At 37.5% G+C, this 144179-nt stretch overlaps 1 protein-coding gene and 1 pseudogene across 1 annotated transcript; both read right to left on the bottom strand.

Moving 5' to 3' along the window:
* Positions 1-35368: 35368 nt before the first annotated feature.
* On the bottom strand, positions 35369-62680 carry LOC133096629 (zinc finger and SCAN domain-containing protein 5B-like; annotated as a pseudogene).
* Positions 62681-69992: 7312 nt separating this feature from the next.
* Positions 69993-114690, bottom strand: TES (testin LIM domain protein). The gene is made up of 7 exons (XM_061197962.1): positions 114498-114690; positions 90792-90877; positions 79625-79877; positions 78326-78661; positions 77149-77364; positions 76576-76734; positions 69993-71187 (listed from the first exon to the last, which is right to left on the bottom strand). The coding sequence occupies exons 1-7, from the start codon at positions 114522-114524 to the stop codon at positions 70999-71001; spliced, it is 1266 nt and encodes a 421-aa protein (XP_061053945.1). The 5' UTR covers positions 114525-114690; the 3' UTR covers positions 69993-70998.
* Positions 114691-144179: the final 29489 nt, after the last annotated feature.

Genomic DNA, 144179 nt, shown 5'->3' with positions numbered 1-144179 from the left:
CGGAGCACAGGCTCCAGACGCGCAGGCTCAGTAATTGTGGCTCACGGGCCCAGCTGCTCCGCGGCACGTGGGATCTTCCCAGACCAGGGCTCGAACCCTTGTGCCCTGCATTGGCAGGCAGACTCTCAACCACTGCACCACCAGGGAAGACCTAGGCTTGGATCTTTGATTTGCCTGATATTAGATAAATTTTTCTTTTTCAAAATATATGATTCTAGGCTCACAACTCTTCTGTCTTCTTTTTTTAGGTTCTCTTTATCATAGATGAGTTTCTTTTTTCTTCTGATCAGCATTTAAACCTTGATGATCACCAGGCTTTAAAACTTGTCTCACTGTTCTTACTTTATACACTCAACTTGGATGATCTGTTTCACACTCACTGACATATATGTACGTGAAGAATCCTGAGGACTCCCAAGTCTAGCTATCTAGACATTTCCACATGTGTATCTTATAGACAAACTGAGCTCATTATTTTCTCATATCTTGTATTTTGTAGTTAATTAATGACACACCATTCAATCAAATAACTATGCCAGAATTTCAGTCATCCTTGAATCTGTACCGTGCTTCATCATTCGCACCCAATCAGAACCTAAATTCTGAATTTCCCTTCTAAGTATTTGGTCTAATTATCCCTACTATTCATTTGGTTAATGCTTCTCTGATTCAGGCTCTCACAATCTCTTGCCCAGGCTTCTGAAATAGCTTCTTGATTGGTCTCTTTGCCTACATTTTTATCCCCTCCAGAGTAGCCAAAGTAATACATTTCAAAATGTGAAGACTCTTTATGTCCTTGCCCTCCTTTAAAACTCTTCTATGTTTTTAACATGATCTTAAGAGAATGTCTAACAATAGCCTTTATTTTCCTTATTTGTAAAACACAACAGGAATAAACTTAAGCCAGCAGGGAAAAAGGGTGTTCTTTATCACCCCCATTACTTATTATTGCCCAGGAAGCTTTAGTCATTTTAACAAAGCAGAAAAAATAAACATGAGATATTTATCAGTCAGGGTTCTCCAGAGAAACAGAACCAATAGATTTTATATGTAATTATTTTAAGGAGTTGCTCACACAATTGTGGAGGTGGCAAGTCCAAAAATCTGTAGAGCAGTTTAGCAGACTGGAAACTCGTAAAGGATTGATGTCCTAGTTTTGAGGTAGAATTTCTTCTCCATGAAAACTTAATTTTTGTTCTTTAAGTCTTTCAACTGATTAGATGAGGCTCATCCACTTCATAAGGGTGTTCCTTATTTAAAGTTAACTGATTGAACATGTTAACCACATCTACAAAATACCTTCATAGCAACACCTACATTAGTGTTTGATTAAATAACTGGGTACTCTAGCCTATATTTGTGTATGTGTGTGTGTGTGTGTATTCTTTTTCTTCTCCCCTCAGAAGAGTTAATAATAGTTAACTCTATATCTTGGTATTTAAGACAGATTTATCAAGGAAAGAATATAACTAAAAAGGAGTAAACATCACTCAGAGATGGGTAAGTTGAAGGTTTTGTCTTCACTTTTAGTGAGAGTGAGCATATCTTTGGTTAGGTGGAGGTATAATGTTATTGTTATCTTTAGTCAGAAATTAACATAGGTAAAATGTGAAATGGAAGCTGAACTGACAGTGGTGTGGATACAGCTAGATTGTTAGCTGTCAACTTTGCATTATTCCCATTTCTAAGGAACTGAATGTCCCAGAATCCCCTTCTCTAGTTTGCTGATCTCGTGTGAGGAACTCCTGTAAGATTTGGAAGGCAGGGTGGAGAGGCCATTATTCTAGGGAGGTGTGGTGGCCAGATGTAGTGGCTTTGCAGATATTTCCATGAGCTCCTCTTTGAGGTCATGGCGACCTGATGTGGCTACTTCATAGAATTTACCATCAGCTCACATTTCATAGTTACATGGTGTCATAGTGACACTGAGTAATAGTGACAGCCAGATGTAGCTGCAACCTCTAATTTCTCCAGTCTGTTCTAGGTCTTTGAGCAGAAGTCATTAGTGACTGAGACTACCTCCCACATTTATGCAAGCCCTAATTCCTATATTAAATTCCTTTTATTCTGGTAATGTTGTAGTGTATCTGTGCTTACTGATTTTACCTAGACTGCTGCATATGCTGAAACTCAACAATTATTCAGTGGATTATTTATGCAAAAATGGGCAGATTAAAGCTATAGAATAAACAATTCATGAACAACTCTTAATAGGTAAAAGAATTTAGTATACAGTAAAGCTAGCAATTCAAATTAGAAAATAAAGACAATATTATTTAATGAATGGTAATAGGATATTTGGTTAAATATTTGGAAAAAATAATGATAGACATTTCATAGTTTGATTCAAAAATTTTTCAATACGCTAAAGAATTAAAAAATTGAGCTAGCAGAAATTAGGAATAAATATTTATTTTTTGAGGGAAAGAAATGTTTTTATGGCATCAAAGCAAAGGAAAATACATGTAGGAAAAGTTTAACATAAGTTTAACAATATGAAAATTTAAAGGTAAAAAATATACTAATAAAGATAAAAGGAAATTTAAGAACTCCTGAAAAATTTTAAACATGTATAGCAAGAATTATAGCTTTACAGATTAACAACTCAATGTGTGAATAGTATTAATTTTCAATTTAGAAAGAAAAATACATGGTTAAATAAATTCTTTAACATCATTAGGAATACAAGAAATAAAAAATCAAAATAGTAAAATCTTATTTTCTTGCTCCTGAAGTTAAGCAGAGCTTTTATAAGGATAATATATATTGCTAACAAGGGTGTGGGTAAGTACTGGTAGTAGAATTTTAAACTTACACAAACTTTCTGAAGGGCTATTTGGTGACTAGTAAAAGGAACTTAAAAATTATTGATATAATTTGATCCTTTAATTATTCTTGTAAGATCTTATATCAATGAAATAATCTTAAATATGCAAAAATATTTATGCACTAGGAAAATAATCAACATAGTATTTATAATGGGAAAAAGTGGAAACATGATCAGCATTAAGACATTGATTAAACACAGATGAATATTTACATGGTAAAATACTATGCAACAATTATATATAGTACTTTCAAATAATAAATGACATCATAAAATATTCAAGGCATAATTTTTAAAACTAGGATACAAAAAATGTATACATTAGGGTAAAAATTTATAAAAGTGTAGGAGTGAGTGTGTGATTATGCATAGAGAAGAAAAAGATTGAAGGAAATACTGAAAATCTTAATACCACTATATTTTATAATAACTTTAAATGGAATATAATCTATAAAAGTTTTGAATCACTATGTTGTACATCTGAAACTAATATAGTATTGTAAATCAACTGTACCTCTATAAATAAATAAATAAATAAATAAATAAATAAATAAATAAATAAAATTCTTTTGGGGAAAAAAAATGAAGCTTAACTACATAATGCATAGGCTCTGGGTTCAGGCAGATATACATTGAATCCTGCATTTATTCATTTATTATTTATATGCCACTCCATCTAAATTTTTGCCATGCTCTGGTTATTATTTTGTACTCTACCTAAGGATCAGCAAAATCTTTCTGAAAAAGGCAAGATAATAAATATTTTAGGTTTTGTGGGACAAGAGGAAAATCACAGATATTATGTTGGTAAATATGTAACTGGGGAGAAAAATTTCCATAGATTTTTTACTGACAAAATTAAAAATGTAATGACAGTAATTGAGTATAATAATTTTTTGTACTACCAATCCACTAATGAGAATAATGGCGTTCTTTTTCCTCTGAATAACATTTTGTTTAATTGGAGCTCAAAGTTAGTATTCTCTGTCATCGAAATTGATCACGAATGTACGTCTGTTCATGTTGGTGTGTAATGAGACTTCATGTACTTCACTTTGGAAATGCCTTTTTACATAGACAGGTATTACCAAATGCTGATATCTATCCATGAGCATACAATTTTAATTAAGCATAATTATTATTTAGAAAGCATTTATAGAATTGTATTCTTCTCCATATTTGTTTTTTAATATATCACTGCATTGCAGATTAATTGCTTCCAATTGAAGAAGGTTAGGTGGAAGCTATTTAATTGAACAGATAAATGGATTTTGAAATAGTATGGAAATTTCCTTCTTATTTGTATTTAATTCTGAAAAATTCTTCTGGAACTGTAGTTTGAGGTCAGGCTATATATCTGTTGTAAAGTTGTGTTGGACTGGATCTCACTTCTTGTTTTAACTTTTGAAAGAATAGAAGTATATAAAGCAGCTTAACATTTTTTGTGATTCAAGAACATTAGTTGTCATTGACATTACTGAAGTATAAGTTTCACATATAAAGCATTGGTTTGCCTTGTAATTTAAATTAATTAAGAAACATATTCAATTCTTCAGCAAAAGCTAATTTCTAAAATATTCTATTTTAATAATAGTGGCTGAGAGTGGCTCTTTTTCATTCAGAAAAATTTCAGTCTTAGCCCTGAGCTCAAAAAATTTCAATAAAAGTTCATTACTGCTAAGCCATTGTACTTCTGTATGGTAAGGCAAGTCAGGTTTTTAAGCTTCTATTTCTGACAAAAATTCACAGAAATGATGATTAAATCCATGAAAGTGAATGCAGTGCACCATTGATACTAATAGGTCAATGACAAATGATAGAGTCAACTATTTTCTGCAAAGTATTTGCTAATGAGTATTACAATGAATAAACACAAATTTTATAAATGTGTCCCATTTTATGCTTCATACATATTTTTACTACTGTCAGTTGTATCACATCTTAGCAGATTCCACTTCAGGTTGTATTGAATTAGTATTTTCTCAACTTCTATGAAAATATTCTCATCTGTAGTTGTTCCAATGCAGACTTTTTTGGAACTGTGAAGCTAATTCTTTAGTCAGTTCAAACTCAGTGTTAACTCTTAAGTCATCAAAAGCCAAGAAAAATCACTTGAAATTATTTGCCTTATTTCTCAGTTGACTATTGATGTTGCTTCTAATGTCCTCAACTCTTCAAGCAACTGTTCTCATAGAAAGGCTAGTAGTTTTAAACAAGTTTATTTTCTCTGGACACATTCTTCAGTTGCTACAATCAGATATGATTTGATCAAGTCACCTTTGATAAATGGCTTTCCTTGTATGGCCAACAAATTAGTTGCTCAGAAGCTTAATTTGGTTGCAACTTCATTCTTGATTTTTTAATTTTGTGTAGAAATTCTGCTGTGATGAGATATTCCATTTTAAGTTTTCTAATTTTTCTGACTGTTAATATCCTGTGAGTTGAGAATATTGCAACAAGTTCTTAATCTGGAAATATTAACACATATTGTATTCTGTTAGTAAAGCTATAGTGTCATTGCATTGCAAACGCAGTGCTTTGCCATATAACTCAGTTAAAAAAAAAACCCGCAGTTCATTGTGCCTGAAAAATTGTGTCTTATACCCCAGACCTGGCCCTACCCACCAGCAAGACAGAAGCCACCACAGCCAGCTGGGTCAGGGGACAGCCCCACTTACCAGCAGGCTCCACATTAGTCAGCCCCACCACAACAGAAGGGCCTATGCAGCCCACATAGGGAGCACCCCTGGAGCATAGCTCTGGTGACCAGAAGGGAGTGTGCTGCTGGGCCCCATAGGACATCTCCTACATTAGGCCACTTCTCCAAGATCAGGGAACATAACTGACATACCTAATACATAGAAATAAACACAGAGAATCAGGTAAAATGAATAGACAGACAAATATGTTCCAAATGAAGGAACAAGACAAAACCCTAGAAGAACTAAGTGAAATGGAGATAAGCAATCTACCTGATAAAGAGTTCAAGGTAATGATTATAAAGATGCTCAACAAACTCAGGAGAAGAATCGCTGAACACAGTGAGAAATTTAACAAAGAGCTAGAAAATGTAAAAAAAAGAACCAAACTTGAGCTGAAGAATACAATAACTTAAATAAAAAATACACTAGAAGAAATTTTAAAATTAGGTGATACAGAGGAACAGATCAGCAAACTAGAAGACAGAGTAATGGAAATAACCTAAGCTGAACAGAAAAGAGAAAAAAGAATTTTAAAAACTGAGGATAGTTTAAGACACCTCTGGGACATCAAGCATACTGACATTTGCATTATAGGGGTCCCAAAAGGAGAAGAGAGAGAGAAAAAGGGGAAGAGAAATTATGTGAAGAAATAATAGCTGAAAATTTCCCTAACCTGGGGAAAGAAACAGGCATCCAGGTCCAGGAAGAGCAGAGAGTCCCAAACAAGGACCCAAAGAGGTCCACACCAGGACACATTATAATTAAAATGTCAAAAATGAAAGATAGAGAATCTTAAAAGCAGCAAGAGAAAAGCAACTAGTTATGTACAAGGGAACTCCCATAAGACTGTCAGCTGACTTTTCAGCAGAACCTTTGCAGGCCAGAAGTGGCACCATATATTCAAAGAGTAATGAAAAGGGAAAGCCTACAACCAAGAACAGTCTTCTAGGCAAGGCTACCATTCCGCTTTGAAGGAGAGACAAAGAATTTTAAAGATAAGCAAAAGCTAAAAGTGTTCAGCACCACTAAACCAGTTTTATAAGAAATGTTCAGAGGGACCTCCCTAAGTGGAAAAGAAAAGACCACACAAAAAAGAGAAAGGAATCCAAACATAACAAAACGGAAACAGACTCATAGATACAGAGGAGATATTGGAGGTTGCCAGAGAGGAGGGAGGTGGTGTATGAGGGAAATGGGTGAGGGAGATTAAGAAGTACAAACTTCCAGTTACAGAATAAATAAGTCACAGGGATATAATGTACAGCATAGGGAATATAGTCAATTATAATGTAATAACTTTGTATGGTGACTGATGGTAACTAGACTTATTGTGATCATTTTGTAATGCATAAAAATATCAAATTACTATGTTGTACACCTGAACCTAATATAATATTGTAAGTCAATTATACTTAAAAAAAAATATGGTCTTCTATTTGAAGTCCACGTTTCTATTCCTGTTTTAACATGGTAAGTATGCACTGGTAATAATAATAATAATAATAATAATAATAATAATAATAAAATAACATTGCAATGTGGTGATATGCAAGGCACTCAAACACTGTCAAGTTCTAAGTGCTTCTTTGTGATTTGTAGTACACCAGACAGCACTGCAATGCAAGGGGAGTACCACCTTCAGTCCTTGTCCTGACTATTCAACTGCATTGTAGCAGGAGAGCAGCTATAGGCAACATCTGAAAGAATGAGTATGTTTCTGTTCCAGTAAAACTTTATTTATGAGCATTGAAATTTAAATTTCATATAGTTCTAATGCAAAATATATAAAATAGTATTTTTGTTTTGATTCTTTTAAAACCACTTAAAAATGCAAAAAGCATTCTTAGATCATAGGCCATATAGGAACAGATGGTAGGCCGGAGACCTCACAGACCTTAGTTTGCCTCCCCCTACTCTACCTGAGTCAAAGTATTTTTGTTCCCTATGCATCTCATGCAATTTTTTTCCTGTTGGCTTTTTGATTTATGCTGTCTCCCCTTCCTGGAATTCCCTTCACTCATTGTCCATCCCTCTCTCCACCTTTATAAGATTAACTGCTAAAAATCCTTTAAGATCAGCTTACTTCTCCCTTTCCCAAACCTTTTCTTGATATGCTCCCCTCCATTAAGATTTCCTCCCTTGTTTCCAAAATAACTGGTGCAGAACTGTTAATGATCTTTTCTCACTATATTAGAATTTTCTGTTTATGTATTTTCTTCCCCAACAGACTATACAATTGAGGACAAAAACCATGTCGTTTTTAAAATTACTGTATCGTTGGTACCTCTACAAAGAAAACATGGGACTTATATATGTACATATGTTAGATATACATAATCATATATATGTATATATGTGCATATATTTATATATATTTGTATTACATAAATTTATATTTGCATTATATTTATATTATATATTACACTTATATATGTATGTATATACATATATGTAAAAATCAGTCTGTTTTTATCATTTCCATACAACAAAAATATTCAACATCATAATTTATTAAAGTCACTGCCCATGCCTAACCTTATGAAATTTAGAAAACATTTGGAAAAATTTTTTGAGCTCATGAAGCTGACTTATAAGGAAAGCCAGGTTGAGAGCAGCAATGTTAATTCCATATTTTCTAGGACTTAATTGAAAGCCTATATGTAGATATTTATCAAGACAATTGTGATGAGTGGGCCATTTATATATTCGTGCAAAAGTGTCTAGTTTTCTTCCATATTTATTTGTGTCTCTATTAGTATTTTCCTCTCTAAAAAACAGGCTATATTACTGGGTACATTTTAATACCACAATTAGTCATGGATGTGGTGATTCATCAGGTTGGCTTAAAAAGCGAAAGCAGCCTTGCCCTTCCTAAGCATTGACTGTTGGCAACTCTCTTTTTCCCCCTCTGAATCAGACGTGTATTTGTTTGAGTAATCAAGAAAGAACTGTCTGTCTTGTGACCTTAGAGGCTGGTGAAAGGGAGCAACTGAATGTTTTTGGCATAGGAAAGTTAGCAGAACAATGCAAATCTGTAGAGCAGAGAGTGCTCTGCTTGGCTGCTTACTCTGGGCAGACTTGAATGTCACACAATCCTCTAATTGCCGGCAGGATTTTTACCCTCTGCAGAAAACCATTTCAATATAAGCAAAATGGATTTCAAGTCTTATAAAAACAATTCTTAAACTCTCTCTGTGTGCATTTTACTGAATTTTCTACCATCTATTAAGACCTGCAGTCTTTCCAAAATGAGCATCCTGAATCCTACTGTGATGAAAGCCAGTAAGAGACAGCTTTACACCATGGATGCCATTGGTGAAAAAGCACATCAAATAACCCTGCTGGGGAATGAATGAATCAGCCTAATGAAAATTTAGGTGAGGCAATTGGATCACACAGAGGAAACCTATGTCCTATGTCTTGAAATCTTTAAGCCATCTACAGTATTCTTTTGCTTGCTATTTCAGTAGCAGAGCTGTTTATACACCTTCTTTGACTCATGTTCCCAAGTGATCTTATTCCAGATATGATTTGGGGACAGTTATGTTTGCTGTTCTGATATCTTCCTAAAAGGAAATTATTTTGGAAGTAAAGTCACTGATAAAATCAACTCAGGAAAATGCACTTTGTAAATATGAAGATATGAGCATTACTAAAGCCCATGCTATAAAAATACCAATTATTATTTCTACGGGATACCAGTTACAATGGAACAGTGACATATCTTTAAAGGAAGGGTGAAGGGCCTCAATTTGAGAAATATGAGGCATAATAAGTTTTAAGTAAATATATTTGAGTATTACCCATATTGTAAAAGACAATTCTCTGTATAAAATGAAACACAAAAGGCTAATATGAAGGGAACAGTAGTTAATGTTATCCAAGGAGGCAAAGCTAAATAAGGTTTCTTTCCCAACATGGAAGAATCTCCTTTTTTCCTGGCCTCCTGTTTCTATGTGGAGAAACTTCCTTGAACGTGTCAGTCCCAGCTCTGGCTGCTCTGACTCACTTTTCCCTAGAGGAATGAGCAACTCAGGCCAGTCTCTGGCCCTGTGGGGATGGCCTAGGAAAAGCCTGTGATTCCCCAGCTCTGGTTTGGACTCACTGGGTCCAACTTTCTCATTCAGGGACTAAGCGTTGGAGACCAGTTATGGCTACAGATCTAAAGCTAAGTTCTAAATCACCTTCTATGAGCCCACTGGTATGACTCTGCCTCTCTCTCACAGTTGCTTATGAATTCAGTTCAGAAAGGGAAGAGTTGGTTTTGGATCTTAATAAAGCTCCAATAGTTGATTAAGAAACAAAGTTATGTGAGATGCAAGATGTGTATCTAAGTATCAGTCAGAAAAATTAAATAGAATTTATCTTTCTGAAAAGAAGCAAAAACCAGAAGAAAAGAATACAAACCAAATCTCTTCATATTTATTTGTTTAAACTGATGTGTGACATCAGACAGGCAGATGTATAAAAGAGAATCAGCATAGAGGGAGCATAAGGCTCCACTTTGATGAGTATTAATTGACCACAGAAGAACCGGAACATCAAAAAGCCTGAAAGAAGGAAAGAATTATGAATTTTACTCCTTCCTCTCCCTTCTAAAAGAAAGTAACTGCAAATGTTTAAGAGGGAAGCATGGCCATAGACATTGTCGGACCATGCAGTAATATCAGATCCCAGACTAAGGGTAATTTATTTCAGGATTGCAATAAGGATCAATCACAATAGGGTACGTGAGATGTCATGAGGCTGTGCTTGAAACACTGCCCAGTAGGACAGGGGAGGGAGTGTCCTCTAAGGGAAGGAGAGCGCGTCCCTTCAGAGAGAAAGAGGAGGAACTAAAAGGGTAGTTACAAGGAAGCTAGAGGCTAGAGGGAAAGAAGGGAGTGGCAAATGGCTTGACCAAAAACTGGCAGAGCAACTGAAATGCAGGTGTCCGATGGAATACTATTTGTACTTAGACTAAGGAAGACAACGACAACCCCTTAACCCTTGTCATAAGTTGAGCACTATTCATCGAAAACCCTGCTTTCAACACCAAAGAACCCAGTGAGGACTTTAGAATGACAAAGTCTTTAACTAAATAACAAGTGACTGAGATTCATTCCTTCCATAGCTGGTTTCTGACAAGCCTGTCTTTCTCTCCATCTCACACCCCTTCACTTCATACCTCTCCACCATCCACACCTCCACTTCCTAACCTTCCACCTCCCATTCTTTTTCCTCACCCTTCTACATTTCAACCCTCCTCCACCCACCTCTCCACCTCCCACCCCTCCACCACTTCACCTCCCACCCCTCCACCACTACCTCTTTGGAGGTGGCCAATTCCTACTCATTAAATACTCAGTTTTGTTTTTGTTTTTTAACTGAAGTATAGATAGCTTACAATGTTGTGTTAGTTTCAAGTGTACAGCAGTAATTCAGATATATATATTTTTTTCAGCTTCTTTTCCATTATAGGTTATTACAAGATATTGAGTATAATTCCCTGTGCTATACAGTAGGTCCTTGTTGTTTACCTGTTTTATATATAGTAGTGTGTATATGTTAATCCCAAACTCCTAATTTATCTCTCCCCACAGCCCCATATCTCCTTTGGTAAGCATGTTTGTTTTCTATGTCTGTGAGGAAGAGAGAGAAAGACAAATATCATATGATATCAATTATATGTGGAATCTAAAAAAATTATACAAATGAACTTATTTAAAACAGAAATAGTCAATACTCAGTTTAATGGCTTCTCCTGCCAAAGACTTTCCTCAAGCTCTTCAATTCCCACTCACCCAGCACTGCCTCCTCTCAGATTTAGGTTGGCTGGCCCAATGTTTAAGAATTTCAGCTCTACCGCCAGAGAGCTGTGTTTGAAAACAATCTCTGCAGTTTGCTGTCTGTGTGATCTTGGGCAAGTTATTTAATCTCTTCTAGCCTTAGTTTCTTCATTGATAAAATCTGGCAAATGATAGTATATATTCCATAGGGTTGCTGTGAGCACTAAACAAAATAATATACACAGAGCACTTGACATAGTGCCTAGTACACTGAAAGAACCCAGTAGAGGGTGGTCATGATTACTGGACTGATTCTTCCCATTTTCTAGCATACACTTATGTTGCGTTTCAGTTGTCTGCATGTCTATCTGCATGTCTGTTTGCATACAGACTGTGAATTGGAAGTTGACCTCCCAGTGTCTCGTACAATGTAAAGCCCTGTAGGTGTCTGTTGAATGAATTCAAAGAGTAAGCTTACCCCATACGCTGCCATAAATGATGCTGATGTTGGTGGTTGTATTTTAGAAAGGGCATGCAAGGCAAGAATCTTCCCAAGTCAAACTATATCATTGCCTAGTCTTTCAAAATATCTAAAAAAGGAGATTTTACAATCCCCTTTGGTAACATTCTCCTGTCAACATTTTCTCTAAGTCAAACATACACCTACACTTTAAAATGAATGTCTATCATTTAATTTTTATATCAGTGGAAAAAGAAAACAGCTGCCTTCATTCCCTATAAAATAACCTCTCCTACATGTAAACATTCACATTGGCTTTCTTTCTCACTCTCCTCTAAGTAAAATAAACCTTTTTTTCTAACCTTTTTAAATAGTCTTTTTTCTTCAAGCCCTTTAATAATTGTGGCTCTGAAAAGTACTGAGTTACAAAGCATAAAAACAGTGAAAAATTTTATGAAGCTTCAGAAGTGGGACATTTAACACCTGAAGAAAGGACACCCATTTTAAAATAGAAGAGTTACAATTATTTGGAAGCAGTAGTCTTCAAAACATTATTATACTGGTGAATAAAGTCTTAGTAGTTTCAACCAGTTGTACTAGGTAATTCTTCTTACTTTTATAAAGTATATTTGCAAAGGGTTGACATATTAAGTGGCTATATACAGAATCTTAAAATGTTTAGACATATTAACTACATTTCTAAAGATCTAACCAAAAATATAAATTTGTACAGTCACTATGGAAAAGAGTATGGAGGGTCCTCATAAATTAAAAATGGGACTATCATGTGATCCAGCAATCCCACTTCTGGGTATATATCCAAAGGAAATGAAAAAAGGATCTCAAAGTAATATCTACACTCCCATGTTCATTGCAGCACTATTCACAATAGCCAAGATATGGAAACAACCTAAGTGTCCATCAGTGGATGAGTGGATAAAGAAGATGTTTGTATGCAAACATACACACACTCACACACACAGAGGAATACTATTCATCCATAAGAAAGAAGGAAATCCTGCCATTTGTGGCATCAGTGAACCTTGAGGGCATTATGCTAAGTGAAGTAAGTCAGACAGAGAAAGACAAATATTATATATCACTTATATGTGGAATCTAACAAAGCTGAACTCACAGAAACAGATAGTAGAGTGGGGGTTATCAGGGACTGAGAGCTGGGGGAAATGGGGAGATGCTGGTCAAAGGGTATAAACTTTCAGTTATAACATGAATAAGTTCTGGGCATCTAATGTACAGCATGGTGATTATAGTTAATAATACTGTATTATATACTTGAAAGTTACTAAGAGAGTAGGCCTTAAATGTTCTCACCACAAAAAAGAAATAGTACTTATGTGACGTGATGGAGGTGTTGGCTAACCTGTGTGGTAATCACTTTGCAATATGTAAGTGTATCAAATCAACATATCGTACACCTTAAACTTATACAATGTTATATGTCAATTATATCTCAATAAAGCTATTTTTAAAATATTTTAAAAAATAATAAAGACCTGACCTAAGAAGAATTATCAGCAGTTTCATCATAACATGATTCAAAATAGTGAAAAGTTAGAAACAATGTATATTCTAACATTAGGGAAAAGGTTACATAGGATAAATGATTTTTCAGAAAAATTCATAGCACAGCATTTCCTAAATAACAGACATTATTTTTAAAAACTTATTATGTGTACATTTAGAATAATATTTTAAACACTATTTTTGACATTTGAAAATGTTTATGATATAATGTAAAATTTTAAAGCAGGCTATTAAATTGTATATTCAATATAAAAAATTTGTTTTAAACATTTTTTTCAATTTTTAAAATAAATATACTATGGTAGGCATTTGTCATAATGTGATGTAAGTGGTATAAGGATTAAAATTAAGACTGAGTATTAATGTGCTAACTTGACATCTAGTAAAATCAGGGGGACCTCCAACGGCCTAACTGCAAGTTCCCCTCCTCACTGTTTTCCCATGGATAAGGTCCCCCAGCCAACCTTGTCCCAGGTTAGCAGCCCTCCTTATCACAGGGACTAAGCACAGTTCCTGCTTATCCCTCAGTGTTGGGCTTCAGTTCTTCACCAGCCCGTGGATTATTCAAACAAGCCAATCACATCCTTCTGCAGGAACTAAGGGTCACTCCACCCTCTTGATTTTACAAAACTGGCCAACCACAGTCCCTACTTGTTCATTCTGTCCCTGAATGCAACCCTCGCATGACTTTGTGTGGCATGTAGTGTCCCCCTCCTCCAGACTGTGAGTATATGTAACTAATAAATTGCTGTTGGTATCATCTATCCAGTGTTGGGGAGCATGTATTCAGCCATTCCCGTAACTACAGGGCAAAAATTTCTCCCTCATCAGCAGGGTAAACAGGAGGTGATCAAAACACCATCCAACAACTGTTTATTAAATATCCTTTTTATAGTTGGTGAAATTCTCACTACAATATAAAGTGTCAGAGTCAGAAGCCATTTTCCCAGCCTTCCTTGTTGGACACCTGTATATGACAAGGTTTCCACCCATGCAGCTGCATGAGACTTTTTGACCTGGAACATGGGTGATTAGGCTCTCTTAATGAGAGTGGCAGTGCTGGTAACTGACAGTTCCTGTGCAGTGGTGGTGAGGTTCTCTTATTTAGTCCCAAACATCATCACGGAAAGTTGCAGTATTTGTGAAGGCTGCAGTGATACAGTCAAGATGTGGCAAGAATGGCATGATTAGACATGGTTCCTGACTGAGTGCCTTCTTACATTGGGTCTCTGACTCTCACAGGTTCTGTGAGGACCCAATATCTTTTAAATATATTTCTTTATGATTTAAAGTAGCTCAAGTTGATTCAGCTATTCACAACTTAGGTCCCTGACCAAAATAATAAATGGTATCAGAAAAAGTTGTAAGCATCCAGATCCTTATGGAAATGGAAATCTGAAATTATATAACCTGCTTATGTCTGAAGGCCTTAGAGTTAAACTGTTAGCAGATAATGGGACCCTGCCATCCATGGCAAGCAATGGAAAAACAATTCTTCACCTGTGATTACCTGGAATGGCAGGCTTTAGGAACCAAATGTCCACTGATCTGGAATAGTAGGATATGTGTGAGAAATGCAAGGATTGTGGAGTAGGCTGGTTGTTTCTAAGTGTGCTGGAGAATTTATAGAAATTAAACAATATGCTCAGCATCCAAAATTCTTGTTTTGATGCATCCAAGAGTAGATAATTTCCTTGACCGTTTGAAATTATCTTTAAATTTTTTCAGTAATGGAACAATCATAGTTGAAAATAAAATTCAAAATTTTATCCTGAGGGTCACCAGATTACAAAGTCAGTTTAATTTGTAGCTTTGTTCTCAAGTAAAAGTTAGGGCATTTCTTGGTTTCGATGGAAATCTGTGAGTTACCCTAGGGCTAAATGAGAAGAATCAGATCATGAGAGTACATAAACCCACAAGTTCCATGGAATTGCCTCTACAAGCAGAAGCAGCTCCTTCTTCCCTTTGTCAAGAGCCTTTCCCTGGTTTGCTTCAAGATCTGTGACAACCTTGCCTAGGACAATAGCTTTGCAGAGGGAAGCTGCTTTCCCTCATGCCTGCCTATACCACCTTTCACTGCTGTCAGTATAACTAGAGTCAGATATCAGCCGCTTTCACATAAAAGAAGGAGGAGGAAGTTTATATACCAGCTGATTAGAAGTACTTTATTAATTTGCAATGGCAAAAATCTTGGGAATATATGTGGGAATTAATTCTGAGTGGGCTAGACTAGGAAGGTGCTAGTTTCATGTGCATTTGTTTTGCAAAAATTCATTGAGCTGTTCATTTATTATATATGCCCCTTCCTTTATGCATATTTTATTTCAATCAAGTTTTTAAACATCAATAAAGCTGCATGTTCATTCAAATCTGAACATGATGCCTGACCCAACTAAAGCTTTGTCTTCTTTTCTTTCTGCAAATTGCTCCCCAGTAACTTTTGAGTTTACCGTTTATACCTATCTGAATCCCTTCTGACAAACATTCATTAAATTCATCTCCTTTTATAAGTGCTGGCTTCCATAATTAAAATAAAGTAGTTCCTTCCAAGATTTGAACAGAAAAGGGTTCACAAGTGTTCTGGTTATAAGCCAACTCTGATTCTCTCTCCAGGTCTCTTTCCCTCTTGGGAGTCTGGTACATTGATGGCTGCTGCTACAATTACCTCCCAACTTTTTAACACCCTGGCTCCAGCCCACAAAAGCCCTTTCAATTGTTTCCGCTTAGAAAAGCTAAGACTAGCTGATATTTTCAAAATAAATTCTACTAAATAGAAATAAAGAAGTGCAAATAGAAATCCAGGAAAAAAATTAAGCCTGCTTAGAAATAATTGGGTTTCCAATATAGACCTCTCATCCAGTCGTAACTATCCTATTTCCACCTTCATGACTCCAATTTTCCTACTCTTTTGTATGTGGACGGGTTGGTAGTAGGCAATCTTAGTATTTAGTCCACAGCTCACAAAATATAAAGACAAGATCATGTGGAATAGAGGGGAAATACTATTTCTGAGAGATCCTAACTTGAAATCAGTTGTAGTGACTAATGAAATTTGGATTGTCTCATTTAACAAAGAATGAGAGTGTTTTATTCATATGATAAATAGTGGTATAATGTTGGATGAGAAAATAGTGTTGTTTGGAATTTTACATACAGAAGGGCAAGTGCTGACATTGGGCAGCAAAGGATTGTTAATTAACACACCTTATATTTGTGGCTGACCTATATATTTTTTGAATACCCTTTCTATACTTTGGGAAGCCATAACTATATTTCCCAGTCTTCTTTGCAGCTAGAATTTAGGCATGTGATTCAGTCAGATGCATCCATAAAAGTAATTAGGTGAATTAAAAGCATCACTTTGAGGCACTTTTGGTTCTTATTTGAGAGTACAGTCTCAACCTGGGACATTTATAAACCATAAGATAGGTATGGAGCTTGGAGGAAGGGAAGCTAGATTTTATCCATTTCTGAAGTTGGACCTTCTTATGGGAAAATTCATATGGGCACAAATTTGGCTTTTTATGTCTCTGTATCCCCTATAACACATTGATTTACAGATAGTAGAGGTTCAGTGAGGATTGTTTATATTATTATTTAAAAAATCACCCAAGTATTTTTGCAGTTACTCCATGTCAATGTTAGTTTGACAGGATATATGTTAATATATGTTATACCAACATATACTGAGGGATTTAGTAGCATTTGTCATTTTAATTCCATAATAGTGGGGTAGGGAGAGGGAAAAAGAAAACATCCCACTCTGGAGCTGGGAAATATTTTGAATCTGACATCACAATTAATATGAGGGGAAAATGAAATTTTCCTAAAGCGTGAATTCAAAATTCCACATGTTCTTGCCAGGCAGGGGCAGGCCTTGGTCCAGCTGCAATAGTTGTATTAGAGCCAAATCCTAAGATAGAAGAGATAAGACTAACACAGGAGCCAAATATGTAATTTAGAAAAAGGAGAGGCTTTTTAAAGGAAAAGTGTGAGGTGCCCAAGAAGTCGTATCCGTTGTTAGAATGAAATTTGGCACTCTGATAAATTGAAATCTCACCTGACTCCATGTAATGAAAGATCACAAGTTATTCCAAAGCCTGTGCCCTTCATAGTAAGTCATTAATCAAAATCTGCAAAGGGACACTCAGAAAGTCAGATACCTTTTTATTTCAATTAAATTTTATGCTTATATACTTTTGAGTATCAGACATAAAAAATGTTTATTCATTACCCATACTTTTGTGAAGGACAGTCTTTCCTTGTCAGCACAGAGATGGAGAGAAATAGTAGTTCTTGAAATCATGTTAAGAGGACTATTAGATAAATTTAAGTTAAAGTAAAATACACGAGGACTGAAACTGAGTGACTTAGCTATGGTCTCCCTTGCTGGCCCACTTCCGTTTCATGCATTTTCAATGAGATTAGTTAGCCAGTAAGATTTTGAAAAGAAAAATCTATCTTTACCATTCATTTTGACTTTTCCATAGATCAAAGAGCAACATTTGCCTCAAGGTTACTAGGGGTTGGAGGAAAAGCTTTCCATGAAATGGTATATTTTATTGGATTCAACAAACGTGGTGAAAAGTATCATTTATCTCTAGTTGGCCCATGCAGTCTCTTTAGTATATTGTTTGGTTACTTGGCAACAAGAGTTTTAGAAAAAAAACCTATAGCTACCCACTTGTTCATCACTCATCAAAGAGGCTTCTTAGATGCTCGGTGGTGGGAACAACAGAGGGTGAGGGTGTGAGCCAATTGCCTAAATGAAAAGAGCACACTGTGTCATCATCGGTCATATTCCCAGGTTTTCTAGAAAGGTTTAAAACACCACAAAGCCCTTTGAGTTTTGAGTTGTTCTGGTAGTATTGGGATAAACAATTTTGCTCTATTAGTTGCTTAAGGTTAGACTCAAGCATAGTTGTCTATCTAGTCTCAGTTCAGGCCTTGCTATTATGTGTTCAGAAATACTAAGGTATGTTTGCAGTTGAATTTTATCCTTCTGAAATTTTTTCTCACTGCCTGCTCTGATTGCCCAATCACCTCTGCCCTTGATCTGGTCTGTTTCTGCTAACATGACACCTGGCTGCCCAGGGTGGTCTGCTCCAGGTCTGAATCATTCAACAAATATTTATTGAGCAACTGCAAGAAGCGAGATCCTGTGCTGGTTGCTAAGGATGCAGAGTTAAATAACACTGTCCCTCCTCTTGAGTTACCCACAGTCTAGTGGTGTGGAAACAGTTATCTACTCCTCTTTCTTGACAAATTCCTTGACCCCCTAGAAGGCTTAAAATGATAGCTTTAGCAGTGAACTGAAATAAACAAAGAAAAAGAAGACATGTCCTAAAAATAACAAATAAGATGAGATGGCATTACAAGTGACATGTGAATGTCTCCAAGTCGGTCTAGAAGACTTGAAAAAGACAAAATCTTAGCTTAAGTTAGATTTGGGTCAGTAGTTTCTAAGAACCTATAGGATTCTCAGTTTTACCCAAGATCTGAGACTAGTTTTATCAGTTGGTGCAGATTTCCCACCTGGTCCTAGTGATATTAGATTTTCATACTCTATGGCTCTTGCCTAGTCCCAGCATAAGAAAAGCATCATTCTCATTTATCTCCAAGTATTTCTCCTTTGAGTTTTATTCTACATTGAAACAACCTTGTGATGTTTTCTCTCCCCTTCCAATACGTTCCCCACCACTCACAGCTCCTTGCTCTTCTGGCTTATTCTCACAGATTGTCTTCTACTTTCTTAAGCCCACCTCTCCTTGTAATAAAGTTTGGCTTTTCTACCCACTGCTTCAAACCCATAGTGCTAAAGACTCCAATTATTTCTTCCTCGTTCATATTCTTCTCTTAGAAAAAAAATCTTCCAATTACAAGCCTCCAGTGGAGGGAGCTCCATTGTCACATGGACCATGATGATAACTGATTGCTCCTAGAGTGGAAAACTGACTCAAACTGGGCCAAAGTGTGCAAGCTTAAGAACTGACATTGAGACACACCTGCGTCAGGTAACAGCGAAGCGCTGACAGCAAGGTCATGGAGAGTCCATGCTGGAATCAAGGCTGCAGTGAGCCAGAACCACATGAAAACTAAGATTATAAGGGCAGAGGAGCCATGAAGAAGGCCATTATGGAGAACATTAATCTTCAGACAAGGAAGAGAGAGAAAGAGAGAGAGAAAAAGAGAGAGAGAGACTTTCATATGAAATGTAAGGTAATAGGAAGGCATTTGAGTAGGAATCATATGGTTTCAATTGTCAGATTTTTCTTGACCTTCACAGATCATTTGTTCCTTTTCTGCTCTGAATCCTTTGGGGAATTTAGAATAAAATAAAATGTAACCTAACTATAGGTTTCTTTTTTTTTTTAATTTTTATTTATTTATTTTTATTTTTGGCTGCGTTGGGTCTTCGTTGCTGTGCACGGGCTTTCTCTAGTTGCAGCGAACGGGGGCTACTCCTCATTAGGGTGCGCAGGCTTCTCATTGCGGTGGCTTCTCTTGCTGCAGAGCATGGGCTCTAGGCACACGGGCTTCAGCAGTTGTGGCACATGGGCTCAGTAGTTGTGGCACGCAGGCTCAGTAGTTGTGGCTCGCGGGCTCTAGAGCGCAGGCTCAGTCGTTGTGGTGCCCGGGCTTAGTTGCTCTGTGGCATGTGGGATCTTCCCGGGCCAGGGCTCGAACCTGTGTCTCCCGCATTGGCAGACGGATTCTTAACCACTGCGCCACCAGGGAAGCGCTAACCTAACTATAGGTTTCTATTTATATTTTTAAGCACTAAAATGAATAACATATTTCATAGAATTAACTTGGAGAATTTCCCCAATGTATATGAAATCTGATCCTAGAAATACTAAAAATCACTCCAGCTGGCTCTGTTTACTCCAGTTGGCTCTGTTTATTTACTAACATGTAAACTGGGCAAGTTGCTCAATGTTCCTAAGCCTCCATTTCCTCATCTATAGAATGGGAATAAAAATATCTGTATGGTAAGGCTTTTGTGAGGGGTAAATGAGATAACATGTAAATGAGATCATACATAAAAAGGCTTATCAGTGCCTAGCTCTTGGCTAAACACACCAGAAATGCTGGTCATTATTGGTTAGTGGCATTATCAACATTATTTTTATAATCAATTCCACTTCCACTGCCATTTCTTCACATCTTTCCTATCTCCAGACACACCCCGTGTGATGATGGACACCCGGGTCAGCTCTCTTCCACAGTGTCTATACTCTAAAATGACCTCTTTTCTCATTTCCCTTTCCCTCATTCCTTCACCCACCAACCCTACTCCCCATCCACAATACTATTGTTTGAGATCTCACTTAGAGTCTAAGATGGAAGCAATACAATTACAGTAATTCACAACAAAGGTAGAATTTCTAAACAACTCAGGAGGATTGGCCTCTTAAAAATAATGCTTGTTAAAGAGACTTCAACCCGGAAAAATTTCAGAGACTATGAAGAAAGAATGAAATGTTTTTGGAAGATTTTAAAGAAACAGGGGAAGGCCAGAAAAGACTGATTAAAATTGTTTTCAAAATGAGTTGAAATACGTGTTATGGCCCATTTTATAGTAATGTTGTATTTATAACATCCATGAGCAATGCAGTGTTCTGGACCAGTGAATTGAAGAGTTTCTGAAACTTGCTATTTCAGTTCTAAAACTGAAAAATAAAGGGGAGAGGACATGCAAGCTTTTCTAAATTACCAGATAGGTAGAGAGGAGGTGTTGTGATAGAGTGGAAAGAATTGAAATACATAGTCCCACTAGGCCCAGAATCAAATTCTGATTCTGAGACTTGTTTATAATATGGCCTTGGGCACTTATAGCTTTTTACCCTCAGTTCCTTATGTTGAAAATAGTGACAGTATTGTTTATTCAATGTGGTATTTTTATTAATATTTTCCGATTGTATTATTAATCTAAAGACTGGTAAATACCATAGCAGTTAACTGTTATTATTCAAGTAGTCAGTTATCATAATATTGAAGGTACACATATTGGATAACCAGAAGCTATGTGGGTTAATTTGTTCAAATCTCTATGAGTAGCCCAAATATAATATCACTACATTCTACATTTTGAAGTTCCAGGATGCTTGGTGATATTTATGTCTAACATAGTGCGAGAAGTATAACCTATATTTAATAAATGCTTGCTGATTTATGGATGTTGACCTGATGACTTCTTCATTTGCCAGTAGTATCTATAATCTGGCACCTTTGTTAATGGTAAGGAGATTTTACTCAAAATTTTTAGTGGCAATGAAAGAGAATAAATTTTTTAGTATTATATAATAAAAAGGAAATGAAAAATTTTAAAGCCTTATAATCCATATGGCATTAAATTTCATTTTCTGGCTCTGTGGGTTATAAAACCCCAAACTTTCAAGTTATAAAAGGGTGGATTTTTATCACAACCTTTTATACAACACATAAGATTCTCATTGTAAAGTTTAATCAGTTGAGAAGTATATCTAGAGCATCCCTTCAGCATTGCCTCCCCAGTCCCACTTGGTTTCCCAAAGTATATTATTAATAGTTTGTTGTACACACTTCCAAAGTGCTTTCTAGGCATTTATGCAAAATCACACACACTTTCACCAATGGAATCAGACTTTCTATATTGTTTTGCAACTTCATTAAAAAAATTAACAGCATCTATGGATCTGGCATGTCAGCATGTAAATTTTACTTATAATTATTGCACAGTATTTTATGGTATTGATATATCATAATTTAGTTAACCCTCAGTTGATTAGCATTTGGATAATTGCCTATATTTTGCTTTTAAAACAATGTTCCATGAATGTTCCTATTCTTTTTTTTTTTGGAACCTGTTTTGGCATTTATTTAATTTTTATGTACCAGAAGTCTCAAAAAAGGGAAGTGGACCTGAATATTTTTTAAATGTTTTTGACAACTTTATTGAAGTATAATTGATGTACAAAGAACTGAATATATTTAATGTGTAATTGTTCAATGAGTTTGAATATATGCTAACACCCATGATACCATCACCACAATCAAGGTAGTAGACATATGCAGTACCTCCTAGAGTTTCCTTGTGTCCTTTTGGGATTTTGGTTGTAAGAACACATAATATGAGATTTACTCTCAACAAACTTTGAAGAGCACAATACCATATATATTTTTTAAATTTATTTATCCGGTTGTGCCGGGTCTTAGTTGCGGCAGGTGGGCTCCTTAGTTGCAGCTCACGGGCTCCTTAGTTGTGTCATGCGAACTCTTAGTTGTGGCATGCATGTGGGATCTAGTTCCCTGACCAGGGCTCAAACCCGGGCCCCCCTGCATTGGGACTGCAGAGTCTTATCCACTGTGCCACCAGGGAAGTCCCACAATACCATATTTTTTGATGCACATGTGCAAATGTTTTTCTAGGATTGATATTTATAAGTGGAACTGCTGGCCCAAAGAGCATAAATATTTTTAATTTGCATAAATCTTGCCAATTTGGGAACCCCTTTTTTGCACTCCCACTTCTAGTTCTCATATACTTGAAATAATGTCTGACCTCTCTCCAAAATCTTTGACTACCTTGCGGACCACATTCCTAGAGTAATATGGGTTTAGCAAAGGTGCCAGGGCTCTGGGGAGGGCATCTAGGGTCATCACATTGAACAACTCTGCCATCTCCATCCTTTTTTGTATACATAGATGGGTTCATAAGAACTGGAAAAAATCAGATGTGCTATTTCCATTGCTAAATGTAAAGAATTTCACACTGTCTCTTCTACTCCTCTTGGAACTTGCTATGGATTTCAAATATAAGGAAGGTACTTTCTCTTCTCTGATGAATAATTTTGGGGGAAAAATCATTTTATTTTCTATTTAGCTTATAGACATGAATACAGATATGTTGAAAAGCTTACCTTCTTTAAACATAGAATATAGATTTCTTTCAAATACCATGGAATATTTATTTTAAAAAATGCCTAAAATCATTTTTAAGGTAACAAAGAAAATTCAAAATATTCCGAAGGGTAGGAATTACTCAGGCTATATCCTCTTCTCTGAAAGCTCAATTTAGTTAGGTAAATGCTAAAATTAAAAGAAAACAGTGGGCATGATTTATATTGACATGTTTGTTTACCTTAAAGGTAATAAACTTTTATATGCTGTGTAACATAGCCTTGAAAAGCAATTTGTAAAAATTTGTTAAAAATAGAAAAGAAGCTCTAAAGGAAAAAACAGGCATGCTTTTACATAAATTACTGTCCCCGGTAGATTAAGAAGGCTAAAGGAAAATGAATATAACTTTTCTTGAATAAATTTGGCTCATTAGGGTTTGATATAAAGCAATTTTATTTTTTTTCCATAGTTCCTTCAAGCTCAAGCTCGATTAAGTTTTTCCCCACTGATGAATGACAGCTCAGGTGGGTCACTCAGCCACAAGGAAAATCACAATTCAATAATTAAAATGCCCAGTCCAAGGCAGTAATCAGAACTCCAGATTTCATTTAAGGTGAAGCTTTCTCCCTTTCCCCAGACATGGGGAGAGGGAGGTGGAGGGTGGAGGTTGGTCTGGGAGGGATGGTCCACCCCCCACAGACTTTCTCTGTTGGGGCCTCTTTGCATCTCCAGACATTTCTCTTGAGTAGGGGCCTTTTAAAGCTTCCCAAGCGGTAGCTCCCTCCCAGGCAACTACTTGCCTCTTGAGAAACTCAGGTATCCTTTCCCTGTTCCTTGGAAAGTATGGCTTGTGCCCAGTCCTCTGACAAAAAAGACAGCTCCAGACACTAAAAATCTCTAGGGAAGCCTCAGACACCACTTCCTCTAAAGGACATGCCAACTAGGGACTTGGGATGATTCCCTCAGAACCCTTCTTACCTGACTGAGGTGATGGGAAAGCTCTTCTTCATAGTTAGGGGAAGGGGTGGGGGAGTGTTGTAGGGACACAGTGATTTAACCGCGTCTCCAGCTTCTTGATTCATCACACTTGTGTTTATTTGGTGTAAGGTGGGGGGATAGAAGTGAATCTTCTCTTTAATTAAACCCTTTGACACTTCATTCTTCAGTCACTGAAGGTGTATGATCACCAGGGAATAATTCACCTTTTGTGGGGTCTGAAGCTGGTACAGTTTTGTGGGGAGGTTAAGAAAAAGAATACAAAAGAACAAATGCAAAATTAAGAATTAATGTGAATGTTTACTAAAGCGAAAAGAAATCAGAACTTATTATCGATTTTAAAAAGCTTACAAACACCCTCAACCTCACAAAATAAAAAGTAACCTTTTTATTGATGAACTGCCAGACATCTCTCTAAAATACCTTTTTCTCTAACATTTTTCACTGTATATTCTTTCATCTCCTCTTCATATGCCAATCATTTGGAAATAGATCTGTTTTCAATAGATATATTAGGAAGGTATTTCAATTTTCTCTTGGCATGGTTAACTAAAATTTGTTTTTTTATTATAATTTTTAAAAGTTTCTTCTACCTTTACACTTCTTTATTGGAGCAGCATGTAAATTTTTGAAATTCTTGAAAAATTTTGGAAAACCACTATTAAATTTCTTTCATATATGAGCTGTGAGATTTCAGGGTGTTTCCAGAGTTCTGGTAGAGCACTTAATATTAAATACTTTTTTAATAGACATTATTCATTATCTGAGGAGAGGCCTGTGCATGTGAAGGGGCCCAGAAGCTTAATCTTCATTAATTTGCAGTAAATTCACTGTGACCTGGTAATCTTGGAAGAACTGGTTTGGCTTGTATCATCTAGATCATCCAATCCCTTGACTTAGGATACAAGAACTCTCAGCACCTAATCTATTGTTCTTAGCTTTTAGGACCTCAACTGAAACAGAGACTTTAAATGGTATTACATAATAATGTATGACATAATAATGTATAGGATCTGAATAAGAGGATTATGTTAGTTTAAAAGACTAAATCAATCTCTGTACTCTATAGACAGAGAATAAATATCTCACCTTTCAAACATGGGACTTATAAGACATTGTGAGGGTCACAGCTTCTGCCAATAATGCAATGAACTTAGAAATTCATTATATAGGGATATTAGAAAAGGTCAACCACTCATACACTGAAAACTATTTTTCTCAATAAGTCTAGGGCCATAAAGGAAATAAAAATTTATAATTACTCAGGAAATAGTATTAATGAAATCACTGCATATAAAGGTCTATTGTAACTAAAAGCAAATTGAAAGTATTATATTTGTTATTAAATAAGAAGGATCAAAATAAATAAACTATACATTAATTAATGAATTAATCAGTAGTAACTACCTCTCACAAGGATTTGCTTTGTTTTCTACATACACATAAGCTTTGATGTCTAGGCACTTAAAGGAATAATGTAATCAAGCATGCATTAGCCTATTTATGTGGCAATACTGGTTTAGACAAGAAGACTAAGCAGAAAGTTAGGAGAAACTATCAGGGGAAATGTTTGTATTTTGAACTTATTTTATTGGACATCTCTTGTTCACTACAGTTAGAGAAGGAAATGTGTGGGCCCTTGGAAACATGACGTAAAACTTCCCATAAAAATGTTTACAATACTTTTTGATAAAAACTTCAAGTAATATTGTTATAAGAATATTGATTTCCTGTGGTTATGATGCTTTTTCTTTCAGGGTTTTAATTTAAACCAGAGATAAGATTGAAGCAGACATATTGGCTATATTTTGTTTTTCTATTTTTGCTTTGCATGTATTTTTATAATGCTTTCTTATTGTTTTATAATCTTACACAGAGGTCTTGGATGGGTTTGCTTGCTCAGAGAAAAAAGTATGTCAAAGGTAGATCTCTCAAGAGTATGATTTATTTTATTTTGGGGGACTTTGTTAGCTCATCACAAAAATGTTTTCAATAATAATGACACTTTCTTTTAAATTTAGACACATTGTGAAAACACTGAAATAATTGTGTTCACCAAAAGTGTTATGCAAAAATTAGATTATTTAACAATACCCCCCTAACTTCATCCAAACCAGAAAATAGTGATTCATGTGTTTTGAAAAGTTCTCATACATAGTTGGTGGAAGTGAAAATTGGTACAACCTTTGTGTAGTTGCCAGGATTTCTCCACCAAAATATGGAACACATTTGATAAGAATTCTTTGAGGGGCACTGATGTGCTCGTGCGGAAGGCTGCAGTGGGGTCCCGAGGCCCAGGGTGCAGGCAGGCTTTTCTGCAGGGCGAGAAGTCGGTCAGAACTGTCCCTTCCTGCACCACTTCGCGACGCTTTGCTTTTCTTTGTTCCACATTGTCTGGCGTGTTTTGTCATCTCCCTCTTCTGGACTCAAGTTGTAACCACAATCACACGACTTCGTATCTCCCTAATCTGCTCCTCATCTAGCCCCGTTGGGGTCCCAGTTGTATTCCAGCAGTTCATAAATTCTTTAGGTAATCCGTGGACAAGCCTGCAAAAGGAAAAAAAGGATCTGTACCAAAATACTGGCTTCTTATAGTCGGCAGGATTCAAACCTGCATGGAGAGACCCCATTGGATTTCTACTCCATCGCCTTAACCACCCGGCCACAACTACTGCTGATATTAACTTTGGAAATGGGATCTATGTAGAGTCTGCACACAAGTATCTACTCCAGTAACAGCCATGTGGCTGACAGGGTCTTGGTGCTCTGGTCGGGTGTCAGGTCTGTGCCTCTGAGGTGGGAGATCCGAGTTTGGGACATTGGTCCACCAGAGACCTCCCAGCTCCACGTAATATCAAATGGCAAAAGCTCTCCCAGAGATCTCCATCTTAATGCTAAGACCCAGCTCCACTCAACGACCAGCAAGCTACAGTGCTGGACACCCTATGCCAAACAACAAGCAAGACAGGAACACAGCCCTACCCATTAGCACAGAGGCTTCCTAAAATTATAATAAGGTCACAGACACCCCAAAACACACCACTGGATGTGGTTCTGCCTGCCAGAAAGACAAGATCCAGCCTCATCCACCAGGACACAGGCACTAGTCCCCTCCACCAGGAGGCCTACACAACCCACTGAACCAACCTTACCCACTGGGGACAGACACCAAAAACAACCGGAACTATGAATGTGCAACCTGCAAAGAGGAGACCCCAAAAACAGTAAGTTAAGCAAAATGAGAAGACAGAGAAATATGCAGCAGATGAGGAGCAAGGTAAAAGCCCACCAGACCAAACAAATGAAGAGGAACTAGGCAGTCTACCTGAAAAAGAATTCAGAGTAATGATACTAAAGTTGATCCAAAATCTTGGAAACAGAATGGAGAAAATACAAGAAACGTTTAACAAAGACCTAGAAGAACTAAAGAGCAAACAAACAATGATGAAAAACACAAGAAATGAAATTACAAATTCTCTAGAAGAAATCAACAGCAGAATAACTGAGGCAGAAGAAAGGATAAGTGACATGGAAGATAAGAGTGGAAAAAACTACTGCAGAGCAGAATAAAGAAAAAAGAATGAAAAGAATTGAGAACAGTCTCAGAGACATCTGGGACAATATTAAACACACCAACATTTGATTATAGGGATCCCAGAAGAAGAAAAGAAAAAGAAAGGGACTCAGAAAATATTTGAAGAGATTATAGTTGAAAACTTCCCTAATATCGGAAAGGAAATAGTTAATCAAGTCCAGCAAGCGTAGAGTCCCATACAGGATAAATCCAAGGAGAAACATGCCACGATACATATTAATCAAACAATCAAAAATTAAATACAAAGAAAAAATATTAATAGCAGCAAGGGTAAAACAACAAATAACATACAAGGGAATCCCCATATGGTTAACAGCTGATCTTTCAGTAGAACCTCTGCAAGCCAAAAGGGAGTGGCAGGACATATTTAAAATGATGAAAGGGAAAAACCTACAACCAAGATTACTCTACTCAGCAAGGATCTCATTCAGATTCAATGGAGAAATTAAAACCTTTACAGACAAGCAAAAGCTAAGAGAATTCATCACCACCAAACCAGTTTTACAACAAATGCTAAAGGAACTTCTCTAGGCAGGAAACACAAGAGAAGGAAAAGACCTACAATAACAAACCCAAAACAATTAAGAAAATGGTAATAGGAACATGCATATTGATAATTACCTTACATGTAAATGGATTAAATGCTCCAACCAAAAGACATAGACTGGCTGAATGGATACAAAAACAAGACCCGTATAATGCTGTCTACAAGAGACCCACTTCAGACCTAGGGACACATACAGACTGAAAGTCAGGGGATGAAAAAAGATATTCCATGCAAATGGAAATCAAAAGAAAGCTGCAGGAGCAATTCTCATATTAGACAAAATAGACTTTAAAATAAAGACTATTACAAGAGACAAAGAAGGACACTATGTAATGATCAAGGGATCAATCCAAGAAGAAGATATAACAATTGTAAACATTTATGCACCCAACATAGGAGCACCTCTGTACATAAGGCAAATGCTAACAGCCATAAAAGGGGAAATCGACAGTAGCACAATCATAGTAGGGGACTTTAACACCCCACTTTCACCAATGGACAGATCATCCAAAATGAAAATAAATAAGGAAATGGAAGCTTTAAATGATACATTAAACAATAAGGACTTAATTGATCTTTATAGGACATTCCATCCAAAAACAACAGAATACACATTCTTCTCAAGTGCTCGTGGAAGATTCTCCAGGATAGATCATATCTTAGGTCACAAATCAAGCCTTGGTAAATTTAAGAAAATTAAAATCGTATCAAGTATCTTTTCTCAGCACAACGCTATGAGACTAGAAATCAATTACAGGGAAAAGTCTGTAAAAAATACAAACACATGAAGGCTAAACAACACACTACTTACTAACCAAGAGATCACTGAAGAAATCAAAGAAGAAATCAAAAAATACCTAGAAACAAATGACAATGAAAACACGATGACCGAAAACCTATGGGATGCAGCAAAAGCAGTACTAAGAGGGAAGTTTATAACAATACAATCCTATCTCAAGTAACAAGAAACATCTCAAATAAACAACCTAACCTTACACCTAAAAAATTAGAGAAAGAAGAACAAAAAGCCCCAAAGTTAGCAGAAGGAGAGAAATCATAAAGAGCAGATCAGAAAAAAATGAAACAGAAATGAAGGAAACAATAGCAAAGATCAATAAAACTAAAAGCTGGTTCTTTGAGAAGATAAGCAAAATTGATAAACCATTAGTCAGACTCATGAAGAAGAAAAGGGAGAAGACTCAAATCAATAGAATTAGAAATGAAAAAGGAGAAGTAACAATGGACACTGCAGAAATACAAAGGATCATGAGAGATTACTACAAGCAACTCTATGCCAATAAAATGGACAACCTGGACGAAATGGACAAATTCTTAGAAAAGCACAACATTCCGAGACTGAACCAGGAACAAATAGAAAATATAAACAGACCAATCACAAGCACTGAAATTGAGACTGTGATGAAAAATCTTCCAACAAAAGCCCAGGACCAGATGGCTTCACAGGTGAATTCTATCAAACATTTAGAGAACAGCTAACACCTATCCTTCTCAAACTCTTCCAAAATATAGCAGAGGGAGGAACACTCCCAAACTCATTCTATGAGGCCACCATCACCCTGATACCTAAACCAGACAAAGATGTTACAAAAAAAGAAAATTACAGACCAATATCACGATGAATATAGATGCAAAAATCCTCAACAAAATACTAGCAAACAGAATCCAACAGCACATTAAAAGGATCATACACCATGTTCAAGTGGGGTTTATGCCAGGAATGCAAGGATTCTTCAATATACGCAAATCAATCAATATGATACACCATATTAACAAATTGAAGGATAAAAACCATATAATCATCTCAATTGATGTGGAAAAAGCTTTTGACAAAATTCAACACCCATTTATGATAAAAACCCTCCAGAAAGTAGGCATAGAGGGAACTTACCTCAACATAATAAAGGCCATATATGGCAAACCCACAGCCAACATCATCCTCAATGGTGAAAAACTAAAACCATTTCCAGTAAGATCAGGAACAAGACAAGGTTGCCCACTCTCACCACAATTATTCAACATAGTTTTGGAAGTTTTAACCACAGCAATCAGAGAAGAAAAAGAAATAAAAGGAATCCAAATCAGAAAAGAAGAAGTAAATCTGTCACTGTTTGCAGGTGACATGATATTATACATAGAGAATCCTAAAGATGCTACCAGAAAACTACTAGAGCTAATCAATGAATTTGGTAAAGTAGCAGGATACAAAATTAATGCACAGAAATCTCTTGCATTCCTATATACTAATGATGAAAAATCTGAAAGAGAAATTAAGGAAACACTCCCATTTACCATTGCAACAAAAAGATTAAAATATCTAGGAATAAACCTACCTAAGGAGACAAAAGACCTGTATGCAGAAACCATAAGACACTGATGAAAGAAATTAAAGATGATACAAACAGATGGAGAGATATACCACGTTCTTGGATTGGAAGAATCTATATTGTGAAAATGACTAAACTACCCAAAGCAATCGACAGATTCAATGCAATCCATATCAAACTACCAATGACATTTTCCACAGAACTAGAACAAAAAATTTCACACTTTGTATGGAAACACAAAAGACCCCGAATAGCCAAAACAATCTTGAGAAAGAAAAACTGAGCTGGAGGAATCAGACTCCTGGACTTCAGATTATACTACAAAGCTACAGTCATCAGGACAGTATAGTACTGGCACAAAAACAGAAATATAGATCAATGGAACAGGATAGAAACCCCAGAGATAAACCCACGCACATATGGTCACCTTATCTTTGATAAAGGAGGCAAGAATATAGCCTCTTCAATAAGTGGTGCTGGGAAAGGTGGACAGCTACATGTAAAAGAATGAAATTAGATCACTCCCTAACACCATACACAAAAGTAAACTCAAAATGGATTAAAGACCTAAATGTAAGGCCAGACACTATAAAACTCTTAGAGGAAAACATAGGCAGAAAACTCTATGACATAAATCCCAGAAAAATCCTTTTTGACCCACCTCCTAGAGAAATGGAAATAAAAACAAAAATAAACAAATGGCAACTAATCAAACTTAAAAGCTTTCGCACAGCAAAGGAAACCATAAAGAAGACAAAAAGACAACCCTCAGAGTGGGAGAAAATATTTGCAAATGAAGCAACTGACAAAGGATTAATCTCCAAAATTTACAAGCAGCTTATGCAGCTCAATATCAAAAAAAAAAAAACCCAAACCAAAAATGGGCAGAAGACCTAAATAGACATTTCTCCAAAGAAAATATACAGATTGCCAACAAACACATGAAAGAATGCTCGATATCACTAATCATTAGAGAAATGCAAATCAAAACTACAATGAGGTATCACCTCACACCAGTCAGAATGGCCATCATCAAAAAATCTACATAGAATAAATGCTAGAGAGGGTGTGGAGAAAAGGGAACCCTCTTGCACTGTTGGTGGGAGTGTAAATTGATACAGTCACTATGGAGAACAGTATGGAGGCTCCTTAAAAAACTAAAAATAGAACTACCATATGACCCAGCAATCCCACTACTGGGCATATACCCTGAGAAAACTATAATTCAAAAAGAGTCATGTACCACAATGTTCATTGCAGCTCTATTTACAATAGCCAGGACAGGGAAGTAACCTAAGTGTCCATTGACCGATGAATGGATAAAGAAGATGTGGCACATATATACAATGGAATATTACTCAGCCATAAAACGAAATGAAATTGAGTTATTTGTAGTGAGGTGGATGGACCTAGAGTCTGTCATACAGAGTGAAGTAAGTCAGAAAGAGAAAAACAAATACAGTATGCTAACACATAGATATGGAATGTAAAAAAAAAAAAGGTTCTGAAGAACCTAGAGACAGGACAGTAATAAAGACGCAGACATAGAGAATGGACTTGAGGACACTGGGAGGGGAAGGGTAAGCTGAGACAAAGTGAGAGAGTGGCATGGACTTATATATACTACCAAATGTAAAAGAGATAGCTAGTGGGAAGCGGCCACATAGCACAGGGAGAGCAGCTCAGTGCTTTGTGACCACCTGGAGGGGTGGGATAGGGAGGGTGAGAGGGAGAAGCAAGAGGGAGGAGATATGGGGATATATGTATATGTATATAGCTCATTCACTTTGTTATAAAGCAGAAACTAACAGACCATTGTAAAGCAATTATACTCCAATAAAGATGTTAAAAAAAAAAAAAAGAATTCTTTGAGAAAAATAACCACAAGAACAATACACGATATACGACATGAGAAGCTTATCGACATGATACCCAATATACCTTACATATAACCTTAAGTTTAGGCTTTTTCTATGTATATTCTTCAGAAATTTAGGTTGCCTTTACCATAGCCAAAAGATTTATTTCAAATATCTATAAATTCAAGGTTCATTTCTTATTCCCTTAATACTTCATTAGTTTTGCCCATTAGTCTATAAATAATTCATAAAAATTACATGTTCTTTACATTTTAAACCAGATTTTAATAAATCTAGTGCCATTGTTTCTACTGTGCTCAAATAATTATTTACACTTATGTCACAGGAAGTAAACATTAGACCCAAGACCTGGACTTTTGCATGAAGAACATTTGGAGCCCCTTTCACACAACTAAATTTGAAGTAGTCCAGTAAAAAAAAGCAGAGTATGGTAGATTTTTATCTGAAATCCTGTTTTTCAGATATTCAAGAAATTTTCTATATACATTTAGTTTCAGAGATAATTTATTATTTTAATGTGTTGCTAGTCCTTTCTTAATGCAAATATAACATTTTTTTTTTAAATTTAGCATCCTTTTATAAGAAAAAGAAATTTGGGGGCATACTTATGTTTTTAAAAATTCTTGATTTAACGGTAGCAATCTTGAAAAATAAATCTACAACTATTTCTTATAAACACTTCAAACTCTGAGGAAGCTGAAAGCTAAACAATATTCTTTTGAGTCATATATTTATAAAAAAGGAGCCATAAAGCACTACTGCACAGGCACACACTGCCTGGATTGCAGGTGAGGCTGATTTGAGGCTGGGGTGGTGAACGTGCTCACTGTGCTGTTCCCAGAGAGCCTCAGGGCACAGCCCTCCTGACCTGGCCTGGAGGGTGAGTGTGAGTGGACCTTGCCTACAAGCCACCAGAGCACAGTGGGAATGAAACTTCCTCCATCTGGACGGCAGCGGTAGAGATGGCTCAGTGAAGAGGGTTCACAGACTATACTTCTCCTAACTAACAGAAAAAAAAACCAATGGTAAGAAAGTTAGCAGCAGCCTAAGAAGAAAAGGGCAGGCTTCTCTTCATAAATTTGAAAAGTGGCAAGCTGAGAGAGAGGGGAATCCTTTCAAAATATGTCATTCCTTTATGCAAAACCCTCCAATGGCTTCCCATCTTCCTCAAAGTAAAAGCCCAAGTGTGTTCTGGGGCTCCCACCACCTATCTGACCTCACAGCCAACCAGTCACCTTGGCCTCCTCACTGTGCCTCAGTTATGCCGATCACTTTCCCAGTGCAGGGCTTTTGTATTTAGATATTCTCTGCCTGGAGAGTTCTTCCCCTCAGAGCTCACTTACCACCAACTTTCTTCTGGTTTATGCTCTGTCACCATATCAGAAGTCCTTTCCGACCACCCTATCCAAAACAGCAAGCCCTGTAACTCTCTATTATGCTTCATTTTTCTTCATCACATTTATACACCCGACTTATGTATGTTTTGTTATTTATTCATTGTTATCTCATTCCCACTAGAAGGTAATCTTCATGAGGCAGAAACTTTGTTAATTTTTTTTTTCACTGATGTAAACCTAAAATGGTGCTCGCCACAGAATTGACACAAAAAAATATGTGTTGAATAAATGAGTAAATTCTGATGTGGCACAGAGTTCTAACCCTGTTTCCATTCTGCAGAAACAATACTCAGTTAATATTGTGAATCCACAACATGGTGACATTCTCACCAACTTCTTCCACAGGGAGGGAAGTGGATTGAGGAGGCATCCTTGGAAAGTCAAGAGAGAAATACAGGAAACATTTTGAGTGCATAAGCTCTCACTGCAAGATCTCAGCAAAGGTAAGAAGTTGGGCATTTCCAAGAATGTGTACTAAGTGGGTAGACCAGAAGAAGGTTGCAGGAGTGAATGCATCCCTGGCTGGGTGCAGGGGCCCTGCTAAAGTATCTTTAGTAACAGTATTTCAGGAGGGAAACAAAGTATGTGACTTCATTTAAGCATTTCTTCCTTGGTACCGTCAGTATACAGAAAATAGAAAGAGAGATTCAGATCTCAAAATTCAGATCTTTAAGTGTCATACCAAGAGATAAGGAGAGTGGCTATCGAATAGATTTTACTATACAATATCCACATTGTCATGTTACAAAAGAACAAGATGTAGAAATGTGATCCATCAAACAATAGCTGGATAAATCTACATATAGATGAGGAACAAGGTATGCAAGAGACAAAATAATGAGCTCAGTCTGGAGAAGAAAACCAGAGAATGGAAGACAATTTATGCGAGTGCCTTGAGTTTATTAAAAAAAAAAAAAACCTTGTAAAATTATGAATTCAAAAATAATTATGTAAGATGACATTAAAATAATAAAACAGTAAGATGACATTAAGGGGGAGATTACTACACTAAGTAAGCAAATTGTTAACCACAACACTACTGGACAATTAATAAAATGGAAAAAGCAATATATACAGCTGGAAATCTAAATTCTGGTACAGTGAAAATTTTTATTTAATTAATTTATTTATTTTCAGTAGCTCAGTTTAATGATGAAACATTGAAAACTCATGACTTGCACTCACTGGAAGAAGAATAGCAACATAAACCTAAAAAACTTATAATAAAACAAAGGGCTATAATGAAGCAAAAACAAAAACTTATAGGGAAGATAAGTAATTTTTCAAAGATCCTCATAATTAATATTTATTGAACTCCTATTATGTTCCAGAAACCTCGTTAGGTGCTCAACATGTCATACATCATTTTTACAACCGGTTAATTTCCTTCTTGGAGCAGAATGGACTTGGACCTGATGGTGGAATCATTGGGAAGTCATTTTTAAATGTGTTTTTTCATGGTGTTTAAAAGTTCTCAGCTGACAGAAAGTGCTGTTACACTAGGGACATGTATATGGTTTTAGTCCAAAGTAGGTTTGTCAGTGAATGTTGAGGTTCCCTTTGTGGCTTAAAGCTTTCTCAAAGTCTTCACATTGGTACGGCTTCTCCTGTGTGTGGATCTTCTTGTGAGCAGGCAGGGTGGAGTTGTGGGTGAACTCCTTGGTGCAGAGTTCACAACAGTATCGCTTCTCGCCTGTGTGGATTCACTGGTGAACTCGGAGATCTGAAGGCTGCATGAAAGCTTTGGGGCAGATATTGCATTTAAAGGGTCTCTCTCCTGTGTGTGTCCTCTGGTGAATGACAAACTGAAGTTTATAATGAAATTTTTTTTTTGCATACCCTACATTCATATGGTGTCTGTGGCTTCTTTTCCAATATGATGACCGGTTGGTCCCACGGTGCTCGGTGAAAGAACTGAATTTGACCCAAGTTGTCCTGAGAATTCTCCTTTGTCCAAATATGTGGCTCCTTCTTGAGGCACTTCTTGGGAAATGGAACTGTTGTCCCGTTTTCTTTTGGAACTTCTTAGACTCTTCTGAGAGTCTCTTTTGTGTCCACTCCGAGTCAAAACTTCCCTCTCAGGACCCTTCAGAAGCTGAGGCTCCTGAGATTTAAGTATTCTTGTCTCTTCCCTGTCTTCCATCAGACCCTTCTCCAATTTCTGTTTGAGTTGTAGATCCTCCAGTTTACCTTTTTCAGGAATGGTCTCTGGCAGGAGAATATTCTGTTCCTTCTGTCATCTGAATGTATCTCACTCATAGAAGGTTCAGGCTTCCTGAATAAGTTTCTCCCATTGCCCATGTCACTGATCTCAGCTTCCACCATCTGAACATTTGAATTTTGCAGAAGAAACTTCTCTCCTTGTAAGCTGACTATGGTCTATTTTGGGGTTTCTTGTTATTTCTTAGCGTGTCCTCCAGTTCTTTGCAACTCTCCACACCACTTTCCTTGACTAAGACCTGGAACTCCTGCAACAAGAACATCATAAACTGCTCCATCACCAGCTTATCCATAATCTGCTCGTTGGTGTGAAGATCTGGCCTCAGCCACAGATGGCAGAGTGCACAGTCTCCTCAAATCCTTGAAGGGTCAGATTCCATCAAGCTGGTAAAAGCTCTGAATCTAATGTGCCAAGTCTCAGAGTTGTAGTCTTGCTTTTCAGTGTGTTCCTTGGGATGCTACAGACAATGGTGGCTCTCTGATCCAGGGCTGTCTTGGGGTTTTCTGTGACCCCATGAAAATGTCTGGTCTGTGGCTGTACTTATTGGAGAATTTTCCAATATGACTCTTAGCAAAATGTTCTATAACTGGTGCCTAATTGAGACCTATCAAAAGGGATTTACCCTGGTTTTCCTTAGTAGCATAATAGATTCACTGTTTATTCAGAAGTCTCCTTTGAATCCTCTTGCCTTCAGCCTCCTTGAGTCTGGGACTGGATCTTAAATTGTTTCTTGAGCTGAAATGTCTCTATTTATATAGAGTGGTCGAAACTCCTAGCCTCTCTTCCCATTACCTCATCAGCCCAATGACTAGTTTAAGGCCATGGAAGGAACCATCTTAGATGATCTGAGTGGATTAAATTTCCCGTTGAAACTCCACCAAAAGAAAAAATAATTTATTAAATAAATCTATATATTGGTTTTACTGTAGGCTATTTATTATATTATTTATTGTAGACTTTTATTTATTGTATTTAGTGGCTACAAGATTGGTTTTTTCTAGTCTAGTGAATTTTTTATCATATGCCTGCAGTGTTTGAAGGAGGTAAGGGATATAAATCCAAAAGTTTTAACCAAATTGGGTCACCTACTCTTTTTTCCTTTTTACAAATGTAAATGAGTCTTAAAAGATTTTATCTAAAATCAGTTGACAAGGCAAAGTGTGAGAAGAACATATTTTCTGAGTAGGCATTTAGAAAAACAGAGGTTGTACACCATAGAGAAAAAGAATAACGTCATATAATTTAGAAATCCTTACTTTTCCTAAATGCCTAAGGCAGCAGTATCTTAACAAGTAAAGAATGTGTGAAGAGTTGGTGGGCTGATATCAAATCAGTAATTTAATCTAGCTCAAACAAAGCTTTAACATAGTAATTCTAAGATGCTGAAAAATAGCAAAGAAAGTTTAAAACATCATTAATATTCCTCATGCATCAAAAATTACTTTTCATTTTTCAGTGAAAATGTATGTATAAACACATTTTCTTTATCCACTTCTCTGTCAATGAACATTTTGTTTGTTTTTGTTTTTTGCTAACTTTATTTGGGTAACTTTTTATTGTTTTATGTTTTTCTATTGAGGTATATTTGATTTATAATATTATATTAGTTTCAGATGTATAACAAAGTGATTCAAAATTTTTATAGATTATACTTCATTTAAAGTAATTACAAGATATTTGCTGTATTCCCTGTACCATACAATGTATCCTTGTAGCTTATTTATTTTGTACATAATAGTTTGTATCTCTTAATCCCCTACCCCTGTCTTGCCACTCCCTCCCCCCTTCCCTATCCCCACTGGTAACCATTAGTTTGTTCTTTATGTGAGTCTGTTTCTGTTTTGTTATATTCACTCATTTATTTTATTTTTTAGATTCCACATATAAGTGATAACATACAATATTTGTCTTTCTCTGTCTGACTTACTTCACTAAGCATAATACCCTCCAGGTCCATCCATGTTTTTACAAATGGCAAAATTTCATTCCTTTTTATGGCTGAGCAGTATTCCATTGTGTGTGTGTGTGTGTGTGTGTGTGTATACCACATCTTCTTTATCCATTCATCTATTGATGGACACTTAGGTTGCTTCCATATCTTGGCTACTATATATAATGCTGCTATGAACATTGGGGTGCATGTATATTTTCAAATTAATGTTTTTGTTTTCTTCAGATATATACCTAGGAGTGGAATTGCTGGATCATATGGTAGTTCTATTTTTAGTTTTTTGAGAAACCTCCGTATTGTTTTCTACAGTGGCTGCACTAATTTACATTCCCACCAACAGTGTACAAGGATTCTCTTTTCTTCATATCCTTGCCAACATTTGTTATTTGTGGTCCTTTTGGTAATAGTCATTCTGAGGTGTGAGGTAATATCTCCTTGTGGTTTTGATTTGCCTTTCTCTGATGATTAGCAATGTTGAGCATCTTTTCATGTGCCTGTTGGCCATCTGTATATCTTCCTTGGAAAATGTCTATTCAGGTCTTTTGCCCATGTTTTTAATCAGGTAATTTGTTTTTTTGATATTGAGTTGTATGAGCTGTTTATATACTTTGGCAATTAACCCCTGGTCATATCATTTGCAAATAGTTTCGCCCATTCAGTAGGCTGTCTAAAAGCTTTTAAGTTTAATTAGATCCCATTTGTTTATTTTTGCTTTTGTTTCCTTTGCCTTAGGAGACAGATCCAAAAAAATATTGCTGCGATTTATGTCAGAGTATTCTGCCTGTTTCTTCTAGGAGTTTTATGGTTTCAGGTCTCACATTTAGGTCTTTAATCCATTTTGAGTTAACTTTTGTAAATTTAATCTTTTTTTTTTATATACATATAGCTGTCCAGTTTTCCCAGCACCACTTATTGAAGAGACTGTCTTTTTCTCATTGTATATTCTTGCCTTCTTTAATTGACCATAAGTGTGTGGGTTTATTTCTGTGCTCTCTATTCTGTTCCATTGATCTATGTGTCTGTTTTTGTGCCAGTACTGTACTATTTTGATGACTGTAGCTTTGTAGTATAGTCTGAAGTCAGGGAGCATGATACCTCCAGCTCTGTTCTTCTTTCTCAAAATTGTTTTGGCTATTTGGGGTCTTCTTTGTTTCCATATAAATTTAAAATTACTTTTTCTAGTTCTGTGAAAAATGCCTTTGGTATTTTGATAGGGATTGCATTGAATCTGCAGATTGCCTTGGGTAGTATTGTTATTTTAAGAGTATTAATTCTTCCAATCCAGGAACACGGTATATCTTTCCATCTGTTTGTTTTGTCTTCAATTTCTTTTATCAGTGTCTTATAGTTTTCTGAGTACAGATCTTTTACCTCCGTAGTTAGATTTATTCCTAGGTATTTTATTCTTTTTGATGCGATTGTAAATGGAATTGTTTCCTTAATTTTTCTTCCTGATATTTCATTGTTACAGTATAGAAATGCAACAGATTTCTGTATATTAATTTTGTATCCTGCAACTTTGCTGAATTCATTGATGAGCTCTAGTAGTTTTTTGGTGGCATCTTAACTGAGTAAGCAAATTGTTAACTACAACACTACTGTACAATAAATAAAATGGAAAAGGCCATATATATACAGCTTGAAATCTAAATTCTGGTGCAGTGGAAAAATTTTAGGTAACCACAGTGCCCACAGGGATTAAAATAATTAGAGAAATGATGATAGATATAGAGGGTGAACAAATAAAATTCAATATAAGAATTCTAGGTGTCCCTAAAATAGCAATGCCAACAAAAGACATATAAAGTTATTTAAAATACATAATAGAGGAAATTTCCTCTGAAATGAAGCATAAAGTCTGCAGATCATGAAAAAATAATAAAGAACAGTCAATACTTAGATAAATGGTATTGAAATAATTGAACTTTAAGAAAGAAGAAAATAATTCTTCACACACTTAGAAAACAAAGAAAGTTACTCATGAGAGCAGGAATTAAGACAGCTTTTGTCTTGTCTCTAGTAGTATTCAATGTCAGGAGACAGAGGAATAATGTCTGCAGAATTTTGAAGTCAGAGATTTTAACCAGAAATATTATACCATGTGAAAATATTATTCATTTATAAAAGTCACAGGCAAATTTTCAAACATAGGAGAATGCAGGGAATATAGAATCTATGAGTCCTTCTAGAAAACCCTATTTGATAGCAACTTTTTTTCAGCCTTATTAAGGTGTAATTGATAAATAAAATAATAAGATATTTAAATAGTATGTCATGATGATTTGATATACGGATACATTGTGAAAGGATTCCTCCCATCTAGTTAATTAACACATCCATAACCTCACATATTTATCTTTGTGGGTGGGGGGGTTGGTAAGAACATTTTAGTTCTACTTTCTTAGCAAATTTCAATTATACAATACATTATTATCAACTGTAGTTACTAGTTATACATTAGATCTTCAGACCTTATTCACTAATATCAACCTTTAATGAAGTTGAAAGTTATTTCTTTTGAAACAATATAATCTGTTTCTCGAAAGAAAGCTCACAAAGAAGCCTGCTTCAAACCCAGATACCAGGTATCTGTAATTGCAGCCTCAATGAAATTGGAATAACTGGATTCTGTTCTTAGTACCACTATTGATGAGTTGTGTTATCTTGGAAGGTTGTTCAGCTTCTATGTGACTCAAGGTGGGGCATGAGTTAGCTGATTTCTACAGATATCTTTAAAACCTAAATTTCTGTGAAATAACTAGAAAGCTTGTTGTTTTATACATTGTAGCAAAAGGTTTGCTAATGTAGCAGTCTAAAAACTGGTTGTACTAATTTTGAGGGGTTTTCAACATTATTTGTGGAATCAAGTTTTGAAAAACCATCCAGATTTAAGGTGCTGGGGGCATTCATTACAAGACAGAAGGTACTATATCTTAATTTTAATTTGGATAGCTCTTACTTTCTAAATTTATAAAATACTCATACTGAGGAAACGAAACAAAACAAAAAAACAACTAAAATAACAACCTGGAAAATACAAAGCAGTCATTTGGGAAAATGGTTCTCAGACAATTTTGTTGGTAACTTTTCTTAAGTATTTGTGTAATTATTTCCCTTTTCCCTACATTTTTGTTTTCCTTTTTTATTCACCTCCCTCCAAGATCACAGCCGGGACTACTCTTATATAAAGAAAGAGAAGGCACAGTTCATGCTTCCATTACCATGGATTCTTGACTTTATAGATCTCAACAGAAGTGGAGATGGGAGGCCGAAGAGGCCGAGGAGGCTGGTCTGCCCCTCCGCCTGACCTCAACGCTGCCACCACCAGCCACACCTTGGAGGTCAGCCCCATGGGTCTCCATCACCCACTCAGAACTAGGCTGTAATCCCCTTATATATCAGAACTCCAGTTGGAGGGACTCTGAATTAGCCTAACCGCAGATCCACAATTAGAGATCTCTTAACTGGGAGGGAAGTGAGAACAAAATCAATGTCTCCATTCTTCACATGTTTTTTATAGGCATCTTATTTACTATAGTGACCATGCTCAGTACTGAGATTTTCACCACTTTAAATAACTAACCACTTCTCACCACCTAAAATTAAGCTAACAAAGTGAAAGAAAACAAACCCAACATTTGGTAAATACCTTTTTGAATACCTATTATGTACCAAATATTTTCAAATATACCTTATTTTGCTTTCTCAACAATTTATCTCCTTGTTTATAGTTGGGGAAATTGAGACTAAGAAAGGTTTGATGACTTGCCTAAGGACACTCAGCTTGTAAATGAGAGAGTCATAATTTGAACCCCAAACCTCCTCATTTCAATTTCAGCTGTTTTCAACTCTATGGAAGCTGCCCTGGAAGAGACCATCAAATGCATGTCTCTCAGCCCTGTCTGCTGAAGAAGCATTGTCACCTGGGAAACTTAGCACATATATCAACACCTTAGCCTTATCACAGAGAACCTAATTTAATTGGTTGGGGCAGTAGGAGACAGACAAAGGTATTCTTAACCTCCCCCCCCAAACACTGCCAAGTGTAATATGTAGCCAGAGTGATCTATTGTTTCTTATATTTACCAAGTTCAGTTGCTTTCAAAAGAAGTACGTCTTGAATTGTTGGGGGAGGGGTATATAGTTAGATCAGTAGTATGGTAAGCACTGCTATTTCCTAGGCTGGCATGATTTACTCAAGGCCACTACTTGTTAAAACTCTGACATTTCTTTTATAGCTTGCCCAGCACACATTCCTGTATTGTTGTTTTGGAGCTCCCACACAACTCATTAATTACTGGAATAATGCCCCAGAAACAAACTTTAACACATTATATTAATCATTTCATTTTTTTTTTTAATGCTATTCTTGTCTGCTTACATTCTTTTTATGTATGTATGTATGTATGTATGTATGGCTGTGTTGGGTCTTCATTTCTGTGCGAGGGCTTTCTCCAGTTGCGGCAAGCGGGGGCCACTCTTCATCGCGGTGCGCGGGCCTCTCACTATCGCGGCCTCTCGTTGCCGAGCACAGGCTCCAGACGCGCAGGCTCAGCAATTGTGGCTCACGGGCCGAGTCGCTCCGCGGCAGGTGGGATCTTCCCAGACCAGGGCTCGAACCCGCGTCCCCTGCATTGGCAGGCAGATTCCCAACCACTGCGCCACCAGGGAAGCCCTAATCATTTCATTTTAATTCAGAAATACTTTACTCTCAATTTTTAAGGAACAGAAAACAAAACTGACCATCTAAATCCCAATCCAGCACCAGGGTTCAGCTTTCTACAGCAAACGTGATTAGGCAAATCTCCACAGGTTAGGATCACCAGAGAGTTGGCCAAAGTGAGAAACAAACCCCCAGCAATAAGGACGGGGCTGGGAGCATGGGCCCTGTGTTGTAAGGACTATCACCATTATACAAGGAGAGCCTTGGAAGAGGAGTTCACCCAGGCTTCCGGATGCTCCAGAATCAAGAACGAGCCGGAACAAAGCCACACTCTATGAGTCATATTGATTCAGACTTTTGAGCCAATCAGAAAGCTGTGCCTAGAGTGTTTATAGTATTAGATGAGAGAAAGTCTCATGGATCATCTAATAAAAATCTGCCATTTTACTGATGAGGATAATGAAGATCAGACATAAAAAGTGACTCGCACGAGGTGCAGACTAGATAGAATCCAGGATTTTGGTCTCCAAATCTGTTCAACTGTCACCAGCCCATGCCATGCCAACCCCTAGCATTCTGTTTGCACACAAACACGTCTTCTGTTTGCTCCTAGTATTCAAGTTTTCTTTTTTCCGCCTTTTTAAATAGGTTTCTTCATCTCTTGATTCCTTAGGTATGGAATCCTAAGTCCCACACACTGAGGAGTCAGCTACATTGAATAAAAATATGGCCATGGACTGATTGGCCAAATCTACTCTTACCCGAGCTCCCACGGTGAATGACCTTGCTGGGTTTTACTCCCACTTTTTTTCCAGGGAGATCAGCATCACCTCAGCTACTTCAAAGCAGATCTAACATTCCAGCCAAGGGAATGACTGTTTCTTCTGGGCGTGTTTCTGTGTGCATGGCTTGTTGTTTTCAGCAACCTCCCTATGAGTTTCTGGAGTATGAAGACAGCTTTCTTCTGAAGAAACCACTGGCCTACATATTTCTATTAAAAAAAAGAGGGGTGCGGGGAATGCTGTAACAAGCAATATAAAGTATCAGACAGTTTCCTAGTTATCTTTCTGCCTGAACTTTATCTGCCTGTCTGAAAAGTGTGGTGTAATTTTGTGAGCCAGCTAAATAAATTGAAGAAATTAACAAATAAGTATACAGAAGAATAGGCATTAAACTATAAACCCAATGCTTTGGTAATGAGCTCTTTCTGTCATATAACTTTCTTCAAAAATATTTTTTCCTAACCACTTGTACTTCTGCATTTCTAACACTCCTGCCTCCTCTTAAACCCAGTCACTCCCTGTTCCTTCTCTCCTTTCTCTCCTCCCTCTCCCCATTGCCCACACTTCCTTCTTTAACCATTCAAATGAAAGAGCAGTTTTAATTATTGAATCATACTGATGTTGGGTTGCTATCGATTAACAAGCCATAAGCAACTTTTAGGTCTAAATTTTATTTTGACTTTTTGCTCAAATTTCCTCATGGTGGTAGAGCATTTTTGTAATATTAAGAATAAATGTAGAAAAAGAATGGGTATGTGTGTATATATGTTTGTATGAGAGAGAGAGAGAGACAAACAGATAGAGACAGAGATGGAAACAAGGGCAGAAACAGAGGTTTCAGATGAATGTTATTTTATATTATTTGGCCGTATTAAAAACAGAATAAAACTCAAAGGACATTAGCAATATCAAAGCTTTGTAATACTTTAAGTGAGGTGTGAAGAAAATAGCAAAAGATAATGAAAATAAATTTTAAAATCATATAATTACTCTATATCACAGTGATTCTTTTGTTTGTACTAACCTTTCTAGTTACATTTTAATGTGAATGATTTACTCCCACCCCATACTCAGTTTCTGTTACATAAAGTCTTGTTTCCAATGTGCTAGGAAGAGAGGTAGAGGAGTCAGGCTGGTCTCAAAGTGACATTTGCCATTCCCACTCCTACCCATCTGTTATAACTGGTCATGTGGCCCCACCGGAACTCTAAGAAAGGCTGGGGGATGGAGGGAGTCTCCACAGCCCCTGCCACCCTTGGGGTAGTTGAAAACTCATGGGTCTTGAAGTACAGAAAAATCTGGGTCCCAGTCTACCTCAGACTCAACAGAGGAGACAGCACACTTCATCTTTGATCAAAAAGCATGCTCTACTTCCCCATATTTCCAGTCACATTTACAGTCATGCTACTACACCTAGCCTTTAAATAAGCACTTGTTACTGAAGAACAGATAAGCCCTTGGTTTATTGTTTTTATTTTCATTGAGAGCAATGGCGTTATATTCTAATAAGTGATATTCCAAGAAAATAAATAAATAGAAGGAAGGCTCAGAAAGAAAAGTAGGGGAAAATTTATTTTACAATTTATTCTCCTCTGTTTAAATTCTTTTTTAAACATCTTTATTGGAGTTTAATTGCTTTACAATGGTGTGTGAGTTTCTGCTTTATAACAAAGTGAATCAGCTATACATATACATATATCCCCATATCTCCTCCCTCTTGCGTATCTCTCCCACCCTCCCTATTGCACCCCTCTAGGTGGTCACAAAGCACTGAGCTGATCTCCCTGTGCTACGTGCCTGCTTCCCACTAGCTATCTATTTTACATTTGGTAGTATATATAAGTCCATGCCACTCTCTCACTTCATCTCAGCTTACCCTTCCCCTCCCAGTGTCCTCAAGTCCATTCTCTACATCTGCGTCTTTATTCCTGTCCTGTCCCTAGGTTCCTCAGACCCATTTTTTTTTTCTTTTTTAGATTCCATATATATGTGTTAGCATACAGTATTTGTTTTTCTCTTTCTGACTTACTCCACTCTGTATGACAGACTCTAGGTCCATCCACCTCACTACAAATAACTCAATTTCGTTTCTTTCTATGGCTGAGTAATATTCCATTGTATATATGTGCCACATCTTCTTTATCCATTCATCTGTCGATGGACACTTAGGTTGCTTCCATGTCCTGGCTATTGTAAATAGAGCTGCAATGAACATTGTGGTACATGACTCTTTTTGAATTACGGTTTCTCAGGGAATATGCCCACTAGTGGGATTGCTGGGTCGTATGGTTGTTCTATTTTTAGTTTTTTAAGGAACCTACGTACTATTCTCCATAGTGGCTGTATCAATTTACATTCCCACCAACAGTGCAAGAGGGTTCCCTTTTCTCCACACCCTCTCCAGCATTTATTGTTTGTAGACTTTTTGATGATGGCCATTCTGACTGGTGTGAGGTGATACCTCATTGTAGTTTTGAATTGAATTTCTCTAATGATTAGTGATGTTGAACATTCTTTCATGTGTTTGTTGGCAATCTGTATATTTTCTTTGGAGAAATATCTATTTAGGTCTTCTGCCCATTTTTGGATTGGGTTGTTTGTTCTTTTGATATTGAGCTGCATGAGCTGCTCGTATATTTTGGAGATTAATCCTTTGTCAGTTGCTTCATTTGCAAATATTTTCTCCCATTCTGAGGGTTGTCTTTTCATCTTCTTTATGGTTTCTTTGCTGTGCAAAAGCATTTAAGTTTGATTAGTTGCCATTTGTTTATTTTTGTTTTTATTTCCATTTCTCTAGGAGGTGGGTCAAAAAGGATCTTGCTGTGATTTATGTCATAGCGTGTTCTGCCTTTGTGTTCCTCTAAGAGTTTATAGTGTCTGGCCTTACATTTAGGTCTTTAATCCATTTTGAGTTTATTTTTGTGTAGCGTGTTAGGGAGTGCTCTAATTTCATTCTTTTACATATACCTGTCCAGTTTTCCCAGCACCACATATTGAAGAGGCTGTCGTTTCTCCACTGTATATTCTTGCCCCCTTTATCAAAGATAAGGTGACCATATGTGCGTGGGCTTATCTCTGGGCTTTCTATCCTGTTCCATTAATCTATATTTCTGTTTTTGTGCCAGTACCATATTGTCTTGATTACTGTAGCTTTGTAGTATAGTCTGAAGTCAGGGAGCCTGATTCCTCCAGCTCCATTTTTCTTTCTCAAGATTGCTTTGGCTATTCGGGGTCTTTTGTGTTTCCATTCAAATTGTGAAATTTTTTCTTCTAGTTCTGTGAAAAATGTCATTGGTAGTTTGATAGGGATTGCACTGAATCTGTAGATTGCTTTGGGTAGTATAGTCATTTTCACAATGTTTATTCTTCCAATCCAAGAACATGATATATCTCTCCATCTGTTTATATCATCTTTAATTTCTTTCATCAGTGTCTTATAGTTTTCTGCATACAGGTCTTTTGTCTCCATAGGTAGGTTTATTCCTAGGTATTTTATTCTTTTTGTTGCAGTGGTAAATGGGAGTGTTTCCTTAATTTCTCTTTCAGATTTTTCATCATTAGTGTATAGGAATGTGAGAGATTTCTGTGCATTCATTTTGGTATCCTGCTACTTTACCAAATTCATTGATTAGCTCTAGTGGTGTTCTGGTAGAGTCTTTAGGATTCTCTGTGTATAGTATCATGTCATCTGCAAACAGTGACAGCTTTACTTCTTTTCCGATTTGGATTCATTTTATTTCTTTTTCTTCTCTGATTGCTGTGGCTAAAACTTCCAAAAGTATGCTGAATAAAAGTGGTGAGAGTGGCAACCCTGTCTTGTTCCTGATCTTAGTGGAAATAGTTTCAGTTTTTCTCCAATAAGAACGATGTTGGCTGTGAGTTTGTCATAAATGGCCTTTATTATGTTGAGGTAAGTTCCCTCTATGCCTACTTTCTGGAGGGTTTTTATCATAAGTGGGTGTTGAAATTTGTCAAAAGCTTTTTCTGCATCTATTGAGATGATCATATGGTTTTTCTCCTTCAATTTGTTAATATGGTGTATCACAATGGTTGATTTGCATATATTGAAGAATCCTTGCATACCTGAGATAAACCCCACTTGATCATGGTGTATGTTCCTTTTAATGTGCTGTTGGATTCTGTTTGCTAGTATTTTGTTGAGGATTTTTGCATCTTCATCAGTGATATTGACCTGTAGTTTTCTTTCTTTGTGACATATTTGTCTGGTTTTGGTATCAGGATGATGGTGGCCTCATAGAATGAGTTTGGGAGTGTTCCTCCCTCTGCTATATTTTGGAAGAGTTTGAGAAGGATAGGTGTTAGCTCTTCTCTAAATGGTAAAATTCGCCTGTGAAGCCATCTGGTCCTGGGCTTTTGTTTGTTGGAAGATTTTTAACCACAGTCTCAATTTCAGTGCTTGTGATTGGTCTGTTTATATTTTCTATTTGTTCCTGGTTCAGTCTCGGAAGGTTGTGCTTTTCTAAGAATTTGTCCATTTCTTCCAGGTTGTCCATTTTATTGGCATAGAGTTGCTTGTAGTAATCTCTCATGATCCTTTGCATTTCTGCAGTGTCAGTTGTTACTTCTCCTTTTTCATTTCTAATTCTATTGATTTGAGTCTTCTCCCTTTTTTTCTTCATGAGTCTGGCTAATGGTTTATCAATTTTGTTTATCTTCTCAAAGAACCAACTTTTAGTTTTATTGATCTTTGCTATTGTTTCCTTCATTTCTTTTTCATTTATTTCTGATCTGATCTTTATGATTTCTTTCCTTCTGCTAACTTTGGGGTTTTTTTGTTCTTCTTTCGCTAATTGCTTTAGATGTGAGTGTAGGTTGTTTATTTGAGATATTTCTTGTTTCTTGAGGTAGGATTATTGCTATAACCTTCCCTCTTAGAACTGCTTTTGATGCATCCCATAGGTTTTGGGTCGTCATGTTTTCATTGTCATTTGTTTCTAGGTATTTTTTAATTTCCTCTTTGATTTCTTCAGTGATCTCTTGGTTATTAAGTAGTGTATTGTTTAGCCTCCATGTGTTTGTATTTTTTACAGATTTTTTTCCTGTAATTGATATCTAGTCTCATAGCGTTGTGCTCGGAAAAGATACTTGATATGATTTCAATTTTCTTAGATTTACCAAGGCTTGATTTGTGACCGAAGATATGATCTATCCTGGAGAATGTTCCATGAGCACTTGAGAAGAAACTGTATTCTGTTGTTTTTGAATGGAATGTCCTATAAATATCAATTAAGCCCATATTGTTTAATGCATCATTTAAAGCTTGTGTTTCCTTATTTCTTTTCATTTTGGATGATCTGTCCATTGTTGAAGGTGGGGCGTTGAATTCCCCTACCATGATTGTGTTACTGTCGATTTCCCCTTTTATGGCTGTTAGCATTTGCCTTATGTATCGAGGTGCTCCTATGTTGGGTGCATAAATATTTACAATTGTTATATCTTCTTCTTGGATTGATCCCTTCATCATTATGTAGTGTCTTTCTTTGTCTCTTGTAATAGTCTTTATTTTATAGTCTATTTTGTCTAATATGAGAATTTCTACTCCAGCTTTCTTTTGATTTCCATTAGCATGGAATATCTTTTTCCATCCCCTCACTTTCAGTCTGTGTGTGTCCCTAGGTTGAAGTGGGTCTCTTGTAGACAGCATATATACGGGTCTTGTTTTTGTATCCATTTTGCCAGTCTATGTCTTTTGGTTGGAGCATTTAATCCATTTACATGTAAGGTAATTATTGATATGTATGTTCCTATTACCATTTTCTTAATTGTTTTGGGTTTGTTATTGTAGGTCTTTTCCTTCTCTTGTGTTTCCTGCCTAGAGAAGTTCCTTTAGCATTTGTTGTAAAGCTGGTTTGATGGTGCTGAATTCTCTTAGCTTTTGCTTGTCTGTAAAGGTTTTAATTTCTCCGTCAAATCTGAATGAGATCCTTGCTGGGTAGAGTAATCTTGGTTGTAGGTTTTTCCCTTTCATCACTTTAAATATGCCCTGCCACTCCCTTCTGGCTTGCAGAGTTTCTGCTGAAAGACGGCTGTTAACCTTATGGGGATTCCCTTGTATGTTATATGTTGTTTTTCCCTTGCTGCTTTTAATATTTTTTTCTTTGTATTTACTTTTTGATAGTTTGATTAATATGTGTCCTGGCAGGTTTCTCCTTGGATTTATCCTGTATGGGACTCGCTGTGCTTCCTCGACTTGATTAACTATATCCTTTCCCATATTAGGGAAGTTCTCAACTATAATCTCTTCAAATATTTTCTCAATCCCTTTCTTTTTCTCTTCTTCTTTTGGGACCCCTATAACTCGAATGTTGGTGTGTTTAATATTGTCCCTGAGGTCTTTTAGACTGTCCTCAATTCTTTTCATTCTTTTTTCTTTATTCTGCTCTGCAGTAGTTATTTCCACTATTTTATCTTCCAGGTCACTTATCTGTTCTTCTGCCCCAGTTATTCTAATATTGATTTCTTCTAGAGAATTTTAATTTGTATTTATTGTGCTCTTCATCATTCTTTGCTCTTTAGTTCTTCTAGTTCCTCGTTAAACGCTTCTTGTATTTTCTCCATTGTGTTTCCAAGATTTTGGATCAACTTTACTATCAACACTATGAAGTGTTTTTCAGGTAGACTGCCTATTTCCTCTTCATTTTTTGGTCTGGTGGGTTTTTACCTTGCTCCTTCATCTGTTGTGTGTTTCTCTGTCTTCTCATTTTGCTTAACTTACTGTGTTTGGGGTCTTCTTTTCGCAGGCTGCAGGTTCGTAGTTCCCGTTGTTTTTGCTCTCTGCCCCCGGTGGCTAAGGTTGGTTCAGTGTGTTGTGTAGGCTTCCTGGTAGAGGGGACTGGTGTCTGTGTTCTGATAGATGAGGCTGGATCTTATCTTTCTGTTGGGCAGGACCACATCCGGTGGTGTGTTTTGGTGTGTCTGTGACCTTATTATGATTTTAGGCAGCCTCTCTGCTAATTGGTGGGGTTGTGTTCCAGTCTTGCTAGTTGTTTGGCATAGGGTGTCCAGCACTGTAGCTTGCTGGTCGTTGAGTGGAGCTGGTCTTAGCATTGAGATGGAGATCTATGGGAGAGCTTTCGCTGTTTGAGATTACATGGAACTGGGAGGTCTCTGGTGGACCAATGTCCTGAACTCAGCTCTCCCACTTCAGAGGCAAAGGCATGACACCTGGCTAGAGCACCAAGACGCTGTCATCCACACAGCTCAGAAGAAAAGGGAGAAAGAAAAAAGAGAGAAAGAAAAAAAATAATAAAATAAGGTTATTAAAATAAAAAATTTGTTTAATTATTAAAAATTTAAAAATTAAAAAGTAAGAAAGGAAAGAAAAAAAAAAGGAAGAAAGAAAGAAGAGAGCAACCAAACCAAATAACAAGTCCACCAATGATAACAAGTGCTTAAAACTATACTAAAAAAACAACAAAACAAAACACAACAAAAAACCAAAGGGGAAAAAAAAAAAACAAAAATGGACAGACAGAACACTAGGACAAATGGTAAAAGCAAAGCTATACAGACAAAATCACACAAAGAATCATACATATACACACTCACAAAAAGAGAAAAAGGAAAAATATATATATATGGTTGCTCCCAAAGTCCACCGCCTCAATTTTGGGATGTTTCGTTGTCTATTCAGGTATTCCACAGATGCAGGGTACATCAAGTTGATTGTGGAGATTTAATCTGCTGCTCCTGAGGCTGCAGGGAGAGATTTCCCTTTCTCTTCTTTGTTCGCACAGCTCCTGGGGTTCAGCTTTGGATTTGGACCTGCCTCTGCGTGTAGGTCGCCTGAGGGTGTCTGTTCCCGCCCAGGCAGGACAGGGTTAAAGGAGAAGCTGATTAGGGGGCTCTGGCTCACTCAGGCCGGGGGGAGGGAGGGGTACGGTATATGGGGCGAGCCTGCGGCGGCAGAGGCCAGTGTGACATTGCAACAGCCTAGGCACGCCGTGTGTTCTTCCGGGGAATTTGTCCCTGGATCACGGGACCCTGGCAGTGGCGGGCTGCACGGGATCCCAGGGGGGGAGGTGTGGAGAGTGACCTGTGCTTGCACACAGGCTTCTCGGTGGCTGCAGCAGCAGCCTTAGCGTTTCATGCCCGTCTCTGGTGTCTGCACTGATAGGCATGGCTTGCGCCCATCTCTGAAGCTCGTTTAGGCAGTGCTGTGAATCCCCTCTCCTTGCGCACCCCCGAAACAGTGTTCTCTTGCCTCTTCGGCAGGTCCTGACTTTTTCCCGGACTCCCTCCTGGCTAGCTGTGGCACACTAGCCCCCTTCAGTCTGTGTTCATGCAGCCAACCCCAGTCGTCTCCCTGGAATCTGACCTGCGAAGCCCGAGCCTCAGCTCCCAGCCCCCACCTGTCCCGGTGGGTGAGCAGACTAGCCTCTCAGGCTGGTGAGTGCTGGTCAGCACTGATCCTCTGTGCAGGAATCTCTCTGCTTTGCCCTCTACACCCCTGTTGCTGCACTCTCCTCCGTGGCTCCGAAGCTTCCCCCCCACCCACTCCCCATCTCCGCCCGCGAAGGGCCTTCCTAGTGTGTGGAAACTTTTCCTCCTTCACAGCTCCCTTCCAGAGGTGCAGGTCCCTTTCCTATTCTTTTGTCTCTGTATTTCCTTTTTTCTTTTGCCCTACCCAGGTACGTGGGGAGTTTCTTGCCTTTTGGGAAGTCTGAGGTCTTCTGCCAGCGTTCAGTAGGTGTTCTGTAGGAGTTGTTCCACATGTAGATGTATTTTTGATGTATTTGTGGGGAGGAAGGTGATCTCCACGTCTTACTCCTCTGCCATCTTGAAGGTCCTCCCTGACACATTACTTTTTGAGAGGTAACAAATGCTTTGAGTAATTTTCTTCAACTCACTTCAGGTCACAATTTGCTTTGCAGTTCCTTTGCATAGACCTTCTGTCTGCCCTCCTTAAGTAATACTTTTCCTTCCTCTTCTAATGGCCTTTGTGCTGGCTTTCCTGAACATAACATTGGGATAAGGATATTTTCCCAAGATGGGAAATTTATTGAATTTATATAAATTGATGAGTACAGTTTATTGAAGAAGTTATTTATTTATTTAAAAATTTTTTTTGGCTGCGTTGGGTCTTTGTTGCCATGTGCAGGCTTTCTGTAGTTGCAGTGCATGGGCTTCTCATTGCGGTGGCTTCTCTTGTTGCAGAGCATGGGCTCTAGGCACGCGGGCTTCAGTATTTGCAGCACGCAGGCCCTAGAGTGTGCGGGCTTCAGTAGTTGTGGTGCACAGGCTTAGCTGCTCCGTGGCATGTGGGATCTTCCCGTACCAGGGATCCAACCGGTGTCCCCTGAATTGGCAGGTGGATTCTTAACCACTGTGCCACCAGGGAAGTCCCTGAAGAATTTTATTTAAAAAAATACCAAAATAGACTGCTCAATAATTTAAAATTAGTGATTGATTAGTTTTTGGAGTTCTTGAACTGCAGTGATAGGCTTATAGAATTACAGTTCTTGGGGCAGATGGGTAAAGAGGAAAGTTGGTTTCTCTTCTTTTAGGTCAGAGCATGGTAATGTTCAACAAACACAAGCAGAGCACGAGCAGTTGCCATACTTATTTCTAGAAGCATCCAGAGGTCATGGTAGAAGTGACAGCAGTCACAACAGCAGGACAGAGGGCATTTGTTTCTGGAATTGCCATTGTATGAATAGTGTTTGGTGGAGTCCTCTTGTCCCAGCAAAACTGTCTGAATTGTAGTTGAGAAATACTAGGACTCCCCCTTTGGATATAAGTAAGCACCTCTGTAGCTTCTTCTTCTTCTTCCTTTTTTTTTTTTTTTTTTTTTTGAGTATTTGTTGTCTTTAATATGATTCCTTTATTTTTTTTTTAATTGGGGTATGGTTACTTTACAATGTCGTGCTAGCTCCTGCTGCACAGTGAAGTGAACAAGCCATATGTATACACATATCCCCTCCTTTTTGGATTTCCTTTCCATTTAGGTCACCACAGAGCACTGAGTAGAGTTCCCCATGCTATACAGCATGTCCTCATTAGTTATCTATTTTATACCTAGTGGTGTATATATGTCAGTCCCAATCTCCCAATTCATCCCACCCTTCCCCTTTCCCCCGCTGGTGTCCACACGTTTGTTCTCTACATCTATGTCTCTATTTCTGCTTTGCAAATAGGTTCATCTGTACCATTTTTCTAGATTCCACATACATGTGTTAATATATATATTTGTTTTTCTCTTTCTGGCTTACTTCACACTGTATGACAGTCTCTGTAGCATCTTGATGAGATACTAGCGATGGGCCCCTGGAGGAAGCTGGGACTTCTATTCATCTAGGCAGGGGGGATTAATTTTACTTTGGCTAATTGATATGGCACATACTGTGACCAAAGCTCTAAGTACTGTCATTGCTCCATTTATAGATGGGAAAACAAGGCACAAAGAGATTCAACATCTTGTTCAAGGTCACAGTTAATAAGGGGCAAAGACAGAATTAAACCCAGGCAGTCTGGCTAGCCATTGTTTGATATGCTTTAAACAGCATTTAGTTCCAGTAAAGAGAGTGGAAGGATTACTCTGCTGTTATTCAAATAATTGCTCCAAAAGATGGAAGGAAATCATGCATGAGATATTTACATGTTAGGGTGAGTTGGTGTCCCAGCGTGACAGGAGGGTATCTCTGGCATTTTGCAACAGGCAAGAGTCATCAGAAATATTTTGCATTTAGTCTTGGAAAAGTTGAAACTGCCTTATGTACACAAAATTGAGATAATATTTATTTCGGCAAAATATTTTGAGCCTGTTCATTTTTATATACTGAGGTTTGGAAAAGCTGACATTTTCTTAGTCTGGCCAGTTGAATCTACTTTAGTGTTAGTGTTCTCCATTTTCTAATGAAATTAGAGGTTTAGGTTAAAGGGAAGTCTTTATTAAAATAAATATTTTCACTGTAATGTTGTTTAACTTAACCAAACCAATATCCAAGTTGCTCCTGAAACACAAGCTCTGTAGATCATGAAGTTTAGGAAGGTTAAAAACACGACTGGTATTTTTGAGTCAACTCAACTCAATCTCAACTAATATGTTATTATTTTCAATCAACTTTTGGAGCACATATACAAAATCTTAATCGCTGTTAATGTCTAGGAAGCCAGGTTGTGGCTGTTGATCCCTAATATTCATTGAGAATCAATTATTTAATATAATATACCTGAATTTTCTTCTAAACTTAATTGTAACTAAGTCATTTATGTCAGTGTCCTTTCTGGGAGAGTCTGGCTCATCCAAAAGGTGGTAAAATTTCATATATCATATTTAGAGATTAAAGATTAAGCCCAAGCTAAAGTTGTAAATTTGCTCTGGCTCAACTAAAGTTGCTTGAATGAAAAGAGAAACTGTCATTTAATTAAAAATACCAGCAGGTGGAGACTATCATATGTAAAGATGTCTTCAAAATCTTTGACTCCAGTGTCCTCTCTTTCCAGAACTTCAGGCTCGTCTTACCAGCCGTGTTCCCCTGGACATGATATTGGCACTTTAATGAAACATGCCCCAAACAAAACTCCACCTTCTTCTCTCAAACCTGCTCCTCCCTAGTCTGTATGCTCAATCCATCACTGAAGCTAGAAACTGCAAAACCATCATTGACTTGTATTTTGCACCTATTGGCTTTGCAAGTGAAATGGCTGAGTTTTTTTTAACGTTTTAGTTTGAAATAGTTTCCAAAGTTGCCAAAAATATCGAAAAATTTCCAAATGCCCTTCAACTAGATTGGTCACCAATTTTTAACATTTTCTCATATTTTCTTCCTCTCTTTCTCTTTCTTTCTTTCTTTTCTTTCTTTCTTTTTTCTTTCTTTCTTTTTCTTTCTTTCTTTCCTTTCTTTCTTTCCTTTCTTTCTTTTCTTTCTTTTCTTTCTCTCTTTCTTTCGTTCTTTTCTTTCTCTCTTTCTTTCTTTCCTTCTTTCTTTCTTTCTTTTCTTTCTTTCTTTCTTTCTTTCTTTTTCTTTCTTTCTTTCTCTCCCTCTCCATATATCTATATGCATACATATAGTCATATAAATTTTTCTATTCTGTTTGAGAGTAAGTTACAGTCCTCATGCACCTTTCCCCCTAAATATTCATTGTTATTTTCTAAGTATAAGAACATTCTCCTACATAATCACAGTAAAATTTTTAGAATAAAAAATTAATATTGATACAATGCTATTATCTAATCCATAAGACCTACTCAAATTATTCCAATTGTCTCTTTAATGTCTTTTTTATCATATTTTTAGCTGGTCCAGGATGGAATTAAGAATCACACTCACACTTAGTTTTCATATCTCTTTAGTCTCTCTTGATCTGATGTGGTTCTTCAGCTTTTCTTTGTCTTTTGTGACATTGATATTTTTGGAGAATACATTCTGTTGATTTTACATCTATCAATTTGGGTTTATCTGATATTTTTAAGGTTAGTTTCAGATTATATATTGTTTGGAATATAATGTAAGTGATAGTGTGTCTTTCTCAGTGTATCACATCAGGAAGCACATGGTGTCAATCTGTCTCATTATGGATGACGTTACCTTGGATTACTTGGTTAAGTTATTATTTACTTTTTCCTTCTCATTCACTTCTTTACTCTCCATGTCCAACTAGCCCTTTGGTGCTGTCAATTCTGAAAATTTCCCAAATTCAGACTTTTTCCTCCATTTTCATGGCCTTTGCTTAGATTGTTGTCTTAGCTTCCCCATTCATCTTCCAACTCTGACTCACTTCCAACCCCCCTTCCCTAATCTTGCCAAAGTTGCATTTCTGAAATACAGATTTGGCCACAAATCTCCCTGACCTTTAACAATTAAGACTTTTAATTCCACTCAACTCCTTATAGTAGCATTTCCAAATTACCTTATGTGGAACACTATTTCTTTGAAATAACCTGTGCAAAACAGGGTTCTTTGGTCGAATAAGTGTGGGAAATTCAGTCTTTATTACCTTGTCTTGTATAGCCATGTGGATTAGTGTACTGAAGACTCTGAGAACTTCTGCAGAAAAGAAATCCAGCATTCCTCAAACTTACTTGAATAAGAATCCTTTTGTTTACCTCAGTTCACTATAAATAACCCAAGAAACAAGTGGTCTATGAAATTAATAGTTCATAAAACACTTTTTGGAAAATATTGCTGTGTAGTCCATTCTCCTTAGGAAGCTTTACAGTGAAACTCACACCTTGCCTCTCTTCTTGGCCAGCCCAAAATCTATCATTCTCTCCACCAATATTCCCTTTCTTTTATTAATCAAAAGCTACTGCTGCCTCATTTCACTCCATACTCACATGTCTTGTTACTGCACAAACAGTGTCCTCTTTTTTTAAAAATTTTTATTGGGGTATAGTTGATTTACAGTGTTGTGTTAATTTCAGGTGTACAGCAAAGTGAATCTGTTATATATATACATATATCCACTCTTTTTTAGATTATTTTCCCATGTAGGCCATTACAGAGTATTGAGTAGAATTCCCTGTGCTATACAGTAGGTCCCTATTAGTTATCTATCTTATATATAGTAGTGTGTATATGTCAATCCCAATCTCCCAATTTATCCCTACCCCCTCTTATCCCCCTGATAACCATAAGTTTGTTTTCTACATCTGTAACTCTATTTCTGTTTGTGGATAAGTTAATTTGTACCCTTTTTTTAGATTCCACGTATAAGTGATATCATGATATTTTTCTTTCTCTGTCTGACTTACTTCACTCAGTATGACAATCTCTAGGTCCATCCATCTTGCTGCAAATGCCATTGTCGGAAATGCCCTTTACTGCTCCATGTCTCTTCTGAAAACAAAACAAAAAAACAAACACAAAGACCACATTCCTGTGTGTTCCTTTTCCTGCTTACAGAGAACACTTCAGTGGCCACATGTGTGTTTCCTTGCTCTCACACTGCACTACTTTACTTCTGATCACCAAATGTGTGGTAGTTTTCCCACACCAGACAATTCTGTAACACCAGTTGGGTACCCTACAATTTACCTCAATTCTGACACTATCTACCTGGAGACTGCAGATCCCACAAGTTAAGGGCCCAGTCCCACAAGACTGCCTCTCCACGACCCCCACTTCAGATGCCAGTCACACGTCTGGGTTGTTACCTGTGCTCTGACCACTGGCTGTAAACTGGGGGACTCTACAACCTACTCCTCAGGTCAATTAATTTGCTAGAGAGGCTCAGGGAACTCAGGAACATAGTTTACTTATGAGATTACCGGTTTATTATAAAAGTCTATAACTCAGGAACGACCAGCTGGAAGAGATGAATGGGGCAAGGTATGTGAGGAGGGGCACAAAGCTTCCATGTTCTCTCTGGGCACAGCACCCTCCCTGTATCTCCAAGTGTTCAGCAACCTGGAAGCTCTTAGAACCCCATCCTTTTGAGTTTTTATGGAAGCCTCATTACCTAGGCATGATTGATTAAATCATCAGCCATTGGTGACTGATCTCAATCTCCACCCCCTCTGTCCTCCCCAGAGGTCAGGGAGTGGGGCTGAAAGTTCCAACCCTCTAATCACATGGTTGGTTCCCCTGGCAAATTAAAGTGTGGTTGAAAAAGGCTTGTTATGAATAACTAAAGACATCTTTACCTCTATTATCACTTAGGGAATTTCAAGGATTTTGGGAGCCCTGTGCCAGGAACTGGACAAAGACCAAATGTATACTTCTTACTATAAATCATATTATCAAAACCTCCCACTCCTTCTCCTGGGTCACTTACACTCCTGTTAACGACCCAGTTCAACTATTGCCTTTCTCCCGAAGTCTGCCCTGCTCTTCTTCTCTCTGCTCCCTTCATGTTCCCCTCTGTTGAGGGCTTTTTTTTTTTTACAAACTGAAAAAGAATTTATTTATGTCTCTGTGTAAGTGAATCAAGTGGATGTACAGCAAGAAATAGCATTGAAAATCAGCTATACCCCATTATAAAAATAAATTAAAAAAAAAAAAAGACAGTGAGAGAGAGAGAAATTTTTTTTTTTTTTTTTTTTACAGCAGGTTCTTATTAGTCCTCAATTGTTGAGGGCTTAACATGCTCATGCTAATTACTTGTTGGCATGTCTGCCTCTCTCCCCACATGGTGAGCTTCTTGAGCTTATGGGCTCCTTGTACACCTTGTAAACATCACAAAATTTGGTAAGCCCTGAGTGATTGATTGTTGAATAAATGAGTGAACACAGGCTTGATATTTTCTACATACTGATGAGACTGCTGACATCAGCCATATCCAGTGATTGTATTAGATGATTGATACTGAAGGAACTTCTGTATCAAGCCAAAATTATGAGTATCCAAAATAGATTACTTATTATTATTATTCATTCCCCTTTTCTCACATCACTTACCTTTACTTGGAAATACATGTTACAAGGTATATGAGCAAAATAACTTGACTCATTTCTTTGAATATTAATCAAAGTCAGCAGGTATCAGACTTATTTCCATTTATAAGATTTGTGAATTGAGAAGGTATAATCATTTTATTGCCTAGTAACCCAGAGAAAACTTTGTGACATATGTGCATTTTACATTTCTGAAACATGATTTATTCTCTATAGTTTGGGAGAATATGTGAGTTTGATACATTTAGCTTTTAGGGCAAATTCTAAGCTTATAGCCACACATTTCCCAGTTTTTCTGTTCGTTCAAAATGCCTTTACCAGTCTCTTTTTTTCATTTAAGATATTTGCATACTTAGTGCAATCTAAGAAGAAAATAAAAGATTTGGTTAGTACAGTGTATCTAGTTTCTTTGAAATGAAATTTAGAACTGGATAGCTAGTCACAATTCGTTTTGCCAGGTAAGTGCATGTTGCTGATAAGTAAACCCATTTTCTTTAACATAACGTAAACAGGTGATGACAGGTGGTGGGAAAGTGTTCTCACATCTATTCTGACTTTTATAAACATGCCTATCTTGTAATATTCTTAGCCTTCGTCTTGCAGTTATAGATGTGATCCATCAGACTTTACATTTGTTCGATAGAATTGATGAAAACTGTTGTCTATGGCAACTGTGTGTTCTCAACCACATGCCTTTCCACTTCAGCCCACCAAAGGATGTAATAAAAGTATATTAACTGAACAGGAAAGTTGGGTCACCTAAAAGGGTCGAGAAATGGGCTCCTTCCTAATCAGAGACCTCAGAGCCTGAAAGTGCGCAACTTAGTTCCTGTCCCTTTGGAGACAATGTTAATGGGAATGAACTTTTCCACAGCAGTAGAGACACAGTGTTTTTTCCACATCGCACTCCAATTTTTTGAGAAGGTGCTTGAAGTCAGATGTTGAACTAAACTCTAGATTTCTGTCTTCTATTTCAAATACATTCCACACAGATTATGGCACAAGTGAGGGGTATACCACTCAGCCTCCCCACGCACTATGATTCATAAGGAAACCCCTTTTACCGGCTGCCAACAAATCAAGAGCTTGGGAGAGCAGGGTTTGAGAGCGGGCGGATTCAGAGTGAGCTTGGGCTGGGCAGGAACACAGTGTGCATTCCAAGTTGGCAAAAGTGTGCAGTTTACAATTACAAGGCAAGGAGGAGCTGCTGATTTTGAAGAACAGTCAAAGAGGCTAATAAATACTCAGTAAATGAAGCCAAAAATTGAACAGTTCTCTCTGTTTCTCTCTCTTTCTCCCTCTCTCTCTCTCATTTCTCCAATATGTTTTCAAAACTGAGACATTAATTGTAAAATTTCCAAAGTCCCTTATTCATTGTTAATGGGCAAACCACTGTGTTATACTTAGTAATCTCTGCAGCTACACACTGATCCATCCTTAAAATTACAGCTAAACTTACAATGCTGAGCTATGTGGTGGTTTGAATCGGCATTACCATACAAGGCAGCTTTGAATTCCTCATGGTAATCTTTTGTTACTCTTTTTAAGTTTCCCTAGCAGTGCCAAATGTCTTGAACTTTGTGGAATGAATATAAACTTTATAAACATAAACCTTCGATTCCACTTTGAAATCTGTTAAATAATGCCAAAATTATATTAACAATGTACATTTCAAAATCAAAGGCCTAGATTACTTTGTTTACTTTAACCTTAGAAAACATTTGTTGTTATCTTTGGACGACTGATAATTGGGCATCGCAACAGCTGCTTTCAGGAAGAAGATTATACAACCCAGAAGCGATGCTTGGGCTGCAAAGCTGGCCTGTGTTTCTGGGTTGTTTGCAAATGTCTCAGATATTTAGAAAGTTGTCCCTTTAAAATCCCCAAAACATTTGTTAGAAACAGTTCATAATGTAAGTATGTTTCCCTTGGCACCTCAGCAGGGCAGTTCTTGTTTTCTGCTCAAAATATGAGGGATTTGGTTGAGAAACAGAAAGGGTTTTGTCTTTAGCAGGCTGACATGGGGCTGCTGCTGGCTGCATGGCCCAGAATCAATGTGATGTGGAGCGACTTCTTAAGGAGAGAACACCTTTCTTTAAAGGATGGGCTAATAAATCTTTTGGAAGATGCAGAGGTGCATGGGAGAAATTCCTGTACAAGGGCAAACAAGCCAAAGAAAACTATTTTTATGTGGTCCTGACATAGTTTATATGAAAGGGAAGAGACATGTACTCACTATGGCAGTATGGTGAGGTAAGAATTCAGACTTTGGGGCCAGATTGCCAGAGTTCGAATTTCAGTTCTTCCCCTTCCTAACTCTGTGACTTGTGCCAAATTACATAATTCCACTGTCCTCAGTTTCCCTATCTGTCAAATGATATAGTACAAAATACCTACCTGAAAGGTTTGTTGTAAGGATTGAGTGTTTATGTATAAAACACTTAGAACAGTGACTAGCTTTGCTGTTCAAAAGAATGTTAAGGCAATTTTAAAAAGGAGAAAGTGACTACGAATGAAATTTGTTTAAAAAAGTTCCAGCCCAAATTTGCTCTCATTTAATAATGCTTGCCCCAACACACACAAGTAAGAAATGTCATTTTAAAGCTTTAAACTCTTCCTTTGGTAAAATCCTTATTAAGTACTCTGAATAAGGCTCTGTGATTATACTGCAATGAGTTTTTTGCTGGAGATAAGTAATGGAAATTCCTATGTTCATTTTATAAGTGAAGAAGCAAGAATTATTCTCAGCCTTCGATGGGAATACTGAACTCTCCCTCTGGGATAAAACACTTTATGTCAGCAGCTTCGCCTGTAGTGCTTGCTCTGCTTTATGCTGCCATCAGTAGGAATGGGCAGAGAAGAATCCTTAACAAATATTAAATGGTGATGATGAGGATTTCACAATAATTCCCTACAGTTACTTCAAAGATTTTGCAAAACTGCAAAGGGTATTTCCTGGTATTGGAAAATGCTGGGTGCAGTGCCATTTGGTGGAAAATAGAGTGAGGCATGGAAAATCGATCCAGAATGAAAGTCTTGTACGTTGCTATGGTCCTATGTTGTCCTCTAGCTTCTCTTCCCCGCACCTCCCCCTGCTCCATTTCAAGTCTATTAGCAGAACTTCGTTTGAAAAAAAAGAGAAAATGTGTGTGGAAATAAAATAATGTATGTATGCCTTTGTTAAGCAGGACTGTCAAAATTCACATACTCCGTTACATATGCTTCAATACTTTGAAGGTATTATATAAACTGCAATTAAAGGGAAGTAATGCATCTTAAATTTGAGAAAGAAATTATAAGAAATCGAGTAAATCACTGATTGTGAGATAGTATTATTCGTTGATAAACTGTAAGTTTTGACAAACTCCTGAGCTAATTTCCAGATTTTATCTCTACTCTTCTGTCTATCACAATGGATTGCTAGTTTGTTTAAGTATCTGTCTCCTTTATGCGATTGTGGACTTCTTGCGGGCAAGGCCTATATTGTACCTAGTTTTATACCTACAGTACTTGGGAACTTGTGGGTTATTAATAAATTCCCCCTCAGTCTTCCCTAAATAAGTGACTTTTATTTCATAGGATTTGGAGAATAAACAAGGCCCTGTATTCTGTATTCTAAGTTCTTTCCCTGAATCTTCAGCAGCATTGAAGGTGTTTCTCACCTTGGCAACTGGAGTGCTGAGGATTCCATTTGTCCAGTAGGAATCAAGAACTGAAGACTCCTCATACGAATATAGGCCTTCCACTTGCTCCAGGACCATGATCCTAACCCATGGAATGTACTGTCTTGAAATACTGCTTATCAGGTTTTCTGAATCTGGATTATTATAAATGTTTCTGATGTTTATAAACTCTACAGATGGAGTTTATGGATTTACATTTATTGACTGTACATCTGCAGAAATCCTTAAGCAAAGGGAGAGGAAAGGTAGATAAAAGGATGAAAGTTAATATCCCAAGTAACGCATTTATATAAGTAACATTTTGTAGTATCTGGAACAAATTTACATGTTTTGTAAGAATGCTCCTTTATGTATAATATTATGTATTATGTATAATAATGCAGAAAGGAGAATTCTTGCAAAACATGTATATAATAATTCTGTTCAATAGGTGTTACAGATATCACGGCTGCATAGCAAATTACCCCCTAATTTTGTGACATCAAACAACCATTCATTATGCTCATGGGTTCTATGGTTCCAGAATTTGATCAGGACACATGGGTTTAGCTTTTCTCTGCTGATGTCAGGATTTCAGCTGGAAGACTCAAGCTGGGGACTGGAATTATTTGAAGCATCATTCACTCATGTTTCTGGTAGTTGATGTTGGCATTGGGCTGGGAGCCTTAGTTCCTCTCCACATGGGCCTCTCCACATGGACTGAGTGGGCTATTTTTGGTTTCCTCACACTATGGTGACTAGGCACAACCCTTGAGACAGAGAGCCTGGAGAGGTCATATCACTTGTTATGACCTAGCCTAGGAAGGCATGCATGCCACATTTTATTCATCCAGGTAGTCACAAGGTCCTGCTCAGGTTCAAGGGGAGGGAAGATAGACTCCAGATGGTGAGTGGCAAGGTTCTGGAAGAGCATATGGGACCAGAATTATTACCACAGCTATTTTTCAAAATGCAGTCTGCCACATAGGGATGATATTCTCATTTTATAGAGGAGAAACTGAGACAAAGTTTAAGTGGTTGTTCAGAACTTGCAACGCCTATTGTGGAAGTACCAAAACTGTTAGTATAATTTTTATTTTTCCAAGAGAAAATATACTAAACTTGTCATAATTTTACCCTGGAAAAAATAGAGTAACATGGAAATCATTTCAAAAGTATCTTTGACATATAGTCACATTTCATAAGGAAACTCGGGCTCCTTTTTGAAAGTTAATATGAGATGCTAATGTAACTTTTATCCATTGACTTCTTTATCTACATCTGCAGGCACAGGTTTTTCTTGAGCATCAGATTTCAGGTTCTAAACTGTACCCTTCCACCTGCCTCAAGTTCAACATGTTCCAAAGCTAGCCCATCATTTTTCTCTCAACCTAGCTCCTCCATAAGTGGATTTCCCATCTCTGTGGTTGTTACTATCATCCTTCTAATTGGCAGGGCTGGGGCTTCGGAGTTGTCCTTGACTCCTCCCTGTCCTTCTATCCCACTGTGATAGACTCTGTTTTTGCAGTGTTTCTTCTATTTATCCATCCACTCACCTAAGAAAACAGTGAAAATAACTTCTGCTATCAGAGAAGACATTTCAATATCACAGTCACTCTGGGATCATTTCCATTGTCTTCTCTCGGGGACAGGTCTTCATTATTATATTTTATTTTTAAAGATTTAATTTTATTTATTTTTGGCCGCGTTGCGTCTTTGTTGCTGCGCGCGGGCTTTCTCTAGTTGCGGTGAGCGGGGGCTACTCTTCGTTGCAGTACACGGGCTTCTCATTGCGGTGGCTTCTCTTGTGGAGCATAGGCTCTAGGCACACGGGCTTCAGTAGTTGTGGCACACGGGCTCAGTAGTTGTGGTGTGCAGGCTCTAGAGCATAGGCTCAGTTGTTGTGGCCCATGGGCTTAGTCGGTCTGTGGCATGTGGGATCTTCCCAGACCAGGGCATGAACCCGTGTCCCCTGCATTGGCAGGCGGATTCTTAACCACTGCGCCACCAGGGAAGTCCCCTTCATTACTTTAATTTCTGTTTACTTATCTGTCTCTTCCATGAGACTATGGAGAATTGAGAGCAGAAGTCTTGCCTTGTTCACCCCCAGTTCCCCAGCATCCCAATATAACACATGACCTAGTAAAGGGATGTTTGTAGAATGAGTAAAAAGTCTGCTTTATTTATCTGTATTAGTTAGGAAAGGTTAACTCCTATGACAAACAAACCTAATCTCAGTGGCTTAAAACAGTAAAAGCTTGTTTCTTGCTCACATATGTTCCAGTGTGCATGTCCAAGGGCCTTCTTTATTTCTTGGCTCCACCATCTTCTAGGGGATCTTGAGTTTTAATGGCCAAGCCTAGAAGGGGACTACATTACTTTTGTTCATGTTCTATTGGACAAAACTCAATCACAACTCAATCCATGTTCTATTGGACAAAACTGCATACTAAAGTTTGTGAGCCACTGAGTTAGAATGAGGGTGAGAGGGTGAGACTATCAACAGGAGGGCTTGAAAGGAACTTACAATATCCCGGATGAGAAACAATGAGGTTATCCACTAAAGTGTTGGTTATGGTCTTGGAGAGGCAGGCACAGACAGACTGAAATGTGTTTCAGATGGCCAGATAAGTCAGCATGGTAGGGGCACCAAGGAACAAGTTGTAGGTTGAGAGAGAGAGAGAAATCAAGAGAGTGCGAGGGAGCTTGACAGGGGAAGTAACAATGTCCTGCAGCTTGAAAATGGATTGGGTAGAGTGAGCTGGTGGGGGGAGCAAGCCAAGCAAAATCTAGTAACGTCACCCCAAGGACTTCACAGTGTCTCTTCCTCTGACTCCATGTCATCTCTCGCCACGTAAGTGGCATCCTGCCTAAGAAAGATGCCACCAAATGATGCCCCTGGCTCATCTCACAGGCCAACAGAAACCCCAAGCATCAGAACTAAACAGCTGCCTGGGCATCCCATACCTTCCAGCTAAAGACTCTGAACTCTAAACCATCATTCACCTTAGTGGTTTTTGTCATTCGCCTACTCAACGGCCATTTCTTGTCTTCCTCTATCAGAACATTAATTTTCTTCTGGGTGGCCATATGCCCAGCTCTCAGGGTATGAATTATGATCGGATAACTCAACCATAGCTACTATTTTCCTTTTCCTCAGATGGGGATAAGCATGTGAACTAGTTTTAGCCAATGAAATGGAAAAGTTAGGTAGGTCTGCTGGGGCCTCCTGGGAAAGATTTTTCTCCTTGTTAAGAAAGTAAAACCTTTTGCCCTCTCTCTGCTTTGTATCTTGGATGCTGTTATGTGAGGGAGTGGTGCTTGAATGAAAGGACAAACCTGAGAATGAAATGCAACACATAGAGGATAGCAGAGCATAGAGATTAAAAAGAGCTTGTTCTGAGCCAAATTTGGGCTAGCCTATGTCTTGGCTTTAAGCTACTCTTAGCTGTGTTACTTACAACCAAAAGCATTCCTAATTACTTATCCTCCTCTAGCAAACTAACCTTGGTATGCCCCTCAGTCCTGTTTGCCCCAGGTATCTAGATTTTTTTTGGCCTCGTTTGGAAACCTGATATCCATTCTTCTTTGCAAATCCCCTAATTTGGCTCTATCCCTTCCTACACTCCCTAACTTTACCTCTATGCTCGCTGAAATTCAACTTCTGTGAACTGCAAACTCCCTTGTACTCTCAACAGCTTCATCTTGCTCCAACTGATTCCTGGTTTTCCGTCCAGACCTTTCAAGCAGAGGCCAGCTACTTTTTCTCCCATATGGGCATTCCACAATGCCGGTGGGGTAGGTATCTATCTTCCTCATTCTCCATTGTTATTTCCACTAATTCCTTTTTGTTTCCTCACAATCACAGCTCTTTGAAGTATATCTAGTACATGGCCACAGACTTTACCACCCATTTCTACCCTTAGATGCCATCTTCTATCAAATTCCAGGACACTCCTTCATGGGTTTTTTTGTTTTTTGTTTTTAAATGACTTTAGCCTCCAGCTCACTCTTCTCTCCACTGATTTCCCTGTTTTTATTCTTGGTGACTTCAATATATTCATAGACGTCCAACCCACACTTGGGCCTATTATTTCCTAGACTCCTGAAATCCAACAATCTTGTCCTCTGTCCTACTCAGTGTAACTGTGAGGAGGAGAGGATCAGTGGGACTTAGCCAGAAGGTCTCTAGACTCCTAACCCCAGCCTTCCTTTGAACTATACCATGATGCCTTCACAGTTAGTCACTACTTATGGGGACATCAACTCGAATGTCTCTGCATTCAGTAATGGCTGGCTCTAGTAAAGAAAGGTACCAGGGTATAGGTTGTTTTTGCTATTTGTCTGAAGGTCGAGATATCCTGGGGAGAAGTATCATTGAAGAAAAATCAATAGCATCCTTCAAAAAAGTCAGCATAAAATGCCATTCAAAACAATATAAAAGGTTAATGATACCTTGCTTTGAGGGTTTCAAAATACATTATCAGATTAAATAGAAGCTACGATGACATGTTGTCCCCGTGAAGAGACAAAATAATTAGCTAAAGCTATTTAAACATGTAGTAAATATATGAAAAAATCTATTACTCAAGCCAGAATGTGTTTCAGGTTGTTTGATCAAAACACACCCATGTACCCCTTTCATATATGTGAATATTCAGTACAGTCGTCAGAGTTGTCATTGAGCACTTAAATCGGGAGACGTCAGGGAAGGGCAGGGCATATCTAGTAAGAATTTGTGGTAAAGTGCTATTTTATGGAGACATTGATGGAGTCATAAGTTTTCCAAGGAATTAAGTGAATAGCCAGAAGACAAGTTCAGATATGCCAGGGCATCTTGGGACAGAGGCTTAATGCTGATCTTGGGCTGTGATGTCTCTTTGGTAACCATGGTGAAGCTGGATGAGCTTAAACACTGCATGTTGAAAATTCCTTAAGAATGAGTCAATAATGAATTTCTTGCCTTTGGTGAAACTGGGCTGAAATACTTCAAAGTCAGATTTGGAAATCTGTGCTTGAAGACTTCAGAGTCACAGAAGTTTCAGATAGAGTTCATTAAAGAAAAAACAACCCTCATTCCCTCATTTCCAAAAAATTTTTAAAAATAAAAAAAGATATACCAAAAAGTATGATGACTAGAATCTCTTGAGCAACTTGTATTTCTTAAAGGGATTGGATAACCAAATCCACTGATTTCTCAAAATTACAACTGTATTCAAAGGTTAAGAGCAAAATCCTTCTGCTTAGAGATGAATAGGCTATGTGCAGATTCTGTGAATGAGTTCATGATTAGTCATTCTAATATGTCTGATTCTTCCAATAAGGATGATAAATGTATTACTTCAGTATACTCCAGCAACTGATGTGTCAAAATCTTCTTTTGAACTTCCTGGGTCTCAGGAAAGAAATATCTCCCTTCTCTTTCCTCATCCAACGTTGTTATTCTCAAGTACCCACTGCTGAACAGGGGAATAAGAGAATCAGAAGTCATCATTATACCTTTTAATATCCAAGATGTTGGCTTCTGCAGAAGGGAAAAAGGCATTTCTTTTCTTACTGTCTGTGGTGCCTTTATCGTGGTTCATATTCTGGTATTCTTTTCCTCCCTGTCTAGTCCCTTTCAGGGTAAGGGTCTCTCAACTGCTAACTACATAGACATGTTAGTCAAATGCCTGCTATACTGAGTATAAAAAATGGATAAGCTATATATCTGAAAAATAGAACGTAAATGAGATTTGGATGATAGAAATTTCTATTTATTGACCCCATAGGAAATAAGTAGACCAAAAGTTTATTCTTCATTATCTATTTTTGAAGAAAAAAATGCACACATTCAGATAGAAATATTTATTACTTTCCTATCTTTTCCCCATGGCAAAGGAAGGATTTAACTCTGGCGCCAGTACCAAGTAAGCCATTATTTAGAATTGAGGTCAATGCAGAATATAAAATGATGGTGGAAAGTGAGGGGGTGAGCATATCCTAAGGGCTAGAGGAAAAATAAAAATTATAGAATCTAGTAATAACCATCTTACACTCTTGTTAAGTGCTTATAGGACAAAGTATTTGAAAGACCTCTTTAAAAAAGAAAATCTGATTAACAATTAAAAGTGGTGCACATTCTCTTGCATTACATTTCATTACAGTTTATTCTGTTGTATTACAAGGCCAAACTAAAACTTAGGGTAATGAGTCAAAACAAGTGGTTCTGTATTTCTCAGGCAAAGTAGTTTATTCTTCTAGGAAATACCTAATATACATGCAATCAGTGTCTCAGGTAGTAAGTGATGGATTTAGCCAAATTTCTTGAGCCTCTACATCTCCAAAACAGCCTGATTCAATCTCAGCCACCGGAGAGTGCAGGCTGCGCAGGCAGACATGTGGAGTAGGCCTGTTAGCATGCAGAGAAATTTTTTCAATTTATTCCCACTTAGCCATGTTTGGGAAAATTAAGTTGTTCAACTTTGTGGAAAAGATGGAAATATATCTGTTGCCATTTGAGATAAAGGTAAAAGAGAGAAAGCATAAAGTGATATTTAAAGACAATGATGGATATCTGTGATATTAGCATTTAAAATTGTATGCAGGATTAGATTACTTCTTAGATAAGGTGATGTGTTCAAAACACTTTTTTCATGGCTGGGGAAGGCATAGTGCAGAGGGAATAAATGCAGATCTCTGTATGTTAGTGAGTGTGGGGTAGGGTGGGGTGGGGGAGTTGGCTATGGAATTTAGGAGAAGCACTATTAGCCAAACAAACATGAGCTGAAAAAAATCAAAATCAAATTATTCTGGGTATGTGTCAGAGAAAAGTGCTACTCCTACTATGACAAATGCTTCAGACTAAGAAAAAAAGAAATCTCATGATCTGCTAATATTAGGAAGAATGAAGTTACAACTATTCCACATTTGCTTCCCTTTTCACAATAGGCTGCCATGAAAAAATTCTTAGAAAACCAAACAGAGTTGCAATTTGAGTATAAGAGTAATACTTGTTAGACTTACCTCAAGAAAATATAGCTTTCCCAAACTTCAATTAAAATGACACTTCTTTTTTTTTTCTGAAAGAAAAAACTCATGCATGACTTGAAAACCAACAATTTAAATGCTTTCATTTATTATAAAGTTTCATAAAATGTATTCCTTCACCATAATGAAAAGCCTAGTTTCTGTCCTGTTTTGTCAGAAGTAGCCTTTATGTGGGGGGTTATTTTTTTATGCTTGGAAACACCGCCCCCTGCTGTAACAAATGCTTAACTGCAGAAGGATTTTTTTGCTCTGAAATGAAAAGGATACGAAGAATAAAGATACAAGTATTAAAGTGAAAGAGACTTTATTTTGAATAATAATATTCATTCCATTGATATTCACATATCATTCATTCCATTTAATTTTCATAGTGCATAGCTATGTATGGAAGTAGATAAGGAAGAATTAACATTAGAAATATCTAAGGATGGAAGTATAGAGGCAAAGAAGGCATTTGATATATACCCATGAAAAGGCATCATAGGACAGTATCCATTAGAAGAGAAAGAAAACCATGCAAAAAGTCTATCCAAACCACAGCAGGCAAGTGCAAACCGTACAAGTTATAGTTTCTTGGATACAAAAAGTATGCATGTTCTTTGGATTGAAAGCATAATATAAATGAGTGGCTTGGCTTTTACGTCCAAGCCAAAAATCATCTATAGAATTAAAAAGTGTGGATGCCACATGTGACAATAAAATATTCAAGGCCACAGATGGAGGTCATCAGCTTACAAAGAGAATACTGAGAGGCAGAGCAAATAAAAAAAATAGAGATATGGGATAAAGCCACCTCTGCCTAAGTTAGGAAATAGCAAATGCATAGGCATTAAAATGATAACAGCTCTTCATACTATGCTGCATTTCTATTTTCTCTGTCAAAAGAATTCATTGTGTATCGCTACAAAATTCAGTGAATAAGATGAGGCCATAAACGTAGGACCTTGGCATTAGGGCAAGTTTAATTTCCTTTTCATTTTATACAAGAAGTGAAAAAGAATATAGAACATGAAATGCTCATCTTTCCATTCAAATACTAACTTTTAAGTGTTTCATATATACTGTGTTTGGCACAAAGGGGGCAGGAATATGAAGAATGATTAAACCCAAGCTTCCAACTCAAAAGATTTTACATCTGGAAAGCCAAGAAAAGGTAAAACTCTTTACCATTTTTAAAATCAAATGCTTAAAGCAGGTTTTAAAAATTGATATGAAAAATTTGATAAGGAAAAACATCAAAGAAAGATACTGAACAAAATCTCCTGGTTTCCTTTATAGTTTGTTTTTTTCCTTTTGTTTTTCCAAATTGCATTTTACAGTAGAAATGCATTTCTGCAGAAATGCAGAAATTGGTTAGCTATGGCTCAATATTGCTTGGTACTATCCTCTTAAGACATCATCTTCTTACACTCCACTGAACAGAAAACCATCCCTTCTACCGGCATGAACTTCTGCCCAATGAGACACTTGCTGCAGCAGGAGCACAGAAAGCACTCTGTGGACGCATGCCAGCTGAAGTTGTTATAGGTCACCCGCTGTACTTCGGGATCAATGGCATTGTGGCATCCTTGACATACCTGTTAAGTCAATTATACAAAGAAGAGAATAAGATGAGAGATCTAACTGTGATGGTAACATTTTCACGTTAGAACAAACTCAGCGCATTGCTTCAGATGGCAGATTAAACTGAGAATGACAACCTCAGAGATATACAACTGAGAATGACCTTCTTCTCGTTAACCTTCATAGCCAACAATTGTTAATGGGGGTCTATATGTGGAACACTGTGAGAAATAACAGGTGAAGTCCAAACAGGACTCAGTGCTTGCAAGATATCCCCATGGCAAAAAGTCTTGATGGCAAGTTCCAAAGCAGTGTGTTTGGTTCTAGTGTATTCTATTAGATTGTACATTAGCAATTATAAAAAAAAAGTTTTATGATTTTTTCTATACTACCAAATGCTGACAAGGATGTGGAATGATAAGAACTCTCATTCATTGCTGGTGGAAATGCAAAATGGTTCAGCTAATTTGGAAGACAGTTTGGCAGTTTCTTAAAATTAAACTTACTCTTATCATACAATCCAACAATCATGCTCCTTGGTATTTACCCAAATGAGTTGAAAACTTATGTCCACATGAAAACCTGCACATGGATGCTTTATTTGTAATTGCCAAAACTTGGAAGATGTCCACCAGTGGGTAAATGGATAAATAAACTATGGTACATTCATACAATTCAGAGCTAAAAAGAAATGAACTGTCAAGCTATGGAGGAACCTTAAATGCACATTACTAAGTTAAAGAAGCCAATCTGGGAAGGCTACATACTGTATGATTCCAACTATATGACACTCTAGCAAAGGCAAAACTATGGAGAAAATAAAAAGATCAGTGGTTGCCAGGGGTAGGGAGTAGGGGACAGGGAGGTAGGAGAGATGAACAGGCAGAGCACAGAGGGCTTATAGGCCAGTGAAGATATTCTGTATGATACTGCAACGATGGATATATGTCATTTGTCCATTCTATACATTTGTCCAAACCCATGGAATACACAACATCAACAGTGAACCCTAAGGTAAACTGTGGACTTTGGGTGATTATGATATGTCCATGTAGATTCACCCTTGTTAAAAAACGTACCACTCTGGTGAGTGACGTGGATAATGCTCAAGGCGATGCATGTGAGGGGAGTAGGGAGGATATGGGAAATCTCTGTATCTCCTTAACAATTTTGTTGTAAACCTAAAACTTCTCTAAAAAATAGGCTTTAAAAAAAAAGAGATTTTTCCTCACTCACTAAAGCTTTGAAGTGGTAATTTTACCAGTCTTACCTATGACACATGAGATTATTAACACCACTAATTTCTAGACAGTAGTAAATGAAAATCATGTTCAAAGTAATTAAGGACTCAGTCAAAAAATACTGACAGTGTTTGAGAATAATTAGTTTGCACTATAAATATAACTTGTAGTTAACTGGCTTCTGTCATGTCATAATTTATATATAATCTAATATCATGGAACATTAACACTTACATTCCATATACCATTCAGTGTACATGTATGTTATGTACAAATAAATATATGACATACACACATCTACACCCACAAACACACATAATTTTCTTCTTTAGCTGGACATGTATAGAAAGAAAATAAATGAATAACTGGCAATATTACAGCAGAAAACAAAACTACCCAGTTGAGAGCTCCAAAACACTAGATAGTTCATATGCCTTCTTGTTTATATGTATTATAAATCAATGTGTCTAAAGTTTTTGTTTTAAATATTTTATAACAAAGGAGGAAACCAACAAGATTGTCCAGCATTACATCAAAGTGACTAATCTTCCACACCCTTCCTGGTCTCTTAATGTGATTGTCAGGAATTCCTGAGAGATGAGGGTGGGTGGGTTGAGGAAGGTCATTTAGCCTGAGCCTTCTTACTTGAAAAGACCTGAAAGTGTGGCTGCCACTCAGTGGGTGAACTGGCTTAGGGTGTGAAGTGAGGCCTTGTTATAAATATTCACTTCAGACCTGCAATATACTTTCCATATTTTTTAGAACTACAAGGCTTCTAATTACAGAGATTGTAGCTCCTTAATTCACAGGTTATGTCAACCCAATCTTCCCTGAGAAGCAAGGGAGATACTCTCTTTGCATGATCGATCCACTATTCCTGAATACAACAAAAATGAGTGTTTTGATTACAAACATACTCCTAATTTGTAGCTGCACCATGCAAGCAATTGCTTTTGTATATATTCATTTTTTATAGCTTTGTAATTCATTTAGAATGTTGCCCTTTGTTGTTTTCTATATTTCATATTAATTTTTCAATATTTTAAAACTTGTTTGTGTACAATAGAAGCATTTCACACTCAATTTTTTATTCCCTTGATTTTAGACCATGATCTACCTTCTTTATCTCAGCCCTCTCATAATGTTTGTAGATCTTTTTATAATCTTTCAAAACTCACATTTTCATTTGCAATTAAAAAAAAAGTGATAACTACTGTTCAACTGCACATAAAATTAAGGAAATTGTTTTGGTAAAAAAAAAATAATTAGCACACTGAATGGTATAGGAATTTAGGGTTTGTGGGCTTCATGAAATTTAGTTTTATTAATAATTTGATTGCCATTCATCCCAAAGTCTGACATGATGCCAGGTAAAAACTACCAATCCCTCGTTCTTCATAAATCTGAAAGCTGCCCAGGTCCCAACCAAAGGTCTGGAGACTCCAGGACCAGTCAGGGAGATGATGTACTTCACCACTTTCCGCTTGGCATTAGATTTTTCCTGGATTCTTAATTAAACTGCTAATAATTCAATAAGTTCTTATTTCCTTCAATCCCTGCTACTTTTTATTTATTTGTATACACAATATAAAATTGATGACACTTGTTGTAATGTGCTCTCTAGCAGGAGGATCCTGTGAAATCTCAGAGATGTGAATTCTGGGGGTGGCCATTTGAGACTAGAATTCCAGAGACCATGCAGAGACAAACTAAGTGTATTTATCATTTTCCTCCTTCCAGGTTAACTTTTTCCTCAGAAAAGCCCTGTTTTGAATTGAGTTCTTGGCTTCAGGTCTAAAAATAATTTGTATTCTCACTCCTTTTTTTTTTTTCTTTTTAAGATTAAAAGATCTAAGCAGATCAATGCCCTGAACTAGATAATCTTCAAATTTTTATATCATTTAGCATGTTGCATGGGTACCTCTCTTTGCTATCAGCTAAGGTTTATTCAGGTGATGGATAGATATGTTCATTTTAATATTAAGCAAATGGCAATAGTGTATCTTACTGAGAAAGTAAACCTTCTAAAAGAAATCATGCCATATTATAAAGCTAAATAATTTAGAGATTCTCTCATTCTCTTTTTAATCATATCTGCGGTTATTCCTCTCCAATGATTATTGCAATGCAATGGAGAGAAGCTTGTAACAATAAAGGAGCTTCATCTGTTTAAAGCTTTATTCTATAAATATCTGAGTACCTACAGTGTTGTTCTAGTGTTGGAAATAGAACAGAAAAAAAGCAGACAAAATCCCTGCCCTCATGGAGTTTACATTCTAGTCCTTGAGACCAAGGTAACATACCCCTGTAATGTGTAAAATGCACATTATGATAATCCTCTTCTGTAGAGAAATTGTTGCAACAACATTTAGAGAAGCGTTTTTTTTTTTAGCTAAATGACGTATCAGGCCATATGATGATTCAACATCTTATCCCCAGGTATAAGGAAGGTCCATGTTGACCCCCAAAGCAAATGAGAAATGTTAAAACACAAGTCAGTCACTCAAACATTTCCTAAGTGCAAACATTGAGGGTATGGAAATAAAGAGGCAAGCTCTATCCTCCAGCTGTTTACAGTCTGGTGGAAGAGACAGATGAATGATATTAACAATTACACACACGTGGGCAAGCACACACAGAGCCCTGTGGGAAGAGAGGCATCCAGCCTAGCCAGAGAGAAAGGGGTGGAGCTTGGGGTAGGGAATCAGGAAAGGTGTTCTGAAAAAAGTTAAGCCTAAACTGAGTCTGGAGGAATGTGCAGGCACAGTCAGGTAAAACAGGGAGGGAATTACCTGGCGGTCTAGTGATTAGGACCCAGCGCTTTCACTGCCGGGGGTCTGGGTTTGATTCCTGGTTGGGGAGCTAAGATCTGACAAGCTATGTGGCATGACCAAAAAAAAAAAATTATAAATAAATAAGTTAGAAAAACAACAGAGATTAGGAGGACATATCAGACAAAGGAATTAGTGTGAGCAGAAGAACAAAGACAAAGAACAGTGTATAAACTATGAAATGCAGGTAACTTGGGAAATGTATGATTTGGGTTAGATAACTAGTAGAAGTGGCTGGACAGGTAAGAAGGGGCTGGATCTATTAAGCAAAGGCTTAATGATCAGATTTTCATTTTAGAAAGATTATCTTCCATCTTTATGGAAGGTGGCTTTGAACAAGAAGAATGGAAGTGGGGAAGCCAAATTAGAGGTGACTACAATAATCCAAATGACAAAAAAAAAAAAAGAGTAGTTGTAACTGTGAGAATCTGAGATATATCGATGAGGCAGAGTTGATAGAAAATGACAGCTGATAGATTATATCTGGGGGCAGTGGGTAAAGGTTGAAAACTGGCATTGACACCAAAACTTCTTACCTTATTTTCATTGTATCATACTCCAAGAACTATACATAATAAATATGTCATTTTATTCCTTAGCCAGGAGTCTCCTCTACTTGATAGCTCAGGGAGATCTTTAACTAGTACTTATTTATCTGCATATAAAGTAAACATCTATCCTTTTAATACCCCCTGGGTTATAAGCTTTACCACATATGGTCAACTCTTTCTTTACCTACTCTTTATTTATCTATCTCTGGGCAATCATTCAACAGAAGCTCTGTGTAAGCAGGGTGTGTATACATATATATATGTACTTGCACATTAAATATTTGAATGTTTGGCTCATGCAAATAAATATAAATATGCCAGTCAAATGTTGTTATATATATCAATTCAATGAGAGTTTAAGAAATAGGCACTGTACAATGTACAGGTAGCAAAAACAAAGCCACAGTGGGTGATCTGGTAACAAGCACAGAAACATAAACATTAAAATAGAGCTAAAGCATATGAAAAGCCCCTCAATACCTTAATTTAAGTGAAATCTGATCTGTATGATGAGAATCAATCAATCTCACTCCCATTAAGGAACTTTTTTTTGGTGGGGATTTGATTATCATGTAGCAGTTTAGAGTGTAAACTGCACAGGTAGAATCTTGAGGTGGTTCATCCTAGTCAGTGAATGTATTGTTTTGAATTACCTGGATTTTAACACCCTATGGTAGGAATCACGTGTTTCCTACTTAAGAGTAGTGCTTTCTGTTTCTCCTTTGTAGGAGGCTTAAATAAGGCAGGTCAAGGCTACCACATCCCAAGATGTCTCTTACCACAGCGTGGTTCTTCACATAGCAGGGCTTGCACACGGGCTTGTCATTGACCATCACGTATATTTCCCCAGCTAGGATGTTGTCACAGTCAAAGCAGCAGAAGTGTTTCAGATGCCAGTTCTGGTTTTCTGCCTGGGTATACTCATTGCTGAATATCAGCTGGGAAGAGGATAAAAATAAGATCAATCATGTTTTTTCCTTTTTACTACAAATAACCAAGCTAGGTTCTTTAGACCAATAAGGGATTTAGATCCACAAGGAATATCAGTCAACTTTTTGGGGTATGAAGTCTGAAAACAACCTAAAGCTTGAACTTGGGTGATTATTTAGTTTAGTTCAAATCAATCTTTTACGTTTCTGGACAGTATTTCATTAGGTAACAGTTAACATGGACACTCAGAATGACTGAAATTAAAAGTTTTTTTCATTCAATTTCTTTGGATATAAATAAAGCAACTAATGCTTGGTTAATTCATCTTACCTTCTCGCTAAGGGTGGCCTGGTTACCATGGTGAAGGAACCATAGGTGGGTGCAAAAAGGAGCCTGCATTTAGGTGGCCCCAGAGAACATACCTCATCACAGCCAGCACACCGGGGTTTCTCACTGTCACAGTAATGTCTGCCACAGTACAGTTTGCCATTCTTCCAGAAATAAATCATGTCGACCAGGAGTTCATGGCACGTACTGCAGACAAAACAAGCTGGGTGCCACAGTTTATCGTAGCCGGCCCTTTCAGCATAGATGGCTGGGTCTCCTTCCTTCATACTCAGTTTGCAGCAGTAGCAGGACTGAAAGCAAAACCAGCCAAAACAATCTAGTCATCCTAAGACTGGCATTTCTCATCAACAGTTTTAGTAGGAATTCAGAGAAGCCACTTTCAAGGAAATAATTTCTACTGAAATCAGTAATTTGTCCATGTAGGCAATATGGTGTTAGTATTTGTGAAAAGGAGTCTCTTGGCTTTCTCCAGGTTCTCCAAACCTAATTCTTGCACCCTATGTGTAACAGAGCACTGTTTTCTGAATTAAAGCTGCTTATGGAAAAAGGCTAATAGTAATTTTCACTTCAATTTTAGTAGTTCTCTCAAAAATGATTACTTCAGAAATTATTGTACTTTTTTTTTTTTTTAAATACAGGACTAAGCCTTGTTGGTTGATGTGCTAACGGGATCTATGAGAAACACATTACAGTAAGTTTAATTCTTATTTTTTGTTCATCTGTGTCACAATTTGCTTCTACTTTCAAGGCATAAAAAAAAGACTTCAATATCCCTCTCTAGAGAGACTTTTTAAAAGTATGACTGACCATATATCCACATAAATTTAAGTTTGAATTTTAGGCATGTTCTCACAAGCAAAACTGAATTAACCTAAGCATGTATTATTCTTATTTATGGGAAGAGACAATTAACATCAAAATTATGTTTAGAAACAGACTCTAGATTGTATGTTGTATTCCAGCACGACACCAATGCTAACTGCTATGTATACATAAAACTCACAGTTATCTTCGGCAACAGATAATCAGAAAACCTGGCTTTAGACCAAGGCTTCAAACATGGTAGACAATTCTCTAAAATAAGCCTAAACTGAATTATAATTCAATTTATTTCCCTCATCTACTCCCTTTTGGAAACAGAGTAAGTGTATTCCTCCCCATCGACCCCGCCCCCCCACCAGCCATTCAAAGAAATGGAATGAACCTGTAAAATATACCAACTGGCCCAACATCGTGACTGTTATCACTTACATACTGAGTTCTTTTGTGTTCGGCCGATTTGTCCTCCATGGCCCCTACCGCTGTTGTGGTGCTTCTATCTCCTCCAGGAATGTATGTTCTGTTGGGGCCTTGAGCGTTCATGTCACGGGGTAGTTTGACATCTCCTACTCCCAGAGCCTCGCTCTTATATTTCTTCACAAACTGCTCCATCTCCTTCACCTCTTTGGGAGACAGCTCATGGCACTTTGAAGGGTCCTGGTCATGAGCAGGGAGTTGCTTTGCCAACTGCTTCTTCCGGTACTGCGCCCCCTCTGAGCCTGCCACTGGCTGCTTCTCTTTGGGCAGCATCTGCATATACTGCCTGGCCTAGACCACAGGGAGACCGGTGTTAACTGGGAGATGCCTTGGCCATCATATAAATGATATTTTACAACACTCATTAGAATCAATTTACTGAAGAAACAAATCAGTTTTATCCATTACTAACAATTGATCTTCATAATATTAATATCTTGAGATGTTTACATATTAAAAATGGTACAATAAATAGATTGAGGTCAGTAAAAATGAACACATTTTTCTTCATGAAATTAAAGCTTTTTTTTTTCCAGTTTCTTTTAATGTTTACATGTGCTAAAATCACTTTGCTGTACACCTGAAACTAACACAACATTGTAAATCAACTATACTCCAATAAAAATTTTAAAAAACAAACCAAAAAAACACAACTGTATAATTGCAAGAGAATACAATTTTTTAGGCAGCATGTTTAGAATGGTCTAAGGATCATCAGTATTTTCATCACTATAAGAAAATGATATCATCACAAGATTCACTCTTATGATTTAACTAACCTTCTTAAAAGATTTCCAAATGTCTCCTCTAGTTGTTGTATTAGTGGAAATAGCTTGACACAAAATTGCATTTTTTTGCCTTACATAGTAAAAGAAATATAGTGTTGAACATCTTTTGAGTTATAAAAAATGAAAGAAAATTCTATTCTTTAGATGTTCTTAATTATCTTAAGAGAAATCTTCTCAAGAGTAACATAGAAGTTACTAGATTTATACAAAACATCTGTTTTCCATTTAATTATTAAAAATGTCAGACCATTTCTTTGAAAAGGTTAACACAGATTATCTAGGTAGTCAAAAATTCTATGAGGTATCTAATCTTACTTTCAAAAGACCAATAGGAGTTGTAAGTCAAAGTAATGGGGACCCCAGAAAAATAATAGACCTGAGGTCGATTAGGGTCACTAAAGGAATTACCCTAAATAAGTAGCCCATGAACTTTAATACAGGGACTTCCCTCCCCCTTATTATTTACCAATGCCTGATTCTGGACAGGAGGAGCCCATTCATAGGTAACTGTGTTGATGGAGACATTCTTCTTGGCAGCAACTGGATTGGTCAGTATCATAACATTGCGTTTATACATGGGAATTCCATCTGATTTTAGCTTTGCAATCAGGGTGGTATACTTGGTGTCTTCAAAGAGTTTCCCCACTTTTCGATCCTCTTCATTGCTCAAGAGGACATCATGCTCTTCTTGGCCACACTTGCAGTTACGACATATTTTTCTATAATTTTGGAGATAAGTAGGCAATGATTAATTAGATCTAATCAGTCATACATATATAGTTCAAAATATACTTTTACAAATATTCCATATAATGGTATGCAAAGTCAAGTCTTGGGGAGGGTGAGGAGATTACAAGTAGCCATCCATAAATTTAAACAAGGAAACATATAAATGCATCTTCACTTTATAAGACTTTGAAAAAAGTTAGGTTTTGATTAAAAAGTGCATGCTCAAGGGGGCATGTCTGAGGATAACCCCATCTGGTATTCCTCATTCTCTCAACCAGATATATAAATAAAACAAAATCACCAAAAAACTATCACAGCAAGCAGTTACATATTTCACTGCATGATAACAGCCATTGCCCATGGGTTTTTGTCTTTTTTTTTGTTTTATTCCCTAAGTGAGAGAGAAGGAGGTTGATATATCCTTTTCTGATCAAGGACGGTAATCCAAGATTTAGGTTTAGCTTTTATTATTTCCTTTCTGTCCCCTTTCCAATTTCCTTTCCTCTCTTTTCTCATGTTCTATTTTCTTTCTCCTTTCTCTTTCCTTCCCTTTCCTTCCCCCTTCTTTTATTTCTTCAAACACTTAGTGATCACCTATCATGTGCTCCCTTATGTATAAGAAGACAGATAAAGTCTCTGGCCTTCTTATAGTTGAAGGACACCGACTCCCTTCCCCAGACTGGTCTGGCATGTAATCTTTCATTCACGCAATGTATATGAGTGTCCATGTGCCAAGCAATGAACTTGATACTAGGACATAATAGTGAAAAAATTAGGCCCAGTCTCTGACATTCTAGAACTTACCACCTGGTGGGGAGACAGACATTAAACAAATACACACACATACAAACACACACACACACCTATAATTGCATTTGTGATAAGAAAGAAAAGTACAGGATACTTTCAGAGGGTATAATTTTGACTTAGAACTGGTGAGGAAAGGACTCCATAAGAACATTACTCCATAAGAAAGTGACATTTAGGTTGAGATCTGAAGGATGTGTAAAACAGGTGTGAATTGTGTATGTGTGTGTATTTGAGAAGAGGTAATGAAAGGAGAAGAAAAGCCTCCAGACATTCTGGGTAGAAAGAGTATTTGTGGTGGTCCTGAATTAGGAAAGAGATTGTGCCCTTAGGTCCCATGATCACAGAAGTCTGGTATGACTACAGTGAGGTAAGTAAATGGGGTGGTGACAAGGTTGGAGAGGTAGGCAAGCCTGAGATCATGCAGGGACTTGTAGGGCACATTAAGAAATTTGGCTTTCATTATAAGAGCAATCAGGAGGCACTGAAGGCTTTTAAGTATTGGAATAACATGATTAGATCATTTTCAAAAATTGTAATACCTGCCACATGGAGAATGAATTAGGGGTAGACATAATTGAAAGTAGGGAGACTGGTTAACATGTCAATGGTGCATCCAATTTGCAATGGCAAGGTTCTAAATAACAGGGATTCTACTGCTACTTCGCAAGTGGAATTTACAACTTGGATGGTTATTGTTTTGGCCTGGATAAGATGTGTAATAGCTTGGACTAGAGTATTTGATGTTGGAGATAAAAAGAAAGGAACAAATTTAAGATATCCTTGAATGTTAAACTGACTAAACTTTGTGGATATAGTGATGGTGAAGGGAAGGTCCAGTCTGTTTAAAAATGAACCCAGGTTTCCAGGATGAGTAAGTTGGTGAAAGGAATGTAATTTCTTAGATCGTAAAAGCAAAAGAACAGATCTGAGGTATGGGGCAAAAGGTTGGTGAAAGTTATCCAAAACTGAAATAATAAGTTTGAAATGCCTATGAGACAGGGTAAAGATATCAAGTAGATTATAGGATATATAGATCTAGTGTTAAAAACTGTAGCCTGATAGAAAATATAAGTTCAGAAATCAGGGAATTAATTGAACAGATCACTTTCACTTCCTGGGGGAAGAGCAGAGGAAGAAGACGAGGACTCAGGAAGGAGTCTGGCAAAGGAGCAGAAGCTGGAAAAGGTGACAGAGGAAAGCAGAGGAGTAGAGAGACTTTGTGGGGTTAAAAACATATACTGGTACTAAAATACAGGGCAGTGATAGCATATAAGTTAGAGGGAGGAATCTGAGTTTTAAAAACACATTCTAATATCCTTATATTGTTCAGGAAGATACTGAAGATATAGATTAACATTAGATGTTAAACATGTATGTTAAAATATCTAGATAACTAAAGAAAGAAATGTAATTTCTAAACTAAAAGAAAAAGGAATGAAAGTATAAAAATATAATTAGTCAAATAAGAGAGGAGAAAAAAATAAACGGAGGCAATTAGGACATGCAGAAAACAAAAATTAGATGGTTGATATAACCCAAGCATATCAACAGTCACAATAAATGGACCCATTTCTCCAGCTGAAAGATGAAGGCTTTCAGAAGGATAATACAACAAAATTAAACAATATGCTGTCTGTAAGAAATGCTTAAATTTTAAACACACAGAAAGGATGAAAGTATAAAGATGCAAAAAGATTAACCAGGCAAATACCAACAAAATGTAAGTTAGATACCTATATGAATATCATACAATTAATGCTTTTTCCTTTAATGACTATTAAAGAGAGTCACTTCATTGTAACAAACATTTAAAAACACTTCTATGATATAACAATTCTGAACTTAATACAACCTAATAACCTAACGTCAACATATATAAGCAAAAGTAACAGAACTATAAGAAATAAATGAACAAACCCATCATTATGGTGAGACTAAAAAAATTAGAAATGAATATTTGAATAACACAATTATCAAGCTTGATCTAACAGACACATAAAAATATCATATCCAGTGATTGGAGAACATACACTCTTTTTATAAGTATTTGAAACACTTTGAAAATCTAAACGTCTACTATGCCATAGAGCAAGGCTCAAGAAATGCCCAAGGACAGATCATCAACCACATTATCTGAACAGAATGCAATTATGTTAGAAATAATCAGCAAAAATGTAACTACAAAGTACTTTTTTAAAAAAGACTCTTAAAAAATTCAATGTTGAAAGAAAAAATCACAATAGAAATTAAAACAAAAAACATTTTAGGAAAAAAGAAAGCAAAACTATTACTTCCTGAAACTTGTAGAACACAACTAAAGGGATGCTGAGGAGGACATTTATAGTTAAGGTATGCTCAAATTAGAAAGAAAAATAAAAATTAATAAGCTAAGTGTTTAATTCAGGAAGTTAGGAAAAATTCAGACTAAACCTAAAGTAAAAAAGAAGGAAAATAAAGATAACAGCGGAAACTGATAAAGTAAATGTTTGCTTCCCGTCAGATATAGGAAAAGGATTCAATACATTTCAACATTCTTCTGATTACATTTTAAAGTAATTTTAGCTGTAGAAGGGAATTAGGATTTTAAAAAGGGTTTCTGGAAAAAAACCCCACAAGACTCAGCATCCATCACACTTAGTGCATTCATTTTAGGATCTGAAGCAAGAAAGCAACCTTGCCATCGTGACTTCATTCATTTTGTCCTGTGGGTACTAATCAGAGCAGTAAGAAAGTTCAAAGAAATACAAGTCATAAGGATTCATCAGAAAGGAAGAAACTAAACTGTTGTTAACCACACATGCTATGACTGATCATATAAAAATGTATCAGCATCATTAAGAGTTTAATAAGTCTTATGGATTTAAAATTAATATAAATCATTGGATTTCTCTACATCAGAAAATTAGCAAAAAACAAAACAACTAAAAAACTCTTTGCCAAATAACAAATTATTAAATAATTATTGATTTTTGTGTCCTGTTTTCTTAAGGTGAGGTATGCAAACTGAAAACATTAGATCTGACTTATATAGTCCCAGAAAGAGAGAGAAAGAAAGAGACAGAGTGTCAGAGATATGAAGCTGGAAAGGCTAAATACTTCCCTTGTGCACACATTGGTCAGAAGTCTTTATTTGGTAAGAATTCGCTGAAGAGTTTGCATATTCCAGTTCAGCTATAAAAGACTCTTACATCTGGTTATCTCATACTTCCATCTAGTGGAAAGGAGCATACTATTCTACTACAGTATGTTCTTCATTCTTGTTCTTCGGTTAACAAAAACAATATAATTATTCATAAAACTATCACATTGCTTTTGGATCAAGTTTTAAATCACACCTTCCTGAGGGTAAAGAGGTGGGTTGGGAACTTAGTTCTTAAAATAGATAACTAGATCCTTATATGGCTTTGAACTATGGCATGCATCCTAATATTAGCAAAGTGGTTCACTAAAGAAGGAAGTAATAATTTTACAAGGATGTGATGAATACTGGAGTTCCTTTGGAAATGTTTATTATCCAGTTCTACACCAGTACAACATGTATGCTATGAAATGAGGGGAGTTAGATTCTAGAATCTGAAAGACAAATAGTAAAAGAGTAAGTGAAATAAAGCCTGCGGGCTTTCTAAAGCATGAACTATACTACGTACGACAAGCTGTAGCATGGTTATATAAATTATATTTACTATGAAAATGTTATATAAAAGAGGTATATTAACCAGTGATATAATAGCCATCTCTATATTTTTTCTTATTTTTCGTCTTGGCTATTTTTGGAATATTTACATTCTCAGAAAATCTATATTCCCTGTCCACCCCTTCACCCACCTGAAATACCTTTATTAAAGCAAGAAAAATCAGGTTAAAACACTACACCAATAGCGGCAGTGATGAGGGAAAAAGAAGTAGCTAAAGAAGTCAGACTATGCCTGATTATCAGTTTTCTAAGTGGGGAAAACCTACGATTGACTCATGATAGTTTTTAAAATCCCAGTATATTATTAGCCTCATCTGCATCCTTACCCCAGCATGGTAACCTGCAGTAACAGAGCACTTGGCAGGAATGTGACTCAAGAAGGGTAGGATGGTTCTTTTAGTCAGAGTTGTCATCACTGAAGTAGCTGGAATGACCACATCCCTTCCAGACTCCTAATACCAGAGCTCCATTTCTACAATAAAAAGGGACAGCTACAAACCACTAGGCAAGAAATAAACCCATAAAATCTGGGCCAGGTGCCAACGGCTATCCATGTGGAAATGTGTGCCATCTACTACTTATCTAGGTTTAAAAAAATGTTTTAAATCCTTTTCTTGGGATTTTAGTCTACAGTGTTTTATATTTGAATCTCCCATATTTAAATTAAAATTATTTTATTTTTAGAAATATCTTTTAAGAACTTTCAAAGTCATCTGGAAAACAGCCAATAAATTTATTAAAAGGAGAATTTTGTTAAGGAATTAGGGAAGAAAGAGATACCATTATCTTTGTATCTAAGAGAAGGCGTGAGGATGAGTGGGACATTTATAATATATTTAGTTTCAGTCTAAAATAACCCAGATTCCATCCCTTTTAAGAAAACAAGGAACTTTTAAAAATTGGTTTTATGCCAACCTGAAACAAAACAAAAACAGGGCTTAGGTGAGCTTAGTATCCATGTGCTAGGGGCTATGTTTGTAAGGTTTGTACAGTATCTTTCCTCAGATGATTCACACATAACTTCTGATGATATATGTAGACTTAAATAGTTTATTTTTATTAAATTTATTTGAGCTATTCCAATTCAATAGCAGTTTGGGGGAGTATATAAATCAGTTCCCATATTTAGCACAGTTGTCTTATCTCTAAATCTTCTAAACTGCCCTAAAGCAATTCTCCCCAAGCTCTCCATGGGATGTTAATTTAAGTTGTGTGAAGGGAAAAAAGGGAGGGGGGATTCTGAATTAAGTTAGTTTAAAACAGTCTTTTTTATGACTTTCTAAAAAAGATGTGAGTAGACTGGTAGACTGGGAAGCTCTAAGATGTGGGAGGAGGAGGGTTATTTGTACTAAAAAGTTTTTGTACAAAAAAGTTTAATGCTGTTAACACATACACATGCAAAGATTAATATGCATGACAAATCAGAACTGTATTCTCAAAAGTTTACATTACAACTTCAGAGTTCTTGAGTTAAGTCCATGAGAGAGAGTACCAAAATTTACCAAAAGCATTGCCTCAGAAAAGTAGATAGATAGACTTACAGTTTCAAGCTGAAAGCAGTCAAGAAACTGTCCCTTATCCCCTCAATACAGAAATTATTTTTGTAGTACTATTTGTAAAAATTATTATTTTTCCAAGGCAAGTAGTAGCAACTGGAGTGCTTTGACATGCTGCCAGCAGTCACAGTGATTTAAAGGAATGGTCATGGCACTGCTATAAACCAATAATTTAAAAGAGTTGGAAGCTGCCCTTTTACAACAGGGATATACATATATGGACTTAAGCGTGGGCCTCTGTTATAGAATTCAGCACAAGCATTAATCCATTTATGGTGGGGAATTTTCAGTTTTCAGCCAGCTCTAACCCAATCAGAAATTCTCCAGACAGATGTATGCTATATTCAAGTAACACTTTTCTTGTAAAACGTAACTCTTTTATTGGAAGGATTTATCAAGGATAAGACAAACGAATAATTCTATTACTTATATGATAAAAGATCTGTGGTTCCAATGATATGAAATAATTGGCTATAAACTCCTTGATATCTTGGGTTTCTGTCTTGCATTTCATAAATATTTGTTATCTCTAAATATTACTTAAAAGTGTGCCCAGAAGATAGTAGCTCTTATGTGATAAGTATCAGGTCTCCTCAACCTTTTATTTTCTTCTGGTCTTGTAATTACTGGTGCATTGAAAAAAAAGGAGAGCTCACAGTTAAAATATTATTGTCCACCAAGATGTCTATGCCGCAAAAGTGCCACATGTAGGGTGGATAGTCTGGTGCAGTCCACAGTTCACTGGGCAGGAGAGTGTAAAGATGGTTCTGAGTTTCTGTTCTATCCTGTAGAAAGGTGGTGATAAGGAAGGTTTTGGCAAGCTTTGGGTCCAAATTCCAGCTCTGCCATCTATAAGCCTTGCTTAGTAAGTTATTTAACTTTCTTAGTCTTTGACTTCTTGTATATAAAACAGGAATACTACCAGTTATCTCAAAAGGTATTATGAGGATTAGGTACAATCAGGTAAATAAAGCGGTAAGCAGAATTTTAAGAAGGTCCCATGACCTTCACCCCTGGTGTTATTCCTATTATTATGTTACTTTATATGGAAAAGGGGAGATTATCCAGGTGTGCCTAATCTAATCACAAGAGCCCTTAAAAAATATTAAGTTTTCTCTGGCTGGGAGCATGAGAGGAATTCAGAGAGATCGAAGGTGCAGAAAGAATTCTAAGCACTGTTGTTGGCTTAGAAGATGGAGGTTGCCAAGTGCTAAGGAATGTGAGTGGCTTCTAGAAGCTGAGAGCAGCCACTGGCTGACAGCCAGCAAGGAAACAGGGACCTCAGGCCTACAACCACAGGGAAATGAATTCTTACCAACCTGAGGAGTGAGCCTGGAGGCAGATTCTGACCCCCGAGTTTCCAGATTAGAGCTCAACCTACCCAACACCCTGATTTCAGCCTTTTGGGACCCTAAGCAGAGACTCCAGCTTAGCTGCCTAGACTTCTGATCTAAAGCATAAATGGATATTGAGTTAATTAACAGGTGTTATTTTAGCCTGCTAAATTTGTAGCAATTTGTTATGCAGCAACAGAAAACTATTACAAGTGTTTATTGGTGTGTGACATAGAAGATGTTCATGTATTATATTTCTTATTAATAACTAATAGGCTCAAACAAGTCATTTTTAACTCCCTTGGGTTTTAGTTCTTTGATCTGTAAAAGGAGGTTTGGCTAGCTAAGTTACGAGTCCCACTCTAAACTTCCATACATCTAACAGTTCATTTTCAGCTTTTTACAACTTTTGAGACACACCTTGAATAGACAGTCATGCCTGTTGGATCTCTTCCATTCACTCTCTAGATCCATTCTGCACAGTACCCTGTGCTGTGCCCTAGAGGGCTGACCCCTAAGGACTGCAGCAGTGTGTCACCTTGTCCCCAGCAATGGAAAGCACCAGCAGGAAGTCCAAGTGATGAAGAAAATGAGGTCTGAGTATTTATTTCCTGGCTTCCTACAAGTGTACAAGGTGCTAAGGGGGAAAATGATTTACTTTACTTGGGAGTGTGCGGAAGCAGGGAAAGAGGGTGCTATGGACTGAACTGTGTCCCTCCCCAAATTCCTATGTTGAAGCTGTAACCCCTGATGTGACTGTATTGGGAGACAGAGCTTTTAGGAAGTAAAGTTAAATGAGATCATAAGGGTGGGGTCCCAATCTGATACGATTGGTGGCCATATAACAAGAGGAAGAGAGAGATCTTTCTCTCTCTCTCTCTGTGTACGCACAAAGAGAAAAGGACATGTGAGGACACAGTCACAAGGTGGCCATCTACAAACCAGGAAGTGGTTCTGGTGAGGATGCTTTGATCAACCATGCTGATGCTTTGATCTTGGACTTCTAGCCTCCAGAACTGTAAGACAATAAACTTCTGCTGTTTAAGCCACCAGTCTATGGTATTTTGCTATAGAAGCCTGAGCTAACTAATACAAGGAGCAAAGAAGACTTCTCAGAGATAGTGCTTGGGCTAAGACTTGAAGAGAACAGGAAGGACTTTTTGTTTCCAGGCGGTGAGATGTAGGGTCTTTCCAGGCAAAGGGAACATGAGACAAGGCACAGAAATTTCAGGAAACAGCATGTGTCCAAGTAGTTGAAGCACAGGTACCTGAAATGGGAGGGGAAGCTGGAACAGTAGCAGAGGCCAGATATTGAGGTTTAACATCAAAGGCCAAAGACTTTGCTTAAAGAATCAACTCCAGTGGGAAGACACTGAAGGTTCTTAAGCTATTGGGAAGTACATAATAGTATCCATTTTCAAAAGACCATTCTTGTGGCTGCATAGACGGCCAGACCGATAACAGTGAAGAATAATTAGGCTCTGATTTTCACAATGTGCTCCATGAGGCCCTAAGGGTCTCAGAAGTCAAGGGTCACCGTGAAGATGGAGGAGGAAGCTAAGTGGACAGGATCCTGAGACCCCATGTCCACTTCAGTCCCAGCCCTGAAGTTCTGTGGCCCTGGACCAGACCTGGAATCTTTGTTACACTCAGGACAACCAGCCTTAGAAAGTCTGTAAAAGTCTTCAAAGACTGTACAGAAAATGGCTCATCTGGAGGTAAAGGCACTTACCCTCAAGCCTTCCAGTTGTGGTGAAAAGGTCAAGGAATTATCAGAAATTCTGAGAAATGTGTCTGGACTCATGCCAGGAATAAGACAGCACTACTAAATAACACCATTTGGACAGACTATATAAACCCAAGTTAGATTGGAGGCCATGACAAAGCCCTAGTCTTCTATGGCTCTTAGCAGATTCTCAGACAATACCCAGGTAAGGAGATGAGATTGTGTGGAAAAGTTAAAATAAATAAGTGATTTTCATGTCGTAGATATCTGTTCTTAACTGACATTTTTATCTGAAAATATCAGATGATAGTTATCTACAATACAAAAATAACATAGAGCAAATAAGAACTACTATAAACTAACCTGCTTTAGAGAAAAGATGCCATCACTTAGGAATGAGCTTTAAAAATCTCATCAGCAGTTTTTGGCAAATGTATAGTCAAACTAAAAAGAGTATATTTTAAGACTGTGAAGCAAGCACTGTGCCCAGCAGAGGGCAGTGCAGCTCTCCACAAAACTCACTGAGTACAAATGAGAGTCGCGCTCACATTAGGAGCTGAAATATTCTCATCCATGAAAACTATTTTGTGTCTAGTGACTTTACCTTTCTAAAATGTGACAGACATATTGACAAACTGCTATGTCCCTTGAAGAGGTAGCACAAGGAAGAGCTATTAAAGTCTTGTAATTTTGAAATTCCCTGGAACATATTAGCTCCTTCCAGATAAAGAACTGTATCATCATTTGGGGAGGGCTAAGGTTTCCTTTGCCTTCACTATTTAAAACAACTGTCTTTGTTTCCTAAAACTTACTAAATAAATGAGCTTTTAAAAGAGCCTAATATCCCAAATTTTATTTTACATTCTCCTTTAACTTACACTGTATACAACCTCAATAGCTGAGGACATTTTTTATTCTAGAGCGTTTCCTATGGAAATACGCAGTACAAAAGTGGTTCTCAAGTAAGATTCATTCCAACAGGTAGCTTCCATCCTAATAATGTATGGTTGATCGTTTTAATTTTTTTCTTCTAGCAATATTGTGCTAATTCTAACTTTGAACAGACTTATAAACTACCATTATGGTCTTGACAGCCACAGATGAACATTTATGTTCTTCAAAAGAACAGGTTTAAAATACCAATTTTAGGTTTATATGATGTATGATAATACTTTTTAAAAAACATGCAAATAAGAGCTATACAAAATACACATTTTTGATCCACTAACATTCATCCTCCACATATAGGCACTTGATTCAAACCAAAACAATGGCAATGAATTATTATTTTTTTAAACTCAAGTGTTTCAAAGTTTTTCAGTAGTAAATTTACAGCTGAAAATTTTGAAAAGACCTAGATTCAAGTCCATTTCCTGAGAACTAGGACATGACTGCTCAATTCATCATATTTATTGTTTATCGCAAATATACAGATGAGATGTGCAGTTATACATTTTTAACAAAAGAATAACAAATTAATAAATAGTCCTTCAAGATTACCACAAACTTATCTGCCACTCAGAAAAGAGATGTATTCAGTATTTCAGTCTCATAGGAAAACTGAACAACAGCAAATAAATTAAACAATTCTAAATATAGTTACTATGGCCCAATTAGCTCGAATAATGATGGGAAGTCAGAATAGCTTTACTTCTTAGAAAAGAATATAACAGATCCACAACTTAGCAACCATGCTGGATAGCCTGTAAGCCATCTCTGCTGTCTGAGGAAGCAGTGACAAAAAGCAGGAATTACTATTGTGGTTGTGGTTTTCAAAACGTTACCTCCAGAAGTGCAGTTCGAACCCCTCACATTTTCCTTTGCATTTTAAACAGGGGGCTCCAAATCCTTGCTCATGTCCTAAGCCCATCTGTTAAAGAGAAAACAACGTGAACCTGTTATTTCATTTTTTTTAAAAATCTAAAAAAATTCAATAAATTACACCTTTAATTCCATTTACCACTCCTGTTGATATAACTTGCAAATAAATCTTTTATGAGTGTCACATTGTTTAGTCAGTGATGACACCCAGGTATACTAAATGGCGATTCCAAGTACACACACAACATACTTTGTATTCTTATTGCTTTTTTTCATGAATAGAAAAGCATTAGAATACAACTACGTAGAAGACTACAAATATTGCAAGTGACAAAAAGTCATGAATTTATCTCTTTGGCCACTTCATGCCCTGTATACAATAGATACAGGGAGCAGTCAGAGGAGCCAGAGCTCGGAAAGCAAGCCTAGCCCCAAATGACATATTTTTTGGCAAACATGGAATATGCAAATGATTTAGGGAAATACAATTTAATATTATTATTTTATTTTTTGATAAATATAATAATAATAATAATAGCAACAACAAACATATTGAATGCCAGGAATAGAGACAAAGTACTTATCTCATTGAAATCTTACAGAACCTCATAAAATGCTTATAAAGTAGGCAATATTGTTCTCCATCTTAGAGATGACAACTGAAATTCAGAGAGGCTGTAGAGCTTGCTTAAGATCAAAATGTTAATAAATGGTAGAGAAGAGATCTGACTCCAGGTCTACCTGATTCCAAGGTCTGTGCTCTTATGCCTGAGGTAGGGGTGGAGGGGTTGTACTACTGTCCTTATTATAGCAAACTATTTCCCTTTCCCGTATTAAACAATAACCCTCTGGAACTCCTGAGACATGACTTAATAAGCAGAAGAGGGGGGTGCAGATGAGGGAAGGACACAAGAAGGCAATGGAACCTCTTTTACCCAACTATTGATACTAGAGTAAAAAAGATTGACTGGCTTTGTTGCTTCAGCACATCAGCAAATCACCAGTGCCTCGATTATTCTGTAGTTTAAATATCACATCAGTGACTGCTGACAAATTTGTTACTGCGTAGTGTCTGGAGTAAGAGTTCAAGCCAGATGAGAGATTTATTTCAGTGGCTCCCTGTTGTAGCTTTACCAAGTTGTGTTTCTCACTGTGCAATCAAAACCACATTGTAACTTGTTCCTTGAAAGATCAGCTTGACCATGCCCTGAAGTTTAAATGAAGCCCTTCCATTTTTCCCTGAAGAAAATGACCACATCCTCTTACGATAACTAAGGGCATATTCAAAACCAGCTGGTCCACCCAGCTGCTTAGGAGGACCTACAATATTTTAAAGGTATACCCTCTCAAGAATACTTTCTAAAGGGGATAAAAATCTCTCCAGCATTAACTAAACTTTGTCACCTTTGCCATGTCTCCATTACCAATTTTCAAAAGATTTAAAATTCTCTAAATTGTATACTTTAACACTAGACACTTTTTTTTGAAAGAATCAAATTATTTCCTTGTCACTGATCATTATAGTTCACAGTACGGAAATAAAGTGGGTTACGCAAAAGACAGAGAATCTAGCTATTTTAGTTTTCTGGTCTTTTGCAAGGAACATAATTAAGGAGTTTTCTCCATTACGATATCCACAGTAAAATGAACAGCAAATCTAAAAAGAGGTCAATTCTTTTTCAAGCCCTTTCTAGTTTTCCATTACAGGAGAGGTAACAATCCTGAATTCTCCTGGTATATGGATTTGCCTCATACTGTGTTTCATGCATCTCCTGCTAAACTCTGATCCCAAATGAAAATTAAGATTACATTATTAAGGCTTAATCACATAGCTTAGCTTAAATCAGCTGCTTCAAACTCTCTTGTATATAATTCACAGTAAGAAATACATTTTATCCCATGAAAGAGAACATGCAGACACACACAAACTTATATGTAAGTGCGTATAAAATCCTGAAACAAAGATTTACTGGCTTATATAATAATGGAGAACTAAGTATGCTTCTGCCTCTAAGTTAAATGGCCACCTAAACAAATTCTTGCCTGCCTTCCAATCTAAATCATCTGGTCTGAGCAACACTGGCCTTAATAAACTACCAGGAACATACTGGACCAATACCATCTCATTCTGTATTTCTGAATGAAACTCGGAAGCTCAGCTAATAAAACTAGAACCTCAATTAGTCAGCAGAGATTTTACACTAAGGCCTCAGTGTAGCTCATTGCTGATTTACAAAGTCAGCCTTGGAAAGGGGCAAGTTGTTTCTTTCCTACCTGCTTTTCAATCTTCTTAAAATGGTTATCAGTTTATTTATTAGAATTATTAGAACTGGTGGTGTCTCACGAACATCTACTCTTTTAAAGTGCCCCACATATTCTTAGTGCGGGACAGGCCTAGGCATCCCCCTGGTGTAAGAGATCAGGAAACTAAAATTCAGAGGAGAGATGATGTGCTCCTGGTGGTACAGTTAGTCAACAGCAAGCTAACCTAAAACCCAGTGTCTGACTTGTGCTGCACTGTGCTAGTGCTGCTGGGGCAGACTCTATAGGGTGTCCAGTGGGAGCCCTTCCATTTTCTAAAAAGATTCCCTGCTTCATTTCTGCTTCAAGGAAAAGAACGACAAGCCCCAAGCCTCCTGCAACACCTCTCAATGGAGATGACTTTGAGACCTCTATAAAGAGAAGCCTTGAATCAGGCAGGGAGGTTGGGAAAGCTCTTTTGAACAAGTGATAGCTGAACTGAGCTGGAAAGGATGAGCAACATCTAACTCAGTAAAGAGGAGAAGGAAGTATGTTCAAGGCAGAGGGGACACCATATTTGAAGCCTGTGACAGAAGAGGGATGGTTAGAGCTGAGGACATCTTAGAGTACTTGAGAGGTGATACGGCCAGCCTTGCAGCAGGCCAAGTGGGGTTCTCTTTTTTTTTTTTCCCTTTTCCTGAGGAAGAAATAAATCTCCTGAACAATTTGGTACGGTGTCTTAGGACACCAGATTTAACAGAGAAGACATTCCCAGAGAAAGGATGATACTCTAAGGAGGAAGCTTTAGAGAAAAGCCATGCAGGCAATGGGGGTGGGGTGGAGAATGGGGGGAGGGGGGCAAGAGCCCCTCTTAAGTTCTGCTGGCCAAACCTCAGGGTTAGGGAGACGCACGGAAATAAAGTGCGTTATGCAAAAGACAAGAGAATCTAGCTATTTTCGTTTTCAGGAGACCCGACTCTGAGAAAAGCAGTAATTTGAGAAAAGGGCTCTGCAGTCTGCCCTGGAAAGCTCAGAAAGCACTGCTCCAATGTTCTTCCACCCCTGCCGGCCGGCCTGCCTGGAAGGTCAACTTAATCTCCATACAGGCTCTTTCCCGCAATTTGGGTTTGTGACCACCTTAAGAACATGTCCCTTCCCACCTTCCCAAACACACACACTTTCCTCTTCCCCCAGGGCCCAGACATAAGGAGTGAGGGGACTCTCAAAAATCACAAAGAGACAACAAGTAAATGAAAGAGAGTGGAATGAGGTCATGGCAATATGATACACTCTCTCCTGCTATAACCCAAAGGAAGCAGTTCTAATTAAAAAACAACACTCAAACCAAAAAAGCACCTAGTTTTCAAAACCACTGTTAGCAGCTAAAGTGATTAGAGAGTTTCAGACTGGCAATGAATTTACTCTCTTTAAGGGAATTTTATTAAATTTCCCCTGTAAATGAAGCTATAAAAACTCAACCTCCTTGACACCCAGCATTGACGATCTCTAACTTATGCCACTTACTGGGTGGATACGTCTTCCATAATCTTACCCTTTTTATCAACCTCAGTTAGGATACAAAAGCACAAAGCCACTCAGACAACAAAGATCTGTGGTTCACACTCCAGCATTTTCCCTGTTTCGTCGATGTGCCTAGTTCCAGGCTAAATTATAATCCAGAGTGCAATGTGTTCTCTAATCCTGTTCAATCCAATTTAGATGATAAAATTGCACCCCAGCAGACACATCCCTACTGGTGTGAGGCAACTTTCTTCTGCTTTTGTTCCCATGCCAATTTAGGCATCCCGGCATCTGCTACCCTCCCTTTAACCAGTCAAACATATATCAAATGAAGTAAAATGTACTGATTTTACTCTGTAGTAAAATGAGTTTCAGAGCCAGAGCTGCCCTAGGCACAGTTTCTCAAGACCTATTCCGAGACCTTTTGGGCAGAGGTCACAGGAGCTGGGATTCCCCGACTCTTCCTAGTCTCAGTTTGAGGGTCTGGAACCCCATCTGTCCTAGGGGCTCAGCCAATTTCTCGTCCTCCTTACTCTGTGTTCAGGATTCCCTTAAGTCCAGGATCCAGAATTCTTCTCACTATACCTTGTCCTTCCCTCTACCCGCAGCACAGACTGCATCCTTTGGTCAGGGTCCTTCTCCTTTCCTCAAGAGCCATGGCTGTTACTCTTAGACATCCGGATCTCACCGGTTAGTTTCTGCCCAGGTTTCTGGGCTGGAGAATTGTTGGTGAGGGATGAGAACAGGGAAGGTGTTATTTAACGATACCCATGGTGTGTGGGAGGGGGTGGTAGAGAGGAAGAGGAGTCCAGAAAGTATTAGCTCCTCAGCTAAGGCAGCCTGGCTGCTTAGAACGTGAAGTTCAGATCCTTGGAGTAATATAAACACCAATATATGTGTGCTCCTATGTCGTACGTCACGAGAATTAGCTACACCAGGTATTAAGGAAATGATCAACAATTACATGGCTAAACAGTGAAAATGTAGAAAGGGCACTGGAAGAGAGTCAGGAAAACTGTGATCTGGTCCCAAGGTATTATATCACTGCCAAGTCCAGTGATTTTAGAAGTCATTTTTCTTCTTTAGGCTTCATCTAGATAATGAAGGAATTGAACTAGATCAATTCCAAGACACCTTTTAATTCTAAAATTATGACTGAAAATCATGTTTCAGATTAACTTCATCTTAGTTGTTATTCAGCATGGTCATCTGCTCAACATTTAAACACTAAATAGAAAATAATTATTTGAGAAAGCTAATATATTATTGGCTCTTGCAGGTCAGAATCATTTGGAATTCAGCTTGGAATAGTAGTTTGTAAAGTACACATAGGAAACAAAAAATTTACGTTCTGAGGGATAAGACACAGTTCTGTTGCACATAATTATTTCAACAGCAAATGTGATATAGTATTCCCTGTAGAGTCAATGCTTGGTGCCTGAAAACACATGTTTTTCATAAGCACACAAGTCCCAAAGCTGTCTACTTCATATAATTTTAGTAACGCATTCTGGCCAGCATCAATACAAGGTTATGACAGATTAATTTTTCTTCTTCGGTGTCCAAGAAAACAGGTCCTTTGGATTGACTATATTTGGAAAAACTACAGTCACGCTTTAGGAATACCTATCAAGGTCCTTTGAAAAAATAAAATGACGTATAATATTTATTCTGAAATACTAGTCATAGACAAATAAGACTTTTAAAATATCCTTAATTATAGGATCCAGATACTGAGCTTATAGCACTATGATCTGTGCCTCCAAACATCCATCATCTCCTGCTTGTTTTAGAGTAAGAAATGGGAATGGGTTCAATTTCTCCATATTCATAATTTCAGGCAACCAGATAGGTTGGCAACATTTCAAGTGACCCTTATGACCCAGGAAAGGGTACTGCATGTCAGATACTTTAAAGAAAGAGGAAAGAAGAGTAGAGAACATCTGGTATTTCAAACACAGTCTGAGTTGATCTGGATACAATTTGGGTCTGGAAGATATTATTCAGTATTCATGGTGAGATCATCTGATTCATGCTGTTTTCATAACCAAATTTCCCTCTGGAGCAAAAAATCATATGTGGTTACTAAACAAGCAAGTGTTACTAAGACTTCTTTAATCATCTTGGAATGAAGCTGACCAAGGTAGATTATATGAAATACACATATATTCTCTCTCTCTGTACATGTGCATCTCTATTCATCTACCTATACATATATATGTATACATGCATTCATATTACACTCTTAGGCATTTTAGATCTTGTTCACATGAATGAATATTCTGGACAAAGGAACTGTATTTCTAAGTAAATAATTCCTCTCAGCACGTGGCTCTTTTAGAAACCTGGTATAATCTGTGAAGTTCCCCCCACCCAAACCCAAATTGATATGTTTTCATTAATCTCTGACATAAGATTTTAAACAGTTTTAGCTTTTTAGCTCAATGCCTGTCTCACATTATCTACTAAGATTTTCAGTAACCACCCCCCATAGAAAAAAAAAAAAAGGTTAGGTTGCATAGAAAACCAGACTTAAATGTAAAAAGAGAGGCATCCTTTAACTTCTATAGTTTGCCAAGTGTTTTAGGTGAGAGCACTTTATAGGTGAGAATAATTTATTGTGATTAAGAGCCACGATTAATCATTCCTACTAAAATTGCTGTTATCTTTTCCTTTGCTCATAAGAACGAAAACTTCCCATCTCTCACTTACTCAAGTCTGAAATACATGAGAACAAGAATGAAGAAAAAGTCGTTACCTAGTCATCCAAACTCGGGCCGGGAGGCCTTCTTTATCCTTGTCTAAGCCATGCTTCTTACGTCCCTGTCTTTTCTGGTCTCTTCTCTAAAACCTACAGTTTCCTCCTTCATCTCCACTCCACAGTTCGTGTTCAAACTTCTTATCACATCAACCTGGGAACATACTCTCCAAACTAATCACTCCTTTCATATAATGTCATAGTGCTGCTCCCAAAATTATTTTAATAAAACCCAAAGATGATCATAACATTCCCCTTGTTAGATATTTTTAATGAGTGCAGTGAATTTCACACGTCTTAGCCTGGCAGAGAAAAGCCTTTTCAACCTGGCACCACCCTCGCTCCTACAGCTCCCTTCCTCACACCCCACCCCTCCAGCCATGCTCTGCTTCTAGACGAGCTTTTTCCTTGCCTGGATCTCATTCCTCTTCTCCTCCATCTGGTAAAATGCTACTCTCTGTACACCCAGTTCAAACAGCAGTTACTCCGTGATACCTTCCTTGAACTATCCTCAGCGAAGTTCTTTGAATTCCTATTGGTCTTGGTTCAAATTCTACTATTTAGTCCCTTTTTTCTATACTATGACATCCATTTACCCCACTAGACTGTGAGTTTCTTGTTCATATTTGAATTCCTGACGCCTGCTACACAGCCTGAGATTTGTAGAAATGCCAAAAAGTGTTATCTATTTATTTAATACTTGTTTTAATTATCAAATGATCTATGACATAGCACTTTTACCCCATGGAATTCCCATTGCTTTTCACAAGAAAAATAACAAATAAAAAATTTTTTAAAAAAGCGCTCTGGCACGGGTGATGGTGATATAAGAGCAATGGCAAATATTTATTGAGCAATTATATTATCAGGCATGGTTATAAGATTTTTACATGGATCATCTCATTTTATACTCATAACAATTCTATGAAAACTATTAATTATTATCTGCATTTCATCCAGATGAAGAAACTAAAGCAGAAAATTGTTAACGGGCCCAAGGTCAGTTGCATTGCAGAATGCCTGTTCTTAACCTCCAGTGCCTAAACATAGGTCATGAACATGGAAAGACCCTGGGGTAGATAAATATTTAGTAATTAATTTTTTAAAAATAGAAAGAAATATAATTTTAACTTGAGATCAAAATATTATAGCCAAGAATAAAATAATCAATGAAGGGTCTTTAGTTTTCAAGACCACTTATTCAGAAGTAAGTGGGAATAAAACTCTTCATAGCAGATTCTAGGATTCATTTCCACATCCCTTCAGCTTTTCAGTGCACGAAGTACAAAGCCAGAGCCCTACATGAATTTGTATCATAAAATCCACTGTGAGACAAATGGACTGACACCTTTTTGTTCACACATAGTAGTAAATCATCACTAACAAATCATTGTGATAGGAAAGAAAAGGAAACAAGTGATCTTTCAGTCTAAATAGTTTATAATAAATGCTGTTCTGGAGGTACTGGGTCAATCTTCCTGGAACTTTAACAAATTAAATAGATAACTCCCACCCAGTCTTCCCCTACATTTCTTAGGTCAGTACCAGTATTAGGTAAGTGATACAAGGACTGTAACCAAGGCAATCTGTCTACTTCGATCTGGGATGTAATCAAATTGCAGCAGATTACCTAAGACATCCATACAACTTCAGTAAATATGGTAACGTTTTTGACGAAGATCAGAAGTAGATCCTGCTGCTTTTTTCTAGGAAACAATAATGAATTTTAGTTTTGGTAGGATACCTTGAAGCGATTCTAGTTATGCTTTTTATTAATGAGCACTGGTAGTTGTGAAGGTGGAAGTGGTAGTAAAAATACCTCAACCACCATTTGTTAAGATGTTAATACCTACCAGGCACAATACATACATCACCTTATGTAACTCTCAAGACAACCTGTGGGAAAGTGTTATCACTCCTATTTCACAAATAAAGACACTGAGACTTGGAGAGATTAAGAAATTTGTCTAAGATCGCCCAGCTATCTTGTCGGCAATATGCCAAGTGCAGAGCTGAGATTTGAATCTTGGCATTTCTAACTCTAAATCCTGAGCTCTTGACTACAAAGTCACCACTTCTTTCCTCCAAAATGAGACTTTGAAGATAAGTAATAATTTAAATGAGTAATATGCCTCATCTGTAACTTCTGTAGAACAATAGATTTTGATCTGAAAGACTGCTTATTCGTCACCAGCCAGAAGCTCTCCTTCCTAGACAAACCTGAGACTGATTATAAGAAACCTGAGTGTCAGCTGCACTAACACTGAATGCCCTGAGGTGATTAATCACACACACAAGAGGGCCCTCAAAAGAATGGGTCAGGAGTCAAGGAAAATATCCAGGGTCCTGATGCAAAATAGGTCTCTTCCAATGTTATAGCAAGAGAAAAAATGTTTTAAAAGAAACAATGAAATACAAATGAACAAATTGAATCTCAGAGTTGAAAGATCTTTATTCAAAACATGGAGACATCACTAGTACTGAAAATTACTTACTACATTATATAAACGAATCCATACATTTATGCAGTGTCCAGCGGTTATATAATGAGGCAAAAACTGCAATAATTCTTTTCATTTTTTCTTTCAAATTACTAAATTCCTAGATTTATAATGGAAAACCTCTGTATTAATTGCAAATTACCCTAAAACTTAGGGGCTGAAAATAACAAATATTTGTCATCTCATAGCTTTCTGTGTGTCAGGCAGGTGGGAGTGACTTAGCTAGGTGGGCTGGCTCAGGGCCTCTTGCAAGGTTGCAATCAGGGGTCAGCTAGGGCTGCAGTCATCTCAAGGCTCGACTGGAAGGAGATCCAATTTTAAGCTCTCTCACATTGGTACCTATGACATGGCAGCTGGTTTTCCCAGGGGCAAGTGATCTCACAGAGAGTGAAACTACCCAAGACAGAAGCTGCAGTCTTTAATCTTGAAAGGGATATACCATCACATCTGCCATGTTATATTCCTTGGCAGCAACTGACCAGGTCCAGCCCACACTCAAGGGAAGGGGAATATACAAGAGTATGAATTCCAGTAGGTGGGGATCAATGGGGGCCACCTTAGAGACTGTCTACCACAGCCTCTATTCTGTTTTGATTTTAAATACTAAGCGATTTGTGATGACAGACTTTACAAAGGGAGAGGATATAGGGTGTGCTTATCTACCACCCCTGACTTTATTTTTTTCCATTTCAAATATTTAAATGTGTCTTCACCCCAACGGGCATAGTAAAACAAAACTTTGCTCATTCCTTTATAAATTCTCTTATTCACCTCAATTTAACTGTTCACTCAGTCAAGATCAGGGAACAGTCTTCCAGAAGGCAGGGTAGAATATGATTTTTAGTCTCTAAGTCTTATTCTCTAACCATCTCAATGTATATACATACACACTTGTGTGCACACATACTTGTGTTTTAGAACACAGTCACAAACCAGAATACAAAATATCAGGTTTGACTAGCAAGAAATTTCTAGAAATATATTTAAGAGGAAAATTTCACAATTTTTATATGTCATAGTCCTTAATGAATAGAGAATAAAACTGGAAAAAGACTGATATAAACCTTATTCTATTACATAACTCTTCTGGTGATGGAAAGTAAGGAAAAAATATATAGCACTTCTTTGTGATATCAGAATGTAAATTACTTGATTCAAATTAGGTAGTATTTATAGTCACCAGTTCATAACTAACTTCTCAGTACTGTATACTTTTTCGAAACCTAATGTATCCTCACCGTATTATTAGGGACAAAATAATTTAGATTTTTTTTTAAGAGATTGCACTTATTTTAGGTAGCAAATTATAAAAAGAAATGTATTGTGTCTGTTCAGTTTATGCTGGCTCCTTATAAACATTTTTCAAACTGACTACTATCAAATAATTTTTAAACTCTTACGTAAAGGCAGTCACTTGAGATGTTCACCAATAGAATACCTCTTCTGCAAATTCTACTCAAAAAGGGCCTCCTCCTAACTCTGTTACTTTGAGAAAGACAATGCAGGCTATAAAAATGTCACAGGCTACAATTGCTGATGAAATGGCTTCTTAATTAGGATAGGCTGAGCTCTGGCTCAGTGGAAAGACTCCGTAATGCATTTGCTTTTATACACAGGTCTCAGAGACTCCCAATTATTAGCTATAAAAGGGATTTTTAAAACTTGATTCCAAAAGCCATCTGTAGGAGTCTCTTAAAAGAATTTAGATCATGACAAACAGTTCTAATTTGGTCTTGTGTCACTACCTCCACAGCTGGCTCTAAAGAGTGGATTCCACAGATAGTGCTGTGTACTGAGAAGCCTTTATTAAGACTGCATATCCCAAAACTTGAATATTGCCATCATTGTTTACCAGGCCTAAGGGCTATAGTATTATTTCTTTAGGAGTAACCTGTTATAGGAGTGGGGTGAGGATAACTATACAATTAAGTGATTATTGCCACTAATTGCCTATCTAATCAGAGCACACGCAGGAAAAGAGGACAGTACAGGCATGTTTTCAGAGCCAGAATGAAGGGAAAGGCCTGTGGCGTTGGTTGAGAGAGCTGTTAGAGAAGGATGCCCAGGGAATCATGAGCATCCAAAGGAACCTGGAGAGAAAAGCCCAACGGAGAGAAGGCTTTCACAGAAAATTGGGGGTAAAAGGCACAAAAAGACAATCTTCTCATTTTCCACTTTCGCCCAGGATTGGCATTCAGGTGTATTTAGAGCAAAAACAAAGTCTTATAGCACAGATAGGGGTCTTGGAAACTGGGAAAGGAAGGGAGAGATACAGAAACCCTACTGCCAGATGCCTTATGCTTATTTACTTATTGTTCAGCCTTTTCACACCATCCCTTACTCTGGAAAAAATGAATTATGTTTATATGATGTGTTGTGTAAACATAAGTGCCTTAACTAAGTTTTGATCCATCTTCTGATTTTTGATCTATTAGAGAAGTGGTTTGGATTCACATGCTTTTTGTTCTATATTTAAACTATAGCCCAAGAACTTTGTCACTACAAAAGGTACACAGACATCATCTTAGATTTGTCAAGGGTTCAGGGGAAATAGACAACTTTCAAAATCAAAATTAGATTTGACTAGGTTAAAAGGGGGCCCATTCTCAAGTGACCAATGATGTCAGGGAAGCTACAGTGTCCTGATTCTTTATTCTTTCTTATGTACAGAGGGCTATGAGGGTAATTCAGAATGAGAAAAGCCTTCTCTAAGACCTTTTCCATAGCTTTCACTGTGGGAGGCTGAGAAGACTTACATCCTAGCAATAGAGGGGGTATAAGTTATGATCTGTTGCCTAATAAACCACCCTTAAACATCGTGGCTTAAAATAACAATCATTTATTCTGTAGTTTCCGGTCATGATATTCTGCTCATGCTTCTGCAGTTTAGCACCTTGGGCTGGGCTCAGCTGGATAGTTCTTCTGGTCTGAGCTGGGCTCACTACATCTGTAGTCACCTTTCAGGTGAGCTAGGGACAGCTAGTATAGGGGAACCTCAGCTGAGATGTTTCATCTTTTCTATGCCATTTTTCATCCTCCAGTGGGCTGGGCTAGGCTAGTTCACATGATAGTAGCAGGGTTCCAATAAAGTAGTTAGAAGCAAACAAGCCCTCGTGAGTGTGGAGCTTCTTTTTACGGGGAGCCAACGTAGTCCCAACCCACAGCTTGGAACCAAGCCCAGACTATATCAGCTAGACTCCAGTGAAATTTCCTCCTCTACCTCAAGAGATGACAAAGTGTATTAAATAAGAATCAAGATTAGGATAGAGATATAGATCCTCAGCAGTAGCTTAGGTTCCTGTACAAGCTCAGTGGCACACTTCCTAAATTCAAACCTGAAATCTAGGAAAGTCACAAATCACTACAGATCATGTACCTTGGCTTTCTTTTAGAAGAGTCAACACTGAAAATGTTATGGTGTGAATACCAAGGGTTTACAGACTTTTTGCAGCCATGTTCCTTTGGTTCATTTATTTATTCTTCCTGGAATTCCTTCTTTGCCTACTGAAACCTTATTTATCCTACAGAAGTTAGTTTGAATGTTGTTTCCTCCATAATGTTGTTCCCAATATACCCAATTAAATTACTTCTGCTTCTGAAACTTCATAATACAGTAGCCACCCCTTATCCACATTTTTGCTTTCTATGGTTTCAGTTATACACGGTCAACCATGATACAAAAATATTAAATGGAAAATTTCAGAAATAAACAATTCCTAAGTTTTAAATTGCACTCTGAGTAGCGTGATGAAATCTTCAGCCTTTGCTCAGTCCTGCCTTGGATACGAATCATCCCTTTGTCCAGTTTATCCAGCTAGGTAGTCACTTAGTAGCCAACTTGGTTATCAGACTGACTGTTGCAGTACATTGCAGTGCTTGTGTTCAAGTAACCCTTATTTTTACTTAAACACATTATTGACTGGAGACGTATTAATTCGTCTTTTGTTACCCGAACGTTATTGACCGAAGACGTATCAATACATTTTTAGAGAGTGGTACAATTAACATAACCGTGAGAAGTTGTTAGAGCTTAAAATTGATCAAGGGTTCATTATACAACTTATGATTGTCGTTATCACTCACATTTTGCTCCGTTAGGTTTTTGTGCCAATCTTGTGTATATTATAAACGTAAAATTTTCAAAAATGATGCATTGCGAAATGTTGAGTGCAGAAGAATTTTTCGGTGAATTTTATGCCGATACTTTCTCCGACTGTCTGAGCGACATATATACTAGTGTCTCAGAAAATGATAGTTCTTCAGAATATAGTTCTGATTCAGATGATGTGAATATTAGACCAACAAAAAGACAAAAAAAACCTTAGTGATCAATTCCGATACGGAAAGTGAAAATGAAACTCACAGTGCTAGAGAATGCTCCTTTGCTTCTACAGAAGAGTGGATTGAAGACAACATTTCACGAAAATTAGAAGAATTTACAGGTGTGTCACGTGTAACTATAGACTGTAATAACTTGCAAAGTGTTAGTGAAATAACGGAATTAATTTTTGGCCAGCCAAAATAAAAATCGCTGGCCACAGGCATTAGTTTCTGGAAAAATTCCCCGGTCAATAACGAGTTAGTAATGGCTCCAAAGCGCAGGAGCAGTGATGCTAGCAATTCGGATCTGCCAAACAGGAGCCTTAAAGTGCTTCCTTTAGGTGAAAAGGTGAAAGTTCTCCACTTAACAAACAAACAAACAAAAATTGTACGCTGATGCTGCTAAGATCTATGGTAAGAAGGAATCTTCTATCCATGAAATTGTGAAGAAGGAAAAAGAAATTCATGTTAGTGTTGCTGTCGCACCTCAAACTGCAGAAGTTATGGCCACACAGTGCATGCTAATTGCTTATTTAAGATGGAAAAGACATTAAATTTGTGGGTGGGACACACAAACAGAAAACATGTTCCAGTTGGTAGTAACATGTGGCACCAGAAAGCATAGAGCCCATACGAAGACTTCAGCAAGGGATCCCCTAAAATGTGTTACACCATTTACTGCAAGTAAGGGATGGTTATAAAGATTCAGGAATAGGTTTGGACAGAAAAATATAAAAATTACTGGAGAGGCTGCGTCTGCCGATGAAGAAGCCACTGCTGGGGGGCTTCCCTGGTGGCGCAGTGGTTGAGAGTCTGCCTGCCAATGCAGGGGACACGGGTTCGAGCCCTGGTCCGGGAAGATCCCACATGCCGCGGGGCAACTAGGCCCGTGAGCCACAACTACTGAGCCTGCGCTCCGCAACGGGAGAGGCCGCGACGGTGAGAGGCCCGCGCACCGCGATGAAGAGTGGTCCCCGCTTGCCGCAACTGGAGAGGGCCCTCGCACAGAAGCGAAGACCCAACACAGCCAAAAATAAATAAATAAATAAATAAAAATAAATAAAAATAAAGGAATTCCTTTAAAAAAAGAAAATAAATTAAAAAAGAAAAAACACCTTTCAATTCAATTATCAAATCAAAACATTAAAAAAAAAAGAAGCCACTGCTGAATTTGTGGCAGAGTTGAAGAAGTTAATTAAGGAGAGAGACCACATCCACAAAACTTTTATTACTACAGCATATTGCTATAATTTTTCTATTTTATTATTAGTTATTGTTGTTCATCTCTTACTGTTGCCTAATTTATAAATTAAACTTTATCAAAGGTATGTATGTATAGGAAAAAACAGTATATATAGGGTTTGGTACTATCTAGGGTTTCAGGCATCCACTGCGGGTCTTGGAACATATTCCCGGCAGATAAGGGGGGGGATACTGTAGTTGTCTGTATTCCTATCATTGCACTGCTACAAAGTGTGGCAGTCTGCAAACTGTTGGTTACCAGTCTGTGATCAGACATAGAAAGAAACTGAGAGAAAGCAATTAGGAATTGTTAAGCAATTTGACAGTAATTTTATGTCTGATATACTTATTTTTTAAAAAATTGGCCTTGTATTTGTCTTTTTTTCCTTTTAGTAATTCATTTTTATTGTTTTAAAAGTATCAGCCCATGACAGATTCAGAATTTTGAAAAAATGGTTCCTCAACATAGATATTTTGAGCAACACTGTATTACAGCACTTATTTCCTTCTATCTAGCACTGTAGTTAACATACATGTCTTGCCCACTAGCTAGCTTGCCTACCTTCCTTCTTTTATCTACCAAAGCTGACATCACAGTATTTTGGGGGATACAAGCTCCACAGGTGATATTGATAGAAAAGGAGTTGAGATTCTGTAGTCTTATATTTAAACTAACCCTTTAATATTCTCTACGAAAAACAAAGGGTGACTTTGTTTTGTTTAACCCCGATTATTTTTATTGTAGGCCAGTACCCCCATGAAGGAAATATATTCTTTACCTTTACTTTGTGACTCATTCTATCAAGACTTCTATGATGTTACACTTATAGAAATAAAAATCCACCTAACATTTGCATAATCATTTTGCAATGAAACATGCTATCACTTTATCTTCAAACAAAGCACAGGCAAGTTCATGGTGGCGGCAGACTTATTAATGGACTCAGCACCAAGGCATTGGTGCTAGGCTTTCAGCCTCTTTTTTGCTAGGCTCACTGTTCAGATAAGAACCTTTATAACCAACAGACACCCTGAAACCCCTTTTTAAAATCTGTATGGTGGTCAGAATGTCACTGTAATAAACACAGGCTGAATCATTTGTGATTTGAGGATGATCCAGCCTCATTCAGAGATTAATTATATTTATATACTGGGAGCCTGGCTGTCATTTAGCAGATAAGCTCTCAGCAGTGCTCAATGCCTGGCTTCTCCTACACTTTCCCCCCTCAAGCCATGCTCAAACCCAAGCAGTCCTGCTTTCTTGGCGGACTAGCCAAGGATAAGAGAAATTGGCAATCCTAAACTATGCTCTTCTCCTTTGTTGAGTATGACCAAAATAAAAGTAATGATACCTAGAATCAACCAATTTTTATAGCTAAATACTCATTGTGATAGAAACATGAAACACTTTCATAGCACTGTTCCCAAATTATACCTAGTAAGTTTCTTTTCGTTCTTTCCTCTATCACCTTCTGTTCTTTGTTAATGTTCTTGTCACTGGCTATGAACAGTGATTAAAGTGGTTGAGAAGAAAGAAAGAAAAGTAATTAAAAAGTCATTTTAGGGTCACAGCATGAACTTGCATTAGAAAATTACAGTCATGCATATTATTATCTAATTTCCCATTATTTAAGTAGGGAATTAGGTAGATCAGGTACTTAGAAAAATAAGCGAAACCAAATATGACTTGAGCTCTTTTATAGGAGAATCAAAGATTAGAGCTAGATAGCTGAAAAGCATAACCTCTAAATTTAATCCTCTAATAACAGTGCTTAAGGCAAGTTTTAATACATGGATTTTACTCAAAGACTAGGGGTGAATTTATCAATTATCAAACTATTTTTCCTTAAAATCTTGAAAACTTATGAGGTTTTAAAACCCATTTTGAATTTGGTTAGTCTTTTCTCTATTTTCCTCTCCTTGAAAAAGTTGATTTCGTAATTCATAATTTATATAATGCTCCCTGAACATCACCACTTTGTAAACAGCAAAATAATTTCCTATATGTACTATATATTAATGATCTAATAAACAGATTTTTAAAAGTCATTCTTTCAGGTACCATGACAGTAGTTACCAAAATGAAAATTAGTAATGACTGTAAACAGGAAACGCAATACAGGAATGACTCTTGTAGGGCATTTGTAATCAGGAAAAAGACAGTTTGTGTATTTTATAGGTGTAAGATTGTAAATATTTTAGCTTTATCTAATTATGAGCTTTTTCATATTCTAATACATAAAAGCTGCCTTCTCATTTCTTTTTCATTTGCCATTACTTAAGACAAATAATAACCCCTAATTACAAAGTTTGCAAAACCGGGAACCAATGCCAAGAATCACCACTAAATTAGGATATTCTGGGACTTCCCTGGTGGCGCAGTGGTTAAGAATCCGCCTGCCAATGCAGGGGACATGGGTTTGAGCCCTGGTCCAGGAAGATCCCACATGCCACAGCCTCTGCGCCACAACTACTGAGCCTGTGCTCTAGAGCCCACGCACCACAACTACTGAAGCCCACGCACCTAGAGCCCTTGCTCCGCAACAAGAGAAGCCACTGCAATGAGAAGCCCACACACCATAAGGAAGAGTAGCCCCTGCTTGCTGCATCTAGAGAAAGCCCGCACGCAGCAACAAAGACCCAACACAGCCAAAAATAAATAAATAAATTTATTAAAAACAAAAAGATAGGACATTCTGTGTTGGAAATCTAGTGTACTCCTGACCTGTAAAGAGTTCACTAAGGGATATAATCCCATTTGCGCTTACTTTCTATCATTTATTTTGTCATTTACTTTCATTTACTTTTTTTTGCTCTATCATTCCTCTCAACAGTGTAAGTTCTATAATACAAGATACCTTGCCTTTTTGTTCACACTATACCCCCAGAGTTTAGAACAGTGCTTTGCACATAAACTACTCACATAGTTTTTAAATGACTCATCTTATTTTGGGAGAGATAACTTTTAAAGACGATAAAAGCTCCATTATTTTTCATTTTCCTGTAATTAAGTACCAAGGAAAGTGATACATCATGCCTAGGCTTATTTGACTCATGCTAACAGAGCAGTTTATATGCCTTTGAAGCTTTATACTACAGATTTAAATTAATTAAACTTAATGTCTTCAAATACCCCACAAATATTTAAAAGGCAAACTAAGTAAAAACAAGTTGAAAAAACAGCTAAGACCTATGAAAAAAAAATTGTTTCATTTTTCTCATGGACTTCACAGGAGTATATACATGCCATTTCATTAAAATCACATATATTTATATATTCTTGGCTTGTATGATTTTTAAGCACTGTGGAACACTATTATACTTGGTAAACTATAATATTTTCCATAGTCAAAAAGAGTAACAGCGTTTGAAGAAATCTTAGAAATCACTTGGTTCCCCTATTGATTTTTATAGATATGAAAACTGAGATCCAAAGTAGCCAAGATCACAAAAACTAGAGTGGACCCAGATCTACTAACTCTCAGCCCAGAGTGAATTTAATGATATACTGATAAACAGGAGTGAGAAAGCTGATATAGTACAGAAGATCTTTCTGTATACTACAGCTCTTTACCTATACTGGCACTTACTGACCTTTTCTAATTTCTGAACACATTGTAGTGATCTGGTTTGTAAAAAAACATATTCAAATTAGCATGGGGCAAACTACTTCTGGTTCTCAGAAAAAGAACATAGGAAGTAGTACTCTTTTACCAATTTATCATTCTCTTTCTACTAAATAGGCCCCTCAGAGTAACCCTGATGGTCCATGATGTTAATTTCGTGCTCACAATGCTGGTATCATCCTAGAGCTCAGTGAGAGCCTAACAAAATAGTTCAACATTTTGGCATTTCCTACTGCTTCTCGGTAGCTCTTGTATGAACAGTTCTCTTCCTAGCATTGAACTTATTTTTTTGTTTTTAACTGCTCTATTCTAAGCTGCCTGGTCTGCCATTCCAGTGGCACTTTGAGCACTTTGCTGCTAGGAGAAAGAAAGGTTTAGCCTACCATGCTATGTGTAAGGCTTTCTATCAACTCTGGGCTTCAGCAGGTAGAACAGATTCTTCTACAGGCCAACCATGAGTGCCTCTATACAATTCCAGATGTCACTGGTTGAAATCCCAAAGCAGAGAGCCAAAAGCAGGGTCGCTATTGTTCAGAACAATATTAAGTAGCTAGGAGGCAGCATTATCATTGCTCCCAACAAAAGCTGGGAAGTTGGAAGAATCCAGAAGATATGGTCCAGAATATTATTGGAGCTTATGGAATTTCTTTGACTGTAAAAGTCTCGCAGAAGTTCCTTTTCGTGATATTTTTACTTATTTAGACTTTGTTTCCGTGCAAAGAAGGTCAAAGGCAACTTACACTAAAGGGCGTACATATAACCACGGATAAAATATAAATAAAATGTAGAAAACCAGTAGGGTGGTAATTTTATTGGAATAGAAACCATTTCTTCCAATATAATTCCTTTAAACAAACCAATAAAAAATGTTGAAATGGACCTCAGGTTATTTCTCTTTTTATATTAGGGTACTTCATTCAACATATATGTAGTGATCAAGGCAAAGGATATCAGAGGACTCAGGCTAGGTGGCATGATGGGAGTTGCATGGATTCTGAAGACTATGGTTCAAGATCATAGTTAGGTTCTGCCAGTTTCAGATTAATGTATCTAAGCCTTAGTTTCTTTATCCTTACAGTGAGGCTAAGATCTACTTCATAAATTGCTTTGAACAGCAAACAAAATAACTATACAAGTATAAATAGGATATGAATTTCACTCTCAGGAAGCTTGCAATCTAGGTAAGAAGAAGACTATAATCTACAGGGAGAAAGTGATGAATGTCCTAAGAGTTATGATAACATACTTAGGGAATACAGAAGAAAGAGATTTTCCATCCAGATAGGAACAAGAAGAAAGATCACCTGGAGAGTGATGTGTGGTGTAGGTAGGGTAAGGAGTGTGTCTTGAAAGATGAGTAGTATTTAGTATTGAAGGTGAGCAAAGTCAAGGAGAGAGGTGATGGTACACAGCTAACAGCCAGCAGAGACATAAATCCCTAATTCTACTTCACAGGATAAAATTAAGGAACAAAATCAATAGAAAACCTACTATAGTTCTATTCAAACCAATATTCAGAGCAAGTTAGAGAAAGTGACTTTTCATATCCAATTAATGTAATGACTGACACTATGGGTTGGAAGAGATAAAAGCCCCGCTGAGGACCACTTTATTCTATACTTGTTCTGAGAGAGTAAATGCCTCTAAGGTAAAGCCCTGGAAGTACGCTGCCCTCCCATTACCCCAAGCCTTGCCAATGATTCTCACAGCAAGAATGGCTTCAAGCAGAGAATTCAACTGTAGATTTGTGCCTCCAGGTCACCATTTACTTGCCTTTTCCATTCAATCAGGGGCCACCTAAGAGAAAAGGCTCATTCTAATTTCTAATGGAAACAATCTTTGTTGTTCAGTACTCTTTCCAAGTGCGATCACTTGGTTTCACTTTGGTTTTTTGGCAAATGACAGAAGCTTTCAAAACATGTTTGGATGCTGAGAAAGGGGGTTTTTAGTGACTTGTAATCTTTAAAGTACATCTCATCTTTTTAAAATTAAATTAAAGAAACAAAGAAAAGAGTCCTAAGAAAAAAATATGCAAGACATCAGGAAGGATCAAAAGATGGAGGTTAGAATGGAGGCAAACAATGAATAAGGTGTAAAATTAAAAGCTCTGCAGCAATTCCAGGCAGCATAAGGGGAATTACTAGAGTTCTCTTTCTCTCTGGTATGTTTTTAAAGGGAAAAAAAGTGATTCTCATGGGAGAGTAACACAGAAAGGAAAGAAGAAAACATCTGGCTGTGGGCCATGATTTACCATTCACCACCAAAATGAGACTCTGTTTCTGCTTCTCAAAGTCCATTGCTTTTTCCAAGCAGACACAGGCTCTACTTACAAGAAGTCAATTATAATGAAGAGACATAAGATAAGGAAGAGATCTAGACAAATAACTCAGAAGACAGGGCCAATACGTAAAAGTCAAATTCTACTCTAAAATATTATTGAAACAAAAACTCTGTATAACCAAACTAGCTCTCACATCCTAGCAACAGCTCACTTACCTCAAACAAAACAAAATATAGTAAAATCTAATTATAAAAATTCCTTGCCTTTGTGATTGTGTGTTTTAACTGGTAATGAATCCAAATTTATGCCAATGATATGGACACCCAAGTTCTCTTTTTATAAACAAAGAATCTTATAATAGTATCATCCACCTAGGTGGTTGTGAATAAAGACAACCCTTTTTAATTCTTTTTACACGAAATGTTAATGGGAAAGGAAAGTAACATTTATCATCTGCCTGGAGAAAATTTCTTATGAAAACAACAGTACAAGGGTTTTAGAAGGAAAAAATGCCATGTATCTTAAAACAGAAGTCAAATTTAGTTTTACTTAAATGGTTGTGTCTTTGTTCCAACTTCCAACCAGGCTTTTTAAAAGGTACATTCAAACTATTAGTTTTCTTGTATACCCAAGTCAAAAAGAAGGGAGACCTGAAAACTATTTAGGTACCAAAATAGGGTAAGAAGGCTCTGATCATAGATCAGAGATGATCTTGTAATGTTTCCTTCTTCTGGTGTCTTAGAAAGCAATTTCTAAAGGGAATGCAAGTTTTTTTTGAGATTATGAAATGTGTTCCTGGGACCTCTAAATTCTTTGTGCTGGGAAACATTTTGTTGAATCCACAGAACATTAAGTCTGTCAAGGGTCCTGCATAGACACAGAGGGTATGGTTGGCAGTCAAATTGGACATCTTTGGGATCTTTTAGTACTTTCCAATTTACTAGTTGAGGACTCTGTCCTGAGAATCACCAGTGATGACAAAGTAGTGAAACAAGGATTTGTTACAGTCATGGTATTGTCTATAAAAGCTTTAAATTTATGGAATCCTTTTTCTTGAGGGTGGGGGAAGGGGAGAAGGAAGATTAGAGAGAAGGATAAGATTCTTGGTTGAAAAGATAATCTTTTAAAGTAAAGGGGAGATGGAGGAGAAAAATTACACCATATATCAAGAGCATTACTTATTATAATCCACATTCTAAAACTAAGGAAATTGTTTATAAATAATGTCTGGATTTTTCCCTTGCTAGCACATGTAATTCTTAACTCTGTACTTTCTCCCTCAGAATTACTTGTTCTTTGTCTCAAATAATTTCAAAATCACTTTTGGATGTTGATTTTTTTTTTTCTTTTAAGTAGACGTTATTTTTCAGAGCAGTTTAGGTTCTCAGCAAAATTTAGCAGAAGGGACAGCATTCCCATATATCTCCCTACTCCCTTTCGAAGCTTCCTCCAGTGTCAATATCCCACATCAGAGTGGTACATTTGTTACAACTGATGAACCTACACTGGCACATCATCATCCCCCAACGTCCATAGTTTATTTTAGGGTCCACTCTTGGTGTTGTTCATTCTATGGGTTTTGACAAATATATAATGACATGTAACCACCATTATAGTAGCATACAGAATAGTTTCACTGCCCTAAAAAAATCCTCTGTGCTTCACGCATTCATTCCTCCCCTCCCAAAGGATGTTGACATTTAAAAAGTAATTTTTGAAGCAATATATGTTTAAGCATAGACAAGACCTCCCAAATTTCTGACAAGTACTAAATTACCCACTCTTTCCCACTTGAAAAACAAAATAAGAAGTGTTCATCAACAGAAGACTAATTAAGCGGCAAACAAAATGCTTTCCTAGTAGCAAGCAAAATTAACAAGAAATTTTAGTGTCATCTAAAAGCAAAGAAAATAAGAAACCAAACTGGAAGAGAACAGAATGCAATCAGGACTCTCAGAATTTACACTATGTTTTCCCGTCCTTGGATTCCCTTTTGAGTGCCGGTTCTAGCCATAAGGGGCAAACTTTTTTTTCCCACTGCAGGTTTTCATTTTTCAACAGCCTCCTGACCTACTATTTTGCATTTGCATACATTTTCAAAAATCCAGTTCTGGGCATGAAACAGAATTAATGCTCAGGTCAGGAACTTTGTCTTTAGAAGATGAAATAATGGCAATGTTGGCAACCCACAGTGGGCAAAAAAAGAAAATTAGGTTCTATTTTTTCCCCTTTTTCTCTCTGCAAAACTTCCTTCCTTATTTGATAAGGAGCAGCTAGCTTAAATTTACCGCAGAGTAAATATGAGCAATTCCCTGGAATGAGATCTTTCACACAGAACGTTACACTGGAATGTGACATCAGCATTCCTTTTGAGTCACAGTGTAGTCCCCACCTCTTTCTCCCAAGAAACGTAAGGCTCCCCAAATCAGGGAGCGGCTCAGGTAGGGCCGTGGGGACTGACGTCCGGAGGGCAGCCAGGCAGGAAACGTCTCCTGGAGCTAAACCACTGGTGACAATCGTCCTTTGGGGATAGCTGCCAAACAGGGAGAACATTTTCTTTGGAAGAGGGAGGCAGTGCTTTGGAAGTCAAGTAATGTATGACCAAAGAAAGAAGAAAAAAGAAAAAACATCATCACCTTTCACGTTATCACCAGCCGCGGGTGCGAAGGAAGCGCATTCAATCAACGCTCACTCTATAGAGAGCCTCGGACAGCCGAGCTGGGAGAGGAGGTCTGAGCTGTCACAGTCACATCAGTGACCCCAAACCACAAAGGCTTAATAAAGTTGAACTTCCTGAGGCAGGAAGAAGTAGTGTCACAGCCTCGCCTTAACGCGCCCTAACCTCATCCTTTTCTTTTAGGGAGGCACAGGCGCAGCTGAAACATCTTAAGGAAAGTTTCGAACACTTCCAACCGTTGGACGTGGTTAGGCAGGGAGAAATGTCCCGTGCCACCTTCGCGTGCGCGCGCACGACTCTCCGTCGCCCCCAGGTTTCAGGAGTTTGCGAGGCCGCCGGGGATCCCCTCTACCGGGAGGGTCGGGTACCTGGGCCCCGGGTTCCGGAGACCCAGAGCTGGCTCGCGCCCGGTGGCCCGTGCGCCCCACCCGCCGCTGGCAGCCAGAGGGCGGCGCCCCGCGCAGGTGAAGCGGCCGCTGCCCTGCTGCCCGCGCCGCCCTACCTTCTTTACTTTGGCCTCCAAGTCCATGTCTGTGTGTCAGAGGGGTTCCTCCTGCTGTCCGGGATCTAACACCCAGGCTCGCCTGGCCTCCGGCACCGCTGCGGGTACTAGGGGAGAGCTGCTGGGTCTCCGGCGCCGCTGCCGCAGCCACTCGCCCGGCGCCGTCAAACTTCCGCCGCCCAGTCCTCTACGGACGGCCTGAGGCGGGGACCGGGAACAAAGAGGCTCAGGCAGCCAATGGCAGCCGGGCCCCGTTGGGCAGCCGCCAATCACCGAGCGCCGCACGCACCTTCGCGGCCGGAGCGCGGCGAAGGCAAGGTGAGGGGCGGGGCCCCGTCCGGGGCGGCGCCCTGCAGAGTGCAATTCGGTATCCCTGACCTGGTTTCTGAAGCTGCCCTGGCCCTCAGCCGACCTGCTGGTAAAGAATTGGAACCCAGCCTACCTCCAACTGAAGAAGAGCCCTTCCATTCAGTCAGCTTGTACCTGTTTTTGCTTGGGACCTTGGATATGTGTCCAGCGGAGTATTATACCACTACTAGCTTCTTGGTTTCTTTTCCTAGCAAAGAGATCGTGGAGGTTGTTAGGGATCCTTGTGATGGGTGTTGCACCCTAATTTCACTATTAAGTTGTGGAGATGGCCTTTTCTTAAATGCTTTTCTCCAAGTCCCAAGCACTGGCTGGGGATCTCCTCTCACAGCCTTAATGTCAATGAAGATGGTTATGTGTTTTCTGAGCACTTGGTAGTTCAAAGATGAGGATGATGTGAACCACTTCAGAGACAGGTTATGTCATTCCTTTGGAAGTAGAGGCTTGCCCTTTGTCCTTGTTGTGTGAAATGGTGTGAGGGTGCTCATGTGCCTCATGTTTTGATGAAGCAGTTTCATAGACATAACAAGCAGCACTGAAGCACTAGAGCTGGATACAAATCATGGCCTCATTCAGGAGCAATTGCAATGAATATACCATTAGCTTGGTGGATCTGAAAGGGATCCTAAGGATTATTGAGTCTAGCTTTCTCATTTTGCAGGGAACTGAGGACCCCAGAGGTATAGGGACCTGCCCAATTTCGTAGTCTCCTGGGGGCAGAGCTAGTGCTCATGAGTCTTTAAGCAATGTCTCCAGCATGTTTGGGACAGCAAACACAGCATTTTGATTAATTAAAAGAGAATAATCCTTCCCCCCCGCCCCCCCCAGTTCACGGTAATGACAGAAAACTATAATGGTCAGATAGCAGGTGACCTCTTAATTTGGCATCTAATTTTAAAAAGGAAAAAGTCCCAAATCATGTAGATATTTAGGTCCAGATTTCTCTCCCCTTTACCTCTGGAAATTTGGTAACTGAAAACACCCCAAATTCATTTTAGCTAACACTTTTAACCCTTTGCTTACTTGGCTATTTATTAATGTTGTTCAACATGAAACCAAGCAAGACCCTGCAGGACCTTCCCAGGGACAGACCCCTGGTGTCCTCTGCTCCTTTTCTGTAGAAGAGCTTTAGCCACCTAGGCCTTTCCCAAGTTCCAAAGAGCAGATTTAAACAGAGAACTGAGAAAATGCAGAAACAAAGGAAAACAGTCAAGCAAGGCTAAATAATAATAGTTTAACCATAAAATAAAGTCAAGGACCTTTAGTTCCTCCTTAAGGGCTATAGGTAATATCCTGAACCATATCCTTGAGTTGATTTTGCAGAAAGCAGACCCTCCCCCCACAAGATGAAAACTGCTGACCACCAGCGTGTAGACCCCAGACCAGTTGGAATGAATGAATCTTCAGGGATTCCTGAAACAGCACCCTGTTAATTCACCATTGACCAATCAGAGAATTGTGCACAAGCTGGTCAGGCACCCTGCAACCCACACCCCTAATGTTGCCTTTAAAAACCCTTCTCTAAAAGCCATTGGGGTGTTCCAGTCTTTTGAGCATTAGCTTCCTGTCCTCCTTGCTTGGTGCCTTGCAATAAACACTATACTTTACTTCACCACTGTCTCATGTCAGTAGATTAGCTTTACTGTGCATTGGATGAGCAGACCCAAGTTCAATTCAGTAACAGAGCATTGATTTATAATGTGATGTTTTCCTTATCCTATTAATAAACTAAAAATGGAATGACCGAAATGGTCATGAATTTTTCTTCTCACTCAGTTTAAGTAAAACTTTCCCATCCCATTTTCCCAAGCCATCCTATAATGTTTGGGCCCCTGCAAAGTTTACCCAGTGTAAGCTCCAATGAGCATGAGGTTTAGTTATGACAAGGCAACTTGGTCTCTTTCAGGGAGCTTAAAATGTCCAGTGAAACAGTTTAAATAAGGCATCAAACAAATGTTGTAACATAAATTTTGGGCTTATTTGGTGAAATTTCAGAGACAACACTAAGAAAAAAATGGAAACATTTTTTTACCATCATATTTTGCCCTTCTCTCTCTCTTCCCTCTCAACCCTCCCAGCATCACTCTGTGTATCATTGGCAAGGTGAAATGCAGTGATTTCTACCTAGAATCATTACTCTGCCAATTATATAGAAGATAACTTTGAGGTAGATAAGTATTAAGTTAGGAGGATGAGATTTCAATTTCTCATTTAGCTATTCAAGTGTTAAGCTAAAGAGATATTAAGGAGTTAGAACTGGCTTTGATGACAAGATGTAGTTGATTACAGAAAAATGAGTAGAAGATGACACATGTTTCTGGCTTGATCATTTATATAGATGGTTCAGGAAAAGGGAAAATACAGGATGATGGGCAGTGTTTTTTTAGTTGTGTTTTCTTGGGGGTGAGGTGGGGACAAAGGGTACAGTTTTTTTTTTTTAACATCTTTATTGGAGTATAATTGCTTTACAGTGTTGTGTTCGTTTCTGCTGTATAACAAAGTGCATCAGCTATATGCATACGTATATCCCCATATCCCCTCCCTGTTGCGTCTCCCTCCCACCCTCCTTATCCCACCCTTCTAGGTGGTCGCAAAACACCGAGCTGATCTCCCTAAGGGTACAGTTTTTAATATATTGGGTTTGAGGTTGGGATATTGAAGTATGATATCCAAATATAAATCTTAGAGATGAGACTTGGACTGCTATGGTAATTTAGGAGTCAACATCTTACATAGACAAATAATTGAAAGCCATGGATGGAGTAAGATCAGCATGGGAGATTGCAAAATAAAACAATATCAAAGACTACAATTGAGCAAAGCTGAGCAAGAAAAGCACAGAAAGGAGATGAGGGTTAGTCAGATGGTAAGAAAAAAAAATTAGAGTCCCAACAACTAAGAGAAGAAATTCAAGAAGGAATTCATCAACAATGTCAAATTATGGAGAAGTGTCAAATTCTCATTGGATTTAACAAAAAGGAAGTCATTGGTAAACTTGGGAAGTGATAGCTATATCCCATGTGAAATAGGCTGTGAGCCAAACTGAGGCAGCAACAATTATGGAGAGTTAGAAGGAGTGACCAATGATTTTAAGGAGGTAGAAAATATTGGAATTGAATGGTTGAATTGAAGGGAGGGAGGATGAGCATAGAGTGACTCTCAGGAATCTATTTTGGTAACTGGTATGATGGCTGTAAATCACTCAAGATAGGAAACAGGAGGAGGAAGTTTGATTGAGAAAGATGAGGGGTTTCATTTGTATGTAACGATTTTGCAAGGCCAATTGGATCTGAGTTTGGCAGTCAAAAGAAACATCTGGGCTGGAGATACAGATGACTGATTATAAATACACAGGCACACACATCTACATATACACATGTGCAAATAAACACACACATGGTCAACATACTGTAAACACTAGGAAAAGGAAACACCAATTGGAAAGTTTTCTATACCAGGTAAGGTAAATTTTCAAGGTAAAGATGACTGTACCTGTCTCCTCAATTATTAATGTGGTCCAAGGTGGCCTCTTTAGTGAATATTAATCATTTATTAACACCTGTTAGAGGAAATCCTGTGCTACTGACATAGCTATTATTGCTCATTAGCAGCTTGTATAGGATTACACATTGTTCTATAGGGATATACCAACATTTCTCAGAGCAAACTATTACCTATAAAAATTTTTTTAATTGACTAGGCATTGGGGATTGGCTAAGCAAATAATGGATGATTCACATGATAGGTTTATATTAAATTGTTTTGTAACAGTAAACAATTATAATGTTATAGGAACAAAATGGAAAATAGAATTTATATAGATTGTGCTCACAACTATGCAAAAATATCATACACAGAAAAGAAACACGAGGAAAATTCACTAAAATGTCAGCAGTGGTTTGTCTGTGATTGGTGGGTCCATGGGGATTCCTTCCTTCCTTTAAAAAATATTCCATGATGATCATGTCATATTTCTTAATGGAAAAACCTTATTTAAAAATATATTATAGTGAGTCCCCTACATACGAATGAGTTCCATTCCCAGAGCGCATACGTAAGTCCAATTTGTTTGTAAGTCCAACAAAGTTAGCCTAGGTACCCAACTAACACAATCAGCTATATAGTTCTGTACTGTAGTAGGTTTATAATACTTTTCACACAAATAATACATAAAAAACAAATACAAAAAATAAAGAAAACATTTTTAATCTTACAGTACAGTACCTTGAAAAGTACAGTAGTACAGTACAACAGCTGGCATACAGGGTCTGGCATCAAGTGACAGGCAAGAAGAGTTACTGACTGGAGGAGGGAGACTAGGTGGGAGATAGTAGAGCTGAAGATCATCAGCAATAGGAGGTGGAGGGCAAGCTGCAATTTCACTCACCTGACATTGATGGCACAGGTTCTGGTTCCTTCCTGTATTCAATTCTACCCTCTTGAAAAAATGATCCAGTGTTGTCTGGGTAGTAGCTCTTTTTTTCTCATCATAGATGACACGGTAGCCCTGGATTGCATTCTGAACAGCTGCTGCAAACTTCGTTTACAATTCTACGTTCGGTTCCTGTGCCTCAAAAACTAACAGTGCCTCCTCAAATAAAGAAAATCCCCTTGCTATTTCCTGCATCGTGAATCTCTTAGTTCTTCAGTTACTTCTTCTTCCTCTTGTCTCTCTTCGTCCTTTCTATGGGCCTCCAATTCCATCAGGTCTTCTTTAGTAAGCTCCTTGTATTGCACAGCAAGGACGCATCTTTGAAATTTCCCAACTTGAAGGTTCCTATGTAGGGGACTTACTGTATTCAAAGCATTTTAGGAAGATAGGGCAGTGGCAGCATAATTTTTCAATCTGCCTGAAAATCTACATTAAAAAAACAAACAAACAGATCAACTGGTTAGCAAAACTGAAAGCTATGGACAACCTTTACAATAAAACTGGGTGACAAGATATGTCCATAAATCCCCAAACACAAGAGGTAAGGACAAACCACCAAGAGCCACAAGGCATGCATGTGTAAGAAATTCTGTCGGGAGAGGGAGGGAAGCAATAAGTTGGTGTCCGATGGACAGGAAAATTCAAGATGTTCTCCTCCAGTTACTCATTTTAAAACACTGCAGGCCAATTTTCTAACAGCAACTGAAACAGTGAAAAGTGACTGAAGGGGCTGAAGCAATCTCACCCTATGGTATCTCAAAACTAACCCACCAGGACTCCTTTCTAGGAGAGGATGCCACAACAAGAAACTTTGTCGAGGGAAATCAAAATCAAGTAGGATGGGGCAGAAGAGACAGTGGAAAGTGAAAGGCTAGAGGAGCTCTCTCCATTAGAGTAGCCAGTAATCACATGTAGTTGTTTAAAATTTAATTAGATTAACTAAAATTAATTAAAATTTAAAATTTAGACATTTTTCAAGTGCTCAACACCAGAAAGGGGAACAGAGTCCGGAAATCCGAAAAGTCCTGCTGTATTTTTAAGCACTCCATAAAAACAAGGGAAGATGGAGCTCTCTCAAGTTGGACACGGTTTTCTGAACCCTGCATCATTGTAAAAGTTTAGGAAAATTAATATCACATAAAAATAGGTAACAGTAAATGTTATATTAAGGTCAAATCCAATACAAGGTTATAAGAAAAGAGAGAAAACAGAGCAGAATAACTTCCCTACAGATAAAGAAAGAACGTCAGAAAGATGTGTCCACAAAACAGAACAAAACTATAAGCTATTACTTTAAAACAAGTTAAAGACATTACAAAGTTAATGCATGTCATGAAAGAACCACACAAATCAGAGTTAGAAAAACTCAGAAGTGAGGTGATAGAACTCAGGAAAGAATTAGAAATGAAGAAAATAATATTACATAGATGAAAACTAAAGTAAAAAGAATACTAGGCCAAAAAACTGATAATGCCTACAAACAATGGATAGTAAAACTTCTTTTTTCTAACAAAATAAAAAAATAATGAAGACAGAAATATAGCGTTTTCTAGAGAATGTAACAAATATTGAAAATAAGATAAAGAGATCAAACATATGGATGATAGGAGTCTCTGAAGAAGAAAACCAAACCAAAGGAACAAACAATAAAAAAATGTGATTCAAGAAAACTTTCCTGAATTAAAAAAAAAATGATATGAAACTAGATATTGAAAGATCATACTGCATACTTGAGAATATGTTGACTCAAAATAACCAACACAAGACATATTCTAGTGAAGCTACTGGACTTTGAACAATAGGAAAAAAATCCTTTGGGTATCCAGCTTTAGGAAGGGATGTGACTTACAAAGGGAAGACAAATATATTAACATCACACTTTTTCTACAGCAATCCTCTAAATCAGAAGAAAGTAGAGTAACATATTTAAGCTATTCAAGAAAGATAGTGTAAACCAAGGGTTTTATATGAAGTGACTTTCAAGTATAAAGGGCACAAACTTTTATAAACATAGAACTTAGGAAATACAGTTCACATGAGCCCTTCCTGAGGAGTCTTTACATGGCTGTTTTCTCTGTGTCTGAGTCTAAATCTCTCCTCTCTCATGAAGACACCAGTCATTGGATTTAGGGCCGACCCTAACCTGGTATGACTTCATCTTAACTAATTACATCTATAAAAACCTTATTTCCAAATAAGGTTATATTCTGAGGTTCTGGGTGGATATGAATTTTGGGGGGACACAATATGACCCATTACAGTGGGGGAACAAAAGTAACATACCCACAATAAAACTACTACTTTGAAAAAGCAGAAGCAATCAGTGGCCATTGTTCCACAGAAAACACTATGTCTTGCAGAATTGAGAATATAAGAACTAAATTTACTGTCAGCGGGGCTAGTTCCTTTGTCTTCTACTGTAGATGCACTGGATTATTACTTCTGGAAAACTCTTCCTTATCCAGTGTTCCCTAAGGTGAATTTCTAGAAAGGCATTGATTGAGGTTTTCCTTCTGGAGAGCTGTGCTAGCATACGCACCTTTTTGGAGGACTGAGGTATTTGGGATAACATAACACCTTTTGCCAGGCTTGAGACTTAAGGTAACTATATGCCTGTCATTTTTATTTCAGGGGAATTTTAAATCGGCATTTCTCAAGCATGAGACCAATGACATTTTGAGCCAGATAATTATTGATATTTGTTGCAGGGGGCTGTCCTGTGTATTGTAGACTGTTTAATAGCATTCCTGGCTTTAACCCACTAGATGCCAGTAGCATCCCTCCCCAGTTGTGACAACCAAAAATATCTCCAGACATTGCCAGATGTCTTCTGTGGAGCAAAATCATCCTCGGTTGAGAACCACTCAGCTTTAAATGATTCCAGAAATCTATTATCTATTGCTGTGTAACAAACCACCCTAAAACTTCATGGCTTTATACAATAAGAACAACAAATTTATTTTGCTCACAAATCTGCAGTTCAAGCAGGAAAGGCCAGAATCCCTTGTCTCTGCTGCATGCATTATCAGCTGAGATGGCTGAACTGGAGTACTGCAAAATGGTTTTACATGACTGGCATGTTGGTGCTGGACCTCAATGATGTTTGTAGGGGAGCGCCTCAGTTCCTCTCCAGCTAGGGCCTCTGTGAGCTGCTTGGGCTTCTTTACAACTTGGTGGCTGAGTTTCAAAAGCAAGTGTTCCAAGAGAGTTAGGTGGAATTTATGGCATTTTTATGATCTGGCTATGGAAGTCACATAGTGCCACTTCTATCATGCTCTGCTGTTTGAGATAATCATAAAGATCTGCTCAGGTTTAAGTGGAGGAGACATAGACCCCACCTTGATGGGAGGAGTATCCAAATCACAATTTAAGAAGAGCATATAGGATGGGAGATATTGTTGCAATCTTCTTTGGAAAATATCATCTTCTACCTTCTACCCTATTGTCAAAAAAACTCACATCCCTTCCACATGCCAAATATAATTATTTCATTCTCCAAGATCTTCAGGTCTTCTCAGTACAAAGTCTGTTATCTGTCATCTAAATCAAGTCTAGATGTGGATGATACTCAAGTGTGGTTAATTGGTTACAGCTCTTTGAATACCATTCCTCTTGATCTGAAAAACTCTGAACTAAAGAAACAAGATATCTGTACCTCACACACACTTAATATATAGTGGGCCAGTCCTAGAATACCTGCTGTAGACAATCCCTTTCAAAAATGGGTAAAACAGAAGGGCTTCCCTGGTGGCGCAGTGGTTGAGAGTCTGCCTGCTAATGCAGGGGACACGGGTTCGAGCCCTGGTCTGGGAGGATCCCACGTTTCGCGGAGCAGCAGGGCCCGTGAGCCACAATTACTGAGCTTGCGCGTCTGGAGCCTGTGCGCCGCAACAAGAGAGGCCGCGATAGTGAGACGCCCACGCACCGCGATGAAGAGTGGCCCCTGCTTGCCACAACTAGAGAAAGCCCTCGCACAGAAACGAGGACCCAACACAGCCATAAATAAATAAGTAAATGAATAAATAATAAAAAAAAAAATGGGTAAAACAGGAGGCATATAACAATCACTGTTCCATAGCAGTTCTGAAATCCAGCCAGGACCATGTTGTGACTTGCTTGATTAGGACTCATTTCTACTCCCTGGCAATTGTTCTTCATGGATCTTGGCTCCACTCTCTGGAATCTTGACTCTGCTCTCTGAGGCATTCTTCCTTTTCTGTCAAAAGTACTCCATGTTTGCTTTTGAGTCATTGTCTCAATCTGCTTCCTGAATGCAAAAGTTAGGAATCCAAAGCCCTCTTTGCATTTTGTACTGACTCTGTCCCTTTCAGTCCAAGCTGGTTTAATTATTTGAAAAATCATGTGTTGTCTTATGTGTCAATGTATAATCTATTTTATTAAGCCAAAGTCATATCCACAAACCTCTCTGATACTATCCTTTCTTTATCTTGTCCTGCCAGTGTGAAATTTCCATGAGATATTACATTTAGTATTCTTAGAAACTCTCTATTTTAAATGCAGAAGATTTCTGAGACACACCCTTAAGATCCTTAGGGGGCCTTCCATCTGTCTAAAAGTTTATATATGAGTCACTCTGTTAAACCTTTCTGATGTCTTAACAAAGGCTGTTACACACCAGCCTGGATTTGATCTTTACCCAGAAGTCATTTCTCAATTCTTAATTTAAAAATTATTTGACATGTGGAAATGTTGGGTACGGGAAACAGTTTTACTTTTGAACGCAGACCGTACCAGTCCCTTTTTATTTAACAGTGCATTTCAGTCTTTAGTTCATCTCTCTTCTCACATTTTATCATAGATGGTAAAAAGAAGCCAGATGGCACTTTCAATATTCTTCAGTCATCAAGTTCTAGGTATTTTCTGTTTTCTACATTACTGCAGACAACAATCTTGGCAAACTTTCTGCCACTACATAACAACTGCTTTCTTTCTTCCAGCTTCTAGTAACACTTTCGTACTTTCCTTTAAGCCCTCACTGATAGCTTCCTTTAGCTTCAGATAACTGTCGCCTAGAAGCCCATTAGACTTTCAGATAGTATCCTTAAGGCCCCTTAATTTTCTTCTCACTTCTTCCCAAAGCCAGTTCCACCTGTTTTAGATTTTTTTTGGGGGGTGGGGTGGGGCAGGACCCTACTTCCAGTGCTCAAAGGCTGTTGTTGTATTTATTGCTTTGTAACAAACCACCCCAAAGTTAGCTGCATAAAACAGCCATTTTAGTAGGGTTAAAAATTATGTGGGCCAAGAATTTGGAGAGAGCATAGTGGGAAAGTATTGTTCCATGATGTCTGGGACTTTAGCTGGAAGTCTTAAAGGCTAAGGATGACAAAATGGTTGGGGAACAAAATTCTCTGGAAGTGTCTTCACATGTCTGATTAATGATCGATATTGACCAGTACTATCAGCAAGAACATCTAAATATGACCTCTCTATGTGTTTTTTTCTGCGTAGGCTAGTTTGAACTTCCTCACAGCATGGTAGTTGAATTCCAAGATCCCAGAGAGCAAGGTGGAAGTGCATGGCATCTTTCTGAACTAGCCTTGTGCTCAGTAGAGGGTTAACTCAGCAGACCTGGGTTGTTCAAACCGTGCACATTCCAAATATAAGATTGGCTTTAATTGTCACCTAGAAGATAACCTCTAAACCTTTGGAATACCTGCCTGAGAAAAAAGTCTTTGTATATCTGGAGACTTAGGATATATTAGATGGTTTATATTAAAAATGTGACTCATGGTAAGGGCCTTGGACTGTGCTGTATCAATTTGACTCTTGAGGGGCTATAGACTGAGTAACTAAGATCCATGCCTATGTGAATGACTACTAATAGTAACGGTGGACACCAAGGCTCAGGAGAGCTTCCTTGGTTGGCAATACTTCATGAATATTGTCACACTTCATTACTGGGAGAATTAAGTGCTGTCCTTATAACTCCACTGGGAGAAGACAACTAGAATCTCATGTCTCTCCTGGATTCTGCCCTATGTGCCTTTTTCCTTTGCTGAAATTAATCTGTATCTTTTCATTGTAATAAAACATAACCATGAGTATAACAGTTTTTCTGAGTTCTTGAGTCTTTCTACTGAATCATTGAATCTGAGAGTGGTCTTGGGGACCACAGACATAGGAAAAGGCTTGTTTCTGTTACATCATGTTTGACGCTTTTGCTGGAAGACTTGAAACCTGAGGTTGTCTCAATGGTTAGGGTTAGAATTATCAGAAGGTGTTTCATGTGTCTAGCTGATGATGGCTGGTGATTAGGACTATCAACAAGAACATCTATAAATGGTCTCTCCATGTGTTCTTTCAGCATGAGCTAGTTTGAACTTCTTCACATATGGTAGCTGGGTTCCAGATTAAACATCAGAGAGCAAGGTGGAAGTGATTGACATTTTTCTGAACTAGCCTCATAAGTCTCATGGCATCGCTTTCACTAAATTCTGTTGGTCAAGGTAGTCACAAAGGTCCACTCAGGATCACGGGGTCATAGACTTTACTGTGCAATAGGAAGGATGTCAATATCACATAGTAAGAATATAGCATGGAAGATATTTTTGTGGCCATCTTTGGAAAATACAGTCGGCCACTCTTGTCAAGTAAAATCTTTGTATCTCTAGCCTATAGCCATAGATTTGATCTCTTAGCAACAAGTTTGGGTTTCTATCTACCCCCTCTAACCTCAATTTAATTGCCTGCTCTAGGCCACTGTCCTCAAACAGAGATAATAGAAAGCTTCACCTTGCCACAGGGCTAATCCCAGGTTACTGTGGCTTGAAATGAGGGTTTTGGAGAGTAGTCTAGTAGGGAGTACACAGGAGATAATTTGGTGAATCATGGGAGAGTAAATCTTCCCCATTTCTATGATTCCTTCTGAAAGCACCACTCTAAGCCAACACACTACAATTAGTATGGGACAAAGTGTTCAGTCTTTGTAATGAGCAGAACACATGATTTTTTGACCTTCTGCTATTTTGGATTTCTGGCAACAGGTGGAAAGTGCTTCTCTTAAAAACACTGTTGATTGATCCCAAGGGATCCTTTCTTCTTTCTGATGAGCCAGCTTGGATCCTAGCTTATCTCTGTCTTGTAACTTATGAAGACTTCAAGATGTCACCCATACCCTCCAATACCCTGACATTTGCTATGGAATTCTTTTAAGTGACAGCCTTGATGTGTATGGCCTGTGTCCTAACAGAAAACTGGAAAGAAATTTGACCAACTTTCTTAATATCATTTTCAAAGAACTGTATCTCATTGTCACCTCCCTCCACCAACAGAATCACATATTAAAGTCTTTCCTTTGCAATACCCCATTTTCAGATAGTAATTTCTCAATGTCTTGCCATTATCTAGTTGCATAGGACAGACACATAATTTGAACTAGTTTAAGCCAATTAGGTTTATTGACTTCATTATAATTCTTACTCTCTCTCTCTCTTTCTTCCTCCCCCCGCCCCTTGCAGTATTTCAGGTTCATTCTCTCAGACAAGCTTCTCCATGTCATGGGTGACAAGGCTACAGATAGTTCAAGCTTACATCTTTCATAACCAAATAAAATAAGGCTCTTCTTTACAAGTTCAATTTTGAAAAATTCTGGGAATGATCTATGATCAATCAAGCTTTCTTTTCTTCTTATACTAAGGAGTCACAAGGTGTTATTATCTATTTAAGTCCCTTATAATCTTAAGGAAGATACTGGCACAAAATACTCATTTTTCTAGTCTAGGAAAAAAACATTTTTCTTTTGTTATTTTGGTTGAGAAAACTCCATACTATTGCACCAAAATTTAGTAATATTTATTTTTAACCTAAACCTAGAGCACTGAATAATCCTTCTTGAATTGCTGGATGAATTTAGAAATGATGTATAAAGCAGAAAGGAAAGATATTATCTGTTTCTCCTACAAGTCAGTGTTAAATGTTAATAATAATGCTAAGTATATGCTCACTACTTTCCTAGGCAAACAAGGAAAATGTGATATAGAAGATAGGGTTGTAAAATAAAAGGATGAGACATTATAGCATTGGAGTTTATTGAGGTAATTGGCTAGGAATCCCTGTGTGTCTTGTAATGGAGAATTTCACATCATTTTTATAATAAATATTTTCTTGTGGGCAAATGCAGTGAGTGCTGAATGGTATTTGTGGAATTATTGTCTATGGCAGCATGCTTCCTGGGTAGAATGATACCTTTTAGGAATAAGCAATGAGGGCTTTTTTAGTTTTGCTCAGTAATCAAAACAGCTGTGGAAAAGAACCATGAACACTGCCATAGACTAAATGTTTGCGTCTCCCCCAAAATTCATGCTGAAACCTAACCCCGATGTGGTAGTATTAAGAGGTGGGCCTTTGGGAAGTGATTAGGTCATGAGGGCAAAACTCTCATGAACGGGATTAATGCCCTTATAAAAGAGACCCCAAGGAACTCCCTTGCCCCTTCAGCAATGTGAAGACACAGGGAGAAGCAGGCTTTCACCAGACACCTAATCTGCTAGTGCCTTGAACTCAGACTTCCCAGTCTCCAGAGCTATGAGAAATAAATATTTGTTGTTTAAGCCACCCAGTCTATGGTATTTTCATTATACCAGCCCAAAAGGACTAAGACAAGTACCATGCAAAATTAAACAAATATTATTGTCTTACATTCTTTTAACTATTTTAGCAGTTTATATTCTAAACAATGTAATTATGGTTTTTCTAGTACAGTGTTTTAGTACAGAAAAAGACAAGTTGGCTTGTACATAAGACACAGTACTATGTGCAATTCCTATACAGCTCAAAGCTCACAGATATTTTAATTCTACATTAATTATAACACAATACCTTGCCTTAAAGGAGTATTATTACTTAATAGTAAAATCATAATTTTACTTTATAGGAAAATATTCTTCTATCTAATATATTGTCATTTAATAAATTTTCTTACCTTAAAAGTTTACACAGATCTCATTTTTTTAAAACTGATTTTCCTTGGGTATACCATTTCCTGAGAGCTCAATATGTTATGGCTAATGGAAATGTTGTACTTTTAAGATTGCCTTTTAACCATAGTATAAATATGAGTCTCTGGTAAGCCTAAGTGTGAACACAAGCTACTAATTTATTTTTCATAAGTTGAATCAGCCCTAAAAAGGGATGACAACAGCCTATTGGTGACTATTTTAGTGTCATGCTTGCAGTAATAGCTGGGTAAGGAGGAAAATCAATTATAGTTCTGAAAGAGATGTAGATTTTGTTCACTTAAAACTCAGGCTTTTAATCCCTGGACAAAAACCTAGCCTGGAATGCATTCTAAAAGGCATTTCTTCTAGCATAAGAGGATGTAGTAACTCCTAGACGCCTATCATTTAAACAAAAGGATTAGTCAAAATAATGATGTGAGAGATATGCCAACATGTTCTTTTTGAATACGTGAAAAGGAAATTGCGCAATAAGATTTCCATCGTATCTCATCTGTTTTTGATAGGTCATAGAAGCTGTATCAGTATTCATATGTGCACGAGACATTCCAGGAGTATCAAAGGTGAATGAATTAATTGACTGGTATGCTTCTCCTTAAGACTGAAGTTCTCTGTAACCTTAAAAAATAAACACCTATACATATTCAAAATAGGTATACAGTTAATTTTGTCCTGGTGCTTCTGCTTTTGGTGAATAAAAGGAAAGAATGTTACCTTTCACTGCCTGCAGCAGGCTATTAATTCCATTCAGTTTAATTAAACTCAGTTCAATTTATTTACTGCTGAGAGCACATTCCTCTCCTAGTCGATATGGTATATAGCCCAAAGATGTAAGACTATCCTCTTTTTCTCAAGTCCTAGTGTGAAAGGAGTGAATGCATAGTAAGAAATAGTTAAATATCAGTTCATTTATTCAATTAATGCAAGTTATAAGTGATAGACAGTAAGTGCTATAGACTTTAGAAATAAGGTGTTATAAGCACATTTACAAAGCTCTGCTTATAACTGCAAACTTCTGGAAATAACCAACATGCTCATTATCATTGGAGAAGATAAATAAGTTGTTTATATTCACACAGTGGAATTCAACATTTAGAATGAATGAACTGTGGCTATATGCATCAACACAGGTGAATCTTATACATAATATTGGGGTGGAGCAACCAGGTAGCTTCATTTAGGAAAAGATGCAGTTAGAGCGAGTCCTTGTACTACGCACTGATATAAACTCAAAGATTTAAATGAAATTATGTAAGTACTGGAAGAAGACATAGGAGAATGTCTTGATAAAATTAAATTAGGAAAGTACTTTGTACCTTTGATTAAAAATCCAGAGCTATGTTAAAACTGTCAAAACTAGTTACATTTAAAAAAATTTCTTGGTGGCAAAACTACAATACCCAAGGTGAAAAGACAAATGACAAATCAGAGAAAAATTGCTACTCATCTAAGTCTAAGAATTAATATGCTAGGAATTAATTTGAAAAAGTATCAGTAATTTAAGAGAAAAATGTGCAAAAGACATGAAAAGCTATCTCACAGGAAAGACAGACAAATGGCTTTAAACATAAGAAAAACATACGCAACTTTAATTATAATACAATAGATGCATTTTACACCTATTAAATTAGCAAAAATCTAAGTTTAATGAGATAGCAGGGAAACAGGCACTTATATAGCATTGGATGAGCATAAAATAGCACACCCTTTCTGAAGGGCAATTTGGTAATGCCTGTCAAAATTATAAATGCATTTCCCCTTCGACCCAGGAGTCCTACTCACAGGAATTTATCCTACAGAAATATATGCACACCGAAAAAAAATGGCATATGTTATTATCTGCAACATTGTACTAGTAAAAGATTAGAGAATATCCAAGTGTCCATTAGTAGAGGACTAGTTATAAAACTATGGTAGATGGACACCATGGAATGTTATGAAGTTATAAAAAAGAATAAGAAAGTGCTCCTAGATTTATATGGAAAGATTTATATGTGACGTCAGGTCCTTTATAAATTAAAAAGGTGGGGGGGGTGACTAAGAATACAATTGTGTTTGCTTTTATTGGAAAGATTCAAAAGAAGCTGATAGGAGTGATTACGTATGGGGACAATGTAGAGGGGGACATAGGTTGGCTGCAGCAGGGGAGGAAGTCAGGCTTTCAGTATTTTGTATTGTATTGTTTTGCTTTTTGAACCACGTATGTAATACCTACTCAAGTTAACTGACAGACCCATGATGATAAGAAGGAACAAAGTACAGAAGAATAAATACATTATGATTGCTTTTATGTGAAGTTAAAAAAAGACAAAATGTAGCAGTTTATTATTTCAGGAAATATACATGAATGATAAATTCTGTGAAACAAACCAGGAAGTAATAAACATAGAATTCAAAATAGTGTTTACCAGGTTTGGGGAGCGGGGGATAGAGGTATAGAACAAGGAGAATACAGTTTTAGAAGGGAAAAAGGAAGGAAGGAAGGAAGGAAGGAAGGGAGGGAGGGAGGGAGGGAGGGAAATATAGAAAAGAAAAAGAAATAAGAGATCAGTGAGGACTATAGGAGTTTAGTAAGACTTCTTGGAAGAAGAGGAGACTTAAACTGGTTCTTGAAGAGTGTGAATTCCAGTAAATGTAGTTTACATTAATGTATTATTATAGTTTACAAAACTTTGCATACACATGATGTCATATTGAGTCTCATACTGAGGCAGAGAGGTGAGAGCAGGCATTCAATAACATAGCCAAGGCACAGAGGGTATGAAGGCATAAAACCTTGAGGAATTAACCTAGCTGGGCAGTTGGACTGGCAGTAATGAGTAATAGTCTAATAGATTCACAAGGTTTGATTATAATGGGATTGGGAGCTTATCTCAGAAGCCATTAAATGTATGTTTGTTTGCATACAAAGACAGATCCAGGAAATATTTGAGAGTTGAACACAGCAGCATTTCTTAGGCCTTACCTAACACTGCCTCTAGCCTTAAGGCTTATCACCAACAATCATCCACAGGAGTAACATCTCCCAATCCAGCTGTCCAGCCAGGTAGATCCACTGATTATTTAGGAGTGTGTTGTTTAACTTCTGTATGTTTGTGAATTTCTCAAATTTCCTTCTGTTATTGTGATTTTCTAACTTTGTTTCATTGGAGTTGGAGAGCACACTTTGTATGATTTCAATTATTTTAAATCTGAGACCTAACATATGATCTCTCCTGGAGAAGGTACCATGTACATTTGAGAAGAATATATATTCTGATGTTGAGGGAGTGTTTTATAGATGTTCTGTGTCTGTTACTATGTTTATAATTTGATCAAGTTTCTATATCCATGTTGATCTGTCTAGTTATTACGTCCATTATTGAAAATGGGATATTGAAGTGTCCAACAATTATTGTTAAATTGTCTATTTCTCCCTTCAGTTCTGTCAGTTTTTCTTCATGTATTTTGAAGCTCTGTTGTTAGATGCGTACATATTATTGTTGTTTTATCTTCTTAATGAATTGACCCTTTTATCATTATGAAATGCCCTTTTTGTCTCTAGTAACAATTTTTATCTTAAAATCCATTTTGTCTGATAATAGTACAGCCACTCCAGCTCTCTTTAGTTACTATTAGCATTTGTCTTCTGGGACAAAGTAGTGTATAGGAAAGAGGAGGAAACTAATGTTTATAAAGCTTCTAAAACTTCCTGAACTATGCAGGAAAATTCCCATATAAGCAATATTCTTTAACTGAGGATGATAATGCTTTCCAGGAATGAATACTTTCTGGCTTACCTCAATATTGTTATTATATAATAAAGTCCTAAGTTGTTTTTTTTTTAATTAATTTATTTATTTATTTTTGGCTGTGTCGTGTCTTCGTTTCTGTGCGAGGGCTTTCTCTAGTTGCAGCAAGCCGGGGCCACTCTTCATCGCGGTGCGCGGGCCTCTCACTATCGCGGCCTCTCTTGTTGCGGAGCACGGGCTCCAGACGCGCAGGCTCAGTAGTTGTGGCTCACGGGCCTAGTTGCCCCGCGGCATGTGGGATCTTCCCGGACCAGGGCTCGAACCCGTGTGCCCTGCATTGGCAGGCAGACTCTCAACCACTGCGCCACCAGGGAAGCCCCAAGTCCTAAGTTTTGATAGAGAAGGTATAGAGTTTTTGAAAAACCAGGAAAATCTCATTCTATGACATGAAAATTAGTAAAAATCATTCAATTGCATAACTACTTAAATACTGATGGGCCATGATTGTGTTTATAGTTCAACACAATAGACCAGGTATAGCCTTTAGGAACATATTATTTGAAATATGACTGATGTAGAAAACACATACACACTTTCACTCACATCCCTCAATAAATAATTGATTTAGGTATGTATACAGATGGTCCCCTACTTACAATGGTTTAACTTATGATTTTCAACTGTATGATGGTGCAAAAGCGATATGCATTTCAAACCATACTTTGAATCTTGAATTTTGATCTTTTCCCTGGCTAGTGATATGCATTAGATCTTCTCTTGAGATGCTGGGCAATGGTGAGCCGCAACTTCCAGCCAGTCATGTGATCACAAGGGTAAACAACTGATAAACTTACAACCATTCTGTACCCATACAACAATTCTGGTTTTTTACTTTCAATACAGTATTCAAAAAACTACATGAGATATTCAACACTTTATTAAAAAATAAGCTTTGTATTTGATGACTTTCCCAACTGCAGGTTAATGTACATGTTCTAAGCACGTTTAAGGTAGGCTAGGCTATGATGTTCAGAAGGTCAGGTTCATTAAGTGTATTTTTGACTTGATATTTTCAACCTACAATGGGTTTATTGGGTCGCAACCCCATTGTAAGTTGAGGAAGATCTGTGTTAGTTTTCCATTGCTGCTGTAACAAATTACCACAAATTTAGTGGCTTAAAAAATACAAATGTATCATGTTACAATTCTGTAGGTCAGAAGTCCTACAGGGGTCTCACTGGACTAACAACTAAGGTGTCAGCTGGATGCATTCCCTTTTGGAAGGTCTAGGGGAGAATTTGCTTCTTTGCCTTTTCCAGTTCCTAGAGGCTTCCTGAATTCCTTGGCTCATGGATCCCTTACTCCATCTCCTGCCCCTGCTTAGGAGAGCAACTTAGCATCTCTCTGACCCTGCTCTCATCACATCACTTTCTCAGACTACATGTGGGAAAGGTTCTTTGCTCTACTGGGAAAGGTGATTAGACTGGATTCATCTCAATATTCCAGGATAATCTCCCCATCTCAAGGTCCTTAACCTTAATCACATCTGAAACTTCTTTTTTTTTTTTTTTCATGTGAGGTAACATATTCATAGGTTCTGGGGATTATGACATGAATATCTTTGGGGACCTTATTGTGCCTATCACAGTAGGGAAAATTAATGAATTCTAAAACCATTAAATAAATGGTTGATGGGGAATACAGATTATATGCAGGTCCCAAAAGAAAATAATTTAACTTTAAAACTGAGAGATTAGCTCGTCTCCCATTTTTTAACTCAGTAATCCCATTTACTATCACTAATAGTGAGACATCAGACATGATATGCCTTTCTATGTGATGCACAATGTTGTCCACAGTATCACCTAGGAAGAATTCTTGTTAAGAGTATAAACCTGAACATAATGCAGGAGGTCCAGTTTTAACCTCCAGTATATAGGAAATACAGGAGATAGAGGGTTAATTTAAAGGACACCACAAGGAAATGAACAAAGCAAGGATATGTAATATTCTACAAGACAACTTGTCTCAAGTCTGTATTGTAGAGGAAAAAGGAAGAGGGAGTTGTAATTGTTTTAGATTAAGGGAGACAACAACTAAAGACAATGCATGATTCTTGATTAGCTCTTGGTTTGAAAATAAAAACAGTTATAAAATATGTTTTGGAAATAAGTAGCAGTATTAAAATATAGACTGGGAAATAGATGACATTAGGAAGTTTTCTAAATTTATTAGATGTGATGACAGTACTGTCAATAGGTAGGAGAATGCTCTTATTTTCTGTAAATGCATGCTAAAGCAGTTAGGTTGAAGCATCAGAATAGTTATAATTTATTTTATAATGGTTCAAGAAGAAAACATATATAGAAGAAACAAATACGGCAAAGTGTTAACGATATAGGGAGTCTCTGGGTGATATTTTGGTATTTCTACTTTTCTATATTATTAAACATTTTCATGTTAGTAAAACTTTAAATATCTAATATAAAAGTACATATACACATAACTTAATTGCATTATAACCTGTTGGAGATAATGAGGTTGTCATTACAGAAATAATGTCATCTGAAGGAATAATTAAGAAATAAATGTTTGTCAGCTTTGTCTAGTCTCATCTTTTCTCATTGTTCTAGGGGACAGACTATTTTTCCTCTCATCTTTTTTTTAGAAGAGAGAGAGAGTTTCTAGAGTCACTATAACATGATGAATTTTTTAGAACTTTCAGTTTTTTTTCAGTATGTTTGGAGGGCTCACCAAACCATACAATCTATATGTTGGGCTCCAATGTGTCCTAGGCAGATAACCAGTCCCAATTCTTGAAATGGGAAGAGCATGTTTCATTCATTTATCATGTGATAAAGCTGCCAGTGCAAGAGACTACATGGAAGTCAGTAAACCACAGACCACTGACTCACTTGAAGGACTCATCTGAACTTAATCTCAATCAAGAGGGTCAGGCATCCAATAAACTTCTACTGCCGTGAGGTACCTGGTCTTCTTGATGAGTGAATGACACTGCTGGAAAAGCCCTTGTGATGATGTAATGACAGCTAAAATATACTTGTTGAGGGCTCGCCAGACAGATATTGCAGGAGTTGTTGGAGAACCCTGGTGGCAACATAAAGGAAAAACAGATCACCACAAAATTCCAGACTTTTTTAGTTTGGAAATCAGAGTAAATGGAAACTGAAACCAACTTCTCTAAGTCTCATTTACTTCTCTGACCTTTCCATTTCATTTTTCTTTCTCCCGTTCTTTAAAAACTTTGTCATTCTTTAAAGGTTTTTTCATGCCATTCTTCTCATTTATATGTTCTCCTTTAATGATCACATCCATTCACCAAATCATAATTTTAGCATGGTTTTCTCTATTGAGCTTGTGCTCGTACTTCTAACTCCCTGCTAGATATTTCCATTTAGATAACTCTTAAACTCAGCATGCCAAAAGAAAGCTCCTTGGGCAAACTTGCTAATCCTTTATTTCCTATCTCAGGAAATGCTGTCATAATACAGCCAAGCCAGAGGGCTTATACTTCAATAAAGCATAAAGGTACAAAGAGTCTTGCACACTTACCATGTACCAAGCACAGGGATAGTTGCTGGGATGAAGAAAATTAAGACATATCTTAGAGTGGAGTAAAGAAAACAGACCCTTTAATGTGGCAGAGGAATGTATATCCTGCTTTGGGAGTTCTGAGGAAGGAAACCTAACCCAGCCTGAGATGGAAAGATTCAAGACGAAGGATTCCTAGAAGAAATTAAGAGCAAGCTATACACTGTACACAGTAAGAATTTGTATTATGGGCTGAACTGTGTCTCCCCCCACACACATTCCAAAGTTGAAGTCCTAACCTCCAGTACTTCAGAATGTGATGGTATTTGGAGATAGAGACTTTAAAGAGGTAATTAACTTAAAATGAGGTTATTAGGGTAAGCTCTAATCCAATATGACTTCTGTCCTTGTAAGAAGAGGAAATTTGGACAAGATGGAAGACAATATGAAGACATGGGGGAGAAGACAGCCATCTACAAACCACTGACCTTGTCAACACTTTGATCTCGGATTTCCAGCCTCCAGGAAGTAAATTTGTGTTGTTTAATCCATGTAGTCTGTGGTACTTTGTTTTGATAGCTCTAGCAAACTGACATATTCTGATTTCTTTTTCAAATTAAAGGTAAGACTTTTCTAAGCAGAGGGAAGAGAATATGCAAAACAAGTAACCATGAACGATCATATCTTACTTGTGAAACTAGAGTAGTTCAGTATGACCAGATTACTGGGTATGCAATGGGGACCAGATGTGGGGAATTGGGGGGAATGAGGCTAGAAAGAGAGGGGGAGGCCAGATTATGAGAGGCCTCATGTGCCAAATTGAAATAGTGGAAATTGAGGGTGAAGATGCTATGGAATTAAAGAAGGTAGTATTAAAGAAGATCTCATATTATAGTTAGTTCCCTCTAATTAAAGTTTATTACTGGTGTGCAACTCTTAGGGCTTTGTCTAATCCAGTTTTCCATGTTAATACTATTATTTCATGATGGTAATTACCAGTTGTTCACTAGATAGAGGACTACTTTTAAAGAACTACATTAATCCTTATGTCTCACAAGATGTTTATCCCCCGCTGAGCAATCTAAATATTTTTTTACTGAATTTTATGTCAATATTCTTTCCTTCACTTTTTATTCCAGCTTCAAAAATTTCTTCTTTCCAGTGTTTATATTTTAACAGTATCTGGAATTTGTTACAGCAAGGCTGTCAGGCTGATGCTTATATAAACTGTATCTAGCTAGAATATTACCTTTAAAAGTCAGTATTTTTATTTCTCAAGTCTTAGTATTTATTTTGCTTCTTTTTAATTATGATTAATTTTCCTAATATCTCAGATATGGATAATTTAGCTTTATTGCCCTTTCTTCAATCTCTCTATTATCTTTCAATGCTTGGATAGGACAGAATTGTTATGCCTAATAAAAAAGGTATAAGCTCCCTGAAGGCAGTGGCCCTGACCCACCTGTTTATCAGTATGTTCCCAGTGCCTGATATAGTGCCTGACATATGATTGATAATAAATATATTTTATTTTATTTTTATTTTTTAAAAATTTTTATTGGAGTATAGTTGATTTACAATGTTGTGTTACTTTCTGCTGTGTAACAAAGTGAATCAGTTATACATATAGCCACTCTTTTTTAGATTCTTTTCCCATATAGGTCATTACAGAGTACTGAGTAGAGTTCCCTGTGCTATACAGTAGGTCCTTATTAGTTATCTATTTTATATATAGTAGTGTGTATATGTCAATCCCAATCTCCCATTTATCCGTCCCCCCCACTTCTCCCTGGCAACCATAAGATTGTTTTCTACATCTGTAACTCTATTTGTGTTTTGCAAATAAGTTCATTTGTACCATTTTTGTTGGATTCCACATATAAGGGATAATTGATAATAAATATATTTTAAAGGAAAAATACTGTTTGCTCACAGCCGTCTATCAACAAATCCTTATAAGACAGTTGTTCTTAAATTAGAGCAGTACTTCAGAATCCCCTGGATTTTCAGTATACATATGTGCTAGTCCCTCCCTATACCAAATACGAATTTGGGAGGAGAGAATAGAGGGTTCTAGGCATAAGTACTGTACAGTGAAAAATCTTCCAACATTATTTTGATATTTACTACTAACTGATAAGGGCAGAAGTTGTTACTGCTTTCATCTCAGGTAAATTCCTCCTGACCTGGGTACAAGGATGAGGAAATAGGTAGTGAGTGAAATGTTTTGGAGAAGGGGATTTTACCTAGAGCTTCTCAACACATTCTTTAGCTGCTTGTACTATTCATAAGGCTGGTCTCCATTGAGATCAATATCCTGTGTAGTCTTATCTTAAAAAAATGGTGGCTCTGGAAAGATGGGTAGTCCAATAGACTTAGAATCAGGGTTGTATGGCTAGCTTTTGCACTTATTAGGTTTGAGATCTCAAGCAAAATGGTTAGCTCTCTGAGATTCAGTTAACCTCATCTGTAGAAAGGGTGTAATAATATCTACAGTTGACCTTTGAACAACGTGGGGGTTAGGGGCACCAACCCTCCAAGGAGTCCCCAGTACCCATATAATTTATAGTCATCCCTCCATATCCGAGGTTCCTCTTCATCCTCGGTTCTGCATCTGTGGATTCAACCAATTGCTGATTGTGTAGTACTGTAGTATTTACTATTGAAAAAAATCTTTGTATAAGTGGACCCACATAGTTCAAACCCATTTTGTTCAAGGGTCAAAAGTATTTGAAAAATAAGTAAATATCGGCATTTGAGGAATGAGTTGTTTTGATTAACTTTTGTACTTGAAGAGTACCACTTGCCACTCTGAACCTTAAGGCATGTGTTTTGCTTTCAAGAAGTAAACCAAGTGCTATTTATAGAAAAAAAAAAAGAGGTGTGAAGTTCTTAATAATAGACTTCCAGAGTTAGCTGTCTTCATAACTAAAATTACTGCTAATTGATTTCTCCTCCTGTAACTCAAATCAAGGACACAGCTGCAATGGCTTTTGGCAATGCCTTTCCAAACTGCCCCTGTAGGACAAGGCAGATCTCTCTGTGTTTTAAAGCCTTCATATTAGCTAGGTGGTGGTTTTTCACCACTAGAGATTTTTTCCCTGTGTCTTTGTAAGGGAACTTTCCATTCTAAGCAACTGAAACTGCGTAAGCTGGTTTGTTCTAAACATGAGGAAATGATAGAGAGTACAGGGATACCATGGGTCCCAAGGACAAGAAGTGCTATTGGGCCTCATATGGCTCTTGCATCAAGAACGGAAAGTTACAGGAGCAGAGGAATACCATAAAGCACCAATATCCTACCTATTTGGGGTACTTTGCAATGATGACTTCTGTTTATAATAGGGAATATGGTAGAAAGACACAAAATTTGATACATAAAAAGCAAGGAGGACATATAAAGTCAGAATATTTGACTATCAAGCTATAAACACTGATATGCTTCACATTTTTGTTTTAAGATTTACTTTGAATTTTTTGCTTATTTTAAAATTAATAGGAGTACTTTACTCAAATACTGGAAAATGGGAAAAAATAAATACAATCCCCCATATTCCTACCATCTTAGCACAATAACTGTTTGTCTTTTAGAGTATGTTTTCTTATGCATTTTCCCCCTACAGTTACAAACATGAGGGTAGGTAAGCTTGGTCAGAGGTTGGAGTCAGGGCACCCATAGGAATTCCTTTCTTTGTGACATTTAAGGGAAGCTGTTAGAATTTAAATTTGTAATTTCTTTCTGAGATTGCTCTGATCTGCCAGTGAACCAGCCATTCATGTTTGGCTGATGTGCTGTGAATTCTTACGAAGGTTCGTGAAGGGAATGGTCTCTCAGGATCCAGTGCAGAAACCGTGTCAGCCTGTTGGGACACCTACTCCAGGATCCCAGATGGCACTGGGCAGTGCCAGAGAGTGTCCACTGGGTAGCTGGCAGTGGAATTTCCGAGGGCCTTAGAGAAATGTGCAGAGGAGACAGCGCCACTGTCAGCTATTGAAGAGACATGAAGTACACTCTTTAGACAGATATTTGTGTAAAAAATCAGAGAGAAAAAAGTGAGTTATAAAGGGTAAATACAGCAGGCCCAGTATATGGTAGAAGTTCTATAAAAAAGAAGAGGTATGGCAGGAAGAAAATTACCAAAGACATAAAGGAAAACATCTCAAATTAGAAGAAGAAAGACAAAAGTATGGAGATAGAAAGAGCACATAGAGTTCAAAACAGAGTATAAGAAAATAATGACTCATACCTACACATATTCCCATGGAATTTAGTTAATCCCAGGGAAAAAAATCCAATATCAATAGCTTTCTTAAAATATAGGTAACACCTGGGCAATTCAAATCATAAAAAATAATTTATCTGAGTTTCAATAATAGATAAAAACAAAATTAAGGGATGTTTTACTATATCTTGAAATCTTACTTTGTGTGGTAAAAAACTATTTATGCTTGCTTTTCTATAATATAATAGATGAACCTCTGTCTCTTTGTCTGCCTCTCCTAAAACCAGTGGTAAGGGATGTGAGAGGTAGGGTGCTTTTAATTTTCTATAATTGAAACAAAATATAGACCCTCACCATCAAAATAGAAAGTAAATAGGACTTCATTGAAAACAAACAAACAAACCCTTTTGACTAATATTTCTCTCTTAGATCTCTAGATCTTTCTTCACACTGTCCCACAAAAAAAGAACTAGTTAATTAAGAGCCCAATAAAGAGAAGGGAGTCCCCCTGCTAGTTGGCCAAGAGGTTCCCTAAAATATTTTTATATCTTTCTGGGTTTTTATTCCCCTTCCTAGTGGCTAGTCCCATTTTTTTCAAGTTCCAGTTAAGATAGTCTTCTATCAGTCATATTCTTCTGTTTCTCATAGCTCATCTCTCTCAGATACAAGATCAGAATGATATTTATGATACCCATGAGTCACACTCCTGATGCCTCAGGATAATTGCCCTAGGAATTCTTCCCTCACAGGCTTCCTGTGAGACTCAAGTGAGGTTAAATATTTGATATGACCTTCAAAATGTACTTTTTTTTGTTATTTTTTAAATATGTGAGCAACTATGCCTTTATTTATATAAATCTACACTGTACATATAAATCTACATTTATAAACACATCAGTGAAATACAAAGCTGGAGTTTTGACCACATAAAATGGATTATCTTTCAAACCACAAATTATCCTTGTCCTGTAGCAGTTTTACATTTAATAGTAGTGTGTGGCATTTTTCTATTTAATAGAGAGGTGTACTCAATAGGCATATAATAGATTTTAACTGAGTTATTTTTATTCATGATATTTAAAAATGGTAAGTACTTATAAAACACCCAAAGACATCTAAAATAAAATTCTAGTCATTTCTGTAAACCAAATTTGACCAAAAAAATTCTTTATATATTGGCAGACAGGATATACTCTGGAAAGGTGAATTTATGAGTAGCCTCCTACCCTATTTCAATTACCCTGTTGATGCAGACCATCACAAGAACTTCTAAATACACATTGAGTAGATTTGCATGCCCTTAAAAACAGATCTTTGGGATATCAGCAAAATGGCAGAGCAGGCAGCTTCAAGCTCCTGTCTCTCTACAGAAACACTGAAAAGAAACAGAAATTGGCAGAATCAACTTTGTCAGAACTCTGGAAAACAGTCAAAGGTTTACAGCAACCAGGTGAATGCTGAATCAAAAACAAACAAACAAACAAAAGGCAACTTAGCAATGATAGAAAAGCTCTGTGGCATTTTTTACTTCCCCTTGCCCCACCCCCTCCCCAGCTTGCTGGTGTTCTTGAAGGTGGCAGCCCACCTACCCAGTGTAAGACTCTGACCTCCAGTTCCATAGGGAGCAGAGCAGATCTAATTGGCAAAATATTATGTTTGTCTGTTCTAAGCTCTCTGGCGGCTGCCTGAGACACTTATGCAAGGTCTCTGGTTTGCCTAACTTGGAACTCACTCAGAGTGGAAAAGTGGCCAGCATTGCTCAGAAACATTGTAAGGTGAGGAACAACCCACAGCCAGCTGGGGCTAAAGATTACAGCGGAGACACAACAGACTGCCCAAAGGTTGGGAAGAAAAGCTGAGGAGAATTGTTTTGAGAAATGAACATGGAAAAGCATCCATGTATATTGGGGAATTTAGAAAACCACACTTTTGCTCAAGGAAGGTCAGATGCTCAGAAAAGACCATAGAATGCCCTAAGATTTAACCTCTGGCTGACCTCTAGTCTCAGTGTAAGCAGGAAGTGAAGTCTAAGTCAGAGTTGTAAACAGCCTGGCTGTGTTGAGGGAGTGACTCATCACAGAGCCAATCTGTGAAAACTGGGAGAGGATTTTTTTTTTTTTTTTTAAGTTCCTAGTGTACAAGGAAATTGCTGTCAAAATACTAGCTGAACACAAGATAAAGGAACAAAGACTTCAGTGGCAACACACAGAAATGGAATAGTTTATATTCATTTAGAATTGTAAGGGGCCCTGAATAGCCAAAACAATCTCAAAAAAGAAGGCAAAGTTGGGCAACTCACATTTCCCAATTAAAAAACTTACTCTAAAGCTACTGTAATCAAAACAGTATGGTATTAGCATAAGCCTAGACATATAGAACAATGGAACAGAATTGAGTGTTTAGAAATTAAACCCATACATCTATGGCTAATAGATTTTCAACAAAGGTGCCGAGACCATTCAATGGGTGAAGACTCATCTCTTCAATATATGGTGTGCAGACAACTGCATATCCACATTCAAAAAATGAAGTTGGAACCCTACCTCACACTATAAACACAAGTTAACTCAACATGGGTCAATGACCTAAATATAAGAGTTAAAACAATAAAACTATGAGAGGAAAACATAGGGGTAAGTCTTTTTGACTTTGGATTTGTCAGTGGATTCTTAGGTATGACACCAAAAGAAAGACTGACAGAAGAAAAAAATAGATACATTGGAATTCATCTCAAACTTTTGTGTATCAAAGGATATTATCCAAAGAAGTGAAAAGATAACCTGCAGAATGAGAGAAAATATTTTCAAATCATATATCTGACAAGGGACTAGTATCCAGAATTATAAAGAACAGTTACAACTCCACAATAAAAAGACAAACAACCCAATTAAAAAATGAGCTATGGATATGAATAGACATTTCTTCAAAGAAGATACACAAATGGCCAAAAAAGCACATGAAAAATGTTCAACATCGTTAGTCATCAGGAGAATATAAACCAAAACCACAATGAGGTACCACTTTACATCTCCTGGGATGACTATAATAATAATAATAAAATGGAAACTAAGTGTTGGCAAGGATGTGGAGGAATTGGAACCCTCTTACAGTGCTGGCGGGAATGAAAAATGATTCGGCCATTGTGGAAAGCAGTTTAGGAGTTCTCAGAAAGTTAAACATAGAATTACCTTATGACCCTGCAATTAAACTCCTAGGCATACATCTGAAAAAACGGAAAACAGGCACTAAAATAAGTACTTGGACACATATGTTCATAGCAGCACTATTTGTAATAGTCAAAAAGTAGAAACAGTCCAAATGTTCATCAACAGATAAATGGATAAACAAATTATGATTAAAAATATACATTTCAGGGACTTCCCTGGCAGTCCAGTGGTTAAGACTGCGCTTCCACTGCAGGGGGCGCAGGTTCAATCCCTGGTGGGGGAACTAAGATCCCACATGCTGTGCCACCCAGCCAAAAACTAAAAAATAAAAAACCTGTCTTGTTGTCATTAATACACACACACACACACACACACACACACACACACACAGATATATATATATTTCAGCCATGAAAAGAACGAAGTACTTATACATGGTACAGTGTGGATGAAGTGGATGAACCTTGAAAACAGTATTCTAAGTGAAAGTCAGACATGAAAAGTCTAATACTGTATGATTCTATTTATATGAAATATCCAGAATGAATAAATCCATAGAGAATTCAGATGTCCAGGGGCTAGGGAGAGGTGGAAATGGGAAGAAATGGCTTAATGGATACAGGGTTTTACTTTGAAGTGATAGAAATGTTTTAGAACTAGACTGAAGAGGTGGTTGCATAACATTGTGAATGTACTAGATATGTCACCAAATTACCACTTTAAAAATGCTGAATTTTATTTCAATAAGTTATTAAGAAAACAAATAAATCCAGGAAACACTTGAGACTGGCTTGAGGCAAATTTTCTTGTCTCCAGAAGCTATATCTCAACAGACAATTCCGTAGGAACATCCAGTCTATTCTTCCCTGATGTTTCATGATAATGAAACTTCTTTCTCCAGGAACAAATGCATCACCCGTTCTAATCATTTGACACCAAACATGGTCTCTAGCAATGGCACAAGGAGTGTGAGGCAGGTTGTTACAAGGTGATTGTTGATCCAGTGTTGCCAGAGTGGGTTTATAAACATCAAAGATAAGAAAAGGGCCCAGAATGAAATGCTTCCAAAGAAGCTTCCCCCCAAACACAGTGAGCTAGAGTCAATCCCTTCCCATGACACCATGATTCTGTAACTGGCAGGTGACAACACGTGGTGGAGGTGGGTTTTGAGGGGTATGTGAATGAGCTTAGGAAGCCACAGGGGCACATCCTCCCTAAATGTGTGCTTCATAGCAT

This window comes from Eubalaena glacialis, chromosome 8 (assembly GCF_028564815.1).
Source record: "Eubalaena glacialis isolate mEubGla1 chromosome 8, mEubGla1.1.hap2.+ XY, whole genome shotgun sequence".
In the NCBI taxonomy this organism is placed as follows: domain Eukaryota; kingdom Metazoa; phylum Chordata; class Mammalia; order Artiodactyla; family Balaenidae; genus Eubalaena; species Eubalaena glacialis.
This window is presented reverse-complemented; position numbering and strand designations above follow the sequence as displayed.

Excerpts from the sequence above, each read along its gene's own strand:
- TES (XM_061197962.1), bottom strand. The coding sequence starts at position 114,524 with ATGGACTTGGAGGCCAAAGTAAAGAAG. Across the intron at positions 90,878-114,497 it reads TGGAGGCCAAAGTAAAGAAG|ATGGGCTTAGGACATGAGCA; the intron begins GTAGGGCGGCGC and ends TCTCTTTAACAG. Across the intron at positions 76,735-77,148 it reads GGTGTGCTGGCTGTGATGAG|CTGATATTCAGCAATGAGTA; the intron begins GTATGTTCTCTG and ends TCCTCTTCCCAG.